Source organism: Microtus oregoni, unplaced genomic scaffold (genome assembly GCF_018167655.1).
Source record: "Microtus oregoni isolate MIOR12 unplaced genomic scaffold, Mior012 000005F_ref0000423, whole genome shotgun sequence".
Lineage (NCBI taxonomy): Eukaryota > Metazoa > Chordata > Mammalia > Rodentia > Cricetidae > Microtus > Microtus oregoni.
In genome coordinates this window covers 767,319-903,003 of record NW_024543064.1, presented here as the reverse complement: position 1 = coordinate 903,003, position 135,685 = coordinate 767,319, and the positions used below count along the sequence as shown (strand labels likewise).

General features: G+C 50.8%; 12 protein-coding genes across 21 annotated transcripts in view; 8 read left to right on the top strand and 4 right to left on the bottom strand.

The window, feature by feature from the left end:
- Positions 1-9,504, top strand: part of LOC121448789 (RNA polymerase II subunit A C-terminal domain phosphatase SSU72) — a 31,991-nt gene extending 22,487 nt beyond the window's left edge. The window contains exons 3-5 of the mRNA XM_041652995.1: positions 7,329-7,468; positions 7,856-7,974; positions 9,203-9,504. Coding sequence (XP_041508929.1) covers positions 7,329-7,468; positions 7,856-7,974; positions 9,203-9,304 — 361 coding nt within the window. The 3' untranslated portion in view covers positions 9,305-9,504. The remainder of the gene's footprint in view (positions 1-7,328; positions 7,469-7,855; positions 7,975-9,202) is intronic.
- Positions 9,505-10,506: 1,002 nt separating this feature from the next.
- LOC121448284 (transmembrane protein 240) lies at positions 10,507-16,163 on the top strand. Its single transcript, XM_041652171.1, has 4 exons — positions 10,507-10,862; positions 11,147-11,253; positions 15,153-15,361; positions 15,435-16,163. The coding sequence occupies exons 1-4, from the start codon at positions 10,806-10,808 to the stop codon at positions 15,581-15,583; spliced, it is 522 nt and encodes a 173-aa protein (XP_041508105.1). The 5' UTR covers positions 10,507-10,805; the 3' UTR covers positions 15,584-16,163.
- Positions 16,164-16,264: 101 nt separating this feature from the next.
- On the bottom strand, positions 16,265-37,279 carry LOC121448283 (ATPase family AAA domain-containing protein 3). The gene is made up of 16 exons (XM_041652170.1): positions 36,987-37,279; positions 33,127-33,203; positions 31,515-31,616; positions 30,564-30,623; positions 29,564-29,633; positions 28,564-28,729; positions 28,403-28,472; positions 26,015-26,170; positions 25,499-25,555; positions 25,109-25,234; positions 24,860-24,984; positions 24,109-24,160; positions 23,674-23,744; positions 22,629-22,796; positions 21,447-21,555; positions 16,265-16,950 (listed from the first exon to the last, which is right to left on the bottom strand). The coding sequence occupies exons 1-16, from the start codon at positions 37,186-37,188 to the stop codon at positions 16,801-16,803; spliced, it is 1,761 nt and encodes a 586-aa protein (XP_041508104.1). The 5' UTR covers positions 37,189-37,279; the 3' UTR covers positions 16,265-16,800.
- An 8,218-nt stretch (positions 37,280-45,497) lies between these two features.
- Positions 45,498-51,348, bottom strand: LOC121447901 (von Willebrand factor A domain-containing protein 1-like). Its single transcript, XM_041651171.1, has 4 exons — positions 51,199-51,348; positions 49,498-50,055; positions 46,985-47,263; positions 45,498-46,904 (listed from the first exon to the last, which is right to left on the bottom strand). Exons 1-4 carry the CDS (start codon positions 51,269-51,271, stop codon positions 46,567-46,569), a joined length of 1,248 nt encoding a protein of 415 aa, XP_041507105.1. The 5' UTR covers positions 51,272-51,348; the 3' UTR covers positions 45,498-46,566.
- Positions 51,349-57,321: 5,973 nt separating this feature from the next.
- On the bottom strand, positions 57,322-66,380 carry LOC121448437 (transmembrane protein 88B-like). 4 transcript variants are annotated; one of them, XR_005974364.1, is made up of 3 exons: positions 61,925-62,490; positions 60,430-61,101; positions 57,322-57,357 (listed from the first exon to the last, which is right to left on the bottom strand). XR_005974364.1 is itself a non-coding variant. In XM_041652475.1 (3 exons), exons 2-3 carry the CDS (start codon positions 62,201-62,203, stop codon positions 60,841-60,843), a joined length of 540 nt encoding a protein of 179 aa, XP_041508409.1. In that variant the 5' UTR covers positions 62,204-62,218; positions 66,279-66,380; the 3' UTR covers positions 59,997-60,840. The 4 variants fall into 4 exon arrangements, 3 of the variants coding, with proteins under 3 accessions (XP_041508409.1, XP_041508410.1, XP_041508408.1); XM_041652475.1 differs by lacking the exon at positions 57,322-57,357 and adding an exon at positions 66,279-66,380 and having other exon boundaries at positions 59,997-61,101; positions 61,925-62,218; XM_041652476.1 differs by lacking the exon at positions 57,322-57,357 and having other exon boundaries at positions 59,997-61,101; positions 61,925-62,218; positions 62,424-62,460.
- LOC121448435 (ankyrin repeat domain-containing protein 65-like) lies at positions 66,190-68,051 on the top strand. Its single transcript, XM_041652473.1, has 3 exons — positions 66,190-66,374; positions 66,458-66,992; positions 67,607-68,051. The coding sequence occupies exons 1-3, from the start codon at positions 66,190-66,192 to the stop codon at positions 67,979-67,981; spliced, it is 1,095 nt and encodes a 364-aa protein (XP_041508407.1). The 3' UTR covers positions 67,982-68,051.
- Positions 68,052-72,092: 4,041 nt separating this feature from the next.
- Positions 72,093-79,128, top strand: LOC121448489 (39S ribosomal protein L20, mitochondrial). Its single transcript, XM_041652550.1, has 4 exons — positions 72,093-72,251; positions 72,338-72,448; positions 76,520-76,597; positions 78,772-79,128. The coding sequence occupies exons 1-4, from the start codon at positions 72,165-72,167 to the stop codon at positions 78,943-78,945; spliced, it is 450 nt and encodes a 149-aa protein (XP_041508484.1). The 5' UTR covers positions 72,093-72,164; the 3' UTR covers positions 78,946-79,128.
- Positions 79,129-81,546: 2,418 nt separating this feature from the next.
- LOC121448534 (cyclin-L2) lies at positions 81,547-92,678 on the top strand. Of its 4 annotated transcripts, XM_041652618.1 has the most exons (11): positions 81,547-81,863; positions 82,250-82,324; positions 82,542-82,651; positions 84,759-84,879; positions 85,995-86,059; positions 88,539-88,638; positions 89,011-89,115; positions 89,204-89,345; positions 90,359-90,476; positions 90,558-90,650; positions 91,151-92,678. In XM_041652618.1, the coding sequence occupies exons 1-11, from the start codon at positions 81,582-81,584 to the stop codon at positions 91,503-91,505; spliced, it is 1,566 nt and encodes a 521-aa protein (XP_041508552.1). In that variant the 5' UTR covers positions 81,547-81,581; the 3' UTR covers positions 91,506-92,678. The 4 variants fall into 4 exon arrangements, with proteins under 4 accessions (XP_041508552.1, XP_041508555.1, XP_041508554.1 ...); XM_041652620.1 differs by lacking the exons at positions 81,547-81,863; positions 82,250-82,324; positions 82,542-82,651 and adding exons at positions 83,336-83,478; positions 86,578-86,591; XM_041652619.1 differs by lacking the exons at positions 81,547-81,863; positions 82,250-82,324; positions 82,542-82,651 and adding an exon at positions 83,336-83,478.
- Positions 92,679-98,155: 5,477 nt separating this feature from the next.
- On the top strand, positions 98,156-99,599 carry LOC121448453 (aurora kinase A-interacting protein-like). Its single transcript, XM_041652492.1, has 4 exons — positions 98,156-98,282; positions 98,537-98,622; positions 98,901-99,337; positions 99,432-99,599. Exons 2-4 carry the CDS (start codon positions 98,571-98,573, stop codon positions 99,531-99,533), a joined length of 591 nt encoding a protein of 196 aa, XP_041508426.1. The 5' UTR covers positions 98,156-98,282; positions 98,537-98,570; the 3' UTR covers positions 99,534-99,599.
- Positions 99,600-110,698: 11,099 nt separating this feature from the next.
- LOC121448246 (matrix remodeling-associated protein 8-like) lies at positions 110,699-114,992 on the top strand. Its single transcript, XM_041652102.1, has 10 exons — positions 110,699-110,851; positions 111,677-111,700; positions 111,793-112,095; positions 112,302-112,403; positions 112,517-112,987; positions 113,326-113,493; positions 113,573-113,612; positions 113,685-113,761; positions 113,835-113,915; positions 114,099-114,992. The coding sequence occupies exons 1-10, from the start codon at positions 110,710-110,712 to the stop codon at positions 114,122-114,124; spliced, it is 1,434 nt and encodes a 477-aa protein (XP_041508036.1). The 5' UTR covers positions 110,699-110,709; the 3' UTR covers positions 114,125-114,992.
- A 3,710-nt stretch (positions 114,993-118,702) lies between these two features.
- LOC121448306 (segment polarity protein dishevelled homolog DVL-1) lies at positions 118,703-130,344 on the top strand. 4 transcript variants are annotated; one of them, XM_041652204.1, is made up of 16 exons: positions 118,703-119,172; positions 124,535-124,604; positions 124,742-124,863; positions 125,086-125,189; positions 125,383-125,521; positions 125,655-125,748; positions 125,819-125,888; positions 125,975-126,114; positions 126,192-126,268; positions 126,361-126,428; positions 126,542-126,694; positions 127,188-127,319; positions 127,415-127,582; positions 127,665-127,871; positions 128,576-128,614; positions 129,073-129,210. In XM_041652204.1, exons 1-15 carry the CDS (start codon positions 119,003-119,005, stop codon positions 128,584-128,586), a joined length of 1,725 nt encoding a protein of 574 aa, XP_041508138.1. In that variant the 5' UTR covers positions 118,703-119,002; the 3' UTR covers positions 128,587-128,614; positions 129,073-129,210. The 4 variants fall into 4 exon arrangements, with proteins under 4 accessions (XP_041508138.1, XP_041508135.1, XP_041508134.1 ...); XM_041652201.1 differs by lacking the exon at positions 128,576-128,614 and having other exon boundaries at positions 126,542-126,619; positions 129,073-130,344; XM_041652200.1 differs by lacking the exon at positions 128,576-128,614 and having other exon boundaries at positions 129,073-130,344.
- Positions 130,345-131,165: 821 nt separating this feature from the next.
- LOC121448307 (taste receptor type 1 member 3-like) lies at positions 131,166-134,556 on the bottom strand. The gene is made up of 6 exons (XM_041652205.1): positions 134,133-134,556; positions 133,717-134,017; positions 132,832-133,635; positions 132,504-132,701; positions 132,292-132,412; positions 131,166-132,121 (listed from the first exon to the last, which is right to left on the bottom strand). Exons 1-6 carry the CDS (start codon positions 134,321-134,323, stop codon positions 131,166-131,168), a joined length of 2,571 nt encoding a protein of 856 aa, XP_041508139.1. The 5' UTR covers positions 134,324-134,556.
- Positions 134,557-135,685: the final 1,129 nt, after the last annotated feature.

The window sequence follows — 135,685 nt, the reverse complement described above, 5'->3', positions numbered from 1 at the left end:
AGTTCATCACCTTCTTGAGGTTGTCCCTTGAAATAAGACTTCTCTGGGTTCCTTAGGGCATATCCAGAGAGTCTAGAAGAGCACGCTTCTCAGTGCCTTCTTCAAGAAGGGCGCAGGTGTGGTTGAGCAGCCAGTATTCCATTCAGGAAATGCAAGATGGAGCTGAGCACTTGACCTCTTAAGAATGAACAGTTTCGCCGGGCAGTGGTGGCGCACGCCTTTAATCCCAGCACTCGGAGGCAGAGGCAGGCGGATCTCTGTGAGTTCGAGGCCAGCCTGGTCTACAAGAGCTAGTTCCAGGACAGGAACCAAAAAGCTATGGAGAAACCCTGTCTCGAAAAATCAAAAAAAAAAAAAAAAAAAAAGAATGAACAGTTTCTCCTGGTGCAACACTGAGGAGTGGAGGTGTAACCGATTTGCAGAGATACTCAGTGTGTATGTGGTGGGGTGGGTGCGGGTAGCCGGACCCTGTCCTGACGTTTTGCTATTTCTAGGCTTACCATTACCCTAAAGAAAGAAAAATATCATTAGCACACATACACACACCAAAAGAAAAAAAGAAAGAAAGAAAAACTGTGTTTATAGTGGTACTGTGGGTTCCAAGGGACCTCAGTAGGTTCTTTATGGGCAGGTATGCAATGCAGCCTTACTAGGGTATGGGTGCCCCCACAGTCTTTGTCCCTTTATGTGCCTATATTCCGCCTTGTCCACTGAAAGAAATCTCAGTACATCATTGCTTCTCTGTAATTGCATTTCTCTCTGCTCTTGTTCAAGGGTCATCAGTGCCCAGTTAGGCAGCACCCTGGCTACCTCAGGCCTCTAGACTCGGTGCCCCCTCTCCATTCGCTGTCCTGCGTCAGGTGTTAACTATCTTAGGGTTCATTCCAGGAGGTAGACTTTGATGCAGTAGCCTACAGAATGTATCCAAGCAACCCTGCTTTCCATTTGATCTACTGGTTTTGCCATCACTTGCAATTTTTTGAAAGCTGTTAATAGCGGCTCTGGTTTGGCCTTTGTTCTGCCATCTTTGCCTGCGGGACATTCAACTCCCAGACCATGACCTAGGATACCTGACATTTTTAGCCTGACTGCTTGGAATGAATATTTACTGAAGTTTTTTCCTTTTCTAACCAAGTAACCCCCTTTGGTTGCACAGTGGTGCTGTTCGAATTTCCTCCAGCCATTAGTCCCTGAGCAGCATTGTTTACAGGATGCTGCGTGCGGGACATTGAACTTGCTATCAGATCTGCACTGAACATACGAATCTGGGGTCTAGAGAAAGCCGCCGTCATTGTCAGGGTTCCAGGCATTCATTTAACAAGCCTGAAACCGTGCCAAAGTCTCCATTTCCCTTATGTCAGGACACAATAGTGAGCATTGTCTCATGGCATCAAGTTCCCAACCTTTTTCTGATGATTATTGTTCATGAGTTTTGAGTTTGATGAAGCCTAGTAAATTCGATGATGTAGACACTTAAGCCCTAGAACAGTGGTTCTCACCTGTGAGTCATCACCCCTTTGTGGGTTACGTATCAGATATCCTGCATATCAGTTATTTACATTACGATTTATAACAGTAATATAATTATAGTTAATTTATTTTAAAGATTTATTTATTATGGATACAGTGTTCTGCCTGCATGTATGCCTGTATACCAGAAGAGAGGACCGGATCTCATTACAGATGGTTGTGAGCTACCATGTGGGTGCTGGGAATTGAACTCAGGACCCCTGAAAGAGCAGCCAGTGCTCTTAACCTCTGAGCCATCTCTCCAGCAAAATTAGTTATGAAGAAGCATAACTAATGAAATAATTTCGTGATTGGGGTCACCACAACATGAGGAACCTGTATTAAAGAGTTGCAGCATTAAGAAGATTGAGAACCACTGGGCTAGAAGATTTATTAAAACTTAGTCATGGGGCCAGCCAGATAGCTTAACAAGATAGTTGCTGCCACTCCCGACAACTGTGTGCTATGCCCCAGATCCATCCCGGAAGGAAAGAACTGGCTCACACAAGTTGTCCTCTGATCTTTACACGTGCATGTATACTGTGACCCATGCTCCAGTACGTGTAGGCAGGTACATACCGTGTTAAGTAGGGTGGGCGGTGGTGTTAGCAGCACCTGCCTTTAATACTAGCACACAAAAGGCCAGAGGCCAGCCTGATCTACTGCAGAGAGTGCCTGTCTCAGAAACAGAACGAAACAAAACAAAAATTGTGCTTTGTACCTTATTTTAAACCAAATTTAACTGGAGGTTACAAATAAAGTAATTTCAGGTTGTGGTGGTGGCACAAGCCTTTAACCCCAGCACTTGGGAAACATTGGCGGGAGGTTCTCTGAGCTCAAGGCCAGCCTGTTACACAGAGTGAGTTCCAAGACACCTGGGGCTACTCAGAGAGAACCTGTCTTAAAAAACAGCAAAAAGGAAGTAAAATAATTTTGAGATGAACAAGTAGTCACAGAGTCTCTGGCCCAGCCTGGGAAGACAGGTACATGAAGGAGGTCGTTTGGCACAGACCTGCAGCCACAGACTTTACATTTGTGTTTGTGGTTGAGTATGATGGTGCATTTGGGAGGTTGAGGCAAGATATGACATTGGAGGTCATTGTGGGCTACACAGTAAGATGCTGTCTCAGAACTTGGGGAGCTGCAGTGATAGCCACCAGTACAATGTTTGAGGACTTGAGTTCAAGCCCTGGGATCCACATAATAAAAGCTGACTGAGGTATTCTTGTAATACTTAGGCTGGTGGATCCTTAGGACTTACTGGCTAGCCAGCCTAGCCTGGTTTCTGGCCGGTGGTAGCCGAGATCCTGTAAAGAAGCAAACAGGCAACAGCAGCCGAGGTGGTGTTCCAGCCTGCATTCTCATATGCACACATAGATATGCAGAAAAGTTGTAATTTTAAAGGATGGTGGTAGATAAATGGCATACACTTAAAGTCATGGGCTCTTACGTTGATACTAAACTTGTTTTTCTAGACAGGATTTCTCTGTAACAGCCCTGGCTGTCCTGGAATAGCTCTTGTAGACCAGGCTGACCTCGAACTCACAGAGATCTGCCTGTCTCTGCCTCCCTAGTGCTGTCCGGCTTGATATTAAACTCAAAGATTTGTTAGTGTTCAGTAAGCACTCTTGAGAGGAGGGTGATCTGTTCAAGATGTGTAGCTGCTGGTCAAACTGATTTCATTAATTCACCTGAAGTACGTTAGCCTTGATGGCGGCTGTTTGGTTTTAGGATAGGAACTCAGTATACAGCCTCGGCATTTCCAATACCTGCTTTCTGTGGCTTCTTTCGGGCTGGGAGTCCTGCAGCTGCCCCTCTGCCTGAGTGGAGGCTGTGTCTGACCTGTGGGTGTTAGGTTAGGACAGTGGTGAAGGCAGCAAGGTTGAGAGCCCCTCAGAGTTCTTTGTTTCCACCCAATCCCTGTCTTAGGGAACATTGCCGTAAGTTCTGAGTCAGGCTTGTCTTGAATGTGGTTGGTTATGTTTCTGGAGACAGGAGGACTGATTGTGCTGGCCCTTTGGTTAACTTCTGAGCAGCAGGATGGGTGAAACCTGTGTTTGAGGGGTCTGTTAAAGATTTATCCATGGTAGTAGTAGCATGGGCCCGACTCAGACCAGGAAGTTCAGCCTGAAGTAGGTTCTTGAGAGGTAGTGAGAGGCCCCATTGCTGTGGGGTCCTGAGGGTCTGTGTACCTCTTAGCCACAGATGCAGGCATTTCATAGAATTAGTGAAGCAGGGTGGCAGAGCTATGTGCCCTGGACTGGCTGTTGTGCACACTTTCCCTTTCTCCAGGGTGGCTGGGCACAGAAAAGAGCACAAAGCTTGTCCTGTGTTGAACTTGACCTGCCTGTGGGTCTGGCCTTTCTTCATAGGATGTTCTGCCAAAAGCTCTGTGCTCTGGGGAGGCCAAAAGCATCCCTTTGGGAGTAGCTAAAGATGTCTGGTTCTGCTCCCACTTGATAGGAAGGTAAGAGTCCATACTCGGTGTCCATGAAGTTGGTTGTGGAAATAGCCCTCTTTGGATGATTGCTTAACTAGTGAAGACATGACTAGTACTATACCTGTGTAATCTTAATTTACAAGTGGATGACTGTATCCATTCCCAGGAGCAACTACTCAGGAATATGTTGCAGGATCCTGGAAGCAGGTCCCCAAGGGGCCAGCCCTCCTCAGGCAGCAGGTTTGAACTAAACGGCAGTTCATAATCCACCATTTTAAATTGTAGTCAAGATTCTTTCTTTCTCTCTCCTCTCTCTCTCTCTCTCTCTCTCTCTCTCTCTCTCTCTCTCTCTTTCTCTCTTTAATGGATGTGGGTACCTAGAAAGACCAGAAGAGGCCATTAGGCTATGTAGTGGTGGTGCACATCTTTAATCCCAATCTTAGGGGTAGGCAGATCTCTGAGTTTGAGGCCAGTCTGGTGTACAGAGCGAGTTCCAAGATAGCCAGGGCTGTACAGAGAAACCCTGTCTGTAGGTTTGGGGCGGGGGAGCATTAGCTCCTGAAGCTGGTATTAGAGGAGGGCTGTAAACTGAATGTGATTCTGGAAGGGTAGGAAGCTCTCTCGACTGCTAAGCCTTCTCCTTAGCCTCTTTCTCTTATGAGACAAGGTTTCGTATAACCTAGGCTTCCCTCAGCCTTGTGTAGCTCAAGTTGACCTCCTGATCCTCTTCCCTTTGCCTCCTGAGTGCTAGAATTAGAGCCGTCCACCAGGAATCCCAGCTCCAGTGCTCCTGTTCTCCTCTGTCCATCCTGTCCTATCACTTAGTATTGAGAAACTGTGTGCCCTGCAAGGAGAGGAGTTTGAATTGTTTGGTAAATCCAGAAGTTTTTAAATGATATTGAATTGTACTTCAATATCCCAGGTCCTGGGGCCCTCAGTGTGAACCCTGTATGGGCCCTGTTCCCCGCCTTCACTCTCTGGGGGATGCTCCTCAGAAAGCCAGCAGGGACAGGTCTGGGCTTCCAGGGTCGGGTGGGAGTGGCTCTTCATTCAAGAGAAAGTCAGCCACTGTCACTGTTGGCTCATTGCACATGGATTAAGTCCATCCACGGTGGGCCACGGCACACCCCAGCCATTGTCACTGTTGGTTCATTGCACATAGATTAAGTCCATCCATGGTGGGCCACGGCACACCCCAGCCATTGTCACTATTGACTCATTGCATGTGGATTAAGTCCATCCACGGTGGGCCACGGCACACCCCAGCCATTGTCACTATTGACTCATTGCACGTGGATTAAGTCCATCCACGGTGGGCCACGGCACACCCCAGCCATTGTCACTGTTGGTTCATTGCACATAGATTAAGTCCTGGCCACAGCACAACCTCAGCTTCCAGGAATCTCACTCCAGTGACTGCTGATTAGAACCAAAGAGCACAATCAGCTTAACACTGTGCCGCCAACTCCTCGGAAGCTTTGCTGGGTTAGCCCAGGGCTTGGCCAAGTGAGAGTTAGCCCAAGACTTTCTTAAGCTTGGGACTCTTGAAGTTTTCCAGCTAACTGGCTGTTCAATGAGGTCATCAAAAACAGTAACAAGGATAGGGGATCCTGAGAAGGCTGGCCCTATCTACTATGTCCACCTACGTATCCTAGCCTGGTCTCTAAGCTAGTGTTTGGATGGTTGTTGGGGTTTGTGAGAAGTGTCCAATTTGCTAGGAGGTGGTATCACCCGCCTTTAATCCCAGCACTCAGGAAACAGGCAGGCAGATCTCTTGAGTTTGAGGCCAGCCTGATCTACGGAGCAAGTTCCTGGACAGCCAGGACTACACAGAGAAACTCTTTCTCAAATCCTGCCCCGCCCCCTAAATTGTCAAGTTCAGATGAGGTGCTAGCATGATTGTTTCCCAACCTCCATTACACAGAGTGCTCTTCACTTGAGGGTGGTCACTTAAAAGTCATTCCCAGGCAGGGCCATCCTGTGACTGTAGTTCTTGGAGCATTTTGGGGGCCTGACTCTGATAGTGGGGATGCAAAGTGGTGTTTCCCACTATCCTTAGCTGTCTCTGTGTGACTTTGTCCAGCTTTTCCTTGGGGTCAGTGCTAAATTTAAGTATCTGGATCCTGATTGGATTCCTTTCCAAAAGGTCTACTCCCCTGCTCCCTGTCTCTATCCCAGAAGTACCAGCCACTGGGTTTGGTCTTAAACTCGCCTCCCCCACCCCCACCCCCACCCCGGGACCTTGAAGGGCTCTAAGCTTGGACGCAGCTCTTGTTGTAGGCAGCAGGGAAGCAGGAAGGGAGGCTCAGCTGATGATGCAAGGAGTGGGGCTGCCTGGCAGCTCGTGGCCAGGTGTCTTCAAGTTAAACTGTTTAGATTGGCCCCCTAAATGTGGTCTAAAAGCGGCCTTTCCAGTCCAGAATGCAGGGACTAGTTTTAAAAGCACCATGGACTTGCTTAGATAAGTTGAAATGTTAGGAAGATGACTCGGGGTAAGGGTACCTGTCCTCGAGCCTGGTAACCCGAGGTCAGTCCCCAGGCCCCATGATAGGAGAGCCTTTCTGTTTCCCTAAAACAGATGCTTGTTTCTAAGTGTCCAGAGCAGCTCACTCCAGGAACTATCTGAGGGATAGGGTGGCACAACCTCAAAGGCCCCAAAGGCAGTGACTCCCGGCTTCTACCCCAGCTGATGGGCCTGAACATGGAGGTGCCATCTGGATTGCCCTTTGGGTTCAACTGGCAGTTTCCCTGCTTTCAGCTGAACCAGACTTGTCCCTCCTGGACCATCACCAGTGGGGTGCTTCCGGACATTTCTGCTGCTGAGTTTTGAGAAATTTGGTGGAATCTGGGTGTGGTGGCAGAGGCAGGTGGATCTCTGAGTTGAGTTCAAGGCCAGCCTGGTCTACAGAGCAAGTTCCAGGACTGTACAGAGAAACCTGGTCTCTGGGAGGTGGGGGCAATTCTGTGGATTTTCCCAGATTTTCTCCCTGCTGTAGCTTAGCTGGATTGGTTTGGTTTCCCGGCAGCGTTGTCTTTGTGTTTTGAGAGGGAACAAATGCATAGATCAGAGCTGTGGTCAGTATGATAGAGGAAAAGGCCACTGTCATGAGAGGAGACCAGAAATGCCTCTGCTTTCTGCCTGATCAGAATGACCACGGCTACCTTGAGCAGATTTGGGTCTCATAGAAATCATGACCCCCAAGAAGTCAGTACCTTGCTGTCGTGGGGCAGTGGTTACCCAGCCTATGCTAAGGCCTAGAGCTGTGATATTGACAAGAGCCAACTTGGAACCCTAAGAGGCAGGGAGACCATTTATTTACAGGCAGATCTAGGTTAGTGAACAATCATTTATCCAAAGCTCCTTGACTCTGGTGTTCAGCTATACACAGAATGGGATTTTGCATATGCTGGACAGAAACAAAAGGATCAAGCCCCGGCCAGAACGGTTCCAGAACTGCAAGGACCTGTTTGACCTGATCCTCACTTGTGAAGAGAGAGTCTATGACCAGGTTGTCGAAGGTGAGTGATGTACAGGACCCCGCCCTCATCCTCTGACCCACATGGACATCTGGAGGACGGCCTGTGAGGAGTCAGCAGAGGACAGGTTCCTGTATGTTGTTGTGAGCCTGTGGCCTTCAGCGCAGCGTCGCGTATTTATTGGGCCTGCCATTTTATAGAAACTGCTGTTGGTGCCAGCGTGGGTGGCATAGAATGGCCTGGAGTGGAGTATGCTGTTTTCCTAGGCTTCTTCACTGAGCCTGCATTGTGGGTCTGTCCTTAGTTTCTGGAGCTTGGATGCTCAGTCCTTGAGTTACAGTCCAGAGTTCAGGGGCAGGCACAGCGAGAGCTGAACATGGACACATCTGTTACCCAATGCCTAGTAATATTGTGTCTCTTTCGAATCAGATCTGAATTCCAGAGAACAGGAGACCTGCCAGCCAGTGCATGTGGTCAACGTGGACATCCAGGACAACCATGAAGAGGCCACCCTTGGGGCCTTCCTCATCTGCGAGCTCTGCCAGTGTGTGAGTCTGAGCCCTGGTCCAGGCATCCTTACCAAGGAAGTAGCTGTTGGGGCAAGAGGAGGGGACCTCTCATCACTAGCAACTTATTTTCACATCCTGGTTAAAACTAAATTTCAAATAAAGACCAAGTGCACATTCCAGGAGGTTAACAGTGACGTTGGCTTGAGAGCCCATCCCAATGCGTCTGTTGTTGGTAGACGTGATGAATGACATCTCCAGGTCATAGGCCTCTCTTCGGGAAGAAATGACTGACAGTTCACCTCTTCCTCTGGTGCAGAGCTCACCTGGTATTGTCAGAGATGGGTCTGGAGGCTCCCAGAGGAACATTCACAGTATAGGGATATTTTGTGTACTTTTGCCTGATATTTGTCTAGATATTTATCCTCTGAAGACCCCTGGGCTGTGCACCTGCTGTGTGGAGGGGTGATGCTGTGGAGGGACATTGTGGGAGGAGCCATGTGCCTTGTCCCGCCTTTCACCCTTGAGAATTTGTTTAGTTTAGCTGGCAGTGCCAGAGTTGAAGTCCTCTTGGCTTCCCAAGTAGAGGCTGATGGGGAAGTTGGTATGGGGATCCACATTCCTGTTGAATTCAGCCCAGCTTCCACTTTCAGTCCCTGCTCAAGTTCTAGCAGTTGAGCTCATGGTTTGGCTGATAAAGCCTGAGAGACTGTGTAGCCATGCAGGGCAGTGTGGTCAGCAGCCAGCCTGCCTCAAAGTGTTAAAGGCCTGCTGGCAATGCCTGGCCACCTTTGTAGGTTTTCACTACCAGGAGAAGCTGTTGGTGTCTGGGAGTAGAGGCCAGATGTGCGCTAGCCTGCTGCAGGGCACAGGCTGCTCCATCACAAGGCATGGTCGGCCTCTGCTGGACAGTTCTAGGAAGATGCCTGCTTCTTCATGCCCCTCGCTTCACTCATCGCAGGGTTGGGGTGGCGCTGGCTGATGAGGCTTCCATAAACCTGTGATGCCTGAGGGCAGAGCTTGAATCCCAGCCTCGGGGTCCAGTCCTTCCTTTGAATCTAGCATTCCCAATATGGGGGTACTACAGTGGCCATTGTGCAGGTCTGGAGCCCATTATCAAAGCAGGGACTGCCAGGAAGGGGCCTTTGGGATGACCCTGAGGACACTATCCTGAGACTGTCCCCACTGCAGGAGGGAGATGCAGCCCAGGGCAGGGGAGGGAGGGCGTGTCACACTTCCCGAGTGTCACTCAAGGCTCTGCTTTCCCCAGATCCAGCACACTGAGGATATGGAGAACGAGATCGATGAGCTGCTGCAGGAGTTTGAGGAGAAGAGTGGCCGGGCCTTTCTGCACACTGTCTGCTTCTACTGAGACACTCGTGGACCGTGCACGTCCTGACTTGCACAGCCGCCTTTGGAGCCACTTTTTCAGTGTGTTTTCTCTTCCGATATTTGTTTATACTGCTAGGTGTACGTCGCCAGTGTACTGTACATATGGAATGAGAAGCACACAGAAATGCCAGATTGAAATCCATTGTTTTTAACCAAAAGAAGTAAAGACGGTTTACTGTACAGCCTACAGCAAGTGTCTGTGTTGGCCTTCCTACCCCTTTGCTCTCCACTGCTGGATTGTACAAAAAATCCGAAATAAAACAATAGACTGCCTTATTGGCTGGGAGGGTGGGGGATGGGACAGGGTGGGGATGGCGGGGAGCAGGGGATGAGACGGGGACTTGGAATCACCGCAAAATTCAGGACCTGAATTCCTGGCCTGAATCCCTGCAGAAGAGGTACCCAGGGCCCTTAAGTACAGCCCTGTGACATATCTGAGACCATCCTTTGACAGAAAGATTACACAGGCCCCGGGCTGTAAGACACCAGGATACCGGGCCCCTCCAGTTGGAACCTTTGGACACAATGCACAGTGGGGTTTGTACTTAGGGATGGAGGTCAGCTGTCCTCTCTTGCTTCCATCACACAGGGCAGGGTTGGTTCTTACACTGTCAGCTCTGTGGACCGGACAAGCAAGGCAGCCACAACAAACAGTACGCTAGACACTAAGCTGCTAGTTTCGGGCTACTGTCCAGCACCCCTTCCTTCCCAGAAGCCTGCTAGCCTTTCCCACCACTGCCACGATGCTCTGGGATGCTCTGGCCTACTCCGTATCTCTTGCCCTCCTACCTCTGGTCCAGTAGTCACAGTCCCTGGTTCCTCTGACCTTGCAGGCCCCTCCCCCGATGGCATTTTCTTGCTGGAGGAGGCTGGGTGCCGACCTTCCTACCCATCACTGGAACCAGGGGGCCCAAGAGGAGGGGCCTTACTTGGAGAAGTAGAGCAGAAACGACCACCCGGTCCAGGCCAAAAAGAGTTCAGCGTGGCACTGGGCAAGGAGATCGGATGAGATGGGGCAGAATGTGGAGCCGAGACCGGAGGGGAGGGGTCTGGGCCTGCGTCGCAAGGATAGGAGTGGAGAACCTCGACCCTGGATGCTGGCGCGGGGCGGCGAAGTCCCTCCCCAAAGGCGGAGGCAGAAGGAGGAGGGAGGAGATAGTGAGGAAGAAAAGGAGGGAGGGAGAAGCCTGGAGGAGGGAAGGGGGAGGAGGGCGGGGGCCGCCGAGCCGACCGCAGGGAGCCGGGCACTGGGAGCACCGGAGGGCGGAGCGGAGCGCGGCCAGCGACGGGCGGCGAGCGAGCGACCCTACAGCAGCCCCCACACCTCAGCTGCCTGTGACCGCGCCTGCCCCCGGGGCCCGCGGCGGCCCGGCGCGCGAGCGCTGACCTCTGCGGAGGCGGCGCGGGCTCAGCATCGGGCCGGGGCCGGGAGGGGCACCGGGGCCGGGGGGCGGCGCTCCGGCCCGGCCCGGCCCCGCCCGATGTCCATGAGTGCGAACACCATGATCTTCATGATTCTGGGGGCGTCGATCGTGATGGTGAGCGGAGGGGCTTCCCGCGCGCACCCCCTGCTTCTGCCGCCCGCGCGCGCGCCTTCCCCACCTCGCTTCCTTGTTTACCGGCCCGCGCGGCCTGCGCTGCCCTCCGCGGCTTGCCCTGCGCTACCCTCGCTGCTACCCTGCGCAGCCCTCGCCCCGGCTGCCCTGCGCTTCCCCACCCGCCCGCCCACCCACCCAACCAACCCCGGCAGCCCGACGCTCCCACTCTGCACCCTCTTCGGCCCGGCCCACTCCTCGCCCTGACCGGTCATGGGCTCTTCCAGGCCATCGCGTGCTTGATGGACATGAACGCGCTGCTGGACCGATTCCATAACTACATCCTCCCGCACCTGCGGGGCGAGGACCGCGTCTGCCACTGCAACTGTGGCCGGTGAGTGCGCCCCGGCTCTAGGCACTACACGCGTGATCACACTTGTGCAGCGGGCCCCGTTCGGCCGGTGAGCCGGGAGCAGGCTGGGCCGCAGAGCCCAGAGCTGAATGGTGGGGGCCGCTTCTGCCCGCCAGGTGCTGGGGGAGGGGTTGCCAACGGGAACCCCAGATCAGCCAGCTGTCTCTCTGGGAAAGGAAGCATGACTGAGTCTGTTAGGGACCCTTTCCTCCAGTTCCTTTAGAGAAAAGGCTGCCTGGTGGTGGCATTTTGGGCCATGGAGCCTCCTAGTTCAGGGCCTGGAGGCCTGAGAGCAGCAGCCCTGAGTGGTGCCCACAGTGGAAGACAGGAAGCTGGTTAAGCCCGGGACAGTAGTCTTGCCTATGACCCAAGTCTTCCTCTTGGGTCCTCTGTGTCCACGGCAGGCGAGTGCAGGAGGTCAAGACAGAAAGGGCCTACCTTAAGGAACACCTGCCACAACTGGTCACGTGTAGGGAGGAACTGAAGTAGACTGGGGTTTGTTCAAGGTCACAGTGAGACCCACCACACCCTTCAGGGACCCCCCCTTCGGTGCATGTGTAGTGATAAAGTCTTCTGGCCTTGCATGTTTGTACGTCCATGTATGAAATAAACATCTTCTCATGAGCCGCGCATGTGTGTACTGTCTGTGCATATACATGTGCGTACACAGCGCACTCACATCCGCATGCACTCATCCCAGAGATGCCCTCATGCGATAACCGTTGTCCCCGCGGGGCAGACCAGGAGGACGTGGACCGAGGTTACACAACTAGGAAAGAGTGGGGCTAGAATCATAGAACCTGACTTCCTCACCCCAACCCACGCTTCCAGAAGTCTGCATACACAGGGCCTAGGGTAGGTGCATGTCTCCTAAGAGCTTATATGGTTACAGGAACAGGCAAGTATGCGGCAGATCACAGGCATTACAGCAAGCAGAAAGGGATGTACACGCGTACACGCACTCACATGCGTTGGACATGGTAGGAAAATTTGCCGTGTGGCCACACATTCCCAGAAAGCCCTGTCCTCCATCTTTGGTATATCAGGAGGGCTCAGAAAAGACATGAGGTTCCCAGGGCATGTCTGTAGGTGAGTCCCAAACCTCCCCAAGACAGAGTCCACATCCTGGGCCCAGTCACTGGACCCATGAACACTGGGAATGGACACGACATATGGGGGCTGTTACAGCGTGTTTGGTTCAGCACTGTCCACGACAGCACACTGAATGGTTTACCTGAGCACAGAGGGTGTGTTCTTAGAGCACATTTACACAGGTTACATATGTGCATCTCATGTAGCAGCCAGAGTACGTGTGGACTCATGTAAACAGACACCTGTAGAGTGGAACATGGAGAGAGGCCTGTGTGTGCAAAAATGTGGAGAGCCACATCCTCCTGTGGACAGTGTTTCTGCGTGTGTCTCTCTACATGTATGTGCTTTGTACACAACTCTACATACAGGGTATGTAAATTCGTTGTACAAAGCACTTTTGTATATTGGTTACATATATGTGTATGTAAAGTACATGTATATAAAACAATATACAGTTCAGTGTGCTCAGGGAACATGTCAGAACATCTCAGCGTGGGTGCAGTGGCAGCAGATTAGTTTGCAAACGGGTTATCTGTGCACATACATGTACACACGTGGTGTCAGCAGTTTGCCTGTGTGTACATACTTTGCAGAATAACTGTACACATGTGTCTGCCTTGTACATGACTATGCAGAATTTTAGACAGAGAACATATATGTAAACTAATGTTCTGAGCAAAGCACGCCAGCAGGCAACCTTTGTGTGTACATACAGATCCATGCACATGACAGCATCCCACAGAGAGAGGGTGGCTGGTTCAGAGCTCGGTGAATGTGCATCTGTGTGTGACGCACCATGCTCATACCCGAACTGTGCACAGTGCATGGGTGTGGGGCTTGTGGGGCCCATGTCCGCAGTATACACGCCATGTCCTGTGCATGCGGACAGCGTGTATACTGGACACGCAGTGACCACGAGTGGACACATGGCAGCATGTGTCATGAAGGTAGGACACATGTATGTACATATCACAGACATTCATCCTGCTTTCGTTCAGAAGACCTATGCCCCTGCCTTCAGGGACTTGGTGTGGGATCGGGAGGAGTCAGGCAATTGTAGATACCCACGCTAACTGTAAAGGCACAGGTCATAACCTCTAACCCCTGGACTCCTGAGGCCCTGGGTTGTCTGGGACCCCACCTTGGCCTACTTGTAGGCTATCTAGGTTTCTTCTTGCTTCCTTGGTAGCTTCTTCATGTTTCTTTTCCTGGAACAGCTACATATTGGGGGCAGTTCAGAGGAAGGATGTGGAGGCCCAGGCTGACCCAGCCCCCACCAGAGCCTGTGACACCCCCCCCCCCGCGTGGTCTGGAAGCACTTCTGCCCCCAGGGCCTGGTGCAGCCATACTTTTGTGCCAGGATCAATAGCGTCCATCCATCATGATGATGGACAGGGGCTGTGCATGAGATGAGTGATGGCTGCCAGGTGTCAGTCATAGTAGCTCCAGTAAACCAGCTGAGGGCTGGCAGCCTAAGCTTTGACCGTGGGGCTTGGCCAAACTATAGACGGCAGAGTTAGCCCCTGGGTTCCTAAGAAGATCAGAAGAGGACTTGAGGAGTGTCACTGCTGCCCTTCCTCTCCCTGCTCACCTGGGCTTGGGTTTAAAGGTATCAGCCCCTGTGAGGAAGCATCCATGTGACCCCTGCTGGGGCCAGGGACATCAGCAAATGGGTACAAGAGGGGAAAGAGTTTTTATCTGGGAAAAGGCCGAGGGTCTACTCTAGGCAGACACAGGTTCCAGCCTCTCACTGAGAGGAGGAAGAGGTGCAGGTTTAGGAAGCCAGAAGCTATTTTCAGCATGTATTTGAGGTGTCTGTAGAGCCCACGTGGAGACTCGAAGGCAGCTGGAGCTCCTAGCAGACATGGTGGGCAGTGGAAAGAAGGCCCACCCACTAGTGGCTGTGGAAGTAGGTGGACCAGGAAAAGCAGCCTGATAGCAGAAGCCCGGGCAGCCCTTACACTGTCAGGAAGACCCCAATGGTACTCTCGACATCTGGACTGCTGGCTTTGTGGGGTTGGACACCTAAAACGACAGACAGGACAGAAGGACTTCCTCTTGGAAGTTCAGACATCTCTGAAAGGGGGATCAGCCGCCAGGGGGAACGATACTGGAACTCAGGTGCAAGCTGGGAGGGTCTAGGGCATGAAAGCAATGGACAGTTTCAGAAATCTAGGACAGGAAGCAAAGAGGCAGGGAGACCAGGGCCAGAGTGGGTGCTTATACTTAGAAGGCTCTAAAACCTGTCCAGCATGGACCTGAAGAGCTGAAAACGGCCCATTATAAGAACAGTACATGGACGATAGACATGTGGGTCTGTGATGGGCATGAGTGAGGAAGGAAAGACTCCCAGAGCCTCCAAAAAAAGGAGCAGCGGGGTAGATACTGAAAGCCAGAAGCCCAAGGCAGAGATTGTGGAAGAGCAAGAACACCATTCCTGTAGGTGGTCTCCTGAGAGCAGCCTGTGGGGGCCAAGAGGCATGTCCGGAGGGCCTGGGTTACTGGGCTGTGCTGGGACCTTGGTAGGTAAATGTGAACCCTGCTACAGGACTTTTGGAAGGATGGCCTGTTGGGTGGAGCAGCCCTCCCAGCTGTTCCTACTCTCCTGTTCTGCCAGGTGGGGAGGGAGTGCTGTTTCCCCTCCCAACTCAGCACAAAGGGATTGCTTCAGAGAACTTCCCAGGGTGGCCCATAGGAGCCAAGCCATCCACTTTGGGTCCCAGCACGGACCTGGGGAAGGCTGGGCCAGGGTTGGCAGGAGAGGTGCCAGCCCGCCCTGCCGCCCCCAGGCACCACATCCACTACGTGATCCCGTACGACGGGGACCAGTCGGTGGTGGACGCATCTGAGAACTACTTTGTGACAGACAATGTGACCAAGCAGGAGATCGACCTTATGCTGGGGCTGCTTCTGGGCTTCTGCATCAGCTGGTTCCTGGTGTGGATGGATGGCGTCCTGCACTGTGCCGTGCGCGCCTGGAGGGCCGGTCGGCGCTATGGTGAGTGCCTCGCGCTGCTGCGGGCACCACTTCTGGCCCAGCCCGGCCACCTGACTGCCCTGTCCCCCTGCAGATGGCTCGTGGACCTGGCTGCCCAAGCTGTGCAGTCTGCGGGAGCTGGGCCGGCGGCCGCACAGGCCCTTCGAGGAGCCCACAGGGAACATGGTGCACGTGAAGCAGAAGGTCTACCACAACGGCCACCCCAGCCCACGGCACCTGTGAGTGCACGGGACTTGGGGCTACTGTGCACATGTAAAGGGACCTCGTGGACGCTCAGCTGGCGAGACGGGACTGCGGCCTCAGGCCCAGGGTATGCTGGGCTGTGGCCAGCTGGGCTGTGGCCCGCAGGCAAATCCAGTGGAAGGTGCTGTCTCTTCTTTTTATAAAGGGGGTCGGGTGGGGGCTGGGGTCGGGATGGCCACTGGGCTTCAGGGACAGCAACCTGGTTTCCACAGTAAGCAGGACACAAAAGCAGGCTTTTAGAGGTGCTGGGGCCGGGGTGGTGGGTTCACAATGGGGACAGGCATGGCCTGGGTCACGCTAGCCTAAGGCCACATCTCATTGAAAGCCACTGTTTCCTGTGCACCTGTTGTCCATCCGTCCGTCTGGAGGGGAGGGGTGTTGTCAGGGGCCGGCGCCCATCTGCACACGGGAGCATGTGCATGGGGCGTGTGGGACTGGAGGACTGGAGGGTGGGACTGGAAAGGTGGGCCCCCAGCAGCAATAAAGACGCGGTGGCCCCAGGTGTCCCAGCCCTCACTGTGAAGCCCACCCTGCCTGGCCAGTAAATTCTCCAGAAAGCTCCAGCCTCTGCTTCTTCCATCACCCCTGACTCCAGGGGCTACTGGGGGCTCCTTCATCTAGACCCCCCCATACACATACCTCAGCCAAGAGACAAAAACAGCAAATGAGTCACAGTTTTATTAGAGTCTGGATTTAAAAGGTCCAGTCCAGGGGAAGGTGGCAGCGCTGAATCCCGGATGCCACCGGCCAGGGCCAGTCTAGCACCAGATCCACTTCACCAAATGAGGACTGGGCCAGTTCCTGGCACAGATGTGTACAGGGCAGGAGCAATGTCCAGCAAGCAGAGGCCCTTCCTGCCGTCAGCCTGGTCCTGCAGGTCCCCTCCTGCTGGCACAGTCAGCCACTGGCCTGTGGTACAGCACTCGGCTTCCACTCTTCTCTGACCTGGGCTCGTAGATTCCTGGGTCTGCCTTCCTCCGCCAGCACTCACGCTGAGAGAAACAGACTAGGAGGTGTGGGAGGCAGAGAAGCTGACACCACCTGCATCCCACAGTTGGGCAAAGGCATTCGGGACAGTGTTGGCCTCTCTAAGAGGCCAAAGAGGACAGGAAAAGAGGGAGGAATAGTGTGGTCAGAGGCTGGCTGTCCTCGGCCAGGTGCACAAGGCGTCCAGGTCCAGCTCGGCAGCTGAGGAGTCAGGGACACGGTGACTTGCTGGCCTCAGGGTTGGGTCTCTCTATTGTGAGCCACTGCATCTTCTGTTGGTGCTGCTGAACAGCATCCTGGACCCGAGCATCCATCATGGCCTCCGTGAGGACCCCATCCTCAGAGGCATACGCCATGGCCTGGTAGGAAAGAGGGCACAGAAGAAGAGGCTGGCTGCTTGCACAGGGAAGCCCCAGCTCCTCAATCTGGACCCAGAGGCCCTAGGCCCTGGCACAATGGGCATTCCTGAGTTTATCAGTGGATTTATATCCCCACTGCTGCTTCTGTTGACTTTGTCAATGACTTTCTAAAATGAAAGCCTGAACAGTTGTTGCTCCTCCACACACAGACAGGCAATTCCCTCAAGCCGGACACAAATGCACCTCAGAAGCCCCTAGCGATTCTGGCTCCATTTTCCAGCTCAGGCAGACACCAGGTCACACAGCCAACTACTCAGGCCAGGTTGTGCAGCTGTGTACCTTACAGGCCTCCTGCGGCTACCAAACGATGTCAGGGTGAGGTTTCTCTAATTAGAGCCAAGTGGTACTCCCTGGCTAACTGCTCCTCTTGGTGTCTATTCATACCGCGTGAGCATGCTCCCTCCGAGGACGGCACTCCAGGACCAGCCAATAGGAATCGGAACTAGTCAAGTAGTACCCTTTATAGACACTATAAAGGACCAGGGCTCGCAGGTGGCTGAGACCACACTTCTGCTGGTTTTCTGCTTGAAGCAGAGCATGTTCCAAAAGGCATCAGCAAAAAAGGTATGGAGAATCCTGAAGACGAGGCCAAGGGATTCTCATAGACACTGCATAAGGAGAAGTAGGGCCTGGGATGCCTGAATACAATGAAGAGAAAACTGCAGGCAGAAAACGTTCCTCCTTGGGCACCAGGACAAACAAACCCTCCAGAAACAGTTCTGCCAAGACTGTCACCTATGAGGAGATGACAAGTGGAGCCATCAGGAACAGATTACCTAGGGTCCACTGTCCTATTAGGATTCACTGGGGAGGAAGACTTGGCCCTAGAACTAGACCACTAACTTTGCGAGGTAGTCGGAAGCCACGGATAATCTTTTCCAGCTCGACCTCACCGAAAGCCAAAAGTAACTGGAGCCCTGGTTGGATGGACAGGGCGGCAGCCCTCTAAGTGACTACATCTTGCCAAGGACCCAGCTGAGGAACGGTAGAGCCTCACGGGCTCATCCACCAGCCAGCCTAGGAACAGGTGAAACACACTGGAACAGACATCAGGGCTCGTGCTGTGGGTATCCTGGGCTTGACCCGGGGTTACAACCAAGCCAAGGCAGGGGTAAACAATGCTATGAAACAGAGCCAAGACTCACAGCCTGCTAGAGACAAGGGCATGGTGCCTCTGCTCTATCTTGCAACTTTTCTGTAAATTCAAAACTATTTTTAAGTTTAACTAGGGCAACGGTGCACCTGTGGTCCTGGCTACTCATGAAGCTAAGGCAGGGTCTCTTGAATGTGATGTTCAAAGCCAGGCTAAACAATGTAGCAAGACCCCAGCTCAAAAACAAGTAAATAGGGGCTCAGCAGTTAAGAGCACTTATGGCTCTGACAGAAGACCTAGGTTCAAGCCCCAGCACCAACACTGGATGGCACACAACCACCTGTAACTCCAGCTCTAGGGAAATCAATACTCGTTTTTGTTTTCAGACAGGGTCTCTCTAAATATAACTCTGGCTGGCTTGGAACTCACTATGTGGACTAAGCTGCAGACCAGCTGCCTGCTTCTGCCTCTGCTGGGATTAAAGGTGTGCCGCCACTCCCAGCCTCATGTCCTCTTCTAGCCTTGTAGGCACCAGGCATTCATGCAGCACATGGATACACACAGACACTCCACATATACACAAAAGGGCAAGGGAAAGGGACACTCCCTAGCAGCTTCCACACTGACATCAAAGCCAGAGGCAGACGGCATAGGAACCTAAAGTCCACCAGGCCTGATGAGCAGGGCTGCCAAGTTCCAGAGCCTGAGACAGAAGTGCTGACAGCTGAGGCCAGCCCAGTCACAGAGCAAAACCTGTCTCAAATAAACAGAACAGAAGCCTGAGCCCAGCCTGGTAGCTCACACCGTGATCCCAATCCTCGGGAGGCCGGGGAAAGAGAGCTGTAAGATCATTCAACGCCAGCCTAGGCTACAGAGTGAGACCACATCTCAACAAACAAGAGGACTCCCTTCACTGCAGAACGACAAACCACAGCCGCTTTCTTACTTTTTATAACACTGGGGATTCAGCCCAGGGCTGAAGACTCGAGGCAGACACTACCACTGAGCTACATCCCAGCTTTCATTTCATTTTTAAACTGCAAGAGGATCTCACTGCATTTCCCAGGCTGATCTTGAACTTGCAATCCTCCTGGCTTAGCTTCCAAAGTACTGAGGTCACAGGTGTGTGCACTCATATATTTTACTTGGCAATGGTTTCTTAAATGTGACATTACAGACAACAAAATGAAAAAAAGGAGATAATCAGACTCCACCAAAATTTAAAAGTTTTGTACACTAAGACAGAGGCAGATGCTTCTCTATGAATTTGCAGCCAATCTGGTCTAAACAGCAAGTTCCAGGCCAACAATCAAAAAATATTACCAACAATTAAAAATAACAACAAAAATAAAATAAAATACTCTACAGAAGAAAACATTTGTAAATCACACATCTGATAAGAGGTTAATATCCACATTTTGGAAGGAGAGGTGTTTCTACAATTCAAGAAAAAACCCACAACTTTAAGACTGAAGGAGAGGGTAGGGTTAAAAGCACTGGATGCTCTGCCAAAGGACCCAGGATCTCAGCACCCACACAGTAACCCAAAACCTCAAATGTAACTCCAATTCCAGGGCCTCTGATGTCCTTTCCTGACTTCTGCAGGCACTATACTCACGTGGTATGCAGGTGTATATGCAAGCAAAAACACACATAAAAAAAAATAAAAGAAAGAAACCAGGCATGGTGCAAGGGCAGGAACTGCGTTATCCTGACATGCATGGAGGATAGCGGCTACAGAACAAAAAAGTGTATTTGTAATGTGAAAGCAACAACAGCACACAGGTGTGTGTGCTATTCTACCTAGGCAGCACCCTGGGTATCCTCCTGTATCTCCCATTCCCAAGAATGGCCTAGATGGACCTGCCTTATCCACTCTGACCAACCACCCAGACAGGACCCTCAGGGAGCATCCCCAACTCTCCCCTCTAAGGTCTTTATTTGGACTGTTGCTACTCTCTGACAATACATTAAGAGAAAGAAGTGAGCTGTCTTGGTGTAAGCTTTGTGAGCCAGGTAGCCTGCTGGATGAGCTCAGTCTATCCCCCCATATTTCTGACATCCTCCTAGGAGATGTATGGGAGATGTATGAGAGATCATCCTTCAGAGAAAGGCATTTCACTGACATGGGGGCACAGAAAGGGTCCCTGGTTCCTTGGAATTCATGTGTGAAACACAAAAGGCTCACTCGTGCTGTCTGCTATATGAAGACCCAGCAAGACCTTAACCTCTATTAACCAGGAAGGAACCCTCTTCAAGATCTGACTGTGCTGACGCTGACCCTTGTACTCTGGCCCCCAGAGCTGTGGGGAGACAGGAGACAGTTTCTTGGTTACCACACTGTGCTAAGCTCCCTGTTCTCCACCCTGGTCACAGAAGGGTGCAGTCTTCGATGGGAGATGTACATTGTAGCAGCTGCGCTAGCCTGTTTACACTAATACCATCCCTGCTGCAGTTAGGCTACGAAGTCCAAACCTAAGTAGGACTGTCCCCCAAAGACACTGCTAAGCTTTAGTGGCCAGGCTGTCACTGGTTACAGACGGTTGGCTCAAGGACATGGTGAAGTTGGCGCAAAGGTTGAAGTGCCCATAGCACACCCATTCCATCAATCCATCAACATGGCTTGACAGCACCAGGGGCTGAAATTCCTAAACTGCCCTGGCCCTGCTATGGGCGTTCCCTGCTGCAGGAACACGGAGCTGCGGCTAGGCAGGTAAGAGAAAAAACAAGGTTTGAGGGAATGACAAGGCTACTGTGGCCTATGTACCTTCACCAACAGCATCCTTGTCTAGTCTAGGAGGGAACATTCCTGCCCCCTCACTTGTCCTAAAAAGCACATATCCTTGCCAGGCAGTAGTGACACACGCCTTTAATTCCAGTACTCGGGAGGCAGAGGCAGGCGAATGGATCTCTAGTTCAAAAGCAAGTTCTGGACTGCTGTGGAAGTTCCAGGACAGCAAGACCCACATAGAGAAACCGTTCTCAGAAATAAAAACAAAACAAAACAAAAAAGGCAGAATCTATACATCTACTGATCTGGAACAAGAACTCAGGACTTGTCTGCAATTGTCTTAACGGCCAACCCAAACAAGCAGTCAGTCCTAGAGACCCTGCACATCTGCTCCAGACCCTGACACTCCCTAAGACTGTGAGAGCTCCAGATCTGGGCCAGCACATGCTCAGCCAGTGAGAGTACAGCCCCATCCTCCCTGAATCTCATCAGCCCTTGAGGTGGTCTTAGTAGCACCAAGGGCCACATGGTTATCCACACTGGGAACATCCTTCAAAATAAAACTCCCTGTGAGGAGATCAGAGTGGGTTTAGTTCCAGGACCCTAACTCACCTGCCAAGCCACAGCAAGCTGAGCAATCTCCCGGCCTGACATCCCCTCCGTCAGCTGGGCGACCTCTGAGCACTTCTTTCCGTAGTCAAACTGGGCCACCTTCAAGCGTCTGGAGAAAAAGTCCCCAAGTGGGCCTGTGCTGCCACAGCTTCTTCACAAAGGGGGCTGGGGAGCAAGGCTGTCCAACATCACCCAATCAGGGTGACATTGTGGCCGTTTTCTGCACAGCCTCGTTGGATGAGGTGAACTCAGCCTTCCCTCCTGACCTACAGGAGAGGCTCAGGTTGGAGCCAGGCAGGTTGACCAATGGGGCTACACTCTCCTAATCTGCCTTCGCGTCTACTCACGAGACCCAAACATACACAGTGCGCAACCACACAGCAGGTATAGTCAAATCTCAGCCAACGATGAAATGCTAACAGAGCAGGCAGATCTCTGGATGAGAACAGTAAGAGCCCTGTCTGTAATCTGAGTTTCCAGCAACAAAATCTGACCAAAAGCTGCAGAAATACACATTAAACTTGCATGCCTGGGCTGAGGCTGGGATTATGAGGCCAGTAGTAGGCAGAGGACCTGGCCAGTACGGAGGGGGATGAGCTCGCAGGAAACAGCACTGCTAAGCCATGTTTTCAGGCAGCAGCAGGGATTCAGGTCAGGATGTGAAGCCCGAATGCCACAGAGTCCGGGACCCAGGAGACAGCTGAAAGCGGAGCGGCCTCTGCTGACAGGAGGTGTGCAAAGTGTGCTAGACACAGCAGCGAGGGCCTTCTCCCCATCCCTGCCCCCAACATGGCTGCAGAGCAGCTTCCAGGAGTGGTAGGGCAGCTTTGCAGCTACACAGAAGAAGGCCAGGTCACCCAGTCAACAGCTGAGGATGCTAACTGCCTACCCCAGACCCGGTAAAGAGACTCAGCAAACTTAGAGGATGCTGCGTTCCCTTGATACCCAGGGGTCAGTGACCCACGCACTTCAAATTAGCTCACGAGAGTAGGCTCCTGACAGACTTGCAGCTGTCCCCAGGTAAAGAGCAATGGGAGGAAGGGTTGAGGGTCCTCATGACAGAACCACCTTTGACAGGACCCATCTACAGAATGACCTCCCACAGATGGCCTAAACCCCAAGAAAATGAAGTGCCCAGATAGGTTCCAGGTCAACAGGGGACCCAGTGGGGTGGACACTTACTGCTTTCCTTCTGTGGCCGGCTTAAGGACAAACTTGTCAAAATACATTCTCACCAGGCGCTCCCGCTCCTCCCGCTGTGGCAGGGCAAAGCAGACCATCTCGTCAATGCGGTCATTGATGGCCCAGTCAAACTGCTCAGGCTGGTTACTGGCCAGGACCAGCATGAACCTACGGCCACAAAGTGCATGCTGAGGGCTTGTCCAATCACAGGTCACCCAGGGGCCTCTGCAGGTAAACTTTATAGATGGATGCAACTTGGCAGCTCTTCCTTTTCTCCTGCCCTTATAGGTCTTGCCTTTCCTTTCTTTTCAAGATGGGATTTGAATCCAGAGATTCTAGAATGCCAGGCGAGTGTTCAAGCACTGATCTACCTCTAGACCGTGGCAGCTTTTTAACTTAGGGAAGCCCAGGAAGACCTGCGATTGAGGTTGCCTAGTATCTCAAGGTTCTGTTGTTGTCCTCAAATCACTTTTCCCCATTGGCCCTGGGCTAGACTACAGCCACAGGAAGTGAGGGGATGGGCACATACTTATCAGAAGGCTGGGCCCTGTCCTGGTAATGAGCTAGCTAAGGACAGGATTAGGGGATTTGGAAGCAAGGAGCCTGTCTGACCATAGGTATCCACCCTGCCACTGGCTTCTGGGCAAAAGTTCAAACTGGGGTCCCTTTCAAGGCCAAGATGCTACCCTAGTCCCAGTAGCCCAGATAAGGACCAAGACTCCATCCTTCTACACATGATACCTGGGATCTGCCCCCAGGAAGAGCAAACACACTCTACCCTCATGCCCTGAAAGCAGGCTTCGGGCATGTTCAGTTAGCGGGAAAGTCTCAGCCCAGGTGCACGTGGACAGCTGATGTCAAGAGGCGTGAGATGACGCTCAAACTGGGGTGGCCTTGTGGACTAACCCAGCAGATGTGATGTTTCATACCCTCTAGGGCCCGTCCTGGTAGGAACATGAAGACACCCCAGACAGTTGCCCATACACTATGTCCTGGGTCCCTGTGAGGACGGAGGCTAACAATGCCCAGAAGTTTCTGCACTTACTTACTACTGTGCTGTCCTGTCCTGTGTAGGAATGCGTTCAGAGTAGCCCTGAGGTCTTCACTTATCTTTTCCTGCAGGAAGAAAGTTCCGCATTAGTCCCCAGCCTAAGGAGCAGTTTTGCACACGGCCAAGGAAAAGTGTCGCAGGAGACACTGTCGGGAGGGAAGATAGGGCAAGGGTTAGACACACAGGCCTAATTTGATAGCCAGAATTTGGATTCCTGTTGTTTAGCATCTCCAAGACTGTTGTTCAATGACAAACTCCTCAAATTTAGGAGGAAAAGCAACTGAGCAGCATCTCAGCTAGCACAGCATGAGGACTTAGACGGTCTGTGCTCTAGGCCACAGTAACCTCTAGGCTGGTCCCCTGCTCGACTGGCTTAGTGCACCCAGCTCTGAACAATTCCCACTGAGAGACAGAGTTCCGGGTACTCACAGTTGCTCGCTTCCTGAGGAAGGCGTCTGCTTCATCCACAAAGAGCAGGAGGCTGTGAACCAGAGGGTGGTCAGGCAAGGGGATGCTGGGATCCTACAAGCCAACACCTGGAAGCTCCCAGAAGCAATAGGAAGGAAGTATAGTGCATTCCCCTGGGAGAAGATACCCCACAGAACACAAGCCTCACCCTGTCAGGGGCTCTTAACATCCTGACCCAAGGGAAACAGAGCTCACAGTTTCAAGAACCCTAATGCTGAGAACCCAGCTGCAGCTCTGATGGGATACGCTAGGCAGAGGAACACTCCTCCTACCCACAGATCTCAGTAGGCCTCACGTCCAGGTAGAATAAGGTAGTTATTCAAGGTAAAATGGCAAAGACCAAAGCCGAGGACACATCAGGGTACGGGGGCAATGCCAGGGGCAGTTATAACCAGCTGTGCCATGTTGCATGAGCCAACAGTCAGAGAGGCCTACATCCACTCCTCTCCCCATCTGAGCTAGCCACTCACCCCCGGCAGCAATCATATCTGCCAGTGTTATTGTACGGGAAGCCTTGGGACCAGATTGACATTTTTTTTCTAATGGAGCCTTCAGAATAAGTACCCACCCCTACATGTCTTCAGAATCTAGAGGTTACCCATGGCCTCCCACACAGTATCAAGGACAAGACAGTGGGGAGACAGCAGGGTACTTGTTAGATACCTGGTGGGCCCCTAGTGGGAACCTGTGTATGTGGGGGTTGTATGCTCACCCTCGTCGGCTAGTGCTTGCCCAGTCGAAGACCTTGTGCATGGCGGTCACACCCTCCCGCCCCATGGGGGCCACGTCCCCGCCTGTCATGATGGCGTAGTCCATGCCTGAATGCAGTGCGAGTTTCTGGGCAAGGAGGGTGGGGAAACAGAGCAGATGTTCCCTCCCAGACTCGCAGGCCCACAGCTCCATCAGCCAATCCTGCCCAGCAGCACCCAGTCCCACCACAGTCACAGCCAGATATTTTTACCTTGGCAAACAGGGTTTTGCCAGTCCCTGGTGGACCATACATCAGAACGTTTCTATACAGGCTTTTGTTCTTCTTGGTATTTCTTGTTGCGATGGCAATATCTCGTACCCGTGCCTCCAGGCTAGGCTGCCAGAGAAAGATGAGGTTTGGGGACCTGGTCTCCCAGCCTACGGACAGCCTTAGCAAGTGGAAGGACCACAGGTATTCTAGTGCAGCTTAGTCACTGTGGACACTGGACTGGCCTATGAAATATCTGAATATGGTACAGTAACTCGTATTTCAGGACCCCAAAGCCACAAGCATAAGGATCACAAACACACTGGTCAAGCTTTGCCATCCCTTCCCTGGGCCCACAAGGCTTTCCAAACCACAGCCGCCACAGTGACTTACACTGAGGATGACACCCTCCAGTGCGTCCTGGGGTCTGCTGAACAGTCGCCTGCTGACCTGTAGGGGAAACCAACCGTCACAGCTGGCAGGACAGCCACCATGAAGACTGCACCCAAGAGCTCAAGATTAGCTACTCAGTATCAAAGCTGGAGCAACAGTATCTACTGCGGGGCCTGGTGATTATCCTCTCTTTACTATAGGTTTTTATCTTCCCACCTACTTATACTGAGACGTCAGAGAGGGCAGAGAACAGTTAAGCCTAAGGGAGGGAGCTAGACACTACTCTCCCACCTCTGACGTGAACAGCTAAAGCAGACCAGGAGCAGTCATAGAATCAGATAACACTGATTCAACAGGCCCCATAGGTACAGCACAGTCATGAGAAAACACCCATGCCAGCAGGAAAGAGAAAGCAGAAACGTTGTCAGGTAAAAGGGGAGGACAAGGAAATGTGCACACTTGTTTGTGACACAGGAAGAAACCTGGCAAGGATATGGAACCTTATTGTGGCCATACCTGAATGGGATGCCTCAGTGCCTCCAGCACTGAGATGCGGGACGTCTCCCTCACCAGGGAGGGCTTTCCCAAGCGGGCCTCAATGTACCGACCAGCAACAGCAGTAGCGTTCTTGGCAGAATAGACTCCAACAGCCAGTAGTGTCAATCCAGCCACCTGGAACGGAAGAGCCGCACCTCTGCCCCACAGTTCATCCTGTGCCCAAGAGCAGCTAAGATCTTACCGTAGCCTATGCTGGACCCTGGTTGGACCCCAACCCTACACTACAGTTAGTCAATGCTCACTTGCATACTTCAGGGGACAGCAAAAGTATGTCACTGGGACTGTCCATCAGAGCAAGGTTGTAAGAACGTGGGACATGGTGGGGCGTAGCGGGATATGGCTGGATACTCCCTAACAGTCTTTCTTGCCTTCTACGATTCTTACCATTGAAAAAGTTAAACTTTATTCTTAGAAAACTAACCACAAACCATGAGTTCCTTTTACGTGGTAATATACTGGCAGACCGAGCAGCTCCACGAAGAGGGGGCATCTCCCAGACTGGCCTGTGGTTTACTGGTGACTTCCTGTCTAGCATTCCTAAGACCTTAGGTTCTACCCCCCAGCATCCCGAATAATAAAATAATGTGCTTTCAACATTCCCCTTAGCGGGTCATCCTCTGCACCTAGCATGAAGACATCCGTGACCTGAAGATGTTTCAGGCCACCTCCTGCCTCACAGACCACCTCCTGTCTCACAGAATTGGCTGGGAACACACTATCAAAAATGGCATGGTGGCCGGGCGATGGTGGCGCACGCCTTTAATCCCAGCACTCGGGAGGCAGAGGTAGGCGGATCTCTGTGAGTTCGAGACCAGCCTGGTCTACAGAGCTAGTTCCAGGACAGGCTCCAAAGCCACAGAGAAACCCTGTCTCGAAAAACCAAAAAAAAAAAAAAAAAAAAAAATGGCATGGTGACAACACCTTTAATCCCAGCATTCAGGAGGGAGAGACAGGTGGATCTGTGAGTTTGAGGACTGCCTGGTCTACATAGCAAGTTTCAGGACAGCCAATCCTACAAAAATCAGAGCTACATAATAGAGAGATCGGTTAAAAAAAAAAAAAAGATTAAAAAAACTTACCAGCACCTTCTCCCAAGGACACTGGGAAGTAAAAGTGAATTCTGGCCCTTTTCTACATCTATTCCTGGATTAGAAGTCTGAAGCCTTGGGGCTAGAGCGGTTAAGAGCATTTGCTGCTCTTCCAGAGGACCGGTGTTCAATTCCCAGCACCCACATGGAAGCCCACAACTGTCTGCAGTTCCAGTTCGAGGGGATCGGACAACCTCACAGCAGTGCACATAAATAAATAAACAAAGAAGCCTGAAGGTCTGCTGCCACTGCCAGGACAGGAGGGGTTTGTCCCTCCAAGAATTATGTGTTAGGTGCTTAGTCTCAAACAATGCTGCAGAGTTTGCGAAACCTTCAACAGTAGGGCCTGGTAGAAGCCATTAGGTGGCCCTATTCAGACTTTCCAACACCAGATGTCAACCATGGCTACTATGGAGGCCCAAAGACGGCAAAGGTCAGCGAGTTTTGGGACTTCTTTTTAGTTCGAGATTATTATGCTTCTAATTCAAACAAAGGTCCAACCTAGTTGTAAATCAGAGTTCTGCTCTCTCAAGGCTATTATCAACAGGTGTGGCTATTTGCCAGACCCCATGCTCCTGAAATAAGGAAGTAGTTGGTTCCTACCTAAAACAAAAGTCTAAGGATCCAACTAAGTTCTTGTTCCCTTTACGGAAATAACTGGGATTCCACCCAGGAGTGGTTTGTCCACAGAGTGTTTGGTCTAGGGCTGAGTCTAGGGCCTCAGTAATGAATGGACCCCATGACTTTCAATTTGTATATTAATGCAGCCCTTTTGTTCTGCTCCTACCTTTTGAAATCAGGGGTACTTTAAGCAGTTGGAAATTAAACGCGGATGAATTTTAAGTACACACAGAAATTCCCTCCCGATACTATCCTATGTGTTTCTGCGTTTTATTATTTTTGTTCGCGATTTCGTATTCCTTGCTGTATTTCTAGATTCCCATGCCTCCACTCTGGAAGAAAGGTAATCTTGGCGAGGCTGGCTCTGACAGGGTACCTTGCGAGAGCAACATCAAATGGATTAAGACAAGACTGAATTGTCTGAAATGCCTTAAGTCCACATACTCTGTCATGTCTCACTATAGTTCTCAAAGACAGCTGTAGCTCATGTGCCTCATCTGTGCTGAGTATATCTCCAAATACTAGATGTCTTCATAGCCAGCAGGAAACAGGGCTGAACTTTACAGGGAAGCCCCCAGAGACTGTGCCGCAGAACCGCCCACTAGGCTCTCCCATAGGGAACTACAGTAGCACATACCGTGGCTGTCACTTTGTCCCAGTCTGTCACAAAGGTACGGAATCCTTCACCAAACAAGGTGCCAGCTGTCCTGCATGAAAGGGAAAAGTCACATGACTTTCACCAGTAACTTCCTAGCGTGACCTGGGACAGCAGGTCCTGGGCTCTGGCCGCATCCTTACCTGATGGACTCCAAGATGGTCTGTCGGTGTTCAGCAGCCTTGAGGCGAATCTGTTCCCGGATGATGTCTGCATTCTCTCGATCAGCCTTGGCCCGTGCTCGGGCCTCAGCTTCTACCCGTAGCATCTCATTCTTATGTCGCAACTCCATCTCTCGCTCTACAGTGGCTGCCCCAGGGAAAGGCAAAGACAGTGATCTTCAGCTCATACTGTGCCTGCCTCTGCCCACATTACTGACATGCACACACAGGCCTAGATATTGCATGGACCAGAAGCAGCAGTGTCACAGTGAACAACCCATACTGCAGAGCAAGGATCCCTGAAATAGCCTGGACCACCTTAGGATGACATATTTTAATAACAAACAAAAATGTGGATAATAAGCCGGGCGATGGTGGCGCACGCCTTTAATCCCAGCACTCGGGAGGCAGAGGTAGGCGGATCTCTGTGAGTTCGAGACCAGCCTGGTCTACAGAGCTAGTTCCAGGACAGGCTCCAAAGCCACAGAGAAACCCTGTCTCGAAAAACCAAAAAAAAAAAAAAAAAAAAAAATGTGGATAATCACAAGAAAAACCAACTCATACTGACATTTAACCAAAATACCAGAAATGGCATGAGATGCAACAATGTATGCCGTTTCTGTCAGCAATAAGAACCAAACACCAAACACTAAGACACTATCACAATGACACCAACAAATTGCCTCAAACCCTTCCTGACAGACTCCTGGAGACAGGAAATGCTCCTGCAGGTTGGCCTAATGAATGAAGCTCTAACACAGGAGCTAAGGCCAGGCAAAGTTTCTATCTAAATCAACGCGTCCCAGAACTTTCTGCTCAGGGGCGAGGCTACAGATGAAGCTTCTGCTGAGAGTTAGCTCTTTGTAACCATGGCACCCAGCACAAAGCCCTTAGCTGAGGTCCCAGTGACTCAGTGAGTGTGCAGCTGTTTCCTAAGGACTAAGATGCCCAACAAAGCCACCCATCCTTGGTGACCACCTACCTCGACGCATGGCCTCCTGCTTCTGCACAGACTCCTCCTGTTTCCTTAAATTCTCTTCATTCAGAAGTTGCTGGGAGAAGGCACAGAACAGGTAAAAGCTCTTGAAAATCAGAAAAACAAACCAAAACCAAGCCTACAGACTGGAGCTGCTGAGTCAGGAATGTGTCAGCCCACCGGAGGAGACCCAACTGTCTTGGGGCTCCAGCTGGTACACTCCCGTGCAAGCACATCTACTGTTGGCCCAGGGCATGCACACATTAAGGGACTGGCTTCAGAGCTGCCCCACTTGCTGGGGCAGAAGCAGCCCTTCATAGCAGCTTCAGTAATGCGGTTCCAAGACCCTCAGGGCCTGCATCTCTGCTCTATAGAATTCTGATCTTTGCCTACTGAGAGTAACAGCTATAATGCCCCAGCAAACAAACATGAACACAAGACCAAGGCTGATGAGCTCCCTATGACAGGGAGCCAGCATGGAGCAAAGGAGGCCTATCCAGGTTTTGAATTACCCAGGGACCTTGTCCTCCACTATTTACTGACCTTGCTAGCTAGACAGGTGTCCATCTAGCAAGAACCCTCAAGAGTAACTGAAAAACCCAACTCTGTCGTGGAAGCATAAGAAATTCTGTGCATGGGCTTGTGCATGTGCTTGAACATGCCTGCAAACATGTCAACATGTAGAGTGTGTCTGCATTCAGATGTGTGTCTGGGCGTGTTCATTGTGCACACAGGCCCGTAAGTATACACATGCCAGGGCCTACCAATGCCACACTTGCACTCTCGCCCATGAGCTCAGCTGCGTGTCCCCTGGTTACTGCACGGGCAGCACAGCTCTCAGGTGTGCCCCGCTCACCTGCTCTCAGGTGTGCCCCGCTCACCTGCTCTCAGGTGTGCCCCGCTCACCTGCTCTCAGGTGTGCCCCGCTCACCTGCTCTCAGGTGTGCCCCGCTCACCTGCTCTCAGGTGTGCCCCGCTCACCTGCTCTCAGGTGTGCCCCGCTTACCTGCTGTTTCAGCTGGTCGTCATAGCGCTGTCGAGCCAGCTTATCCTGGTACTGGGCCCTCTAGGGAAAAAGACGGAAGGAAAGACACACTGTGGCTGGAGAAGCTTCCAGAAGGATCAGAGATGACCTGGACCCACCCTGGAGTGGCTGCTGAGTAAGCCACAGGTGAGCTGCCACCTTCCGCAAACATGCAGGTGCAGGATGGCTCTGTACCAAGGAGTCTATGTTTAGGGGTTGTTTTTGTTTATTTTTTGCTCTTATTTCAACTCTCTCCAAGGACACTTCTCCTGTAGGTAATAGACCCCTCATTTGGGGTTGGCGACAGGACCTCCTGTCTGTTTTGCATTCTATTGAAGACCCTAAATTGTTACCAAAACCGGACAAGTGTGTTTTTCTGAGTGGAGACATTACGTGACTGAGACTATTACTGGGAACCTACCAGGCCTCCCTCAAAGACTCTCTGCCTACTTTGGAGGCCAAGGAGCACTGAAGTTTCCCGGGCAGCAGAGACGCGAGAGCCTCTGAAGCAAAACGAGGAGCGGTAAGGAAGGCTTTGCAGTCTTTAGGAAAAGAAACCTTTTCCCACAAAAGCTTAGTGAAAGTCAGACCTTGGACCCCTTTAACCAGATCGCAGACTCGGCCACAACCCACAGACCAGAGCCCTCACGCTCAGCTTCCATCCAGCGACTTTAGAGGGGCAGGAAGAGGACGCTGCCGGGATGGATAGGCGAGAAAGGTGTGCTTCTTACCGCGGTCAGAACCCTGAAGTCATCGCGGCTCATGTACCTCAGCTTGGCTACATTCACCTTCCCCATGCTTCTGTTTTTGTTTATTTTTACAATTGTGGTCCAGGTCCTAGTACAACTGCCACCCTCAGCTGGTCAGAGCGGCATCTCAATGTCCCATCCCCACTCCTGTACCCCTGGCAGAAGCGGCTGCCTGTGCACTTACAGCCTGGTGCTGCCGGGTCTCTTCACTCAGAGTTTTCCTTCTTTCCTCGGCTTGCACGCGGATCTGTTCACTCTTCAGTTGCTCTACAGCGGCTTCATATTCCTGCAGAACACAGTCGTACCCTGTAAGGCTCACACTGCCCACAGCCTGCAGATCACAGGCGTACCTCTATAAGGCTCACACTGCCCACAGCCTGCAGATCACAGGTGTACCCTGTAAGGCTCACACTGCCCACAGCCTGCAGATCACAGGTGTACCTCTATAAGGCTCACACTGCCCACAGCCTGCAGATCACAGGTGTACCTCTATAAGGCTCACACTGCCCACAGCCTGCAGATCACAGGTGTACCCTGTAAGGCTCACACTGCCCACAGCCTGCAGATCACAGGTGTACCCTGTAAGGCTCACACTGCCCACAGCCTGCAGATCACAGGTGTACCCTGTAAGGCTCACACTGCCCACAGTCTGCAGAACACAGGTGTACCCTGTAAGGCTCACACTGCCCACAGCCTGCAGAACACAGGCATACCCTGTAAGGCTCACACTGTCCACAGCCCACTCCACGGTGCTACAGACTACAAGATGGCAGCATCAAAGGCCATGCCAACTGGTCTATGCAACAGGCTGAGATAAGGCAGAAGACAACTTTAAATCATAGTCTGGACAGATACTCATCCCCTCAGTGGGCTCATAGCTCTCCGCACACGGACGAGACCAGGCAGGCAGAGATCAGGATGCTACTCCTTTGCCCTGAGCTCATATCACAAGTGTACTGTATTAGCAGACAAGGACTAAGGATGGAGCCTGCTCCATGCTCACTGAAAACTCTGACGAGGTTCTTCTTTTAGGTTTTGTTGTTTGTTTTTCAAGTCAGGGTTTCTGTGTATCCCAGATTGTACTGGAACTCAGCTACCCACCTCCCTTTGCCACCTAAGTGCTGGGATTAAAGGGTGTACACATCCAGCTTCTAGAGGTTCTTCCGAGTGCAGAGTAATGAAGTGAAAATTAGGTGTGGTGGACATACCTGAAATTTTAGCATTTAAGAGGTGTAAAGCTTGCCTTTAATCCCAGCACTCAGGAGGCAGACAGGAGGAGCTCTTGAGTTCAAGGCCAGCCTGGTCTAGAGGATTGAGACCAGAGCAGCCAGGGCTACACATAGAAACCCTATCTTTAAAAACAAAAATAAAACAAACAAACAAAAAACCTGTCTCAAAACAAACGACAAAAACATAAAACAAGAATTTCAAGAAAGATCCCCTGCCTTCAAGAAGTCAAGACACCCTCACCTACGCCTTCCCTTGTAGCACCTCTGCCACAGTCACAGCCGTATACTCAGCAACCTGTTCTTTTTTTTTTTTTTGGTTTTTCGAGACAGGGTTTCTCTGTAGCTTTGGTGCCGGTCCTGGAACTAGCTCTTGTAGACCAGGCTGATCTCGAACTCACAGAGATCCACCTGCCTCTGCCTCCCGAGTGCTGGGATTAAAGGCGTGCACCACCACCGCCGGCTCAGCGTCCTGTTCTTACTTCCCCCAGTTCCCTCAAATGGAGGACACATCCATAGGTCATCTGTGAACTGGTTCTCACACCCTCATGGCACCAGCCCACAACTCACCTTGAGTTTAGATTGCTGTTCCAGCTGCAGTGTCTGCTCCTGCATCTGCGCAAGACTCAGTGCCTCCTTGGCATGACCTGTAGGAGCGTAGGAGAGAGGGTGTTAGTCTACTAACAGTAGGCACATCCGTGTGGCCCAAAACAGACCTCTCTCTCATGCCAAGGGCTTTCCGAGAAACAACACTCAATCCTGAATCATTTCCAGGCTCCTACAATGACCTCTCCCTTCAAAGCTACTGCTTTGGGTATGCAGCTCAGTTGTTAAGAGTTTGTCCAGGTTAAACAAAGCCCCAGGTTGGACCCCTAACATCACACAAAGTCAGGTGTAATGTGCATGCCTGTCATCCTAATATTCTGAGGGTGGAAGCCAGAGGATCAGGAGTCCAAAGTCACCCTCAGCTGCGTTGTGAGTTTGAGTTAGCCTGGATTACATGAAACTTTGTAGAAGTGATGGAGATGAGACAGTAAGAGCTTGGTGAAAGCTCAGGCCCCATCCTCAGGGGATCCTCACACTGCCGAGAACACCATCAGAAAGACCACGGCACAATCATCCACGATGGGGTTGTGGAGCAATAACAAGCCAGGCATTTTCCAATCAGGGAAGCAGAGCTCTGGCTGGTGTCCATATCTGTATTCATTAATGATATTAAAGAAATATGCATGCAGAAAAGGATGAGTAAGGATCAGATAGCAGACAACACACCTAGGTTATGTCTTCTGTGTTCTGTGTGTCAGATGGCACTGATGTTTGTCAATACTTAAGATACAGTAGGAAAAGCTTTACTTCTAGTACACTCTAAAGAGGTTTAAGCATCAGGTCTCCAAACCTTCCTTGATAGTTTTCTCTTACCAATACCTCATTGTGAAATTTTCTAACACAGAAACCATGGGAATGATGATCACTCAAACTCACAGAGATCCGCCTGCCTCTGCCTCCCAAGTGCTGGGATTAAAGTGCTGGCTGTTTATATTTCTGAAGTCTTCAAGGGCAGCTACAACCTCTGCATGTTACTTTTGATAACAAGCACGCCATTAACCAGAGCTTAACATGGGTATCTGGAGGGAACACGGCCTAGACGGGTACCACGGTAAGAATATTTCACAGGTTTAGATGTCCACGGCAAATGTCTTGGTATCTGGGATCAATTCACAAAGCACAGAGTTTGGCATGAACTCCACCAGTGGGTAGCAGTGTCAGAGCTTCCAAGGACCTTCCAAGACCACCTCCTCCTAGACTCTCTGGTTTTCAGTGACCAGGATGGAAGACGAAAGAACTCACACCTGAAGAGAGACAGCAGCAAGGCACAGTCTACCCTACTTCAAGTTGTAAGCTTTGAAGCCAAGAGTTGAGCAGACCACGGGAACCCCTGAGACTCTGACAGGAAAGGGCTGGGGAGAGCAATACTCCTTGGGGCCTCATCTCAGCAAAGTAGACAGGTATGGGAATGTCACAGTCCAATAAACCTGGGACCAAATTCCAGCTCCTGTTCATTCTTCATGTGACTTTGGCAAGCTCAGCTAAGGTCTCTATTTTCATGTGAAATGAGACAGAACAGGTAAGTTCTCAGCACAAGTTTAGGGCCCACCTGAGACTACCCTACAAGAAGAGGACTCTGATGGGGCATGGAGAACCCACAGGAGGTGCTGCTGACCCAGAAAAGAGAGCTCTGTTAAGGCAGAGTAGAGGCCGAGGCACTGGACCCAGGCAGGGGTGAATGTCCTGGGCCAGAGCTTCAGGACTGCAGTGTGGGCACCTAGATAGCAACAGATATGCAAGAGTAGCCGGGATGCAGAGAAGGACGATAACTCAGTAACAGACTGTAGGAATGGGACTAATAGCCGAGATTCAAGTCTGAAATTCTAGGTGTGCCTAAAGAGTGACCCTCCCCCAGCCCAGGAGTCTCCAAGAAAAAGTGTCCCCTACATAACTCTGTAACAGGACATTGGGTCATCTGTCAGGTCTGTTAACACTGGAAATGCCTTGAAAACCATCCACCTTCCCTCATTTCAACCCAATCACTGAGAATACCTAGCAAACATAACTGATTATTACCTCTGCTAAGTCAAAAGAGATGATCCTGGTCCCAAATCTGAAGGCTTTGAATGTCTCTATGGGGATTTGAGTCAGCAGGGCTCCGAGACCACTGCCCAAGACTTGACAGGATCTCACTGTGTACCCTGGATGGCCTGGAACTCACTATATAGACCAGCCCAGCCTCAAACTCAGAGTTCTGTCTGCCTCTGCCTCTCAAATGTTGGTGTAGCCCCACAAGAACAGAGAATTGACTCACCAAGTGCCAGACCCTCTCTGAGAGGCTCTGCATATTGTACCTATTTAAATTAGGGTTTCCTGAGAGAATCTTTAAAAAAACAGAACCCATTCATAAACACAAAACTGAAGCCGGGCGAAGGTGGCGCACGCCTTTAATCCCAGCACTCGGGAGGCAGAGGCAGGCGGCTCTCTGTGATCTGTGAGTTCCAGACCTGCCTGGTCTACAGAGCTAGTTCCAGGACAGGCTCCAAAGCCACAGAGAAACCCTGTCTCGAAAAACAAAAACAAAACAAAACAAACAAACAAAAAAAAAACAAATAAACACAAAACTGAGACCCACAGCATCCTTCCTTCAATCAGTATTTATTCAACACCTCCTACACTTCAGGTTTTGCTTTGTTTTTAATTTTATGTGTTTGAGTGCTTGCTTGAATGTATGTATGTGCACCAGGAACGTGCCTGTTACCCTCAGGAGCCGGAAGAGGTCCTTGGGTCCCCCGAAACTGGGTTAAAGAAGACTGTAAGCTGCCGTATGCACGCCAAGAACTGAACACAGGTCCACTGCAAGAGCAACAAGTGCTCTTAGTCATTGAACTGTTTCTCTAGCCCCCATTTCAGGCTCTTAAAAAGATTTCAAATAGCTGGGTGCTGGTGGCGCAAACTCAGGAGGCAAAGAGGCAGGCGGATCTCTGAGTTCCAGGCCAGTCTGGTAGAGAGAGAGCTCCAGGTCAGAGCTGTTACACAGAGAAACCCTGTCTCAGAAAAACAAACAAACAAACAAACAAACAAACAAAAAAACAACTAGCTGGACAGCAGCGGCACAGGCCTTTGATACCAGCACTCGGGATGCAGAGGCAGGCGGACCTCTGAGTTCCAGGCAAGCCTGGTCTACAGAGACTGAACAGCCGAGGGCTACACAGCGCTCAGGAGATAGCGGCAGGTGGATCTACCAGCCTGATCTACGTGAGTTCCAGCCAGGGACAACAGTCTTTTAAAAACAAACAAACAAAAACCCTTATATTACATTTTGGCACGAACTGTCAACATCAAAACAGACTGGATATTTGCGGGGAAACACTGGCTCCGAGGGTACTTTTACAGGTACCCTCCCGTCACGTTCCACAGTGGAGTGCTATTATCCAACAATCAATGCAGACTCTACTGTCTTTTGGCTAAAACCAAATGCCTTTCAAAAATGCTCCCTTTATTAAGTGGGTGATTACAACCAATTACAGCACGGATCACCTAACCTGGTCATGCCTTTTTGGCCTGCACCCACGTGGAGGTAGCAAGAGAGCCCAGTAGTAACCAAGACCAGCACTGGCACACGCAACTCGAGCCTCTCGAAAAGCCTTTCTAAAACGGCCTCTTCTGCCGCGTTGACAGCTACCAAGTGCAAGAGGGTGACAGAACCTGGATCTCCTGAAATGCAGGATAGCTACGGCCATGTGACTACCAGGCCGTTCGGGTCACCTGCAAAGCAGGGCTGCAGACAGAACACTTCGCTGCTGAGACACCAAGAGGACCAAACTCGCTGAAACAACTGGCGCCTCCGAGACGAACCTCCCAAGCCCAGCCCGCGCACTCACGCGAATGCTCCAACTCGCGCGCCGCTTTGGCCGCACGCTCCAGGCCCGTGGGGTCGAAGTTGCTCCATTTGTCCTTGGGCGATTGCCGGTCTCCGGCACCGCGGTCGCCGCCACCCTCCGCCCCGGGCTGCGCGGGCGGCAGAGGCAGCGGAGGCCCCGTGCCTTCGCCCTTTGGGCCCTTGATGCCAAAGAGCCACGACATGGTCCACAAGCGCAGCCCGCCCTCGGGGGTCCGCTCCGGACTCGAGCGTGACTCGCGCGGGGATCCTGGCAGGCACCACGCGCCGCGGATCGACGAAGTGCGCAGGCGCGACACACCCCTCTGCCTTCCCGGCGACGGAAACTCGCGAGGGCCAAAGCGCTCTCCGCCATCGGATTGGCGGCTGCGACAGGGACGCAATTGGCGTCGGTGGCGCGATTTGTCCAACTGTCTAAGGAGGCGGAACTGGAGGGAGCTCTTGGACCAAGCAAATCGGAACGAAGTTTCTAGGTGGGTGTGCCTTCGTCCTAGAAAACGCCCTCTTCTAGCCAAGGTGCTATGGGTCTGTCGTTATCGGCATTTATGGAGACGTCCCAGCCGTAGTGGCCTCAGATCAGAAACACACTGGACCACGCCACTCAGGGTGGGAACTCCTGCTATGAGTCCAGACACAGAGAACACCTGAAGGAGATGGAGATGCCGGGGTTCCCGGAGCTGACTTCTTCCAGACTTGAGATGCCTCAGGGCATGGCAGCCAAGGGCGAGGTAACCGGCGTGAGGTCACAAGCCCGAAGGTTGAGGGAAAAGGTGGCCACGGGCCCTTGCTGTGACCCCACGCTTTACCGAAGCCCGAGTCTTGCAGGTCTGTGGCTGCTTTGAGCCTCTCCAATCCGGTAAGAGAGATGGGTCCTGCACCAGACTTCTGCTTCTGTGCTTAAGGCGGTGTCGTGGCAACCCGTGCGACCACTTCGCGTGATGCTTTGCAGTACAAGCCAGAAAGCCTAGCAGACCCTTGGGTTCTGGTCGTTTGCCCTTTGAGTGCTTCTTGAGAACCTGCTAAGCCGCCTTCCTGCTCTGGACTCGGACTGGCTACCTTTGGGTAGGAGGAAGTTAGCATGAACAGAGGGCAGTTGTCACTGAAGAAAGTCACCATATTCTCCAAAGTCAGTGTCTTAGTCCCAGCTTTCTGTGATAAAACTGGTTGCATGCACGGAAGTGTATGGACTGATTTCTCCACTTAGAAGACAATTGTAACTGAGTGAGAACAGTAGAAAAATTTAAATTTTTAAAATTTATTTGTTTATTTTTGGTTTTTTGAGACAAGGTTTCTTTGTGTAATTCTGACTGTCCTGGAACTTGCTCTGAAGACCAGACTGGGCTTGAACTCAGAGATCTGCCTGCCTCTGCCTCCTAAATGCTGGGATTAAAAGCAGAAGACCAGACTGGGCTCGAACTCAGAAATCTGCCTGCCTCTGCCTCCTAAATGCTGGGATTAAAGGCATAGGCCGCCGCCACCACCCATATGAAGTTTTAAAATTCTAAGATTATTCTGCCTGTAAACCTTGTTCCCCAACAAAACCAAATGAGTGTCCCAGCAACAATCAGACATCACTCAGTGACCATAAAAGTTTTTTTTTGTTTTGTTTATTATTTTTGTTGTTGTTTATGGACAAACCACATCTCATAGCATTCACATTTGAGCTTGGATCAAAGTTTGAGAGGGCACACACCTTTCAGTCTCTGGCTGCCTTTGGTAAGCTCATATTTTTTATAGAATTCTGCATCTTAACTATTTTTATTTTTAAAAAGTGTGGGGCTGGAGAGATGACCTGGTGGTTAAGGGTATGTACTGCTGTTTTAGGGGACTCAGTTTTGTTCCCAGCAACAACATGAGGGATCTCACAACTGCCTGTAACTCCAGCCCTAAGGGATCTGAAGCCTCTCACCTCACAGGTCCATGTACAAACCCACACAGGACATGGACACACACACTATTAAAATGAAATATAGTTTTGAAGTGTTAGGCCCCTTAACCCAGGAGTTAGGTTAACCTGAGCAATATAGCAAGACTCTATACTGAAGAAAAGAGAAAGAGAGGAGGAGAGAGAGAAAACAGCCGATCATTGTGTCAAGACTTTGGTAACTGGCTCAGAGAGATTGAGCTGAGATGGTGGCATCTGCCTGTAATCCCCACACTCGGGAGAATGAGGCAGAGATCTAGAAAACAGGACAAGTCTGGGTTGCATAGCAACCTATCTCAGGTAGCAGGGAAGTTGGCTGGCTGACATTAAGAGTACTAAACCCAAGCTTTCTTATTAGCTGAAATAACTCATATTGAGAGTTGTATTTAAGTAAATAGTTACCTGCTTATGCTGACCTCAAATCAGCCCCTCTGGTAAGGTGAACCTGTAGACTGCCCAGCTGAGAGTCCCCACTGAGACCCCAAAGTTCACTCCATTGACCTACATAACCCAGGGTCATGTGGGGTTACCATGATCCTGTCATGTCAGTCTTGATCCTGACACTCAGAGGTTCTCTACCTTTTTCAAGTCCATGGCCACCAGTGTGCCTTTGAGTTCTTGGTGGGCCCCTTGGGAATTGTCTGTGAAGAGCTAAGAAGCCTTGGTGGCAGATGTGGCTGATCTGACAGTCGGAGGTGAAGCCCCAGGCAGCTCATGGCTCCAGCCTCTGCAGGACAGGACTGTGAATTACACACTTACACTTACATGGACTCCAGTTCCTTCCTGCAGCATCTCAGGCAGGCTGCTGCCACCTGCTGGGGTGGGGAGGAGGGGAGGGGAACCACAGACCTCTGTTGCATACTTGGGAGTCTTTAGAAATATTGGATTAATAAAAATGTCTTATAAATCATTTATGCCTTCTCCCAGGAATGCTATTTCCAAGTTTCCCCAGGACAATCCTAAGCATACTATTCCCCCGCTTTAGGGAGATATCTGTATCTACTTGAAGGTCTTCGTTACGCCTTGGCGGTTGTGACAAACATAAAGAAACCAGAGGTCTCTATGAGACATTTTTGAAACATCTGTCCCTGTTCCTACTTAGGAACAAGATAATCAAAACAAAGTCAACTTAAAAAGATAAACAAGATTCAGTGGGTTAGAGGAGTTGGCCACAGTTCAGAGTAAGCATCTTCAAGTATAGCCCAAGGGAAGTAATACTAGGTGGCCCAGTGTGAACCACAGGGAGTGGTGTAGCCCTGCAATGCAGGCCCAGGGCCCCTGCACCTTCCCTGTCTTCAGGCAAGGCCAGACCCTGCCTGGGTAAGATTCTTTAAACATCTGTCCCTGTTCCTACTTAGGAACAAGATAATCAAAACAAAGTCAACTTAAAAAGATAAACAAGATTCAGTGGGTTAGAGGAGTTGGCCACAGTTCAGAGTAAGCATCTTCAGACTGTACACTCAGGCGATGATATAGCTGATATACCTCTTATAGTTAGATTAGCTGAGGTTACCTCTGTCCTAATAGAGACTTATACTGACGGGCAATGAATGAGGTAGAAAGATGATAAAAGTATTCTATAAAGACATAAAATATAAACATTGTTTATGCCAGAATTTGAATAATAACTGCAGCAGTTTGGGCCTGAGGATATTTCTCGGGCACTCTGACCATTAAGAGTTAATAATACACAGCTTGGAACATGGTGGCGTGCCTGGGATGGCTTGAAGATTGTTTTGGTCAAATGTCCTTGTAGCCACAGAAGCAACCGGCCTGAGAACAGCTTGTCATGTGCCTCTAGATCCTTAAAAATCTGGTTATGGGGTAACTGAGTAAAAATAATAACTGTTTATCAATGATGTCAAAACTTGGAAAATGATTGGAAATGATAACTCTGTTCTGTCACAGTTTATCAGTGATGACTAAAATATGAGCAAAAGGAAGTAAAACACACGTCCAAAACCAAAAATGGTATGATCAATGTTTCGGAACAACGTGAACATATCCCTGCTTACTAAATTCTTTATAAATAAAGAAGTGTAGGCCGGGCGGTGGTGGCGCACGCCTTTAATCCCAGCACTCGGGAGGCAGAGGCAGGCAGATCTCTGTGAGTTCGAGACCAGCCTGGTCTACAAGAGCTAGTTCCAGGACAGGCTCCAAAACCACAGAGAAAACCCTGTCTCGGAAAAAAAAAAAAAAAAAAAAAGAAGTGCTCTGGCCGCCAGTCAGTCAGGCTGCTAGAGTCTTCCGACCGTCTGGCCTGGCTCACTTCCTTCCCTCACCAACTCTTTACATCCTGGACTGGGTCCTGCCCACTGCCGGGGATGGCTCCTAGCAGGCTTCCTTTTCTTTATTTTGTTATTTTAATTTGGATGAAGATCTCTTTTATATTTTATTATTTTCAGTTGTGAGTAGGGGTTTGTGTGTGTGAGTACAGGCTCCCGTTGATGCTGGAGATGTCGTATCCTTCAGGCTAGAGTTAGAGACAGCCGTGAGCTGCCTGCTGTGAGTGCTGGGACTTAATTCAGATCTTCTGCAAGAGCAGCAAGTGCTCTTAACCACTGAGCCGTCCCTCCAGGCCCCGGGGGTTACATCTTTAAAAAGCTCTCTGGTTGCAAGGCTATATTTAATTGCAACGAACTAGCTGGCTTTTGTGATAGGAACAGTTGGTGATTATTCTTGCCCTACTTCTGCCCAGAATTTCACACCACCCACGACACCTTGTTTCAAATGGGTCCTGGCCATCTGGAAGCTGGCCAGGGTCCTGTGATTCTGTCTGGTTCTCCTATCTCACCACACTACCTTCCAAGGGAAAATATGACATTAAATGGCTCTCTCTCTCTCTCTCTCTCCCCTCCTACTCTCCTCCCCTTCCCTCCTCTCCTCCCTCCCCCCCCCCCCGTCTGTCTGTCTCTCTCTCTGTCTCTCTCTCTCTGAGATAGGATTTCTCTGGGTAGCCCTGGCTGTCCTAGAACTAGTTCTTTAGACCAGGCTGACCTCCAACTCCAAGCTCTACCTGCCTCTGCCCCCCCCCTTTTTTCTGTTTTAAAAAATTGTTTTAAGCCTGGCATGGTGTTGTACGCCTTAAATCCCAGCTCTCAGGATGCAGAAGCAGGCAGATGTCTGAGTTTGAGGGCACCCTGGTCTACAGAGTAAGTTCCAGGACAGCCAGGGCTATACAGAGAAAGCTTATCGAAAAAAAAAAATTGTAATGTGGCTGGAGAGTTGGCTCAGAGGTTTAAGAGCACTGCCTGCTCTTCCAAAGGTCCTGAGTTCAGTTCCCAGCAACCACTTTTTTGGCACACAGCCATCTGTAATGAGCTCTGGTGCCCTCTTCTGGCCTGCAGGCATACATGCAGACAGAACACTGTATAAATAAATAAATAAATACATTTTTTTAAAAAATGGTCTTAAGCTAGTCTTGGTTGCATTTGCCTTTAATCCCAGCACTGGTACAAGCTGGTGGATCTCTATAAGTTCGAGGTCAGGCTGGTCTACATTTTGAGCTCCAGGACAGCCAGGACTACCTAGAGAGACCCTATATCAAAAATAAATTTTTAAAACAAAATTTTTTTTTACTTTTATTTTACACAGTTACGTGTTTGTGGGCGTTTGTATGTACTCTGTGTATACAGGTACCAAGGAGGACAGAAGATTGTGTTAGATCTCGTGTAACGGGAGTTGCAGGTAGTTGTGAGTGGCCGGACATGGGTGCTGGGAACCGAACCCAGGTACTCGGCAAGAGCAGCAAGTGATTTTAACTGCAGAGCCATTTCTCCAGCTCCAATCTATTTCATTTCTAACTATGTGTATGTGTGTATATCTGTATGTGAGTGTGCGCGGACGAGTGTATGTGCGTATATCTGTATGTGAGTGTGCGCGGACGAGTGTGTGTGCGCGTATATCTGTATGTGAGTGTGGGCGGACGAGTGTGTGTGTCGTATATCTGTATGTAAGTGTGCGCGGACGAGTGTGTGTGTATATCTGTATGTGAGTGTGCGCGGACGAGTGTGTGTGTATATCTGTATGTGAGTGTGCGCGGACGAGTGTGTGTGTGTATATCTGTATGTGAGTGTGCGCGGACGAGTGTGTGTGTATATCTGTATGTGAGTGTGCACGGACGAGTGTGTGTGTATATCTGTATGTCAGTGTGTGCGGATGAGTCAGTGTATGCGTATATCTGTATGTGAGTGTGCGCGGATGAGTGTGTGTGTGTATATCTGTATGTGAGTGTGCATGGACGAGTGTATGTGTATATCTGTATGTGAGTGTGCACGGACGAGTTTATGTGTATATCTGTATGTGAGTGTGCGCGGATGAGTGTATGTGTGTGTATCTGTATGTGAGTGTGTACAGACGAGTGCAGGCGCTCATGAGGGAAGAGACTGGATTTCACTGGATTGTGAGCTGCCCAGTGTGAGTGCTGGGCACCATACTTGGTACTCAACCATCTGTAAGCTCTAAGCCATCTCTCCAGCCCCTTCTTTTTTAATTTTAAAAATATGGAGTGCTTCAAGAATTTGTGTCATGCTAATCTTCATGTTGTTCCAATTTTAGTGTATGTGCTGCCAAAGCAAGAACCTTTCCCTGCCTTTGGGTTTTTGTTGTTGTTTTGGTCTTTGAGACAGGGTTTCTCTGTGTAGCCCAGGTTGTCCTGGAACTAGCTCTAGTAGACCAGGCTGGCCTCGAACTCCCAGAGATCCGCCTGCCTCTGCCTCCCGAGTGCTGGGATTAAAGGCATGCACCACCACCGCCCGGCGCAGAATATTCTTTTATGTGTCTCAGCTTTCAGCTTCTCTGCGGCAAAAGTGCATGGGGGCCAGCACTCGCAGCAGCCTTCCCCTGAGGTCTCCTCATGTATCCAGCATATTCTTAGTCCCGCCCCACCAGCCTCCTAGATACTCCATTTCCTGTGGATCTCAACCAGGAGCAACCACAGAACAGCCCTTTCTGGTGTCCTAGCACCTACTGAGAAACAGAGAGAGTAACCACTCTTGGCACATATGTTAAGTTTTGGGTGGCATCAGCCACTGCTCATCATCCTGGACACGGAGAGAACAGAGCTGGAGACAGAGGAAGCACAGGGCAGAGGGTAGTGTGTGCGGCAAACAATTCACAGGAAAATATCATCCACTAAATTGTTAGCCGGGGCTGTCAATATGGTTCCGCAAATAAAGATGCCTGTATGCAAGGGACCCAAGCAGAAACATTCTGTGGTAGGTGGGGGCGGGGCACAGGCTTTCCCCTCCACCACCTGAAAATAGATGGTGCTGGCATTAGGTCCACATGAGCTAATGCCGAGGATCTGTGGGGAGTGGACTCTGGCTATCAGATATGCGGCTCCTGCCCATTCTACTTTCCCAGGAAAGTAAGTATATTGTAAGTGAGCTTGGTCACTCGGAGTCTTATGAGTTTTAGCTATCAACGGAAGCTACATAACCACTAAGAAATGACCCTCTGGTACTCTCCTGCCACCTACTCAGTGTTGTGTAAACCGGGCCCTGGGACTCAGTGTGGAAGGGAAACGGCTTCCTCCAGTGGCTGATAGACTCCGAGAGGACAGAATGAGAAACACCAACTGCTTGAGGATCTTGTGTGTTTTAGGGGGCTGTGGGACCCACATGCCCAACCTGAATCTTTGTCCTGAATGCCGAGAGCCTCAGACCCTGCACTGAGAAGTGAGGTCAGAGAAATCTCTCAGCACTCAGGTTAAGTACGTGGGTGTGAAGCCTCTAGGTGTGTGCACAGGCTTCCTGGAGAGGGAACCCATCCCCACTACCCACCACCACCATCAGGCTAGGGCACTGTCTCTAAAGCCATAATCACAAACGCAGCCACCTCCCGCTTTCTATGCACACGCAGGACCAGAATGGTCCTGGGCTCTCCCTCCAAGCCACATGGAGTCCTCACCACCAGAGGGCCCGGCCTTTGGCACAGGTAGGAGACCCTGTGGCCTCTCCTGACTGCTTGTCCACTGCATGGGCAGTGCTCCTTCGGATGTCAGGGTGAGCCCAACGATGCTCCCTCAGGTTCTTGGGAAATGGTGGTAAATCACGTTCTCAGGAGAAAGCCTGGGCTCAGACACAGCGTAGGGACCCACAGCCCACCCCTTCCGCTCTCCAAGGAGGATATGTAAGCGGAGGGCTGGGCAGTGGGCAGGAGACCACAGGTGGTAATGGGGACGGCCCAGTTAAGCCAAGCCCCCTGTCCTGAGTTGTAACAGCAGCAACTTGAACTACTCTGGACTACTCCAACAGTAGATCCTGGGCTGCAGAAGTGAGGTCCTGGTACACAGATGACAGGAACGCAGAGGGACAGCAGGCTGAAAGTTGCCTGCCTCCCTTCCTCTCCAGACACAACAAACCCTGTACAGCCGACCTTTCATGCTACCCACACACACACACACAGCTGGGGAGAGTTTTGGTGGAAAACTTTTTTTCTTTTCAAGACAGAGTTTCTCTGTTTCGTCTGTCCTGGAACTTGCTCTGTAGACCAGGCTGGCCTTGAACTCAGAGATCCACTTGCCTCTGCCTCCCGAGTGCTTGGACTAATGGTGTGCACCACCACTGCCCGGCTCGAAAATTAAAGCATTTTAATAAGACTGCAGGCACAGTTTATAACTGTATTTTAGAGTTTGGGTAGTTAGTGGGGAAGATGAAGTAAGCTTGGGTTGGGGCAAATGATTCTGGGAAGAACGGCTCTGCCTGCGTAGGGACTCGAGGGGAACCACCCTTAGCTTCTGTTAGAAGCCCTAGGGTGGCAGGTGAGGACAAGAGCTAGCCAACTAGCATGACACGTTGGGGTTAGCTGTTGCAGAGCCCTTGGAATGAATCTATCCCGGGGAATGTTGTTTGTTCCTGGCCCCTGTGAAGTTCCCTACATTAGCCTCCCTTAGAGCCTGTCATAGCAGGAGATCTCCTATTCCCACGATCCTAGATGCCAAGGTCTCATCCCATTCCTGCGAAGAAAAGACGGCATCCCAGGCACTGATAGTGGGGTCTAGTGTAAGTCCTGGGCAGGAAGGCAGGGCCAGTGTCCCTGACAGGTACTGGCCTCCAGGCTGGCAGAGGACCCTAGTGAAAACCGCTTGACAACATCATCAGCCTCCCAAGACCCCTCCCGAACCTTCCGAAGCCTTTGGGAATCCTGCCTGCACCAGCCTCTCCTCTTTTTCTTTCCACCCACTTTCTAGGCACAAGCAGGACCCGGATGGTCCTGGGCTCTCCTCCAAGCCATGTGCCGTCCTCACCAGCAGAGGGCCCGGCCTCTGGCGCAGGTAGGAGACCCTGTGTCCCTTCTCTCGCGCATGCTTGTCCTGGGTCTTACGTCTTCAACCTGCCCTCTGACACTGTCCATCTCCCCGCCAAATGCCGCCGAAAGACCACTGTGTGCTCAATTCCACTGGCAACCGGAGATGATTGCCATTGCACCTGCGGCTACCAGGGTCGCCGCAGGGTTCCCGGGAGTCAGGCGAGGACCCAGCTACCCAGCGTGACCACTAGGGAAAGGCAGGACCGGCACCCTATCTCCCCCCACCCCACCCTATCCCACCCCCGAGAAAAACCTCGGCTTCGGCAGCGGCGGCGCCTCCCTCACTGGGCTAGGGAAGAGGGACCCTCGGGTGGACGGGGCAGGTCGATCACGGCTCGGGCGGTCTGGACTCCGGCCGCACCGACTGCGGGGCGCGGGTCCGCTCGCCCGAGGCCGTACAAGCCTTAGCGGAGAGCGCCCTCTCGCGGCCAGAGCGGAAGGCTGCAGTCACAGTCACCAGGTAAACGGTGCCGGGAGTCAGGCCTTGGATGGTGGTGCTGTTTTGGCCAGCGGGCACCTCCACGCGCTGCAGGGAGCCGCATGGCAGAGGCCCGAGCTGGATATGGTAGCCGAGAGCGGAGTCCGGGCCGAGCGCGGGGGCCCAGCTTACGCGGAGGCTGCGTGGTCTGGTATGCGAGATGACGATGCGTTCCGGCCCGACCTCCTCTGCGGAGGAAGAGGGTGGTTGGTTGGAGGGGCGCCCCTGGCATGCCACCCTGCCCGCCCATGAGATCCCCCAGCTTCACCTTGCAGCGTGCGTACTCGCACGTACTGGGGCCGCAGAGGGTGCACGTTGGACTCGGGCAGCAGCGCTACTTCATAATCCGTGTCTGGATTGAGGTCGGTCCAGATCCAGCTGGTGGCATTCCCTGGCAGCTGTTGGCGTCTTGCGGCTGACAGTTTGTCACTGGGCACAAGCTCCAGCACGTAATAACCAGAGTCCGCAGTCAACAGGGGCGGCCAGGACAGGCGGAAGCCATTGGACAGAATCTCTGAGGCATGAAGCTGCTGTGGCTGCATCGCATCTAAGGATGGTGTAGTGCTGGGGTCAGGGAAAGGAAATGTTCTCCTTGTCACAGAGTGGGGCTCTCACTGATCCCGAGGGGACCCGAAGATTGGGGCCCTGGTAAGACTGGTGGGGCCTTCTACCAAGGAGAGGTGGGAGCCAGGTGGGTATTCACCACCTGCAGGTGCTAATGACTGTAAAACTCTAACTGGGCTTGTGGAAGGACAGTCCCCAGCTCCTGGCCACATCATAAACTTCCCTGCCTACTTCATCTTCAGACCTGATCTGTACAATATAGGGGCTACTCCTCACAGAAAAACAAGCTGGATGAAGGTCTCTCAAAGGTGACAAGGTCTACGGTATTATCTGAGAACACAGGACTGATGTGGGAAGTCCTTCTGTATATGTGTTGCTTTATTGGTTGATGAATAAAGCTGCTTCGGCCTATGACAGGGAAGAATATAGCCAAGTGGGAAATCTGAACAGAGATGGAGAGATAGGCAGAGTCAGGAAGACACCATGTAGCTGCCGAAGGAGACAGACACCCTGGAACCTTTACTGGTAAGCCACAGCCTTGTGGTGATACACAGGTTAATAGAAATGGGTTCATTTAAGATGTAAGAGTTAGTTAATAAGAAGCCTGAGCTAATATAGTTTCTGGTGCCCAACATTGGGCACCATTTGTAGGCAGAGACTGCTTGTTCATTTCCCAGCTGCTCAGACCCAAATAATCACACAAAAATTATATTATTTACAATATTATTTGGCCAATAGCTTGGTTGTATTCTTTGCTAGCTCTTACATCTTGAATTAACCCATATCTATTCATCTATATATCGCCATGAGGCTGCGGCCTAACGTCCGGCATCTGTCACCTTTGGCAGCTACATGGTGTCTCCCCGACTCCGCCTACTGTCTCCCCATATGTCTGTTCAGATTTTCTGCCATTGGCTGAAGCAGCTTTATTCATCAACCAATAAAGCAACACATATACAGAAGGACATCCCACATCAGAGGACCTGACCCCCAAGCTGAGTGCTCAGCACAAATCTGTTGTGAATCATATTCTAAACAGCTGTGCAGGAGGGAAACAGATCAGAGCCTGCAGTCAGGAGATGTGAGACTACATGTTAGTGGCCCAGGAACAGTGGAAATGTGATAACCCCAGGAGCAGCCAGACCTAAGGTTAGAGAGAGGGTGGGACCCTTCCTTTATAAGAGAGTGGAAAGGGGGACCCCAGAACGAGCTTCAGGGCTCATGACAACAAACATTGTCAGCCATCTGACCAGTATGCAGGTAAGGCTGGGTAAACCCATCCAGATCTTGGCTTTCTTCCTTGTTGATACTGGGTGCTAAGTTTGGTCAGCTGGGCACCCACTTTCCTGTTCAGCCTCCCACTCAGATTCTGACCTTAGCTACAGGTTCCCCACCCTAATACTTATCTCTGATGTCAGCCTTTTCTCCTTCTGCCCTCTCCAGGTTCATCTGGGCCTCTTGGCCCAGGGATTACCAGGTGATGTCCCTAGGGAATCTCTTGAGGCAGACCTTTCACCCTTTTCCAACCCACAGATAAACCCATTCCTGTTCAGTGTAGATGATTAACCCTGGTTAACCCACAGAAAGAGACTTGGTAAGAGGGCTACCTTGGAGTGATAGCATTTTTCAGTGCCTATGACAGCTAAGCCAGCCAGCAGCCCCTTAGTCTCTACCCCTTCTCTTTGGGAGGTCAGATGTATGAGGTCCAGAAGAAAGCCGGTGCTAAGCTCCTACAGTGTCTTCCCTGTTCTGGCTTCCCCAGCAATTCCTACAATAAACACAAGTGAAAGAAAAACAGCAGGAGACGATCCCTGACTACTTGACTCTCCTTTCTTTGGGAATGGTGGGCCTGGCAAGCCACTTGGTCCTAACACACACACACACACACACAGGCACATGATGTCAGAGAGATCCCTGGGGAAGCCTTGGACCTCTTATCCACACACCCCCCACCCAAAGTTAACCCTCAGTTTATTGGTCTTATACATGCCAGAGAGTCACATCTTGAAGTGGTGGCTCCGACCTGCCACAGTCTCTTTATAGCCCAGGTGACAGGGTACATGAAGGCACCCAGAAGGACTATGTTCCTGGACAGTGTGCAGAAAACATGTGGGTCACCTCCCCACTGCTGCATCTACAAGGGCATCCGGCTCATGAGTTTCCCCTGAAGTCTGCAGCCAGCTGTCAGCCAGGGAGGCCCTGGCTCTCCCCACCTACCAGTGATGGAGCCCCGAAGTTCTGGAGCGATGATCTGAAGGTCATCCACATCCACAAAGTGTAGGTGCTTCTCAGCAGGAGCTGAGGCAGCCGCCGACAGTTCCAACAGGTTGCCCCGGCCAGTGCTGACGATGAAGACGGTGACACCCAGGTCCTTGAGATCCTGTATAGGGGGCCCTACAGGATCACTGGAGCCTCCATCGGTCACCCACACCAGGACTTTGGGAACCCCTAGCCGGGCACCTGCTGCTTCGGCAAACAGTTGCTCTTTAGCATAAGCCAGTGCCAAGCCTGTATTGGTGTCACCCATACGTTGGGACGCCACACGTACGGCATCCTGTACAGCCTGGCCTGAGCTGTACTGGTCGAAAGTAAACTCTGTGTGCGGCCGACTGCCCACATGCACCAGGCTAGCACGCACAGCCCCGGGGCCAAAAGGCATTGCAGACACCAGCTGCCCCACGAATTCCCGAACTCTGGAGAATTCATAGTGTGACACGCTGGCTGAGCTGTCCAACAGGAACAACAGGTCCCCCTGGGGGGCTGACGCTGTGGCACCTGGAGGAAAAGACAAAGGGTTCAGTCTAGGTGGTAGCCCCCCCGCCCCCAGACAGCCCCATGCCCGGGGCAGAGCCACCTTCAAAGGCCTGAACTTTCCCTAAGCATATGATTGCCTCTGTCCAAAGATACTGGTAGTAGAACCCCCAGAATGGTGCTATAAGCCAACAATAGCTCCCGGCTGTACAATAGCTGTGTACCTAGGGCACCGTGGGCTGCCCTCATGTTCCTTATGTGGGTGCTAACACTCTCCCCAATAGACCCTGCGTGCAGGTGGAGCCGAGGGTTCAGGCCTAGGTCTCCTGCAGGGCCCTGAGCCACATGCATTGTAGCTATTAGGCTGTTTTCAGAAGGGCTACCTCCAGGGTGGAGTTAAAGCTAGGTAGTCAGTTTCCAGGTAAAGCAATGGGCTCTGAGCATACCCAGCAACAGAGACAACAAGGCAGGATAGGCGAGCAAAAGTGAAGGGATGGGGAAGATGAAACAGTGCACAGCCAGCCCTCCCCACCCATCTGACTGCCAGGTCGGAATCGTCACCCCAGTAACAGATGACACCTCCCCTCCTCTGTCCCCCATTCTGTTTCATTTGTGCCAAGAAAGCAGGATATTCCTCTCCGAAACAGCCTGAGGGACCAACCATTATCTAGTGAGCCTCCCCTTTATCCCTTTTTTTTCCAGTCCGGTAGACACTGATCAGTACTAAAAGTACTGATGAGACCTTCCATCACTAAGTCTCAAGTAGGCAGGGGCTCTCAGGATTCCAGCCCTGGCTTTGGGGATTCCCCCTCCTTGTGGGGCCATTCCAATCTTTTTACCCCCTTTCTGGTGAGAAACTTTTCAAAGGTAAGGAAACTGAGGCAGGGAGTGCCTCTCAAACATCTTACTCCACTATCCAGGCCTGAGGGGCGGGGCGGGGCGGGGCAGACCGTGGCCTCCGCGCTCTGTGTCCAGCACCGGCTCAGTTGAGTCACCGAGCTCCTGGGAGCGCCCACCGCAGGTGGCTGAGGTGCTGCCATGTGCCCCACCCTCTTCCCCGGCCTTTCCGCCCACTTGTCCCGTGGCTGCACCTGGACAGTCACGACCCGCGTGGGCAGCGGCCGATGGGTTTGTCAGGAATTGGAATCCGGGTTCCACCACACTTACTGCTCTCCACGCCGCTCCCCGCCAGTGCCAGCCGCAAACTCAAAGCCAGGCTGAGTGCAGTCCAGAACAGCATCGCGCATGGAGTGTCGGGCTCTTGATCGCAGCTGGCAGCTAACTTGCCCTCCTACCGCAAGCAAGGCAGGCCCACCCACCTCTTAGAAACCACACCCGCTCCCGTGGCCACGCCCCTGCGTGGGAGGCGCGTGCACTCTGTCGCGCGCGCTCAAAGACCAATCTGCACGGACTGCACAGCGGTGCGTGCCCCAGCGGTCCCAGACTTGCGGTGACAAGCAACAGCCACAAAAGAACATACATGTGGGCATGCGCTAACATTCCCATCTCTCTTCTGTAGGCTGTGATAATGTGTCGTCCATATTCTTCACCTCTCTCCTCTCCCCTTAGAGTTCCTCACAGCTTCTGATCTGCAAAATGCCTGAAGTCAGAACCGAGAGAGCCTTAGAAGTGGGGCTATACAAAGAAGCAACCTCCCCTCAACCAACAAGGACCCAGCTGGGTGAGCAGCCGGGTTTCTCCGAAGACTGACCAGTAGAGACACTGTTTCAAGAGGATTTAAGAAGCTTCTTAAAGATTGAAAAGCCCCGCCTTGCCAGCACTCTCACCCGAATTCTTGGAGGAAAATACATAAGCCAGACAGTCAGAAGCTATCCAGTGTGACCATAAAGGCCTATTGCTTCCCTATACATTGGCTATGCCCTAGCCAGACCCCAGCGGGACCAGAGACCCACTGATGATCCAGAGCTGGGCCCTGCAGTCAATACCAAAACTCAGACCAAAGTGTGGTTCTCCACAGGATACTGAGCCCTTAGAGAAGGCTGCTTGCCAGCCTGGTCTACAAGAGCTAGTTACAGACAGTAAAGACTGTTACACAGAGAAACCGGTTATGTATCAAAAAACCAGTGGGGAGAGGGATGGAGGCAGGGGAGGGGGCTGCACGTCTGGTGCCCTCCTGAGACTCTTCGCTGTGGAGTAACGATAGTGATCAGGATGGAGGCACACATGATGGGGGGGTGTCTGGCAGGATGTCCCCTCCCTTCCCACTCTCAGCAAGAGGATGCTCAGCAGGGAGGACGGATGGGATTCAATGGTTTTCCTTCCTTCGTTTCTGGCAGGTGAGACGCTGTGGGGGCCTTGAGGACTGTGCCTGAGTTTGGCTTTGCCTAAAAAAGGAAGCATACAGCTGAGCCTGAGCGGCTTGTTGCAGGAACAAGTAAGAGCTATGTGTGGCCGCCGTCCCCCACCCGCTTGCCGGGAATCTTGGCAGTGGGTGTTGGCTTCGTTCCACAGACCTCAGGCCTCTGAATGGACCAGAAAGTGCTTGATGCTTCTGCCTGAGCCTTGAGGACGGGAGCAGTGTGTGTGGGTCTCTCAAAGAGTGTGCCTCACAGGGGCCACCAGCTAACTCCTGGCTCTCAAAACGCAAGGTTGCTGTGGAGATGGCACTGTGAACAAGCAGAGGACATGGGGGGCGCGGGGAGGGTGTCCAGCAGAATCATTTCATCTAACCCTTACTCTGCCGGGGACCTGGGTCTTAGAGAAAGCAGAGGTTCATAGCCCTCAGGCCTATAGACACACCTCAGCCTGCCCTGTTTCCATCCCTTCTGGAAAAAGTGAGCAGATCTTGGCTGTGACGCTGGCCCTTGAGGAAGCAGCTGCCCTCCTTCTTCTGGCCTCACCATCAGATGGAGAGGGCACAGGCGGCCTAGTCTCCACCCAGCCCAGTCCAGGCTGGGCTACCTGCCTGACTTGAGCTCAGGCTGAATTGCTCCTGCTGCCAGATTCCTTGGGACACCCCTTCCCATCATCCCCCCCCCCCCATCAGCCACCAGAAAAAGCCTGTCCTTTTGTCTCGCAGTGGTCCCCACCTCCGGAAGACATACAGACACCCTAGGGAGTAGGGGTCAGCCAGGGGTGCAATGGTCATGTTCAGGGCTGGGCTTGAGGCCCACCAAAGGAAGGACAAATAGTTCAGAAGCATTTTCTCTAAAGGGAGATAGGCTCAGGGTAGGGGAACGGGCAGAAATGTGGTCACAGGCAAAGATGGGCCAGGCCAGGGTGACCTTTAACCTTCAGTCCTCGGCCCCCAGGGACTGCCCCTGCCTGTTCCTGTCAAGGACAGCCCTTGATGCTAATTCTATTCTGCAACAATGGCTTTGGCTGGAAACAGGGAGTCCCTGTGCTTGACTTCCTGGAGCAGTCGGCCTGCCCTGTCTGTCTGCAGGCAGGTGGAGGGGTTTCCTGAAGTCTAGAGACACTGCCCTTAGCACAGTGCCCCTGCTTTCAACCAAGGACCCTAGGGAATGTTCCTTTCCTCCCACAGTCAGGCTTCTGAGGAGAAGAAGGGCCTTTTGTCCACAGATGGCTGTGGTCATGCTCAACCCCAGGGAAAAGGGCAGCTCCTAGGGCCTCTGACCTGACCCTTGACCCCACAGAAGGACAGAGCTGCCTGCCCTAACCGCTGCCTCACCACCCGAACTATGAGCTGTTGTTTGTCATATTTTTGTGTTTTGTTTTTTTCACGGAGGAACACTGTGGACTTCCTCACTGACTCATGCTTGGCTAGCTTTCTTATATAGCCCAGGACCACTCGCTCAGGTAATGGCTTTGGTCCTCCTACAACAATTAACACACAAAATAATCCCCTACAAACCAGTCTGATCCGAGGATCCCTCAACTGAGACTTCCTTTTCAGATGGCTCTGGCTATAACTAGGATGGGTGCTGGGGGGGGGGACGGGGGGGGGAACGGGACTTCTCCCACTTCCACCAGGCTGAACTGCTCTGAAATGTCTTCTTTCTTTCTTTCTTTCTTTCTTTCTTTCTTTCTTTCTTTCGAGACAGTGTTTCTTTGTGTGGCCTTGGCGGCTGCAGAGCTGGCTCTGTAGACAAGGCTGGCTTCTAACCCAGAGATCTGCCTGCCTCTGCCTCTCAAGTGCTGGGGTTAAAGGTGGGTACCACCACCGTCCCACTTGTCATGTAATTTGAGTCTAGCATGAAAACCCAAGCACACACCAGAACACAGAAGCAGGAAATGGTGGGACCAGCTCTTGGAGGCCTGGGGCAGTGGAATGGGCTGAGCCTGAACCCTATGGCCCCATCTCGCAGCAGTCAAGGCGCAGCCAAGAGTGTCAGGGATCTCAGCTCCTTCCTGCTATCTATTTTACTTTCTTTTAGACCAGCTCTGGTGGGGCAAGTTCCAGAGCCTGAGTCTGAGGATTGGGTCTGTAGACCTAGGGTCCTGTTTTACCCTCAGGGATCAGAGCTGACCCCAATCTACTTCCCTTGCAGCTAGAGCATCAGGGAAGACAAATGGCTTGGTGAGCAGCCTGAGCATAGGGTGCATGCAAATGACCCCTTTATTTACCAGTCCATCCCCCAGTCTCTGCACCGAAGACACAGGCACAGGGCCAAACCCCGTGCTCCAAGTCCTGCTGCAAAGTGAGGACTCAGCAGGAAAGATCCATGTTAACAGAGACGCAGGGTGTTATCTAATTATTTGTTTGCTTGCTTGTTTGTTTGTTTTCAAGACAGGGTTTCTTTGTGAAACAGTCCTGGCTGTCCTGGAACTCACTGATATCTGCCTGCTTCTGCCTCCCGAGTGCTGGGATTAAAGACATGTGCCACCACTGCCCAATGGTGAAGGGTGTTATGATTTGAATCTGCAATGGTCCCCAGACTCATGCTTTTAACACTTGTTCCCTAGTTAGTTTTTTTTGTTGTTGTTGTTGTTTGTTTGTTTTTTTTAATTTTTCGAGACAGGGTTTCTCTGTAGCTTTTGGTGCCTGTCCTGGAACTAGCTCTTGTAGACCAGGCTGGCCTCGAACTCCCAGAGATCCACCTGCCTCTGCCTCCCGAGTGCTGGGATTAAAGGCGTGCGCCACCACCGCCCGGCCCTAGTAAGTTTTTTGAAGTTCATGAAGCTTTAGGAGTCTGTGAGCCTTTAGGAGTCTGTGCCTAACCAAGGGCAGGTTTTTGAGGGTTAAAGACCAGTTACTGGCTCATGTTGCTGCTCCCTGGTCTGCTGTGATAGGAAGTACCTTTCACTGCTATGGTCTGAACGACTTTGCCCTGCCTTCCCTACCACGACTAACTGAAACCTTTTGAGACTTTGAGCTGAAGCAAATCTTAAGTTGTTCCTGTCAGTTGTACTATTGTGGTCACAGATACACAAAAGTAACTAATACACAGGGCTGCTTATTTTCCCTGAAAAGGGTATAATTGTGTGAGATGGGGACCCCGTGGTAGGAGCTACGAGAAGGCAGAGGCAACGGCAAATGCCAAGAGCTGGGGGACTGTGGGTAGGAATACGTGTATGTGGCAGGCTGCTTGGGCTAGGACACGGGAAGCACGCCAGGCTGTGTGGCCTTCAGACCACAGGGAGGATGATGTGACTCTGAGTACCAGGAGAAGCTTGGAGGGTGTGGAAGTCAAGGACAGCTGATTCCATGCTCCTAGAAAAACAGTCTCAGAGATGGGCTGCAAGCCCCAAATGTGCCACTAGCTGACCAGTAATGATCCATCCTGACATGGGACCCCCAGATTTGGGTCCTGGCTGGATTGCTTCTGTAAGAGGTGACCCAGGTTTCCTGTCCCATCCTGAGGAGGGTCCAGATAGTCTTGAAAGGGAATCTTCCAGCAGTGGGGACCTAAGAGAAGGGGGAGTGGCTTCCACTCTCAGGGCCAGCACCAGTTCTGCCTGTTCCTACTCAACACCCCCAACCCCCTCACTCCAGGGCTCAGTTCCTGACTCTACCAAAGCCCAACCCACGTCTGGAAGGAGAGCAAGGCTAGAGTTTAAGCCCAGACCTAAAGCTGGATGAAGGAAACTGGCTAAACCCAGGGCCCCTCCTGGCTGGTACTGTCTGAGGGTGTGTCTGCAAATACTTTGTGAATGAATACATGGTTTAAGGAAGGTGGGAATCTCCCTGTGCCCAGTCTCTTCACCTGTGGTGATGCTCTCACCCAAAGATAAGAGGAATATAGGCAGGACACAGTCATACATGTGTGCATACACCAGCCAGGCTCCCTTTTATAAGGCAGGCCCACAGTTACTGGAAAGGAGCAAGCATTCCCACCTTGCAGCTTATCTGTAGCCCTGAGGAACTGGAGAGAAGAGTTGTTTAGCAGCGGTGGCAAGAAATGAGTCACACCGTGCAGCAAACCCACGTGGGAGTTTATTGATGGGGAGATAAAGGCCCTTAGAACAAAGAGGCTGCTCTGGACTTTCAGGCTAGAGTCTAGACACGAGGATCCTAGGCACGACCTGTTCATGTGGTGGTGGAAATGGAAGGGCCCCCGAAGGAGCAGTGACCCCAGACCTGTGCCTGCTGTGTGGTGAGCCAGGTTGTCTGCTCTACCGGCTGGCATAGCCCTATTCTTCACAGATAAATACAGACCCTAGACCCTTCTGCAGACCTCATACAGTCTCCACAGCATTCTTCTTCTTTTTTTGTGTGTGATGCTGTGTGAATGGAACCTAGGTCATCTCTTTGCCTCACGTAAACACCAGACTACACCCTGCTACACCCAGCACCATTCACAGAGCAATGGTGTTTTCTTTTTTTGTCAACAGTCTTATTTTGTAGCCCAGGCCGGCCTCAAACTCACAGCAACTCTTCTGCCTCAGCCTCCCTAGTGCTGAGATTGCAGGTGTAAACCATCATGCCCTGCACACAGAGTTCCTTTGGGAAATGCCCGGAAAAATCAAATTAAATTAAATAACAAGAAAATCTGAAAGACCGGGCTAAAGTAGGTCATCCCACTGCCTCCTTTAGACTTTCCCAGGGCCACCTGGAGGACGCCCAAGGCCTCAAGATGGGCTCGAGAAGCTGGGGAACACCTTTCAGAAATGGAATGTCCCAGACAGCTGCTGTGACGGAGTTCCTCACCCAGCCAGCAATCACTTCAGCTTAGGAGTTGATCTCTGCAGTCACCTCCCCACCCCCACCAGGCCCAGCTGTTGTTTTGATGGTTTGGGGGCCAGGCAGATCCAAACCTCAGCCAAGGGCTTCCCAGGAGAGTCTTCATCTTCAACCTCTGGGGGTGGCCAGACTAGTTCCTGGCAGGAGGAGAAGGAAGACGGCTTCATTCCAGAGGAAGCACTCCTGGGCAGTTTGGCAACCAGCTGACTCCGTCACTCTGTCTGCTCAGGAAAGGAATCAAATCTGGACACACATGAAGGTTGAAAACCCTGAGACACACAAGACACTCAATAGACCTGAGCCAGCCACACGCTGGGCTATGCCCGCAGCCACAAAATCAGCTCGATCCAGACCGTAGGCTGAGCTCTGGCTGTGCTGGTTACAGGCTGAGCCACACTGGCAAAATAGTGTGCTGGATCCTTAAAGAAATATTTAGGTCTGGGCATAATAACATATTCCTATAATTCCAGTACATGAGAGGCAAAGGCAGGAGGATCATAAATTCTAGACCAGCCTGGATTACATAGATCCATAAAAGTTAAAAAATTTAAAAAGTCTGTTATAACTAGATTCCAGGTAAATTACAATAAACATGTTTTAATATATTGCTAGGCTTATAAGAACATATATATCTCAAAAGCTCCACTACCCCCCTAAATTAAACTTTACAAAACCCCAAACCAAAGAACCAGTTAGATGGCTCAGAGGATTAAGGCACTTGCTACTAACTGGACAGGTCTGTGTTGAACTACAGTCTTACCGTCCTAGAGACCCCGCCCACAGCCCAAGCCACTGTGACGAGCAAGTGTGGGGCAGAGAGATGGGAAGAGAAGAACGGTTTGAGTACTATGAAGAGAGGTGGATCTGAAGAAGTGGAGAGAAACAGCCTGAGGTGAGTAGCCTGCAAAATCACCGGAGACCACGGTGAGTCCCGGTTCATGCTGCCACTGAGGGCCATGGTCATGGCCATGCAGCAGCAGGGGTCTGTGTTGATGTCCACAGCCCATATCACCACCAAAGGCCATGTGTATGTCCCTGGTCTGGACTGCCGCCTGGGACCACGTTAATATCCAAAAGCTGCACAGAGTTGGCCTTGCCCCTCACTGGCTGCAGCACCAGGGAGAGTGGGCCCTGCACCTTGCCTGGGCAGCACAGCAGAGCTGACCCTGTTGTTTAGAGTGGGCACAGATGAACTGGCCCAGAGGGGGTGAGAGGGGAGAGCTGGCCCCATGGTCACCGCATCTGTCATGTGGTAGCATGGGAGGAGAGATGCCTTTCACCCCTCCCTCCTCCCTCCCCTCTGCCCGTCACCTGCAGCATGGGAGCAGGAAAGTTGACTTTGCCCCTCATCAACTGCAGCGCTCAGGAGGGAGGGTGGCCCCTTCAACTCGCCTGGGCAGCACGGTAGAGCTGGCCCTTGTGGTACGGGTGTGGGTGAGCTAGCTGAGGCAGTGCTGGAGAGGGTGACGTGGTGGTGAGGATGAGGGAGAGCTGGCCATCTGCCACCCAGGCCCAGAACCAGGGCTGTGAGTTGGCCCACCCCAACATCCACCCCTTCTGTGAACAGCTAGAACATGTGAAAAAGTTAGTCCTGCAGATTCGAAGCTGCAGGGTCTCCATGATACAGGGTAACAACAGGATCTCCAAGAGGAGTCTCAGTGAGGGCCCAGTACTAATAGTGTAGCAGAAGTCAGAGGCCATAAACTAGACCGGTGACTCACTGCAGTGAAGACTTGTGAGCAAAGATGGATGAACTAACGGGCACACTGTGTGACTCACTGTGACACACTACAGCTCCCATGACGAGTTGTTTTTTTTCTTTTAAATTTTATTTTATACCAAAAAAAATTTTATTTTATTGGGGGTGGGGAGGTTGCAAGGGCAGGAGGTGTAGATACGGAAGGGATGGGGAAATGAATGGGAACTGAGCGCGTGATGTGAAATTCACAAAGAATCAATAAAAAGTTAAAAAATAATAATAGTAAATCTTAGCTGAGAAGTGGTGGCACACACCTTTAATCCCAGCACTCAGGAGGCAGAGGTGGTGGATCTCTGTGAGTTCGAGGCCAGCCTGGTCTACATATCTAGTTCCAGAATAGCCAGAGTTACTCAAAGAAACCTTGTCTAGGAAAGAAAAGAAAAAAAAAACTTATTAGATGGGTGTGGTGATGCATGCCTTTATTTGCAGCACTCAGGAGGCAGAGGCACCACAGATCTTTCAGTTTGAGGCCAGCCTACACAGAAAAACCCTGTCTCAAAAAACCAACCAAGGGGCTGGAGAGATGGCTCAGTGGTTAAGAGCACTGACTGCTCTTCTGAAGGTCCTGAATTCAATTCCCAGCAACCCACATGGTGGCTCACAACCATCTGTAATCTCTTCTGGCCTGCAGGCATGGAGGCTGAACACTGTGTATATAATAAATAAATAAATATTTTTTAAAAAATCAAAAAATTTTAAAAAAACATGTCCCTAGCTGAGGATATAGCTCAGTGGTAGAGTGCTTGCCTAACAAGTATAAGGTTTGGAATTCTTTCTTAGGATCACTGAAAAATTAAATAAGATATTTTAGTACTAGTATGTATGAAGACATGAAAGGAGGAAGAAGAAGAGGAGGAGAAAGGAGGAGGAAGAAGAGGAGATGGGAGACAGGGAGGAGGAGTGGAAGAAGGATGGTAATTTACCCATACATAGGAACTTGTTAGTAAAGCTGTAGCATGTCAAATGCAAAGATAAATCTTAAAATTTCTCACATTGTAGCCAGTCGGTGGTGGCTCACGCCATCAATCCCAGCTCTCCGGAGGCAGAGGCAGGCGGATCTCTGTGAGTTCAAGGCCAGCCTGGTCTACAAGAGTTAGTTCCAGGACAGGCACCAAAACCACAAAGAAACAAAACAAACAAGCAAAAATTCTCACATTGTAAATTGAGCTCTTTTCCTGCTGCCTGTCTCAAAAGAAAGAACCCTGGTCAGAGGTGGAGCCCCAGTTTTGGGTATACATTGATACCTGATTCCGAATACAAGCTGAGTACTAGGGGCTGCAGAGATGGCCCAGCAGCTAAGAGCACTGTCTGGTCTTCCAAACGACGCATATTCAATTCTCAGTACCCACACTGAGACTCACACTTGTCTGTAACTCCAGTTCCAGGGCTTGGGACACCCTTACACAAGAAACATCACTGAACATAAAATAAACTATATATTAAAAAGACACACACACACTATAAACAGAGTGCTGACCGTGGACTTACTGAGCCACTAATCCTGGTCGCAGACTAAGTGTGGACAAAACCTTACCTAGTAAATGTTTGACTATAGACACAATTGAGCCGTTGTCCTGGGCCATGGGCCGACCTTGAGACTCAAGATGACTCCTGAGTCTCAAGGTAAGTTATGAAGTCTGGTTGATACTGATCACACTGGAGCTTCTAGGACTAGCTTGGTTTTGGGAAACATAGATATCCGCAAAGCTGCTGCTGACCACAGGTAGGAGTGGAATGCATTGGCTTGGTAAGGGAGCAAAGCCCATGGAACCTTCTCAGAGGAACACTTCCCTCCTCTGAGAGAGAAGCACCAACCCGGTCCAAGGGACCCGGTTGCCATCTCCTGGCGACTTCGAGCACTGCGCTCCGAACCCAGAGGCGGCCGCTCCACTCGTCCGCCCACTTTCTGGGAGTCAAGTGGAGGCACGGAGACGTCTCTGAGGCATCAGACCCAGGCACAAAGTTGTTTCTCTTCGTCAGGGCGGCCGCCCGCCAGCTCCTCTTCGCTGCATCTCTGTGGGCGGCGCGGTTCGGGGGCTCTCACCGGGGTAGGCAGGACAGGGCGTAGTCGCCGGACCAGGAGGGAGCGGGCGGCGGAGGCGAGCACCAGGAGAGGCGGCAGGGAGAGGAATCCGAACACGATGAGCGCGGCAGAGCCGCGATCGGAGAGCAGCGCTCGGCACCGTGGACCCGGGGCTGGATGAACCTGCGGACAGTGGAGGCGTGGGGTCGGACCAGGATGCACCAGGGTGGTGCAGTCGTGAGGAAGGACCAGGGTCCAAGGTCTGGAGGGGAGGACCAAGCAGAGCCTAGAGATTGCAGAAGAGTCCAGAGAGACAAGGGGCGGGGCCTGGAGAGCGAAGTGGGGCTTGGAGGACAGAAATTGCCAGAATACAACAAAGAGAGTTGGCCTGAGTTGTGGTTGCTGTGAGCCAAGCAGTGTTGAAGTCTTTTTGGGGGAGATCTGGAACCCAGACTATAAATGGCCCAGGTAGGGCTGAAGGAAAGGCTCCAAGAACTTCCCTGGCTCTCCCAACCCAGCTTTTCTGTCCCCAAGGCCCTTACCCCCAGCTGCCGCTTCACCAGCTAGCGTCATTTCTCTCCCACACCGGAAGCCACAGAAAGGAATATAGGGGCCATCTATATATAGATCAAGCCATAGCCCTCTCCACAGGTGGGGAAGCCCAGACCAGGTCAAGAGGGTTTGGGGAAGAGTGGAGAGGCACTGAGTATAGGTGAAATTTGACAATTTATTTTCCTATCTTCACTTCGACCTCACAGACCAGGCCCTGGTGCCTACTGGTACAAAGAGGCCTGAGACAGGCAAGACAGCTGTTCCTGAGTAACAAACAAAAGCTTTTCTTTGTCTGCAGATGGTAGGGGTGTTGGCAGAAGAGGAGGTTACAGAAGAGGACACATACATCTCTGCATTCAAAGGGGCAGGGCTGGAAGGGGGTCGATTCACTTTCGATCCCAGGGACTTGAACCTCTACAGGACTCCCACCCCCCAGGGACTAGCCAATGCTCACCCTTGAGTGGCACAGGAATCCCAGGTAGACAATGGCAGCAGCTGGCAGCAACACCAGCAGGAAGACTGTCCCGGGTAGCAGCAGATGGCACAGGAACCCAACCAGAGCCCGGCCAGGCAGCAGCAGGGTCCTGAGGCCTTCAGTGGTCAGGATGGGCCACCCCGGGCATACCAGGACTGGGATACGGTAGTCAGTAGGCCTTCTTCGAGGCAGCATGGGCGCTGTGTCTGAAGTACCTCCTTCATCCTCTTCTGTCTCCCTCTCCTGCTGCTCACTCATGTCCTGGCTGTGGACCTTGAAGGATGCTTTCCCTAAGATCACAGCAGTAAGCGGTAGGACTAGCTCCCACCGCCAAGCCCAGACTAGTGATCCTTTCCCCTCCCCCCGGTTCAGTTCACATCTAGATCCTAGACACCAGATAGTGGACTGCTGTCCTGTTTAGTCTAGCACCGGATATCTGTCTCCAGGGCTACACCCCTGTCACAGTTTCCCCCACTACCTTGTTGGGCCTCTTTGCCAGGCAAATGAAGGCAGCTCCTGAGTGCTCTGGTTAGGTCTTACACAGCTATCCCTATCTGAGCACTATGGCCCTCCTTCCTCACAGCCCGCCCTTCTCCAGCTTCCAGTTCTCCCAAACAATGGCTCCATTTCACAGATCCTGGCTATGACAAATGTCCTTTAATAGCTGCCATCTAGGGACAAACCGTTAACTCATTTCCTAGCCCCAGTCCCCGCAATCCCCTCTAGGGACAAACCGCTAACTCATTTCCTAGCCCCAGACCCCGCAATTCCCCTTTTCTAACAAGTAGACCCCTCTTTGTTGTCAGTATAAGATGAAAACACCATAGGACTGGAGAGAGGACTTGGTACTTAAGAACACTGGCTGCTCTTCCAGAAGACCTGGGTTCAATTCTCGGCACCCACATGGCAGCTCACAGCTGTCTGTAGCTCCAGTTCCAGGGCATCCAGCCTCACACAGACATACATACAGGCAAAACAACAATGCACATAAAATAAAAACAAAAAAATCATTAAAAAAAGGTGAAGCCACCAAGTGACTCCATGCTGTGGAGTTGTTCAGAGGTTAGTGTTTACTGTAGTACCTGGCAGATAGCTGTTACCTGATGAGCAGCCACTCAGTTACTCTGCACTGAATCCAGTCCATCGTGGGAGCATGCAACAGGCTTTTCAGATGGTGAGAACATGTAATCCACCGAAAGCTCCAGCCACTAACCCCCAATATTGCTAAGATGCCTTCACACTGGAAGTACACAGCGGACAGCATTTAAGCCCTATTTACATAAGCTATTGACCCTTAAGGGGAGCTAATGTTTCCCCTTCTGTGCCATTTCTTCCAGTGGGCTTTGTCACTTCCAACTTTCCTTGGAATATCTTCTGATCCTGGACAGCTTTCCAGGTGGCGTTTGATATGCTCCACGAAAGGCAGCTTGCTTTCACTGGCATGCCTGGCACAGCCAGCTGTGACCGTGGCTGTTTGTGTATTTGGGTAGTGAATCCGGAGTAAAGAGTATTGTAAGGTGCTCATAGCTCAGAGGCTTAAGACGCATATTGTCCTTGTAGAACGACCTACGTTCGGTGCCAGCACCTGCTTCAGGCAGCCCACAACTATTCGTAACTCCAGCTCCGTGAGGCTTTGATGCCTCTGATTTCCTGCCCACATATTCATATATCTATATGCACACTTGCACACACATACACACCACAAGCATACAACTAAAATAAGAAAAATAAAAGTATTTTTAAACAGTGTTGCAGGGGCTGGAGAGTTGGCTCATTGGTTAAGAGCACTTGCTGCTCTTGTAGAGGCCAGGTTCCATTCTCAGCGTCCACATGTTGTCTCATAAGCTTCTGTAATTACAGTTCCAGAGGGTCTGGTGCCCTCTTCTGACTTATGTAGGCACCAGGCATGCTTGTACTACACATATATACATTCCGGCAAAATGTTCATACTCATAAAGTAAAATAAACACATCCAAAAAATCTTAAGTGTTGTAAATTATCTCCTTACTGTGCCCACACTCTTGTAATTAAAAATAAATATATTTGGGGCTGGAGAGATGGCTCAGTGGTTAAGAGCACTGCCTGCTCTTCCAAAGGTCCTAAGTTCAATTCCCAGCAACCACATGGTGGCTCACAACCATCTGTAATGAGGTCTAGTGCCCTCTTCTGGCCTGCAGACATACACACAGACAGAATATTGTATACATAATAAATAAATAAATATTAAAAAATAAATACATAAAATATATTTGTTCAAAAAAATTTTTTAAAAAAATATATTTGCGCCGGGCGGTGGTGGCGCACGCCTTTAATCCCAGCACTTGGGAGGCAGAGGCAGGCGGATCTTTGTGAGTTCGAGACCAGCCTGGTCTACAAGAGCTAGTTCCAGGACAGGCTCCAAAACCACAGAGAAACCCTGTCTCGAAAAACTTATAAAAAAAAATATATATATTTGTTCACTGGGTGGTGGTGGCACACGCCTTTAATCTCAGCACTCAGGAGGCAGAGGCAGGTGGATCTCTGTGAGTTCGAGACCAGCCTGGTCTACAAGAGCTAGCTCCAGGACTGGCTCCAAAGCTATAGAGAAACCCTGTCTCAAATATATTTGTTTATTTATTTTAGTCTTCACCTCACTGCATAGCCCTTGCTGGCTAGCCTAGAACTCAATATGTGGACCAGGATGGTCTTGAACTCATACAGATACACCTGCCTCTGCCTCCTGAGTGCTGAGATTAAAAATAGTTAGACATAATGGCCTACATCTTTAAATCCAGCATTCAAGAAGCAGAGGCAGGTGGATCCCTAAGTCTGAGGCCAACTTGGTCTACAAAGCAAGTTCTAGAAAAAAAGAAAAAAAAAAGAAAAGCAAGTTCTAGGACAGCAAGGGATATACAGAGAAACCCTGTATTGAAAACAACAACCAAAAAGTATGCATCATCATGTCTGACTGATATTTTATTTTAAATGTCTTAATGACTTATTTATTTGATATGTGTGAGTATTTTGGTTCCATGGATGAATATGCACCATGTGCATGCCTGGTGCTCACAGAAGAGGTGTCAGATCCCCTGGAGCTGGAGTTACGAATGGGTTGTGAGCCACCATGTAGCTGCTGGGAATCTCACCCTGGTCCTCTATAAAAGCAGCAAGTTCTTAAGTGTGAGCCACCTCTCTAGCTCCTGCTATTTTTTTTTATTATGTGCATGTGTTTATATGTGGGCATGTTCACATGAGTGCAGGTGTCTTCAGAGGCACTTGGGAGACAGAGGCAGGTGGATCTTTATGATGTACATAATGAGTTCTAGACTAGCTAAGGCTATGTAGTAAGATACATACTGGGACCCTGCCCTCTCTGTCCCTGGCCCAAAGTCAAGTATCCATATGGAAGCCTTGTTCCTTCAGGGTCTCCTTTCTACCTCTAGACATGAGTTCTTAGCATCCCCTGTCCCAGAAATATCCTTGCTAGCTGACATTTCTTCCGTCTCATAGCCTGCACTAGCCTGTCTTAACCGGTTCTCCAAGAGCTTCCAACCCCACCGTTCAGATGTCAGTGGTGAACCTTTCTCTCTTTCCGAGCATCTTATTGGGAAGAATGATAGAACCTTACAGGGTCCACTCCCCAACCCTGTCTGAAGCTAGGAGGAGAGGTGGTTCCAGCCCCAGGATGGGGTGGGGGCAGGTAGATCGCAGGGTGCCGGGGGTGGGGGGGCAAGTCAGAACATATCAAAGTTTGTGTTACTTGGAGGAAGGTAGGAAGGAGGTGCTGCCATCCAAGGCATGTTCCTGCTTGTCCTTCCCAACCTGTCCTGGCTTTTGTTCCTGGGAGTGTGGCCAAGAGCTTTAGTAGCCTGCTAGGGGACAAGAGTGCTCAGGCAGAGTCTGCTTGCTCCCTGGCAGGCAGAGACTCCCTTCAAATTACTAAATAAACAGTGTCAGGTGACCTCAGCATGGCCCATAAGGAAGCAACAGATCTTTGCCCACTCCTAACTTCAATCTAGCCTCCCAGGAGTAGCACCCACCTCTCAACCTGCAAGAAAAAAACTTCTGAGGAGGGTCACCAGATTGAAGCTAGCCTAGAAATAATAGGGAGAACCCTCGGGCTCCTGCCCCAGTTCCCTCTGGAGGTAATTGGGAGCCAAGACCCTTCAGAAGGCTAAGAGGTATCTGAGTCCCCCTAGTCGGGTGGTGACGTGGGACAGGTAGGGTGAACCAGCAGGAGGCCTCAGGGTGGATGCTCTTCCCAGATGGATTCCAGCAGGCTGGAGCAGGAACTGCAGTGGATGGAGCTGATTTGGGAGGCGGCCCCGGCAGACAAGACAGAGAAACCTCTTACCTCCCAAGCCTGGAGTACTCTGTTCCAGGGAGTGTGGCAGGGTGCTCCCAGCCTGGTGATACAGCTGCTGAGGCAAGGTGCCAGTGTGGAGGAGAGGTAAGCCGCATGAGTAGCTCCAGACTTTCTCCGACTGGGGCTGACTTGGTAGGAAGCACCCTCACGTATTTCGCACCCCACAGGGATCACGCAGGTCGGACTCCGCTCCATCTGGCTGTGATGCGAGGCCACGTGCCCCTTGTACGCCTACTGTTGCAGCGTGGGTCCCTGGCAGGCGCAGTTGATCACACAGGGCGCACACCGTTGCACGAGGCTGCTTGGCACGGACACTCAAAGATGGCGGAACTATTGCTGCAGCGTGGGGCCTCAGCGGTGGCATGCTCTCAAACGGGTCTCACGCCCCTCCACTGGGCAGCTGCGCTGGGACACACGCTACTGGTTACAAGCCTTCTGGCCGCACCAGGTTCAGACCCTGCCATGAAGGACTTAAGAGGTTGGACCGCCACCCACTGGGCTGCGGCATGCGGGCGACTGCCTATACTAGAGCTGTTGACTGTTGGAGGCAGCCTAGACCTGGACAGCGCCCTGCTGGTGTCAGCGGTAGCTGGAAGTGCATCAACCTTGCGGCTTCTCCTGGCACTGGGGGCAAAGGTGGATGCCCTGGACAGCACGGGAGTCACCGCGCTTGGCCTGGCAGCTGGCCTAGGCCACCACCAAGTAGGTCCAGCCTTCACCTGCAGTGACTGTGCAGGAATCTCAAGAGCTTGGTTCTCTACACTTACTTCCATAAGCTCTGAGGGAGGAGAGGAACAACGCAGAAAGATGCTGAAGCACTGGTGGGCAGGGTGGAGGGGTTGGGAGGTGAGCAGGCTCTCAGTTGGACCCTCCCACACCTGCCAACCCCACTTTGTTCTGGTGGCCCATAGCAATGAATTGGGTGAATACTTAAGTTTTCCTGAAACAGCAATTTGCTATGTCGCCTTAGCTGGCCTGAAGCTCTCTATGTAGACCGACTTGATCTTGCACTCACATAGATCCTCCAGCCTCTGACTCCTGGGTGCTGGGATTAGTGTGGGCCACAATGCCTGGCAACAATCATTTATTTAAGTATTTGGCTGAAGCTCAAGAGCAGTGGGGCACAGGGAGCACCAGGGGTTGTTACACAGCCTTTGCACAGCGTTGAATTTGATCCAAGAATCTGAGGCTGCCTCAGATTTCATCTATTTATTCCTAAAAGAAAAAAGAGGCTGTAGGGATTTGGGCCAGGCAAACACCAGGCCCTCTAAACCAGGGTGATGGGCTCTTTCTCTCTTCTTTCTTTCCTTTTCCAGGATGTGGCGGTTCTGCTGGACCATGGGGCAGACCTACGTATCACGGACAGGAACAACTGCTCCGCACTCCACAGGGCTGCCTCTGGCGGACATCTACCTGTTATACAGCTGCTGGTGGCCAAGGGCATAGAGGTGGATTCTCAGGACTCGCTGGGTCTCACGCCCCTGCACTACGCTGCCCGGAGAGGCCACGTAGAAGTTGTCAGCCATCTCCTGGACAGGGGTGCACAGGTCAATGCTGCCGGCTGGCTCCGCAAGACCCCTCTGCACCTTGCTGTGGAGTGTGACCACAGAACAACCATAGAGCTTTTGCTAAGCCGAGGAGCCAACTCTACCTTGAGGACACAGTGGGGTGAAATGGCCCAGACCCTATAGGGTGCCTGCCCCAGGCACTGCCTGATTTCCTTTACTAAACAAACTTCTTAAAAACTACAGAGAGATGAGAAATTAGAGCTGTACTTCTAACAAAATTAAGAGTTTAGGATTATGGAGGATATCTTTTGGTTGAGATTTGTTCACAACTGGGCCATGGTGGCGCACACCTTTAATCCCAGCACTTGGGAGACAGAGGCAGGTGGGTCTCTGTGAGTTCAAAACCATCCTGGCCTACAGATCAAGTTCTAGGACAACCAGGGCTGTTGCACAGAGAAACCCTGTCTAGAAAAACCAAAACCAAACCAAAATAACAAACAACAATAAAAACTGCTACCCATTAGGTTATATTCCCATATCAAAAGGATTGTAATTCTTCCAGGCAAGTAACATATCCTTGGTTAGCCGGGAGGTGGTGGTACACACCTTTAATCCCAGCACTTGGGAGGCAGAGGCAAGCAGAGCTCTGTGAGTTTGGGGTCAACCTTATCTACATGAGGCACCAAAACTACAGAGAAACCTGGTCTCGAAAAACAAAACAAAAAGATATCCCTTGTTAAGAACATAAAAAAGAACAGCATTGGTCAACATTTTTGCCATGTAAATCTCTTATTTGTTCAAATGGCCACACTTGCAGTTTCTGGTTCATGTAAAACATGCTCAAAGTGTACCTTCGTGCTGGAACCTAAGCAGGATTTATAGATCACAGTATATGTGAAATATTATAGATCAAAATCTACATAAGCTGCAAAGAATTTCTGCTCAAGGGTGGTGTCTCTGTGTGTGTTAGCCAGAAATCATCATTAAAGGGGTGGGTCTTATTTTCCTTATGATTCTCTGCATGTCTGGAGTAAATTCATGGTGGTTGTTGGTGGCACTAACCTGCTGCTTCACTAGGAGTCACAGAGTCACAGCCCCAGTGTCCCTGAGCTTCCTTGGGTGAGGCCGAGACTTTTTGGGCAAAACAGGACAAGAAAAATCCTGAATCCTCCTTCTCGGTAGAGGCCACCTGTCCTGGAACTTGCTCTTGTAGACCAGGTTGGCCTTGAACTCACAGACGTCTGCCTGCCTCTGCCTCCCGAGTGCTGGGATTAAAGGCACACGCCACCACTTCTTGGTTAAACATGAGAATTGTTGGACAAAGAAGACACTGGTCTCTGTCCTCAGGAGTATAACTACTCAGCTCCAGCCTCCTCCACATAAGGGTCGAGTTGGCAACAGATTTGATTAAAACCTCATGGTTTCTCTTTGGTCTGTGGGCCACAGGGCTCCCCTTACCTGCACTGTATGCGGGGGATGTTCTGTTTGTATTTGTCCTTCACACTAGTTTCTTTCCTCATCTCTGTAATAAGATGCTTGAAAGAAGAGATGTGCAGCTCGTAGTTTTGGAACACACAGTCCAGTTTATGGATGTATGCTCCATGGGGTTTATGAGAGAGCTTTGCCCATCTGCTGTAAACACCTTTCTGGTATTTTCACCAGTGATTTTTTAGAAAGTGTTTTGATTTGTGGCTTTCTTTGTTCTGTCATGAGAAAAGTTTCAATAAGCTGGGTGTGGTGAGGCACACTTTTTTTTTTTTTTTTGAGACAGGGTCTCTCTGGGTAGCCCTGGCTCTCCTGGGACCAGGCTGACCCTTAATTCAGAGATCAGGCTGCATCTGTCTCCCAAGTGCTGGGAATAAAGGCATTTAGTACAACACTTATGAAAGTTTTTTGTTTGTTGTTTTAGTTTTCACTGTTTTCAGACAGGGTTTTATTTGATGGTCCAGGCTGGCAGAAACCATTACAAACCTCTTGTCTTGGACTCCTGAGCACTAGAACCACAGGTGTAAACCAACTGAGTTCAGCTCAGAAAACTCTTCTTTAAGTAGAATGTCAACCAAATGTGGACGGAATGACGTGTTGCCTGGGGGACCAGCTTCCAGCAGGGCAGGGCTCAAAGGGAATCTAGAGTCAGCACATTAGACTTTTCTATCTGAGGGGTCAGGGAAAAAGACACTCACTCTGTATGGATGGTTTCCTTGTTGACTCTTCTGTGTTCTTCTGGTCTTCATATTCCTGGTGATTTCCTTCTCTCGTTCTTGATGTTTTCCTTCTAACTCATTTTAACTCTCTCTCTATTCTCTCTCCTACATTTTATAACCCCAGCAAAACCTTTCAGGCAGTATAAAAATTACAATGTGGTTACATTCTGTTTTCCAAGTGAATGACTACAATGAATACAAGGAGAAAAAAACAGAATGTTTTCTGTATCCCTTACATGATTAAACATTTTACATATTACAGGTAAAAAGCAAATTATCCCAAGGACCCATGTACATTCATACCCAAGCATTTTGTTATAGATTAACAGTGTGCAAGCAAACCAGATATTCTATTGCTAACAGACTGTGTTTTATGGTTACAAAGAAAGGGTCAATCACTTTCTTATTTATCTTGAAAGGTAATCTTATTAGGAATCTTAAAGGAATCACAAATCTAAACTTTTATATATGAAAAAGAATCACTCAGCCAGGTGGTGGTGGCGCACGCCTTTAATCCCAGCACTCGGGAGGCAGAGACAGGTGGATCTCTGTGAGTTCAAGGCCAGCCTGGTCTACAGAGCTAGTTCCAGGATAGGCTCCAAAGCCACAGAGAAACCCTGTCTCGAAAAAACCAAAAAAAAAAAAAAAAAAAAAAGAATCACTCAGTTCTACTTTAAATCTTTAGAGTGCATATCCACTCAACAATAGCTTCTTTCACCAGGAGATTGAGGGCAGGAATGGGTAAGTAATTAATCACTACCTTTGATCATTAACCAGCCCTAGCAAGAAAGGCCCGTCAGCTAATAATAATTGGGCTGCTTTGTTCTTGTTCCCTGACCTTAACAAGTTCCTCATTCAACTCTGGGTCTTTCTAAACTCTAGATTTTCTTCTTTTGCAAAAAAAAAAAAAAAAAATTCTTACCAAATTACTTTCCCTTTGTTTGTGTGTGCCTTTCTGCAACACTTGAGATTGTTTTCTCCCACTGACTTCCATAGGCCTCCCCCCAACAAAAATAAATACATACATTAATTTTTTTTGTTTACTTTTGTTGTTTGTTTTAGTTTTTTTGAGGGTTGGTTTTCCTGCTTCTGCATCTGGAGTGCTTGGGACGCCACCATATGCAGCTAGTCGTCAGTTTTTTGAGTCACACTGATCCTGTCTCACAACTGAAAAGAACGAGAAGCAAGGACTGTCGAAGGGCAGGCAAGCGACGTTTACAGAGAAGCTGGTCCCAGTAGCAGTGTGGGGGTGTCTCGAAAATGAGTTGCCTTAATTTGAATATGTATGTGGAATTTTGATTAGTTGATGGGATCAGGTGAAAGGGTGCTTGTTCAAGTAAGTCTCTGAAAAGTTCCAAGAGGTCAGAGAATCCAGAACTAAAAGGAACAAAAGATGGTAGCCAACTTCTTGTTAAGTCAGTCAGAGCTGCTTGGCCTTCATCTCCCTATAGCATGTTTTTTTTTTTTTTTCCCTACCACACCCGGCTCTGAGCGCCCTCCATTTCCTGGAACGTGGCTTTCTATACCCACAGAGGTTAGCTTTCATCCCGTAGGCACATCTCGAGAACAGTAGATACCTTTGCTCAGCTGGGCCTGCGACTCAGACAGCTGCCAAACCGGGGTGTGGTTGCGCAGGCCTTTAACCCCAGCACTCGGGAGGCCGAGGCAGTCGGAGCTCCAAGAGTTCGAGGTCAGCATGGTCTCCAAAGCGAACTCCAGGACAAACTGTTACACAAAGTAATCCTGCCTCGAAAAAAAACCAAAAAATAAAACAAATAAGCAAAACTAGATTAGCTGCTTTTAGAATGAGGCTGCCTTGATTTGATTTCTGTCACACATTTAGGGACAACTAACTGAAGCCCACACAAGAGCAGGCCACCGACGGTTCTTTCGTTTCTGCAAATCTGATTTCCGTCCGCAGCTGCCCTTCCCGTCCTCCTCAGCCCCGCCGCCTTGGTCCTTCCAGGCCATGACATCAGCTTCATGCATCCGGTCCGTTCTGCTGCTCCCCCTGCTTGCGGACCGCCACGCACAACGGAACTCGGGGAGCGAGTCTAGAGGCGTCCCGGAAGATTGTGCGCGCGCACACCCGGTCGGGCCGTCCTCTCTGCCCGTTGACCCGGAAATGCTTATGGCAGGCGCTCGGATCGCGGGAACCCAGAATGGTGTTCCTTACAACGCGGCTGTGGCTGCGGAACCGCCTCACAGACCGGTTCTGGCGGGTCCAGGAGGTGCTGAAGCATGCTCGGGTGAGTGCGCGTGCCGGGATCCCCTGGGGCGCGGGCAAGGCTGTGCGCTACCATCCGGACACCCTTCTTTCTTTTTCGTCGTCCAGCATTTTAGGGGAAGGAAGAACCGCTGCTACCGGCTGGCGGTCAGGGCGGTGACCAGAGCCTTCGTGAAGAGCACGCAGGCCCGCAGACTGAAAAAGCGGAACCTGAGAACCGTAAGCACCGTCCCTGGGGGTCCCACCCCGACCCCGGGGTCCCACCCCGACCCCCGAGCTTGTCCTTCATCTCCCCTAGAGCTAGGCCCTCCTCCACACCCGACTTCGGGAGCTTGGCCTTCAGTCCCTTGGCGTTTCCCTCACCTTGCACAGAAGCTGTGTGAAGGGCGAAAGGACCGGCATTGGCACAAGACAGCCCTAGACATTGGGACAAAAGGCATGGGAAAAGGGACAAAGACAGGAGCTAGAGGACTGGGAGAAGGGCGAGGACTGCTTATCCCGTAGGGACAAAGAGCTGCCTTGGATAGGGAAGAAACGGCAATTGACAGTTTATAAAGGTGAAAGAGGAAGCCTCCTGTTAGGATGGGGTGTTTAATTTTATTTGGACAGGTTAATCAGGGTAGCCACAGGGGGCTTTTGCAGGACTTCAATACTTGGATAGCTGGACCTTGGTAGTCAGCCTCAGGAGGAGGAAGTGGCCAAATAAAGGCTAGCTTTAGGAATGTAATCTAACGATTTTTATCAAGGAAGAGGAAATAGCAAGGCCTGCCAGAGCCATATTTGTTATGCTCGGACCTACTAGCATCCCTTCAAAGGGTGTTGTTTTGTTTTGTTTGTTTGCAGTTTGAGAGCTGTACTTGGAGCCTAGCTTGTAGCTCTGACAAGTACCTATGAGTAAGTCAGCAGGGCCATATGATAGATTGTTTCTGACCTTGAGAGTCAGAAAGTGCTCCCTAAGACTGGAGAGATGGCTGCAGGACTCGCTGGTCTTCTGTATCATCCGAGTTCTGTTCACAGCGCCCACACGAGGCAGCTCACAATTGCCCATACTTCTAACTGCAGGGGATCTGACTCCTGGTCTCCATGGGCACCCATATACACATTTTTTCACACATGACACACCCATATTTATACAAATAAAAAAAAATTAAAGGACCCCCCCCCAACCTGAATGTGGGTACATCATGATGGCTGTGTTCACAGTCTGGATAATGTTGATTTGGGTTCCTGTTCATTCTCAGATGCACCAGCCTTTGGAGTAGGGTGGTATTGCCCCAGGATCTGGTGATTTGTGTTGCAGTGTTGTGAAAATATGGGAGTGTTCATTTATATGAAAAGTGAGCATTTGCTGCCAGTGTGGAGGGTCTCAGGGCCTGGGACAGTCTCATGGTCACCCTGGGATTCTGATGCGTGCTCAAACTTGAGAACTTTAGGAACTACTGTACCTTTGTGTGAAAAAAAAATGATTAAAAGATCACTCTCACCCTGCAAAACAAACAAACAACAACCCGCTGATATTTAATGTGTAAGAACAGAGGCACGTACCAGTTATGCTGAAGAAACCTAACATTGCTGTCTCCAGGCCAGGGTCTCTTTAGATTCTTGTGTCTTCCCAGATGTTAAGGTGTTTGCCTATGCCTGGCACAGAGTCTCCTGATATAATCAGCCAGATCCTTGAAGGATTCTCTCCCCGTTCCATAGAGTTTGCTATGTTCCTCTGTCTGCCACAGAATCTCAATCTTTGTTTTATTGGTACATGCACATAGTTTGTACTGGCGACTTCCTTGCATGTGCTTGGGATTGAATAACTAGGGCCTTGAGCATGCTAGTCATGGGTTCTCTGTGTGTGCATGTACTCATGCACATGCATGGATGTGGAGGTTAGGGGTTAACCGTTCTAGCCTTTTGCCTTATTGAGGCAGGATCTGCCTTGCTGATTGTGCTATACCCTGTACTCTAAGCTAGCCGGCCTAACCGTAGGAGTGCTAGGATTATAGATGGATGCTACAACATCCAGCCTTTTTTTTTTTTTTAAATTTTATATGCATTGGTATTTTGCCGGCACGCATGTCTGTGTGAGGGTGTTGGATCCCCTGGAGGTAGAGTTACAGGCAGTTGTAAGCCGCTGTGTGGGTGCTGGGAACTGAACCTAGGTCCTTTGGAAGAACAGCCAGTTCTCTTAACCGCTGAGCCATCTCTCCAGCCCCACATCCAGCTTTTTTACTTGAGTTCCAGGGATTGAGCTCAGGTCATCAGGACTGCACAGTAACATGAGCCATCTCTGTGTCCCCAGCCGGTTTCATGTGCAGGTATGTTGTGTAAAGGTCAGTCTCAAGTGTCGTTCCTCAAAGGCCATCCACCTGGGGTTTGTTTTGTTTTGAGATGAGGTCTCTAACTGGGGTCTGAACATGGTATCATAGAGCACTGACTTCCTAGACTGGACTTGAACTCATTCTATAGCCCAGCTTTGCAATCATTTGTCAGGTCTCCTGGGAGCTGGGGTCACAGGCCTACTACCAGGTCTAGCCTTTTGCCTGTCTGCCTGTCTTTTTATTTGTTTGTTTGTTTTGTTTTTGAGACAGAATCTTGTCATATAGCCCTACCCACCCTGAAACTCACTGTGTAGACCAGGCTGGCCTCAGGCTTGAAGTTGTTCCTCCTGGCTTTGCCAGAAATCAGGCATACAGTATCATCCTAGTTCGCTTGTCTTTTTTTTTTTTTTTTTTGATTTTTGAGACAGGGTTTCTCCGCAGCTTTTTGGTTCCTGTACTGGAACTATCTCTTGTAGACCAGGCTGGCCTAGAACTCACAGAGATCCGCCTGCCTCTGCCTCCTGAGTGCTGGGATTAAAGGCGTGCGCCACCACCGCCCGGCTTTCGCGTGTCATTTTTAAAGGAAATTATTGCTTTACTTTTTTTTTCTTTCTTCAAGACAAGATTTTTTCTGTGTAACCCTGGCTGTCCTGGAACTTGCATGCCTGTATCTCTGCCTCCTGACTGCTGGGATTAAAGGCTTGGACCACCACCACCACCATTTTTTTTTTCTTTTGGTAATGTTTTGTTTTTTTGAGACAGGGTCCCACTGTGTAGCTCTGGATGTCTTAGAAATCAATCAATATCAAACATCTATTTTTTTAATTAATTTTTATTGAGCTCTTCATTTTTCTCTGTTCCCCTCCCTGCTTCTTCCTTCCCCTTCAACTCTCTCCCAAGGTCCCCATGCTCTCAATTTACTTGTCTTTTTCTACTTCCCAAGTAGATTAGATCTATGTATGTCTCTTAGTGTCTTCCTTGTTATCTTGGTTCTCTGGAATTGTGATCTGTAGGCTGATTTTCTTTGCTTTATGTTTAAAAACCACTTATGAGTGAGTATATATGATAATTGTCTTTCTGGGTCTGGATTACCTCACTCAAAATGATGTTTTCTAGCTCCATTTGCCTGCAAATTTCAAGATGCCATTATTTTTTTCTTCTGTGTAGTACTCCATTGTGTGAATATACCACATTTTCCTTATTCATTCTTCGGTCAAGGAGCATTTAGGTTGTTTCCAGGTTCTGGCTATAACAATGCTGCTATGAACATAGTTGAGCCAAGGTCCTTGTGGCACAATTGAGCATCCTTTGGATATATACCCAAAAGTGGTATTACTGGGTCTTGAGGAAGGTTATTTCCTAATTTTCTGAGAAATTGCCACACTGACATCCAAAGGGACTGTACCAGCTTGCATTCCCACCAGCAATGCAGAAGTGTTCCCTTTTCCCCACAACCTATCCAGCATAAGTTGTCATCAGTGTTTTTGATCTTGGCCATTCTTAACAGGTGTAAGATGGAATCTCAGGGTTGTTTTGATTTGCATTTCTCTGATGACTAAGGATGTTGAGCATTTCCTTAAGTGTCTTTCAGCTATTTTAGACTCCTCTATTGAGAGTTCTCTGTTTAGGTCTGTACTCCATTTTTTTTCTATTGGATTATTTGTTCTTTTGGTGACCAATTTCTTGAGTTCTTTGTATATTTTAGAGATCAGACCTCTGTCTGATGTGGGGTTAGTGAAGATCTTTTCCCATTCTGTAAGCTGTCGTTTTGTCTTGTTGACCGTGTCCTTTGCTTCACAGAAGCGTCTCAGTTTCAGGAGGTCCCATTTATTGTTTCTCTCAGTGTCTGTGCTCCTGGGGTTATATTTAGGAAGTGGTTCCCTGTGCCGATGTGTTCAAGTGTACTTCCCACTTTCTCTTCTATGAGTTTCAGTATGGCTGGCTTTATGTTGAGGTCTTTGATCTATTTTAATTCCAGCTCTGGATTAATCGAATTTCAGCTGCCTCCCAGGAACATGGCTTACAGTACCCAGCATTCATGGTCAACTTAATTAAGGTAAGTTGAGGGCCTTGTTGAGGTGTTGAGCATTTGAAGGAATCACCCCATCAGATGTCCATGGGCAGACATGAGTGTTGTTAGGCCTGCACCCTGAACTATCTGTTGTCTCTCTGGGGTTCTGGAAACGTGCCTGCTTTTTCCTTGCCTTGCTGATATTTCAGCACATTGTAAATAGAGCATGTCATACAGTTGACTGTTTTGGGATATTCAGTCACACTGCGAATCCTGAATTTGCGTTTGCATTAATTAAATAAAATCAACCTTGGGTCAGGAGGAAGAGCCAGCAACTAGTTGACAGAAAGTAATCAGAAAGTCAGACGGCGTCTGGAAGACGGATGGAGAGACGAACTGGAAGTAGCAGGGAGGGACTTTGAGTGTGGCAGTGCTTTTTGGTTTGGTAGAGCAAAGAGTGCTCTATTTCTGAAATGCTGGAAGGCCAGCCAGTTGCTTCTCAACCCCTCTGAGCTAGCAGGTTTTCACCCTAACCTCTGACTCCTGAGTTTTATTGATAAATAGACTGATAGAGATTTGGTGAAAAACGACATTTGGTGGTGGCAGCAGGAGGTGGAGTCAGTGGACATAAAAGTCCCACCAGTCTGCTGCCTGATACGTGGCCCAGTAACTGTACAGCCACAATTACTGGCTGAAACAGCAGTAGATTCAGGGGCAGCCGTTGTGCTGATGAAAAAAACATTTTGGTTCCCATTGTGGGGTGCCAAGTGTAACAAGTCTTTCTTTGAACCACCAGCTCCTAAATAATGACATGGAGACTTTTTTTTCTAATTATGAAAACTTGACCTTAGCTTAGGCTTATTCCCAGCTAGCTCTTTAAAACTTAAGTTAGTCTGTTTATATTAATCTACATTCTGCCACATGGCTAGTTACCTCTCATCCATATGGTACATCCTACTTCCTCTGTGTCTCTTCCCAGAGTTCCTCTCTCTGCCTGGAAGTTCTGCCTAGTCTCTCCTGCCTAACTTTTGGCCATTCAGCTCTTTTTTATTATTATTATTATTTTGTTTTTTTTTTTTTTTTAAATATTTATTTATTTATTATGTATACAATGTTCTGCCTACACGTACCCCTGCAGGCCAGAAGAGGGCACCAGGCCTCATTACAGATGGTTGTGAGCCACCATGTGGTTGCTGGGAATTGAACTCAGGACCTTTGAAAGAGCAGGCAATGCTCTTAACCACTGAGCCATCTCTCCAGCCCTGGTTTGTTTTTTTTTGTTTTGTTTTTCGAGACAGGGTTTCTCTGGCTTTGGAGCCTGTCCTGGAACTAGCTCTGTAGACGAGGCTGGTCTCGAACTCACAGAGATCCACCTGTCTCTGCCTCCCGAGTGCTGGGATTAAAGGCGTGCGCCACCATCGCCCGGCTTCAGCTCTTTATTAAATCAATCAGAAGGTGCCTTAGGCAGGAAAGGAAGGACAGAGACACATTCTCACACAGTGTGATCAAATATCCTGCAACAGTCGCCAGTTTGGATGTTTCTGTATGAAAGAAAAAGGATATTAAACTAATTTTAACTTTTGAGTTTGAGGTTTGTTTTGTTTTAAGTTATTTTGCCTGCATGTATGTCTGTGTACTGCATCTATTTCTGGTGTCCTTCAGTGCCAGTGAACTCACCTGCTTCTGCTGGCCCAGTAGTCTTAATGAGCTTATATCTCTGAATTACAGTAAAGGATTAGCCCAGGCCAGAAGTCTTAGTGCATAAGTGACCTCTGACCCTAATTATGGGCCCTGGGCTTCAGCTGGTTCTTCTTTGTCACAGCCTCTACAAGACCCTTCCTTGTCCCTACTCACATTGTCCTACAGTGTCCTACTATGTTTTACAGGCAAGATGTTCTTGCTCTGCCTATCCCACAGTTCCCAACTGTTCCACACCAGTAGAGTGGTGCTAGCTACGCTAGACTCACTAGAGGTCTTGTGGCTGCATCCTCCTGTCTGTTCCCATGTGGGATCTCCTGTATTCTACTGAAGTAATTTCTGTTGTCTTTTGTTGTTTTTTGATAAGGTCTCACTATATAGTCTTTGGCTAGCCTGGAATGCACAGAGATCTGCCTGCCTCTGCCTCCACAGTGCTGGAATTGAAGGCGTGCACCACCATACCTAGCTTTCTCAAATGGTTTCTGATACTTACTACACGCTATGGTTCTTTTTCTTCCCAGTGCCAGGTGGAGCTCAACAGGAAGGTACTTGTGGACCTGGCCATCTATGAACCAAAGACTTTTAAGTCTTTGGCAGCTTTGGCTAAGAGGAGGCAGCAGGAAGGATTTGCTGCAGCTCTGGGGGATGGAAAGGAGCCAGAGGGCATCTTTTCTAGAGTGGTACAGTACCACTGAAGACTGCAGTGCTGTGGAAATTGTTATAAGATAGGAGCAAAAGGACTGTCTAGTCACCAGGAAGTCTGATTTGTATTTATTTATATTTTAGCAACAGGCCTGAGAGAAAAGTTTTTTACTCAGTGATATATTCCCAAAACTATCATGTAAAGATTGTACAAATAAAGCCTTTGCAGTGTTCAGCTTGTGAGTTATTTTCTGGCATCAGACAAACACACCTTTAGATGCATAAAGCCTCTGAAGTACCCATGTACTTGTCATTGACTGCCTATTATGGGAGAGGCTGTTACGTGGGAATAGTAGGATTCAGCTTTACATGCTGCTTTTCCTATAAGCGGGGATTCTATACCAGGTTTCTGAAATGACCATTTTCTGGTCTTCCTTAAGTAAGTACCCCAGAGTCTGTAAACTTACTGTAAACAGGATTGATATTAACCTCTTTTGGTTTTTTGCTTATATATATGGCATGTGCCCAGTGGTTCAGCTGTTGAGCCAGACAGGGTTTCTCTGTTGCTTTGGGACCTGTCCTGGAGCTAGCTCTTGTAGACCAGGCTGGCTTCAAACTCACAAAGATCTGCCTGCCTCTGTCTCCCGAGTGCAGGGATTTAAGGCATGCGCCACCACCACCTGGCTTCCTGTCTCTTTCCATGTTCCCAGTTGGGTTCAGATCAGGGGAATATGTCCTAATATCAGGAATGTGATGCTCTTGGTCTCAGCCTGAAAGGGCGGGTCAGCTTTAAAGGGGTCTTCCAAACTTCTATCCTCCTGCTAGGTGTTTTAATGAGACTGCTCTGTAAGGTTCAGGAATACATTGTGCATTAGAGCAGCACCTCAGCAGCTCTGTTTCTGCTGTATAATGCAGACTCTGTCGCTCCTCCTCCTGCAGGGGATAATGTGTGAGGCCCCCTCTTGTTCTCTCCTGCCTCTATCAGGTTCTGCGGTTTGCACTCCCTTACCGTCATTGTGGTATCCACTGTTTGCCTCCCATGACTTGGTTTACATTTGATCTTACTAGAGCCACTTCCTGGAAACAACCCAGGAGACCCTGACCGTGATTTACTTTGTTCTCTGTTATAGTAAAATCTTATCAGGCCATTTTTTAGTCTGCTTTGTGGGGACTGTATGGTAGGACCAAATTGAAGACACTACTAAAGTCCAGTGGTGAGCCAGTGAGTTTACTGGGTTCCGTATGGGAGCAGAAATGACTCACAGCTCTGTCACCAAACCCCACCATGACATGAGGGAGACTCATGAAGACTGGGGTGCAATGCAGAGCTTACAGGCAGTTCAACAACCTGGGGAGTCTTTTCCAGGCAGCCCGTTTGTCTGACAATCTCTCAGTAGTCCTTACAGCTGATGAGACATGCTTGGGGAGGGGACCTAATGAATTTGTCCCACATGACCAATAACTTTGGTCTAGCAGGATAGGGCACATCTTCTAGAACAATCTAATCAGTTGTCAGGCAAGCTGCTTCTGAGGTGAAGTGGACAGAGTGACTGAGTTGCCCAAGAGTGCCTCCAGGGCCCTAACACCCACTCCCCAGCGGCTTGGTTATCTTCAATAAAACAAAAGCAAACTCCAAGGGGAGTGAGAGGCACCTCAACAGACCCTGTCAGCTCCATGGCACTAATGGGGTATGCTGCCCCTAGGTCCTAGAGAAGACGGCCTGTCAGGGATGTATTTCAGAGCCTCCATGAGCTTTGTTGAAAGGGAAACTAACCACTTCACAACGCTGTGCAGCTTAAGGCTTCGTTTTGAGCTGTAAGCACGGCCTTTAATTTTTTAAGTTCTCTACTACGTGCGATTCCATGTTTTTACTGCTGCAAGAAGAGTCCAAGTGTTTTACCCTGCCTGGGCCAGAAGCAAGTCACCTACCAGAGGAGAGGATATTTCCACCAGCCCAAAGGCCACACATCACTACCTAGGGGCAGTCACCATGACCTATTGCAGAGGTATCATCATGTAGCTTTGCTGTCACTAGGTGGGTCAGAGGGCTCTGTAGGCAAGGATCCGTGCTGCTGTTCTGGGATGCCCTGGCCATGGAGAGGGGCTGCGGCTGCTCCTGATCCAGTTGACCATTTTCCAGCACCTGTGTGGGTGACACCATTTACTGTCCCCTCCACCACATCAGTCTCATCCTCGCAGCCAGTGCTCTTAACAGCTAAGCCTATCTTTCCAGTTCTTTAACCTGCACTTTCCATGCGGACAGATCCCCCCCCGCAGCTGCAGCCGAGCAGAAGCCAGCAGGAAGGGTTGAGAACTAAAGCCCCTGGGCTAAACCGCGCTGTGATGCTGAGCGCGTGCAACTGTGGGGACGAAGCCGTCCTGCCCCGGTCCCCACGGAAAGACTCCCTTCTAGAACCCCGGTTCCCGCGGCAGCAGCACCGCAATCTCTTCCGGACCGACCGCTTCCGAGTCCGCCCAGGCCGCGGAGCCGAGTGGGTAACGAGCAGCCCCACCCAAGGCCATTTCCGGCGTCAGCGGCTGACGCGATACAGGAGAACAGACCGTGCGGCCAATGGGGACGAGGCGGCGCTGACGCACAGCCAATGGGCGGAGGCGGAGGCGGGACGGCCGGGCTGGTCGCGAGGAGCCGCCCTCCGGGAAGGGCCCAAAAAAGAATCGGCGGCACAAAATGGCGGCGGCGGCGGCCGGGGCTTCGGTGCTGGCGGCCCCCGCGTTGGCGGCCGGGGCTTCCGGCTCGGGGGGAGCCACCCCAGGGTCGCAGGGGGTGCTGATCGGTGACAGGCTCTACTCGGGCGTACTCATCACCCTGGAGAACTGTCTGCTGCCCGACGATAAGCTGCGGTTCACGCCATCCATGTCGAGCGGTCTCGACAGCGACACGGAGACCGGCCTCCGCGTGGTGGGCTGCGAGCTCATCCAGGCAGCCGGCATCCTGCTCCGCCTGCCGCAGGTAAGGGCGCGGCCGCGAGCGTAGTAGGTAACCGTCCGCCGGCGGTCGAGAGTGCCGGCCGGCCCTTTGTTGTCGGCTTGGCCCATGTCCCGGGACCGGCCCGAGGTCGGAGCCCAACCCGCACCGCAGCCTTGACGTAATACCGACTCCGTGCCTCCGACCTGGCCGCTGACCCGCTCCGAGTGCGGCCCGCGCCCGGGCTTCCCCTCCCCCACGCCCTCGGGCCAAGGCCCTTTTACAAACCCCAGGACCGCCCCGCGAGACAGAAGTTCTCTGGGGAAGTGGGATCTGTCGTGGGTATTTGTCCTGGGGGAAGGAACTACACTGGACGCTTGAGCTGGGTTGAGTTCTGCCTTCAAAAGTGATGGAATCTTCTCCATCCCTAGGTGGCCATGGCTACAGGGCAGGTGTTGTTCCAGCGGTTCTTTTACACGAAGTCCTTCGTGAAACATTCCATGGAGGTAGGCTTCTCTCTGTTTTATCAGAGAAATGGATTGGGAGGAAAGCTGGCTTGTTGTGCCCACTACTTACTTAGTGAACTGAATACTGTCCTGCAAACTTTATACCGTTCTCCCTGGAGGCCTGTCTCTGTACCTTCTGTTTGCTCCTAATAGTTTTTAACGCCCCGGAAGGTCCTCAGGTTGGGGAAAAACACCCGTGTCCCAATGTACGTTTCAGCATGTGTCCATGGCTTGTGTTCACCTGGCTTCCAAAATAGAAGAGGCTCCAAGACGAATCAGGGATGTCATCAATGTATTCCACCGCCTTCGGCATCTCAGAGAGAAAAAGTGAGTCCTTTCCAGAGCTGTCAAATGTCTGTCTGTTATACCAACCCATGGATTCGCAGTAGTTTGTTCCCAAGTGCCCCATACCATGGGGGCAGTGGTGGGGGAGCACGGTGATAGGGTAACTGGCTGTTCTAGCCCTGCTGGAATGCCACCCTGTTGTCCTGTCTGCTCTGTGTTTCGTTTCTCAGAATCACCAAGCCCCAGACCAGTGGATCTCACCCTTCGTGCTGACAGTGTCTAAGCTAGTGATTCTTCGTTAAGAGAGCTGTCCCAGCATTGTGTTGTGTTTGTCAGCATTCCCGGTCTCCTTGCCAGAAACCTTCCTAAGTTGTAGCAGAATGCCTCTTGGGATGGTCTTTTGATATCTGACCTTGTCGTGTAGTTAAATGGCCTGGAAATGTAGATGCAGCTGGGTTCTCCTCTCAGCAGTTCCTTCCCAGTCTCCCCTTATGTTCAGATACATGAGCATGCTTGTCTCCAAGTACTGCTTTTTAAAGCACCCATGGAGAGCTGGCATGGTGGCGCATGCCTTTAATCATGGCACTCAGGAGGCAGAGGCAGGAGGATGTCTTGAGTTTGAGGTCAGCCTGGTCTACAGAACTGGTTGCAAGACAGCCTGGGCTATACAGAGAAACCCTGTCTAGCAAAACAACAAACAAAACCCAACCCACCCTTGGAACAAATCCTGGTGAGTAAGAGTTGGAAATAGGATCAGGAGTTCACGGTCGTCTGTTGTCAACTACATAATGAATTTAAATCAGCCTGGAATATGTAAGACCCTATCACAGAAGAACACACGACGTAAGAAGATCCTGTCTCAGAAACAGGTAAAACCCAAAGCAGTGCTAAGATGGCTCAGTAGGTTCTTGTCCTGCATTCAGCTCTGGGATCAACAGGGTAGGAGAGAATTGACTTCCACAAGTTGTCCTTTGTCCTCCACAGGCACAACCCATAAACCACACAAACAGTATAAATTTTAAAGAATATATACGCAGGGTTGATGAGATGCTTTGGTGGGTAAATGAGCTGCTGCCAAGCCTGGGACCTGCATTTGATGCCCAGGTCCCACATGGTAGACGTAGAGGGAGGCAGCTGACTTGTCCCCAGTCATGGACCATATCCCAGACTTCCTGTTCTTGTTCACAGAAGGCCTTTAGTTTTTGTTTTGTTCTGCTCTTTTCTAAACCAGAGTCTTGCTGTGTGGCCTTAGTTGGCTTGGCCAGACTAGGCTTTCCTCGCTCAGGTGGCCTGTCTGTCCCCAGAGTGCTGGAGTTAGGGAAATGTACCACGATGCCCAGCTTAACAGAAACCCCTTTAAAACACAACCTGGTCTCTTTGGTTTGGTTTGGGTTTTTGAGACAGGGTTTCTCTGTAGACCTGGCTGATCTAGAGATCCACCTGTCTCTGTGATCAAAGGCATACATCATCACACCCAGCTACAACCTGGTATCTTTTTCAATAGTCTGTTATCTGTATCTGCAGCTTTCTCACTCAAGAGTTCAACCAGCCTTGGATTGAAACTCTTGGGTGTCACTATTCCTTACAACAGTACCGGAACTATATGTGTATAGCATTTATATTGTACTAGGTATCATACAGTGCCCAAGTGATTTGAAACATGTGGAGGCTGTCTGTAAGTGCTATGGGGATATGTCACCATTTTGTATAAGAAACTTGAGCATTCATAGGTATTAGAGTAGGTGAAAGTAGTCATGGGAACCAGTTCCAGTGTATACTGAGGGGCGACTTTATTGTGCTTTATTGGTTCTGTAATTTCCCATCCAACCAGAAAGGTTGATCTTTTTTCTTGAATCTGACATGTTATATAGCCCTTGTGCAAAGATCCTGAGATCCTCCACCATATTCAGGAGGTGTGTTGATATTCTAGAAAACAATGTGTAGAGACAAGGGGCAGGTTAGTAATAAAGTATACGTAGGGTCTTTCTCTCAGGTGAAAAATAAAGAATACATAGGTTAGAATTGGGGTTGGAGGACTGTTTTGCGACTTTGCGAAGGAAGTGAACTTGTAGACTTCCGGTCCCGCAGCACTTATCGCTTGCTGGAATCTGAAAGAATTTTCTACAGAGCATATGCTTTGTCTTTGCAGGAAACCTGTGCCTCTGGTGCTGGATCAAGAGTATGTTAATTTAAAAAACCAGATTATAAAGGCAGAGAGACGTGTTCTCAAGGAGCTGGGCTTCTGTGTCCATGTGAAGCATCCTCACAAGGTGGGTTCGGCTTGGCACCTGCAGCCACCTAAGCCGTGCTTCAGCTGACTTCCTGTGTGCTCCATACCCAACATTCGTATGTGGGTTCCAGTGATTGTGAGGCTGTGTGCTCCATACCCAACATTCGTATATGGGTTCTAGTGATTGTGAGGCTGTGTGCTCCATACCCAACATTCGTATGTGGGTTCCAGTGATTGTGAGGCAGGCACTTTACTGATTGAGCTTTCTCCTTAGCACTTAAGAGCAAACTTTTAAAAGTTACTTTGGAGGATCTGGAGAGATGGAACCAGCAATTAAGAGCACTCTGCTCTTCCAGAGGTTTTGAGTTCAATTCCCAGCAACCACATGGTGGCTCACAACCATGTGTAATGAGATCTGGTGCCTTCTGATATGTGGATGGAATACTGTATACATAATAATAAATCTTTTTTAAAAAAAGTTACTTTAGAAATAGCTTTAATATCTTCTTTGGAAGAACAGAAGAATTCTGAATTCTTTTATTTCAAAATGAACCAAGTAGTCTATAATATGTGCTGACTAGAAGTGAATTTATTAGATTGTTCCATGAGTGTCTTATCTAGTGTAGCTAAACTGAAACTCGAAAGCTTCAGGTTTAGCTGAGTTCAATAGAGCACACTGTAAATTTGGTACTTGGGTAGCAAAAGTTCATGTTTATTTCTCTGGCCTTGTCATCTTCTCTTGCTTATTTGAGTTTCTGACATTAGATTCTTGATAAATTCTCAACTAAATATTTTAAGTGCTTTTCTTAATGTGTTTAATGTATTTTCATGTTTTGTGCAAGTTGGCTACTGGGGTACAGGGATGTATAGTGCAGGCAACTCTCTCTGGTGGAAAGGTTTTGTCAGCAAGAATGAAAATGAGCCACATGGAAAACAAGGCCTTCCATGCCACAGGTGCAGATTGGTCTTCACATATGCACTCTGCCCAACTATAAAAGCATGTAGCAAGCACATCCTAAAAGTTGAGCTGTCTGCCGGACATCACCAGGAGCTCCCTGGGGTATAGCTTGAGGTTCTTTTGCTGCATGGACACCAAAATCTGAGTTCCGTGCTCTCCGAGTTTTTGTTAATAACTGCCTGACCCATATCTTCCAGATAATCGTTATGTACCTTCAGGTGTTAGAGTGTGAGCGTAACCAACACCTGGTCCAGACTGCATGGTGAGTTGATTTTCCTTGTTTTATGAGACCAGCAAGGGCAGTTCAGGAATGTATTACTTGAGGCACCTGGGCAGTGGGTTGTCATCCCATGACTTGGTTATGGTCTGGAATTGTCTCAGTGCCTCCCCCAAAATGACAGGGACAGTCTTAACGGTAGGTGGCCCATCCACCCCTGCCCCTGTATTTCCAATGCTCCCACCCCATGAGAGTAGTCCGTACACTTCCCTCTGGGGTTTGCCAGCTGGGTGTAGGAATGTTCTAGGTGGTCGCTCCAATCACAAAATCAGTGCTATTGTTTCCAGGGAACTGAGGGAAGGGAAAGGCTTTTGATGCAGTCCCGGGTTGGTTTTAGCAGGCATATGCTAGAATGAAGCCTGAAGTAACAGTTAGGTGTTGGGGTATTTTCCCCACAGAATTAAGTCTATGGGGTCATATTGCTGACTGAATTGTCTGGTGCTATGACATGTTTTATAGAGAACCTGTTTTGACTTTTCTTTTCTGTACTCTTTCAATCAAAGGGTAGCCTCTGAGGGTAAGTGACTAAGACTTCTCCTCTGCTGTCCAAGCGCTTTGGTGCAGGGACAGCGGCCGTCTTCAGCCAATCCAGTGCAGGCTCTCCACCGAAGGCTGGCTCTAGACTGGTGGTATGCGTACCTGATAGTATAGTCATGGCCGACTGCTGCTTGTGGTTCTCTGACGATTGTGCTTCTTGTTAATCCTGTCGTGCTTGGTAATTGTATCAATTAGAGTTGATAATTGTCTTGACTTGAATTTTGTTCTTTTAAAATTGCTGTACCTGTACAATAAAGATGCAATACCTTTCTTTAAAAAAAAAAAATATATATATATGTGGGGCAGGAGAGATGGCTCAGTGGTTAAGAGTACTGACTGCTCTTCCAGAGGTCCTGAGTTCAGTTCCCAGCAACTACATGGTGGCTCACAACCATCTGTATTGTGATCTGCTGCCCTCTTCTGGCCTGCAGGCATATATGCAGACAGAACACTGTATACACAATAAATAATATTAAAAAAATATGTACAGAAAGCGGTAAGAACTGAAGTGACAAATTGGCATGGTGGAAATTCAGGCTGTCACTGGATCTTTTCATTATTTCTCCCAAGTCCTACAGTTGCTCTTTTCAGCAGCTTAAGCAGGATTTATTCCAGTAAAGGTATGCATCTTTAAGTTAAACTATTGTAATTTATTTCTAATGTAGCATTAAGTTTAAATACACATTTAAAGGATTTCACTTGTTTTTAGAACTTAAAATACTGGGTTAATATATTTGAATACTAAAAATTCCTTATCAGTAATAAAGTTATGTGTGATATTTGTTAATGTTTATGCTGTTTAGCCACAGAATGGCTCCTGAGAGATGGACAGTGCAGCTATCTTTCTGACTTCTGATGTATAGAGTTAATGCTTCCAGGGCCAGCTGCCTCTCATAGACATCTGTAGAATTTGTTTAAAATGTTAGAATGGGTTTGAATGTTACCTTCTCTGAGGTTTTAGGACAAAGGTACTGGGTGGGGCAGTTGAATCTCATGAGGTACAGCCTGGCGTTAGGGTATGCTGTGCCATTATTGGATATGTTGGGCAGTGTATAATATAACCTCTTCACATGTTTTCTCATTGTTTTTTGCAATGTTGATAAAGCTACTATTCCATTTGGTTATAATCTATAAATTTTAAAGGAATATAAAGAAAATGTAAAAAGTTAGCCAATTTTTAGAACTTTTCTAAAAATGTGAAGTTTTGTACTTACATATGTTTTCTAAAGTATTATAGCATTTTTAAGTGTACTTTGTTGCCACTTTTAGTGTTTTGTTGCTTTTGTCTGATTTTTATGAATGTTCATTTTAAGACTCCTTGTTGAAATGGGACAGTTTGGAAACGTTCTTTGATAAGACCGAGAAGAGGATTCCCTTGGGTGTTGAGCCCATGCATCTGAACTGCACCCAAGGGCCTTTCCCTTTTCCAAGTGGACTCCCTCCCTGGAGCTGTGGCTCAGTCATCTGGAGAAGGACCGGGCCACAAGTGCTGCCTGAAGAAAAGGAACACAGGACAACTTGTCTCGCAGTTTCGAGGCTCATGCTCAGCCTGCTCATTTGAGTTTGCATGTTTCTCTGCACTATGGATTTTGAGCATTTAGATTTCTTTAATTGACTACATTTTAACTACCAAGTAGCATTTTCTTTCCAAGCATTGTGCTTTGCATGATAGCAGGCCAAATAGAGAAGGAAAAGTAAAGTTAAAGTCGGTTCTCGTTCATAGCAACACGTATTGTTTGACGTTCAGCCAGCTTTTTTCCCCCAGTGATTTCTTTCTTTCATGTATTCAGAATGCCCCAGGTATCTCTGGAGATTCCCAGAGTACCCAGCTCAGCCCTAGTGTAGAACCCTTAGGAATATCAACCTTTGGTGGCAGGTGGTGGCACAGTTGCCCACAGCACTACAGTCTTCCTGGTCTTCTTTTCAGGAACTACATGAATGATAGCCTTCGCACAGATGTCTTCGTGCGGTTCCAGCCTGAGAGCATTGCTTGTGCCTGTATCTACCTCGCTGCCCGGACACTGGAGGTAAGTGTGCAGCTCTCTGGGTTTTAATCTAGACTCTAGACCTTTCTCCAGCCTCTGGTAAATGTTAATGTGTTTGTCAAATTAGGTTCATTTGCAGAAGAGTTTCTTGCTAAACTGGCAGGCCATTTTAGGTGTTACCCTAAGAATCTTGTTGGCCTTGAAGTGTTTTGGTGAGGGTGGTAGTAGTGGTGTTTTTTTTTGTTGTTGTTGTTGTTTTTGTTGTTTTGTTTTTGAGATAGGGCTGTCTTCAAACTCACAGAGATCCAGTCTCTGCTCCTGAGTGGTAGGATTAAAGGTGTGGGTATGCACCACCATACCTGGCCTTGGAGTTCTTAAGGAAAGCAAGTGACATGATTACTTATGTGTTCACAGATCCCTTTACCCAATCGTCCCCATTGGTTTCTTTTGTTTGGAGCAACTGAAGAAGAAATTCAAGAAATCTGCTTTAAAATCCTGCAGCTTTATACACGGAAAAAGGTTCCTCTGTGTTTTTGTATGGATTAATTGCTTGTGTTTGGCCAGAAGCATTTGGTTCTGAATGGATGGATGATTCTGCCTTTTTCAGGTTGATTTGACACACCTAGAAAGTGAGGTGGAGAAGAGAAAGCATGCCATCGAAGAGGCCAAGGCACGAGCGAGGGGGCTGCTACCAGGGAGTGCTCCAGTTCTGGACAGTGCTGCAGGGTTCTCACCTGCTTCCAAGCTGGGTGAGTGTTGAGAGTTTATTCCTCACAAGGGAGCGGTTTGTAACCTGACTTGGTTTGGGGATATGTGATATTGCCTGTGAGATATCTCCTGGAGTTGATTGCAGCTTATCTCAACAGTACTCTGGCACTGGAATCCCTAGCAATCTGTTAGTGGTCCTTAAAATAAGTCAGAGCAGACCCAAGGATTGTTTTCATATTAAGAGATATGTCTGGAAAGTGGTGTTGCACACCTTTAATCCCAACACTCAGGAGACAGAGCCAGGTGGATCTGTGAGTTTGCCAGCCTGATTTACAGAGCGAGTTCCAGGACAGGCTCCAAAGCTATACAGAGAGACCCTGTCTAAAAAAACCAAAAATAAAATAAAAAGAAAGAAATATGGACAGCCTTTCTGAAATGCTGTTTGTTTGTTTTTAATTCGTTTGTTTTTCTTAACCATATAGTTTCTCTGTAACAGCTCTGACTGTCCAGCTGTTCTGAAACAAACTTTGTGGACCAGGCTGCCCTGTCTCCTGAGTACTAGGATTAAAGGCACGCACCACCCCTACCCAGATAAATTTTTTTTTAAAGATTTATTTATTATGTATGCAACATTCTGCCTCCATGTATACCTGCACGACAGAAGAGGGCACTGGATCTCATTATAGATGGTTGTGAGTCACCATGTGGTTGCTGGGAATTGAACTCAGGACCTCTGGAAGAGCAGCCAGTGCTCTTTAACCTCTGAGCCATCTCTCCAGCCCCCCCGCCCAGCTAAATTTTTAAATTTAGAGTCTATGATTATATTGTTAGAACATAGAATATGGTACTCATTCCCTGGTCCCTGGGCAAAATAGGTCTGAACAGAAGGCCTGTGTCTTGTGTATTTTCATTCTGGGCTCCAGGGTAGTTAGTTAGTTAGTTACAAATGGTCTTGTCTTGCTTTGCTAGTATATTTATTTTGACTTTTGTGTTTCAAGATAGGATTTTTTCTTATTTGAAGAAATTTCTGATTATGGTTTTAATTTCTTGTTAGGTTCAGTAGAATCCCCTAAAGAAGGTAAAGGAAACAAGTCTTCCCCTCTCTCTGTGAAGAATGCCAAACGGAAAGTGGAGGGCCCAAAGAAAGCCAAGGCAGACAGCCCTGTGAATGGGTAAGATGCTCGTGTCTGCCTAGGTAGACAGTGGAGGCTAAAGATATTGCAGGTCTCTAACTACTCTGTTCCTGTGTGCAGCTTGCCCAAAGGGCACGAGAGTCGCAGTCAAAGCAGGAGCCGTGAACAGAGCTACTCAAGATCCCCGTCCCGGTCTGCTTCTCCGAAGAGAAGGTGTGTGCCTGGTGCTTGCCCATGAGACTCTAACCTGGTGTTTTCTTAGGATAGTAGGAGGGCACATATAGATGTCTCCTGCAATAATGTAGGCACTGGCTCTTTACTATTACTATTATTATTTTATTTGAAACAGGGTTTCTTTTCTGTGTAACCCTAGCTGCCTCCCAAGTTCGGGCATTACAGGAGTGTGCCGTCACACCCAGTGGGACGGGGGTTCCTAACCTGATGTGGTTCTTCTTTCTCTGAATTTAAGATTCTTTGTGGCCAAGTGGTAGTGGTACATGCCTTTAATCCCAGCCATTGGGAGAAAGAGGCAGTCAGATAGGTGAGTCTGAGGCCAGCTTAGTCTACAGAGTGGTCTGCAAGGCAAGATAGCCAGGGTACACAGAGAAAGCCTGTTTCAAAACGTGAAACAAAACAAAACAAGCCTCTTTGCCAGCTCCTCCTTTGTTAGGTAGGGCTTGGCTAGGATCACAAGCATGTTTTTCTCTTCACAGGAAAAGTGACAGTGGCTCTACCTCGGGTGGGTCCAAGTCACAGAGTCGTTCTCGGAGCCGCAGTGACTCTCCTCCAAGGCAGGTGCACCGTGGTGCTCCCTACAAAGGCTCAGAAGTGAGGGCCTCCCGGAAAGCAAAGGACTGCAAGTACCTCACCCAGAAGCCACACAAGTCTCGTAGCCGGAGCTCCTCTCGTTCTCGAAGCCGGTCACGAGAGCGGACAGACAATTCTGGAAAATACAAGAAGAAAAGTCATTACTACAGAGATCAGAGACGGGAGCGCTCAAGGTCCTATGAGCGCACAGGCCATCGCTATGAGCGGGACCACCCTGGACACAGCAGACACCGGAGGTGAGATGGATTTCCTGGTGGCTGCCCTGGTCCCTCCCTGTTGGGCACACCTTGGCTTCAGTGGCCTGTAGCATGATGTTTTTTGGAAGTGTTTTCAATTGGACCTTGAGGTGAATTTAACTGATAGGACGGCGAACAAGGTGCCCTTGAGGCTGGCCTGGGGAGTGCTGCACGCCTGTCCCAGTTGGAGGTGCACCTCAGCTGCAGATCTTCAGGTAACTGGATGAAACAGCGGAGGCACTCGTCCCCATTGGCGTGGCTTGGTGCTATTGATGAGCTGTCGCTTCACTCCTAAACCGATACTCAATTACGTAAAGCCAAGAAAGATGATTTTTCACATGTTTGCCTATATTAGGTTATACTTGTGTACATACTTTCCAGTGTTTCACAATGAGGAAATGGCCTTAATAGCCCCTTATTCTCTATTTGCGTTGTAAATAAACATGTGCTTAATACAAGTGAAAGCTATATATGAAAACTCAGAATTTGAATTCTGTTAGCTTAACACTTGTATAGAGAATTCTGATTTTTAAAATGTGAAGGTATTTAGGTCTGTGTTGAAAGTCTTATATTTTTATCTGTGCAATGCTGAGTGCAGGCCACCAGCTCTAGAGAAATTTTATGAGGTTGAATAAACAATTCTCAGGACACTTGGGGTGTAAGACGTGGGCTGTTACCTGCTTGTTTTCTAGTGTGCGTGCCTGGGTGGTGGGAGTGTGTGCAGCTGTGCACTCGGGGTGGCAGGAGTGAGTGTGTGCAACTGTGCACTGCCTGCTGAGCTTCCAGGGGAAACGCGACTGTATGTCCCAGTTCTCATTAAAGGATTGGATTTTGTATTAAGCTCTGTGCCTTCCTGAAACCATCTATCCTTAGAGATGAAAGGCTGTTTTCTGGAGTGCACCAGGAGGGGAGAAGTGACATCAGTATACAGCTGAAGGGCTTCAGTCTAGGGTCATGGTGTATCAGAGCTTACGGTTTGTATTTACAGGGACAACCAAGAATAGGGCTCATGGGTTCAGAGCTGAGATCTGAACCTCTGTGGACAGTGAAACAGGTAAAAATGAGCAGGCCTATTCAGCCCTTCCTGGTAGCCTGCATATACTTTGTCTGAGTAGCATTGTTGGGGCTAGTCAAATCCTGCTCAGGCCAGCTTCCTGGTTCCCTGCCACTTCACAACTAGCCTGTGGGTCAACTCTACTACAGTGGCACCTAGGTCATGGTGACCATTGGGACCAGTACAGGTTCAGCAAGGTATTTGGGTCCTTGACAAGAGAAAACAGTTCATCCTGGTAGCCCCTATCTGAGGGTGGTATGATCAACCCTTCCCTCCCTCTAAGGCAGTGATTCTCAACCTCTTGGTTGCAACCCCTTTGGGGTGAAACAACCCTTTCATGGGGGTCACCCAAGACCATTGGAGTAGCAATAAAAATAGTTTTGATTGGGGGTCACCATAATGTGAGGAATTGTATGTATTAAAGGGAATTTAGGAAGCATTAAGAAGGTTAAGAATCACTGCTCTAAGGGAATCCATGTAACATAGGGTACAGAAGCCACTGTTGCCTTGTTTATATACTCTTCATCAAGAATCCTCCTACTACTGGAGAGATGGCTCAGCGGTTAAGAACACTGACTGTTCTTCCAAAGGTCCTGAGTTCAATTCCCAGCAACCACAAACGTCTATAATGAGATCTGGTGCCCTCTTCTGGCCTGCAGATATATGTGCAGGCAAAGCACTATATACATAATAAATAAATCTTTTTTGGAGCCTGTCCTGGAACTAGCTCTGTAGACCAGGCTGGTCTTGAACTCACAGAGATCCGCCTGCCTCTGCCTCCCGAGTGCTGGGATTAAAGGCGTGCGCCACCACCGCCCGACTCATAATAAATAAATCTTAAAAGAGTATTTTATTTTTTTTTATTCTTATCTGTGTTAGCCATGTGGCTCCGTACTTTATTCAGCAGGGCAGGCCACATCTTGCTTCTTCGATGTCTGGACAGGACTGGGGAGGAATGGGCTTCTTCCTTCCCAGAATTCTGTTCTCATTGACCCATTTCTACTTAAAAGAGTATATAAAAAACAAAAAGAATCCTGTGGTTCAGGCACAGTGATGCTGTTGTGTGTTGGTCACTTTATTTGATGCAGGAGACACTGTTCAGCTTTTTTATCATGTATAATATTCGAGTAATGGGCTGGAGAGATGGCTCAGAGGTTAAGGATGCTGACTGTTCTTCCAGATGTCCTGAGTTCAATTCCCAGCAACCACATGGTGGCTCACAACCATCTACAATGAGATCTGGTGCCCTCTTCTGGTGTGCAGGCATACATGGAGGCAGCACACTGTATTGTATACATAATAAATAAAATCTTTAAAAAAAAATATTCGAGTAACATTTAGATCTTACATAATAGTAAGAAAAACCACATAATAGTATGTTTTGTTTTAGAACATTTCCCTTAAGTTTAATTAAGAAGGGGTTTCTAGGGCTGGAGAGATGGCTCAGAGGTTAAGAGCACTAGTATTCTTCCAGAGGTCATGAGATCAATTCCCAGCAACCACATGGTGCCTCCCAGGTACCTATAATGAGATCTGATGCCCTCTTCTGGCATACAGGCATGCAGAACGCTGTATACATAATAAATAAATAAATCTTAAAAAAAAAAATAAAGGGTTTCTAGCCCGACAGTGGTGGTGCACACCTTTAATCCCAGCACTCAGGGAGACAGAGACAGGCAGATCTCTGAGTTTGAGGCCAGCCTTGTCTACCAGAGCTAGTTTTAGGACAGGCTCCAAAGCTACAGAGAAACCCCCCTCAAAATAACCTATCTTGAACCCCGTCCTTACCCACCAAAAAAAGACAGGCTGGGCCTTTTGCGCCCTGATACTAGGGTTCGTTGTTTTGTTTTACTTTTTAATTTTTCTAATTTAACTTTATGTGCTTTAATGTGGAAGTCCCCTCTGTATGCTGTAAATGTGTTTTGTTACCATTGGTTAATAAAAAAGGTACTTTGGCCTATGGCAGGGCAGAATGTAGCCAGGTTGGAAAAGATATTAGAGAGAAGGCAGAGTCAGGGGGATGCCCCACTAGAAACTTATCAGTAGGCCACAGCCTCGTGGTGATACACAGATTTATAGAAATGGTTTAATTTAAGATGTAAGAGTTAGTTGATAAGAAGCCTGAGCTAATAAGCCAAACAGTATTATAATTAGTATAGTTTCTGTGTGATTATTTGGGTCTTGGTGGCCAGGAAACAAAAGCAGTCTCTGACTACAGTGCTTTGATATTTTTTTTTTTTAAAGAACAAACACTTTTTTTTTTTTTTTTTTGGTTTTTTGAGACAGGGTTTCTCTGTGGTTTTGGAGCCTGTCCTGGAACTAGCTCTTGTAGACCAGGCTGGTCTCGAACTCACAGAGATCCGCCTGCCTCTGCCTCCCGAGTGCTGGGATTAAAGGCGTGCGCCACCACCGCCCGGCAACACTTTTTAAAAAAAAAAAAAAAATTTATTTTGGTTTTTCGAGACAGGGTTTTTCTGTGGTTTTGGAGCCTGTCCTGAAACTAGCTCTGGTAGACAAGGCTGGCCTCAAACTCACAGAGATCCGCCTGCCTCTGCCTCCCAAGTGCTGGGATTAAAGGCGTGCGCCACCACTGACCGGCTATTTATTATTTATTATGTATACAATAGTCTATCTGTGTGTATGCCGAAGGCCAGAAGAGGGCACCAGACCTTATTACAGATGGTTGTGAGCCACCATGTGGTTGCTGGGAATTGAACTCAGGACCTTTGGAAGAGCAGGCAATGCTCTTAACCACTGAGCCATCTCTCCAGCCCCAGTGCTTTGATATTTTGCCATGGGTGCCGGGTCCCCTGGAACTAGAGTTACAGATACTTGTGAGCTGCCATATGGGTGCTGGGAATGGAACCTGGGTCCTCAGGAAGAGCAGTCAGTGCTCTTAACCACTGTAATACAGGCAGGCCCTACTATGGGCCTGCCTTTGGCCACTCACATTCTTTTTTTTTTTTTTTAAAGATTTATTTATTTATTATGTATACAACATTCTGCCTCGATGTATGCCCACACGCCAGAGGAGGCCAGATCTCAGTACAGATGGTTGTGAGCCACCATGTGGTTGCTGGGACTTGAACTCAGGACCTGGAAGAGCAGCCAGTGCTCTTAACCTCTGAGCCATCTCTCCAGCCCCGCCACTCACATTCTTAAATCTCTTCTATCCTCTAAAAGAAAACAAACACACACACCCTCCCCTAAAATCTTCTATCAGTGATTTTTGTTTTAGACAGGGTTTTGCTTTGTGGACCAAGTTGACCTAGAACTTAGAGATCACCTTCCTCTGCTGAGTCCTGCCATTGAAGACACACTGTGATCTACATGATCTGGGTGTTGGGAACAAACTAAAATCCTATAGAAGAGGAGGTGCTCTTAACTTCAATACCACCAGTGCTTTTTCTTCAGGTTTTTGTGAAGAATTGATCTTTGTAGTTCCAGTTGGCTCATCCCAACAGTACAATCTCACAGTACCACAGGTATGTGCCCATATTTCAATGCCACCATGACCAAGCAGCCACCTGACCTGGCCCCTTCTGTTTTGGCTTATGGCCTGTTGAGGCCTAGGGATCTTAAAAGTCTGGCATTTCTCACCTCCCTGAAGACCAGAGTATTTTTTGTTTTGATTTGAGACAGGGTTTCTCTGTAACTTAGTGCCTGTCCTGTAGTAGACCAGGCTGGCCTCAAACTCACAGCAATCCACCTGCCTCTGCCTCCTGAGTGTTCAGATTAAAGGCTTGCGCCATCACCATCTCCAACGAGGACCAGTTTTATAAGCAGAGACTGCTTGTTCGTTTCCCAGCCGCCCAGACCCGATAATCACACAGAAACTATATTAATTACAATGCTATTTAGCATGTTAGCTCTGGCTTCTTATTAACTAACTTCACATCTTAACCCGTTTCCATTCATTTATATTTTACCATGAGGCTTGTGGTTTTGCTACCTCTTGCTTCTTGGCATTTCTTTGACTCTGCCTACTCTCTAGATCTTTTCCAGCCTGGCTATATTCTGCCCTGCCATAGGCCAGGGCAGCTTTAGTCATTAACCAATAAGAGCAACACATATACAGAAGGACATCCAACATCAGATTGGGGAAGGATGGTCGGATTGATCTTGCCCTTTCTCCTATTGGTCTCTGACCGAGGCACTGTCCTCATCTGGATTGTTCTCAACATGATCACTTCTCCAATGGATCCTTGGTTAGGTCTTCCGTTTTCATCTAATTAGAGTTTGGGAGATAAACAATTGACCATGTTGAGGTGTGGATGCACCAAGATGAAGGCTGGAGTCTAGAGGGTAAACCCAGGCAGGGAAAAGGCTGTGACCTGTCTGGGTTAGTGCAGCATATAGCTCAGTGGGTTCAGTGCTTGCCACACAAGCTGACAACCTGAATCAGATCCCTGGAATCCACATAGAGGTGGAAGAAGAGAGCGGACTCGACAAGGTTATCCTCTGACCTCCACATGTGTGCTGTGGCATGTGTGTGCACAGTGCCTCCTCTCCCTCAACACCATCAGAAATGACTAAACCTTCCTATCTCAGGCATCGCCTCGTGACCTCAGTTACTGAGCTGGGACTAGAACTTGCCTTTTCTGTTCTCATTGGTTTATTGTGATCCTACCACTAACTGTTGCTAGGTTAGTACCTGGGGAAGACACACTTGGGGAGTTCTTGAGTCTTACACAGACCTTTCCTAAAGCAGGTGTCCGGTCCATCAGGGCCAACCAGCCTTTCTGGGTGAGGAAGGTGTATGGAATGCTAGACTCTTGCTGTGGGAAGCAGCACCCATATTCCACAGAGGCTGCTTTAGGTTTTTGGGTAAAAAGTAAACGTGTGAGCTAACATGAGGCAGAGGCAGGCGGAGCTCTGTGAGTTCAAGGCCAGCCCCGTCAACAGATTGAGTTCCAGGACAACCAGGGGTCTGTTATACAGAAAAATCTCCAGCCCGGTCTACAAAGCGAGTTCCAGGATCACCAGGGGTCTATTACATAGAGAAACCCCCAGTCCGGTCTACAGAGCGAGTTCAAGGACAACCAGGAGTCTGCTACACAGAGAAACCCTGTCTGGAAAAATAACGTGAGAGCCCTACCCTCCCCCCAAAACCAAAGTACACTATTGGGGCTTGTTTGGTTTAGGAAAGATCCATATAGGATTTAGGACCTCACTTGAGATTGGTGGGGAGAAACGGCTGTCAAAGGGATGGGGCAGTATGTTCAGGAACAGCACCAAGTCCTGCGAGTATTATTTGACCCCCATCATACGCCACAGGGCTGTTCCTAAACCATCTCCAGCACTAACAGCAGCTCCAAACGCTTTCGTTGCTGCCTTACGTCAATTCCGCGGTCCTGCGGGCCCGGGAGAGACGAGACAGAAGCAACAAAAACACTGCTAGAGGTCACGCGTGCGCAGAGAGCACCGTCGGGGATTGCGGACGGATGTAGGGCTTCGGTGGCTTTCTTGCCCGGAAATGACGTGCTGCTGGAGAACTAGGAAGAATTGCTAGCAGGCGCCCGGGAAACGCGTCGACGCCGAGTCGGGCGCCAGAGGGCGCCGGATAGGATCGCGCTGGGGCGGAACCCGTCCCTTACGCACCGGAAGTCCTTACGGTCCGTGGCCCGATGGTCGGCAGTAACTTCCGGGGTTGGGTCTGCGGGTCGGAAGTTTGAAAGAGCTGCAGAGATGGGAGCCCGCGGGTAGCTGCTGCCCTGGTTCTGTTCGGTGCGTTCTTGTGGGTTCCATCCCGCGCTGTGGGGTTCGGGTGCCCGAGCATAAGTAGTGGGGTGAACGGCTTGCGGGGATCACGTTGGTGCAGATAAGGAGACGGGAATTTACCTGAGAGCGACGTTGGAAGATGCCTCATGGCTGGTCAGGGGCATCCAGGGTGGTGGGGTCTGTGAAGCATGCGACCCCACCTGACGGTACAGGCACAACCCCCCGCCTCCGCTTGACCTCAGCCGGTACCTGTGTTCTAGCTCTGAGCATCTGTGGCCTGGCCATCCCCCCACCATGTTCCTTGCGCGCCTGACTTCACAGCTGGTCAGGGCTGTTCCCTGGGCAGGTAAGAGGCCCCCGTGGACGCGGAGCCCACGCCTGGGTTGGGATGAGAATCAGAGCAGCCCAGCTTGCCCTCAGCAGTCTTAACTTGCTGTGGAAGAAGGATCCTGTTCACAGACTTTTCCCTGCGAACTTTAGTGTAATATGAGGGGTACATCACAGCTTTAGACTGGAATAAGGTCCAGGTCTCCCCGGTTTGGGGGTACATGTTACCCGAGCCTGGGTAGTAGTGGTGCTCTAATACGGTGTGGTCTCACCAGTAGCGACTGTTGTTTCTCCCAGGTTTCCGTCGTTCCTGGCCTAGCTCCGGGGTGACCGGCAGCCATGCTTTTCGACCCCTGTACAGTTTGCAGTCTGCAAGCTTAACTCGGGCCGCATCCCTTCCTGGTAAGGGGGCTCAGTTGGAGCTTGAGGAGTTCCTGGTCCCCAGGAAGATGTCCATCAGTCCTCTAGAGAGCTGGCTGACCGCCAGATACCTTTTGCCCAAACTGGATGTTGGGGTCCCAATGACTGTGGTTCCCTCCCGATTCCACAAGTGTCCACCCAGCCAGGAGGAGGAGGAAGCCAAGCAGGGCGTCAGGGACGCCACTCCAATGCAGTGCAAAAATGTGCTGAAGATCCGAAGACGGAAGATGAACCACCACAAGTACCGTAAGCTGATCAAGAGGACGCGGTTTCAGCGGCGTAAAGTCCGGGAGGGACGTCTGAAGAGGAAGCAGGTGAATATGGCCCCTCCTGTGGACCTAGATTGGCCGTGGTCGAGAGTGCCTGGCTTTGCTGAGAATGTGTCGATTTCCCCCTCTGCCCTCACAGATCAAGTTTGAGAAAGAGTTGAAGCGCATCTGGCTGAAGGCAGGCCTGAAGGAAGCCCCCGAGAGCTGGCAGACCCCAAAGATCTACATGAAGAACAAATGAGTCTGGAGTCCCATCCCTCTGGCCCTCTGGCTGCTGCTGACCCGTTATAATAAACGTTGGAAGGACTCAGTTATTCCGGGCTGGCTCTAGGCATCTTTGGTCTGGTGTGAGCTCTCTTGTGGTAGAAACAGACTTCCAGCATAGAAACCCAGAGACTAGGGTACCTAATGGTTGCCTGTATCCCAACTGGTCCTTATCCTCCAGTCTGACTAATTTGTACCTTCTGAAATGACAGCCTTGGGATCACTGTGAACAGCTCCAGGGAGGTGGACCTCAGTGTGAATACTGGCAGTAGAATGGTCTGGGTGGCATTGGAGCCGAGGGGACCTGGCCTAGGGGGAGTGGTGTGTTTAGATTATAAAGTAAGAGATGGTTTGAGAGGGCAAGATAGAGAAGCAGAAAAGGCCAGGTTTCCCAGATAAGCCCATGGTCCCGTATAGGTGATGAGCCCTTTAAAGTTGCCCTGTTGGCCAGGATGGTATTGTCTGGCCAGGAGGACAGGGTATTGGCATGGGTACCAGCTTTCCCGGATGCTCCAGCCTCTTTTTGGCTCCTCAGCTTCTGCTGTGTCCTCGAGTCCTCTGTGTGGTTGGGGGCACTAATCAGGTTGGTTACCTAAACAGTGTGTTTTGGTAAGTTCAGTGCTGAGGGCTTACTGAGGAAGATGCTGTTTAGAGTCTGAGGTTGAAGTAGACTCTGAAGATTCCAATATCCCTGCATGGAGAGGAATGTATACTCCGAATAGCGAAAGCCTGGAGGGACCATGGCCTTGGGTATAAGCAGGGGAACCTGGACTGTGCAGCCGTCCTCCTCGGCTACTCTGATCTCTGACACCTGACGTCAGAGCTAACCAATCTAGGGTAGATGGTACTGAAAACCAAAAGTCCATTGTTAAACAGATGGGCCCCTGCCTAACACAATGTGAATCAGTGAAGACATGGTCCCAAATGGGCCTTGCGGTCTCTGCTGAAAGTGATTGGACAGAGTGCTAAAAACCTCTAATGTAGCTGTTCTACTAGTGACCATAAGGGGGCAGTAGTCAGACTCTTGGCATCCCATAGACCCTGGCAAAGGACCAGAGCAGCTGGCTAAAAACTCCTTTCAGGACTCCAGTTGTGATATTCTTCCTGAATCCAGCTTCCTGTGGGCAGTGGAACAGGGGTGCTAGGGCCAGGGCCTCCAAGATTGAGCCTTGGTGAAGGGGAACATGCCCTCTTTGAGCCAGTTCTGGCCAAGTTAAACCCTGCAGCCCCTGCCTTCTGCTGGCAATTTTGGCTATCCACAGCTGCTTCTGGTATTTCCTTCCAGCCCTGCCCAAGGGCTGCCCTGTGGCTCACCCCACACTTCCTTTTAGAGGAGAAATGGGGTTTTGTTTCACTGGAGCTAAGCTTCCAGATCCTTAGCAGAGAGGCCTGTAGGGAAGGAGACCCAGGTGGTTCAGCTACCATGCAAGCTTCCACTCAATATGTCAGCTACAGAAAAAAAAAGAGGCTCTGGCTACTTCACCTCATGGTTCCTACAAAATAATGGCTTTTTGGTTGGTGTGTGTGTGTGTGTGTGTGTGTGTTTTGAGACAGGGTCTCTAATAGCTGTCCTGGGACTCACTATGTAGACCAGGCTGGCCTCAAATTCAGAGATCCATCTGATTCTGGCTCCTGAGTACTGAGGTTAAAGCCATGCCACACAATGCTTGGCCCAAGGGCAGTGGATCCCCACCACCACCACAGGGTTTCTCTGTGTAACAGCCCTAGCTGTCCTGGAACTCAATCTTGTAGACCAGATTGACCTCGAACTCACAGAGATCCACCTGCCTCTGCCTCCCAAGTGCTTAAAAGCATGCACCACCACTGCCAAGCAGGGCAGTGGTTCCTAATATTGCCTGAATCATATCTGGAGATGTTTTTGGTTGTTAGAATGGGGATTAGAGACAACAGTTACTGCTGGACTCCAACATGACAGGAATACACTACCGCACGATCCCACCAGTGTTTCTGAGTGAATCTGAGGGTGGTTTCTTGTTGCCTATGCTGGTGTCAATGTGGGAGTCAGCCGTGTCCAATCTCCACCATGCCCATGCTTTGGAAGACTTTACACATTCGAGATCGCAGCAGACAATTTGAGGGTTATATTTTTATCTTTGCAGCTCCTCCAAGGCCACAAGTGGCCATCCTTTCCTGTAAGGCCTCCTCCCTGCCTTCTGCCTTTTGAAATGCATAGCCCTTTCTGATATCTCCCTGTCTGGGAAGATGCTGTGAAGGAAGGCCTGTGATTTGGTTTTGCTCCTAACTGGTCAACCTGGTCTCTCCTAACATAGTCAGGGTTTATATTCCAGCCAGGTCAATGTTGCTAAGAGTAGTCTTTAGCCCATGGTGGGTATCCTATCTTTTGTACCAAGACTAAAAGCTAATAGCTACCTCGGGGTGGCCTTTTGTGACTTTATCCCCAACACATGCCTGCACAGAGAGTATATTTGAGTACCTAATGTGTCTCCTAACCAGTGAATGTGCAGGGTCTCCACATACACAAATTCCTAGCTCTGCTAAGGGACTTTGGTCAGGGCACTGCCAACTCAGACGCTCCAGTGTAGGGCACCATACAGTTGTTTGAAGCAAGTCTGACCTTCCCATGGGTTTTACTTCCCACTGTCAGCTAAGTATGTGACTGGCAAGGACAATATGTTCTATATAGAGTAGAACTAGGAGGATGGTCCCATTGAGTTAGTCCATGGCTTGGGCTGTCCTCGTGAGGACAAGGATTAGGGATAGAAGGTGAGAAAATAGGCCTTTGTCTAGGACTTAGGTTGCTGGCTGTAGGAGGCTTTCTCTGACCACCAGCCCTCAAATGACACGGAAACTTTTTTTTTTTTTTTTTTTTTGGTTTTTCGAGACAGGGTTTCTCTGTAGCTTTGGTGCCTGCCCCGGAACTAGCTCTTGTAGACCAGGCTGGCCTCGAACTCCCAGAGATCCGCCTGCCTCTGCCTCCCGAGTGCTGGGATTAAAAGCGTGCGCCACCACTGCCTGGCTGGAAACTTTTTTTTTTTTAATTTATTTATTATGTACACAGTGTTCAGCCTCCATGCCTGAAGGCCAGAAGAGGGCGCCAGATCTCGCCACAGATGGTTGAGAGCCACCATGTGGTTGCTGGGAATTGAACTCAGGACCTCCGGAAGAGCAGTCAGTGCTCTTAACCACTGAGCCATCTCTCCAGCCCCTTGGAAACTTTTATTAGTTATGAATGATCAGCCTTATCTAATGCTTGTCCCACTAGCTCATGATTTAACCTGTTTTTTTTCATCTGTTTTGCCTTAGGGTTTTTTATCTTTTGTTCTATGTGTTCTATTTCCCTGCTTCTTCCATGGCTGGCTAGCATCTGGTATTATAGATGGAAGTTTCTGCCTGCCCAATCCCACAGCCATTCAGTCCCAAATAAACACACAGAGGCTTATATTAATTGTAAACTATTTGGCCTATTGCTCAGGCTTATTACTAACTAGCTCTTACAACTTAAATTAACCCATAATTCTTATTTCTATTTAGCCATGTTGCTTGGTACTTTTTCTCAGCAAGGCATTTTCCGCTTGCTTCCCCTGCGTCTGGCTGGCAACTGCGTCTCTGCTTTTTCTCTTCCCAGAATTCTCCTAGTCTGGTAGCCCTGCCTAAAATGCCTGCCTGGCTATTGGCCAATCACCGTTTTATTAAACCAATATGAGTGACAAATCTTTACAGTGTGCAAGAGCAATATCCCAACACATGACATCCCCCTTTTTCTTCCTCCCTGCCCCCAGCCTAGATTCCTCCTCCTTATTCTCTCCACCTGCCAGCCCGGCTACCCCACTACTGCTTAGCTATTGTCTGTTCAGCTTTTTATTATATCAATCAGGTGCCTTAGGCAGGCAAGGTGAAATAGCAACACATCTTTGTTTTTTGTTTTTTTTTAAATATATTTATTTATTTATTTATTTATTTTTTATGTATACAATATTCTGTCTGTGTCTATGCCTGAAGGCCAGAGGAGGGCGCCAGACCTCATTACAGATGGTTGTGAGCCACCATGTGGTTGCTGGGAATTGAACTCAGGACCTTTGGAAGAGCAGGCAATGCTCTTAACCACTGAGCCATCTCTCCAGCCCGCAACACATCTTTACATAGCAAATAAATGCAATACACCTTTCTATAGTTAAAGTAATATTCCAAATTCCACAGCAGTTGCCTGGATTTTTTTTCCCTTCAATCTACTTTCCCTAGCAGAACTGATCAGTCCTAAGTGTAGGGCTACAGGGTCTGAGGTCAAGAACCCTAGGGAGGGATGGGTCTTATAAACTGTCAGCTTGGGGTTTGGAGGAACAGTACTGATCCCTAGCACAGCAAACTCCAGTACAGGCTGAAGGTGTGGATCAGTTGGTAGGTGCTTGCCAGACACACACAAAACCATGGATCTGAGACTCAGTACTCAAGGGGTGGAGTAGAACTTCAGTGTCCAGTGTGATGGTACAAGCCTTTAATCCTAGCACTCAGAGACAGGTAGATCTCTGAGTTCTGGGACAGCCTGGTCTACAGAGTCAGTTCCAGGACAGCCAGGTCTACACAGAGAAGCCACGTCTCAAAAACCAAACCGAAACAAAAAACCCAAACAAACAAAAAGGAAGTTCAAGGCCAAACTGCTTAGAAGAGACCCTATCTTTTTTTTGGCTTTGTTTGTTTGTTTGTTTGTTTGTTTTTTTGGTTTTTCGAGACAGGGTTTCTCTGTGGTTTTGGAGCCTGTCCTGGAACTAGCTCTTGTAGACCAGGCTGGTCTCGAACTCACAGAGATCCGCCTGCCTCTGCCTCCCGAGTGCTGGGATTAAAGGCGTGAGCCACCACCGCCCGGCTTTGGCTTTGTTTTTTGAGACAGGGTTTTAGCCCAGGCTGGCCTTGAACCCACAGAGATCGCCTACCTCTGCTTTCCAAGTGCTGTTATTAAAGGTTTGTGCCACCACATATGAGTTCCAGCCAAGATGACATAGAGAGACCCTGTCTCAAAAATAACAAAGATTTGGGGCTGGGCATTGTGGCACATAATTGTAATTCCAGCACTCGGTAGGCAGAGGCAGGAGAATTACCTGAAATTCAAGACTATCCTGGTCTACACAGCAAAGGCCAGGCCAGTCAGTGTCACACAGCATAGCAAGACCCCGTCTCAGGGCGGGCGGGCGGCAGAGATGGACGACATAGTGGGTAAAATGCTTGCCATACGAGCCTAATGATCCCTGGAACTTACCCATGGTGGGAAAATAACAGTTCTCAAATGTTGTCCTCTACTTTAAAATTGATGGACTGTGGCCAGCAAGACAGCTCACAAGGTGAAGGTGCTTATCACCAACGCTGAAAATCTGAGTTCCATTCCCAGACCCCACAGTTCTCTCTGATCACATGGACATTGTGACGTGTACAGCATGACATAGACATCACCGCATACACACAAATAAAACAAATTGATGGGTTGGTGGGGTGTCGGTATTCAAGTGCTTTTGGAACATGTTTGAAGTTCAATCCATAATGCCAAGAAAATAACCTGCCATGTATAGTCCAGGCTGCCCTCCAGCTCACAAAGATTTGCCTCAGACTCCCAAATGCTAGGCTTGTGTCACCGTGCCTGGATTTTTGCTTTTTGTTTGTAACTTTGGCTGCTTTGTCACCGACTATGCGAACCAGGCTGGATTTGCCTCCTGTGTGCAGGGATTAAATGTGTATGCCATCATACCTGACACCACAATAACACAACTAATGGGGACTGGAGAGATGGCTTGGCAGTGAAGAACACTGACTGCTCTTCCAGAGGACCTCAGTTCAATTCCCAGTGCCCATATGGTGCCTCACAAAGGTCTGTAATTCCATTCCAGGAGATCTGCCACCCTCATGTGGCCTCCACAGGCACCAGGCATACATGGGATGCACATACACACATGCAGACAAAACGCCCATATAAATAAACATTTTTAAAACATCTGGCAATTCCATGTGGATATATATTTCGCAGCAGGAGGCAGTGGAAGCATAGTTGCCTGCACTCAATGCTGGCGCACCATCTGCTGACCTCACTGGCTTACAGGGCAGAGGAAACTAAGGCAGAAACTACTGGGTAATAGTAGGGTCTGTCTTAACTGGTGGAACCTTTGGTCTTGAGCATAAATAACAGCATCTCACTCAGGCAGGCACAGTTGCACACACCTTTAATGCCAGCACTTGAGAGGCAGAGGCAGATGGATCTCTGTGAGTTTGAGGCCAACCTGATCTACACAGTGATCTACAAAGGACAGCCAGCACTGTTACACAGAGAAAAACCCGTCTCAAAAAACAAGAGGCTGGAGAGATGACTTGGAGGTTAAGAGCACTGATTGCTCTTCCAGAGGTTCTGAGTTTAATTCCCAGCACCCACATAGTGCCCAGCACCCACATGGTGGCTCACAACCGTCTATAATGAGATTTGGTGCCCTGCATGTCTAAACCCTGTATATATATAATAAATAAATCTCTTTAAAAATAATTAAAACAAAACAAAATAACAACAAAGAAGTATATAATGGTCTGTTAAATAACATTTCTATGTTTCGTTTTTCTAGTCCCAGGTTCTTACTGTGTCGATTCTCTCCCAGTGGCTTCTGGATCTCTCCAGGATAACAGAGCCCTAGTAACTGGCATTCCCTCCCAAAGACATAACCAGGCCTTTAGAACGGGGTCCACAGAGCACTCTGCCTGCGGTGTAAGAAACACAGTGGAACAAACCCTTTGGACCCTAGGAGAACCAACAGACATGCAAGTGACTATTTCTAGAAAGTGGGTCAGAACTCAGAACACATTCCAAGGGTACAGTTTGTGGTGAACTGCCTGCTTTGATGTGCAAGGGCTTGGTTTCAACTGCTTCACAGAAATCTCTCTCACCAGGCTGAGGGTAGAATGATGGTTGTTATGGTCTGAGTGCACCAGGACCATATCCCCCACCTCTTGGACATGAGGGGTCCACACAGATCCAGATGGACTTCTGGCCCAGCAGTTTGTCCTTGTTGGCCCCCATCATACATCATACCCAGCCCTTACTGAGAAACCAGGGGCTGTGGACACCGGCAAATCATTCTTTATGAAATGAACAGTGCTACCATGGAGTTGGGTTGGTCCCTTGCTGCTGTGTAAAAAGTCACATCTATTACATCAGAGCTCCATGGTCTAGCCCTGCTCAAAAGTCTCAAAATCTTGATGTCAGAGAATCTCCAAAGACTGGTGGCCCACTTCTAAACTGCCTACAGAATCTGCTTCCTCCACGCTGTAGGAATGAAGACATTTTGTCTTGGCTGTGGTCTAGGACTATCTCAGCTCCCAAAGGCCACCCTTAGGCCTTGTTCTGTTGCCCACCCCGTGCAGACAGGGTTTCTTTGTAGCTTTGGGGCTTGTCCTGGAACTTGTTCTGCAGACCAGGCTGACCTCAGAGTCACAGAGATCTTCCTGTCTCTGCCTCTCGAGTGCTGGGATTAAAGGCATGCGCCACCACTGCTGGGCCCAGTGGGATTCTTAGTTCTAGGGAGCTGTTCTCCTGGATTGGAGGGACTAGCTCCCTGCACCTGTTCTGGTGGCTTTGCCACTAGAGCAGGGACATTCTCCCATTTTTTTCTTTAGTTTTTGGAGACAGGGTTTCTCTGTGTAGCTTTGGAGCCTGTCCTGGAACTTGCTTTGTAGACCAAGCTGGGCTCAAATTCTCAGAGATCGACCTGCCTCTGCCTCCTGAGTGCTGGGATTAAAGGTGTGCGCCACCACCGCCTGGCGGGACATTCTTTCACTTTTTAATGTTATGCAGCCTAATCTAGTGTGCATCTGACTGTGCTGCTCACACTCACACTTACACAGAGGCCTCCATGGTGCAGACCCCAAACGGCCATAGTCTTGGGAATTCTTGGACTTTTACTCACTGTGAGGATTTGATAGGGACCGTTTTCTCCACGTCTTGTCTGTCTGAGGCAGTTCTAAAAACCACTTTAGTAATTTTGTGTGCCATCAGGCCAATCTAGTAAGATGGCCCAGACCTGTTTTTGTTACATTTATTTTAAAACAAGTTCTTACTGATGGTGATCCTCCTGCCTCACCTCTTGAACGCTGTGATACGAGGCATGTGCCACCATGCCCATCCCACCTCTGTCATTTAGAAGTGATCATAAGGGGCTGGAGAGATGACCTAGTGGTTAAGAGACCTGGTTGCTCTTACAGAGGACCCAGGTTTAATTCCCAGCCCCTAAAGGTGGCTACTACCTGTAGCTCCAGTTCCAGAGGATCTGATGCCCTCTTCTGGCCTCAGAGTGCACTTCAGGTAGTACACAGTCATGTGCAGGTGAAATACCCATACACAAAAAAATACATAATTTTTAGATGTATTTATTATGTATATAGTGTTTGGTCTGCAGTATGCCTGCAGGCCAGAAGATGGCGCCATATCTCATTACAGATGGTTGTGAGCCACCATGTGGTTGCTGGGAATTGAACTCAGACCTCTGGAAGAACATCCAGTGCTCTTAACCGCTGAGCCATCTCTCCAGCCTCCACATATAAATATTTGTAAATGATCATAAACTGGAGGTGTGCAGTATGTATCATCCTAGCACTTGGTGTGCAGAGGCAGGTGGATCTCTGTAGGTTCAGGTCTAGTCTGGTTTATATAGTGAGTTCCATGGCAGCCAGGGCTATGTCTTAAATTGATTAATCAATTAATTAACTAATTAATAGATTATAAAAGATAAGTGTGCTGGTCTGTCCACAGGGCAGACTGGTACATCCATCTAGTTCAGCACCGAATCTTGAGTGCTTGGCACACGGTGGGTGTGCAGTAACTGCTGGATAAATGAAGACCGATGTGGGTCTTTATGACGAGCAACAGTGGATGCATAAGCAGCTCTCGGTTTGTGCCTGTGTCTGGTCTGAATATATTCCTCGGGACCACAAGAAGCCTGTGGCGGGGGAGCCGAGCCTGACTGAATCTCTGGTTCTGTGGTTTTTCTTCCCAATGAGCCAGGCTGCCTGGAATGTCCGAGTCACCAAGAATAGGAGCCAGCATCAGATTCTTAGTCTTTGTGCCTAGTGGGCTGGCTGATACCCCTTGGCTGGCCACACTCCTAAAAGAAAGGGAGATAGGTCTAGGGTTCTGGGTTGGCTGAGGCTTGGCCAAAGTACTATGAGGTCCGTGGTTTTGCTTTGTCCTGGTCTGTTCTTTTTCTAGAGGGACAAAGATTCTAGGTGGGACTGGGAAGCAAGGGGCAGGGAGCTGGGGGCTCCACAGTACAGACTGGGAAGGAGCTGGAGTGGCTCAGGCCTTTGGCTGTGGGAGGGGCAGGTGGCTTGGTTAGCAGCCCAGGCTGCCTGCTTGGCTCCAGTTCTTGTCTGTGGTTATTTCCTGCTTAAAGATGTGGTGGTGGGGGCTGGGAGGAGGGCAAACAGACTTCTGCTGTCCATCTTGGCTCCTCTGGCCTACAGTAGAGGGTAGGATGGGGGAAGAAGGTGTTGGCCAAGGGTCATCTGTTCCCGTGTGTGTCTCGAGGGGGGGCGGGGTCAAGGCTCCCATAGATACCAGCATCTGGCCTGTGACCTGGAAGTAAGCTATTGGGATTTGTAGTTTGAGAGTTCCCCAAACCTCAAGTGGAGCCCTGAGGCCAGGAGTCTGCACAGGGAAGATCTGAGCCGAGGTGTAGAACAGGTGCCCCAGACTCCTCCTAGGCCTGGGCCACCTCTGTGTCCTTCCATCAATTCCTGAATACTCTGCCTCCGTGGAGAGAAACAGGACAGCCTGGGACAACCATGGGAGAGTGGGGAGGGGAGACAGATACAGCAGAAGTCAATCCCCCAGAGTGTGGGGTAGAGACAGACATCAACACCACTTAGAAAAACAGAAGGGAAGGCCAGAACAGGAGGATTGGGAGATGGCCTGCTGGGTGGGACTTGTTTTTCCAGAATAAAAGGCCCAGGGAAGAGCTGGGGGCCAACTTCGTGCTCTGCCTGGCCCAGATCCTGGGTGGCTCCCTTAAGTCCTGAGAGACTTCCTATAACCTCACTACTGGTCCTCCCTGTTTCCCCCTCCTCTCCAAGAGCCAGCTAGGCTGAGGTTCTGGCTTGTCTGAGGACTTGGGGTTCCCACCCCAGCCCCCAGGGATAGGGCCTGTACCGATTACTATCTAAAGAAGTGGCTTAGCCTGCTTAAGGGCTTCTGAGGTCTTTTGGATTCTTTTCCTTTCTTGTTCTGAGGTTTGCTTAACTAGTAGGAGTGGACTGGTACACAGTGCTGCTCTGTTATTTCCCATTTGTTTATATGACTTTGTTTTCCCAGGGTTTCAAATTTATGCTTTCTGTTGGGAGCGTTCCACTCCCCTTTCCTCCAAGTGGAGGTTTCCCAGATCATAGTAATCCAGTCCTAGTTTCAGGACTGGGTTTGCCTTATGAATGTGGACAGCCGCCATCGTCAGGCCATGAGGAAAATCTGACCACACGGGCACTCTGTCCTCGGTGTCATCTCCCTGGTTGGCTGTTCTTCGTTTTGTTTGAGACAGGGTCTCACTGTGTGTAGCCATGATTGCTCTGGAATTCACTAGGAGGACCAGGTTGGCTTCAAACTCATAGAGATCCACCTGCCTCTGCCTCCCAAGTGCTAGAATTAAAGGTGTGGGCCACTGTGCCTGCCTGGATGATTAGTCGTTCTCGATCCTAAAAGATAACAGTACCCATAGTGCCATCGTGTTGTCCCCAGGTAGCCCACCATGGTGCCAAGGAAGGGCATAGTAAAATCACCCTCATCCGAATTGTAGCTGGAAGAACCGCCTGATCTGGCAGGGAGAATATAAGAATGGAGAAAACAGCCCGGGTTCCCTGGCCTGGCTAATGGCATGGGAGAGGATGCAGACCATGCACATCCAGACACGAGTTCTGCTGCAGTTCAGAAAGTTTACCAGATGCTTGGCACCCACATGGCCTCAGGAATCCTCACACTCAGGCCTCTTCATCTGCCCCTCCCCAGGACTGACCAGCGACTGGCCGAGAGCATCTACTCGGACCCTCCCACCTTCTGGGCCTGGACGGGGTGGCTGCCACACTACAGGCCAGCCGAGGTTGGGGGAGGCCAAGCAGTAGAGCGGCGCAGTAGGCGGGACACAGACCCGGCCCACAGCTCCGTGATGTCAGCGGGTGCTGGCAGGGAGGGGGTCGGCTGTTTTTCTGGAGACTTAGAGCCGAGTAAGACAAAGCACAGCGCGGTCCCTGCAGGCGCCATGGAACGACTGTCCTGTGTCTTGCTGTGGAAACTGGTGCTTCTTCAGAGTGAGTGTGAGAGAGGGTGGGACTGGGCGTGGGACAGTGAGTGGATGAGCTGTGTTGAGGCTGGGAGGAGTAGGGAGCACTCATCAAAGCAAAGAGACTGGGCTGGGTGCCTCAAAACAGCAGTTCACCTTCAATTCATGAAGCCTTCATGTACTCTCACAGAAATCCCAGAGGGCCCAAATGGGGAGGATGTAGCCAAGGGTGCTTCCTGCGCCCGCTGTGTGACTTCAGGGTCAGCTGCTCAGGGCGCAGTCCTCCCAGATGTGGGGAAGGGAGTTAGTGGGGCTGACAGCTAAGGGACTAACAGAGTCTGCTCCAACCCCTTCCTCAGGGCCCCCAGGCCTGCCCACTCTGGCCTGCTGACCAGGCACATTTTCCCTAGAACTTTGGCTCTTACGCCACTTCCCACAGCAATCTCTGGGGCCAGTGGTGGCAGATCGGGATTTGCTCCCTGTGTCACCTGTTGGGACTGTAGCAGGGGTCCAGACTGGCACCGCAGTACCGCCTGGAAGGGGTGTAGGACAGGACTATGGATGACTAAGTCTGACTGGGTCCTAAAGGTCCGGCACAGACGCAGATATTACTGCCGGTTGTCCCGGTGCCATGCTAGAGCAGTTCCCTGCAGCTCACGGCCAGGTGTCCGATTTCTCACTTAGCAAAGCTGTCAATATAGCCAGGAATGTGACACTAAGGGTGTAACCTGCACTGGTTAAGTGGGCATCATGGCAACACAATGCCAGGAGGCCGCAAGTCAAGTGGCCTTCCAGCTTGTGGGTCCTGGGATCAAAGGCGAAGAATGCCGACAGCTTTATTCCTCTCCTACAGGCCCCGCTGTCCTTCTGTACTCAGGTTAGTATCCCCTACCCAGCTCTGGGCCAGGCCCCTTTAGGGTCCCCTTCTAACCCAACCCATTCTGCCGCTGACTCCTCCTTCCTGACAAGGGCCCTCAGGTACCGCAGCAGCCAGCAGCTCTGTGGTGTCCGAGTCCGTGGTGAGCTGGGCAGCTGGGACCCAGGCGGTGCTGCGCTGCCAGAGCCCGCGCATGGTTTGGACCCAAGACCGGCTGCACGACCGCCAGCGCGTGGTCCACTGGGACCTCAGCGGCGTCCCGGGCAGCCAAGGGCGCCGACTCGTGGATATGTACTCGGCGGGTGAACAGCGTGTGTACGAGCCGCACGACCACGGCCGCCTGCTGCTGTCGCCTTCTGCCTTCCACGACGGCAACTTCTCACTGCTCATCCGTGGTACGCTGTGGAACCGTGGTGGGGCTGAAACTTTGGCAAGAGTTGAAACCTTGGCAGGGGGGCGGACACATACCTTTGACGAGGCGAGGCCTGTGAAAGGGTGGAAACTCGAAGGGGCGGGGCCATGTAGGGGACAGAACCATTTTAGGGGAGGGACTATGGAGGAGGATGGGTCCCACACGCTGAGGTTATCTTCTGCGGAGCAGCTGTGGAGGAGGGAGACGAAGGGGTGTATACCTGCAACTTGCACCACCACTACTGTCACCTCTACGAGAGCCTGGCCGTGCGCCTCGAGGTCACCGACGATCGTGAGTGCGCCCCTCACCCTCCTTTGCTACTCCCACCCCTGCCGCAGCCGGTCTTTCCCCTTCCTCACCTCTACCGGGCTGTGATCTGGCTGCCTCTCTCAATGCATCCTCAGCCCTGTTAGCTCGCGCGTACTGGGACGGCGAGAAGGAAGTGATGGTGGTGACCCGCGGCGCGCCGGCACTGCTGACTTGCGTGAACCGTGCGCACTTGTGGACGGACCACCACTTAGAGGAGGCGCAGCAGGTGGTGCATTGGGACCGACAGCTGCCTGGGGTGTCGCACGACCGAGCTGACCGCCTGCTTGACCTGTACGCATCTGGCGAGCGCCGCGCCTACGGACCATCCTTCCTGCGTGATCGCGTGGCAGTAAACGCCGACGCTTTTGCACGCGGCGACTTCTCCCTACGCATAGATGCGCTCGAGCCGGCTGATGAGGGCATCTATTCTTGCCACCTGCACCACCACTACTGCGGCCTGCACGAGCGCAGAGTCTTCCACCTACAGGTCACTGAGGCTGCCTTTGAGCCACCTGCTCCTGCCTCTCCCGGTAATGGGTCTGGCCACAACACTGCTCCTAGCCCAGGTGTGTTGTAGCCTGCTGGCCCCAAGAAGGGGCCCTAGTGTGACCGACCTAGGGTGCTGAGGGTACCGCGGAGAGTTTCTTTCTCCTTTCTCTCTCTCTCTGCTTTTTTTTTTTTTTTTTTTTTTTTTTTTTTTTTTTTTTTTTTTTTTTGGTGTTTTGAGACAGGGTTTCTCTGTAGCTTTGGAGCCTGTCCTAGAACTAGCTCTTGTAGACCAGGCTGGTCTCGAGCTCACAGAAATCCGCCTGCCTCTGTCACCTGAGTGCTGGGATTGAAGGCATACGCCACCACGCACAGCATGCCATACATAAGATTTCTGATGCTTGCTACTTATCTGTAGATCCCACACTGGTAAGTAGATCCCGAGGCCACAGCGTCATCAACGTCATTGTCCCAGAGAGCCACGCACACTTCTTCCAGCAATTGGGCTATGTGTTGGCCACCCTGCTGCTCTTCATCTTGCTGCTCATCACTGTAGTCTTGGCGACACGCCATCGTCACCGCGGAGGTGAGGTGGGACCCTTGGAACAGAGGGGCCCAGGTTAAGGGAGGATAGTGAGACTGACTAAATACGCCTCTCTTCACAGGATGCGAGACCTCGGACAAAAATGCTGGGAAATCCAAGGGGTGAGTTTGCTTGCCCAAGCCTTCTCCCGGACCTGCCCTGCCCTGGCCTCCTAACCTGCCATCTCCCTTTAGGAAGGATATGAACATGATGGAGTTTGCTGCGGCCACAAGGGACCAGGCCCCTTATAGGACTGAGGACATCCAGCTAGGTAGGAGTGAGGGCCACAAGGGTCCGGGGGAAGTACATTTTTGGGTGGGACTTAACTCTTTTCTTCTAACCAGATTACAAAAACAACATCCTGAAGGAGAGGGCTGAGCTGGCCCACAGTCCCCTGCCTGCCAAGAATGTGGATCTGGATAAAGGTGAGCAGTTAAGGGAGAACCCAACACCCCATCCCACACATGACTCTACAGGACCCTGTAGATAGGAGACTCCTGCTATCTTCTCTGAGAAGGCCTTGGGAAGTCACGCCAAATATCTTCCCTGACTTTCCCACTGGGGCTAAGGAACAGAGAGCAGATACTAGCCATTTTCTTGGCTTCCAGAGTTCAGGAAGGAGTACTGCAAATAAAAGGATCCTGAGCTTCTGGCTGGGCCAGCAGCTCTATACCAAAGGATGTCTCCCTGACTCTCCTGTGGCACTCCCGGCTTCTTCTCAGCGGCTGGTCCCGCTTTCGTAGAAACTTGGCCTGAATTTGGCCGAGCAGCTGCCTGCACTTTGTTCTTCCAAGAATCACCCTCACCTTGGTGCACAACTGTGGGTTCCCTCGAGACGCTGGTATAGTATGGTTGCTGATCACCCTCACCTTGGTGAGCAACTGTGGGTTCCCTGGAGACGCTGGTATAGTATGGTTGCTGATCACCCTCACCTTGGTGCGCAACTGTGGGTTCCCTGGAGACGCTGGTATAGTATGGTTGCTGATCACCCTCACCTTGGTGAGCAACTGTGGGTTCCCTCGAGACGCTGGTATAGTATGGTTGCTGCCTTTCAGTCACCTGTACTCCCAACTTTGACACAACGTCCGCTAAATGCACAGTCTCTCGTGGCTTCTTCCTGCTAGGGTCAGGAAGACATTTAGACTCCTAGTCACTGTTCAACATGTTAACCATTGTCTTGGGGAGCCCCTAGGGACTTTCTGGACTGCACTACGCCTATGCATCACTCAGAGCCCTGCTGTCACATGTTCTGAGTCACGGGCCCTCCACTTGGAGCTGGCCCATTGCCCCTGTTCTGCTTCAGATCCCTTCCAAGAGTCTCACCAGCAGTTACTGGGTACCGTGTGGCTCTTGGGCTCCACATCCCCCTTTGCTGGGGCTCTACTTGTCCTCTGCTTTGGCTGAAGATGGGGGAGAAGGTTCCGAGTGGCCTGCGCTGCCACACCAAGCAGCGCCTACTGGGGAAGTTTTCATGTCAAAATAAAGAACACATCTGATTCTCAGTCTTGGCCCTGCTGTTCCCCTTCTGTTCAGGGAGGACATATCCGGGCCTTGGGAACCCCCAGGGCGCTCATAACCTTCACATGAGTTCTGCTATCCTTCCCTACCCCCTTGAGTGGAAGCTCTATGACTAAGTTCTCCTAGGATCAGATATCCTGTGACACAAGAACCCATTTTTCATGGCGAAGGACTTTCAATCCCTTTTCCAAGTCCTGTGTGGACAGGAAAGACAGGGGAGTATACAATGGCAGAGGGGGAGATAGGACATAGAAGGAAATGGTGTTGGCCCAGTCCTTTGAGAAGCAGATGCTAAGATGGAGTAAAAAGAAGAACAAAGATAGACAGGCAGGCTCTCCAAGGATACAGGTCTGCGGAGATTTGGGCAGAAAGAGCCCCAAGAGGCAGCGCTTGGCCAACAGGAGCAGGTATTGGTTTTCAGGTACTGGTCTCCTGGGGCTAATCATGACTGGACACTGGCTGTGGGACCTCAGTAGAAGCAGAGGTAGAAAAGCAGCTAAGAGGGCTGGAGAGATGACTCAGAGGTTAAGAGCACTGCCTGCTCTTCCAAAGTTCCTGAGTTCAATTCCCAGCAACCACATGGTGGCTCACAACCATCTGTAATGAGATCTTGTTCCCTTTTCTAGCCTGCAGGCATGTGTGCAGGCAGACCACTGTATACTTAATAAATAAATAAATCTATAAAGAAGAAAAAAAGAAAAGCAGCTAAGAGAGGACACAGGATCCTTTCCTCTCTCTCTCTCTCAATCTCTCATAAAAATTTCTTTCTTTCTTTCTTTCTTTCTTTCTTTCTTTCTTTCTTTCTTTCTTTCGTACCCAGTGCTCTGTCTGTGTGTATGCTTGCAGGCCAGAAGAGGGCAGCAGATCTCATTACAGATGGTTGTGAACCACCATGTGGTTGCTAGGAATTGAACTCGGGACCTTTGGAAGAGAAGCCAGTGCTCTTAACCTCTGAGTCACCTTTCCAGCTGCCCCCTCAATTTTTTTTTTTTTTTGGTTTTTCGAGACAGGGTTTCTCTGTGGCTTTGGAGCCTGTCCTGGAATTAGCTCTGTAGACCAGGCTGGTCTCGAACTCACAGAGATCCGCCTGCCTCTGCCTCCCGAGTGCCCCCTCAATCTTTTTAAAAAATTAAAAAATTTAAAGCTAGGGGCTGGAGAGATGGCTCAGAGGTTAAGAGCATTGCCTGTTTGTTCTTCCAAAGGGCCTGAGTTCAATTCCCAGCAACCATATGGTGGTTCGCAACCATTTGTAATGGGGTCTGGTGCCCTCTTCTGGCCTGCAGGCATACATGGAAGGAATGCTGTATACATTTGGCTCAGCATTTAGGAACAACAACTGCTCTTCCAGAGGACCCAGGTTCAATTCCCAGCACCCACGTGGCAGTTCATAACTTTCTGTAACTCCAGTTCCAGTGTACCCAATACCCTTACACAGACATACATGAAGTCAAAACACCATTGCACATAAAATAAAAATAAATTATATTTATTATTATTATATATATAATATATATATCTTAAATTTTTAAAAATTTATTATTTTATGTATATAGGTGTTTTGCTTGCTTGTATGTCTGTCTGTGTACCACATGTGCGCAGTGCTCATGGAGGCCCAGATGTTTGTTTTGAGACAAGGTCTCACTATATAGCCTGGTCTGGAACTCACAGAGATCCATCGGTGTCTGCTTCCCTAGTGCTGGGACTGGATTAAAGCACATGTTGTCATATCCTGCTTTATCGTTTCTTTTCATCTACATTGTGTGAATGTTTGTAGATAGATGAATGGTATGTATGAACATGGGGGTCAGAGGATGACTCGCAGAAATCTATCCTCTCCTTCCTAAGGTGGTCTTCAGCCTACACTATGTGGGTCCTGGGGTTCACACTCAAGTCATCAGACTTAGCAGTGGGCACCTTAAGTAGCTGAGCCATCTTTTTGTTCCTATTAACTCTTGCTCCCCTCCAATGCTCTCCCAAGAACAGTGAGGACAGGAAGGGATGGCAATCACCCACAAGGACCTCAGTGACCTGTTGGGGTGTGGCTTGAGGAAATACCTCACGCTAGTGGCCTCTGGTCCCATCAGTGGTCACACCGCCACTAGAGAAGACCCCTCCTATAATGGCACAGGTTCTGGCCTCACACCCACCTCTTCCACAGTGACCCAACCTGCCCCTATCAGCATCAACATCAGTACCATGACTCCTACCAGGCCTCTGGCTTCTAGTTCCTCCTATAATTTGGGGTGTCAGGTGGGAACAAGAGCAGCTGGGCAGTGGGGACCCTTGATTATGAGTGCTACTGACCAATAAATAGATTGGCAGTATCGTGTGTCTAGCCTGAGGTGCACCCTAGAATAGAACTGTCTTCCTTCTCCCTTGAGCAGACCCGCTGAAGCCATCTTGCCTGGCTCCTTCAGGTTACTTCTGTAGAGATTCAAAGAAGAGGACCAGGGGCTGGAGAGATGGCTCAGTGGTTAAGAGCATTGCCTGCTCTTCCAAAGGTCCTGAGTTCAATTCCCAGCAACCACATGGTGGCTCACAACCATCTGTATTGAGATCTGGTGCCCTTTTCTGGCCTGCAAGCATATACACAGACAGAATATTGTATACATAATAAATAAATAAGTATTTAAAAAAAAAAGAAGAGGACCAGCTGCTGGGAAAAGGGTTCCCAGGGTAGCAGGCCCCTGTGGAGTAAGGGATTACTCCCAAGGACTCTGCCTAGGCTGACTTCAGAGGCCTTTAGTATGCATCCCAGCGGCGGAGTCTTTCCTTGTGTCTGTAAATGGTCCCAGGTTACAATAGGCACCCCTTGTCTCCATCACTGACCAGTATCCTATGCATTATTCTACTCTTATTACTGGCTAGCGAAGGAATTTAGGCCATCTTGGAGTAGGCCTAAAGTAGCTTCAGGCTAGCAAGGCAGTAAGTGGCTCAACTCTACAGGATGAGAGGGGCATCGCCGTCTTCCTGGGCCTGGGGAGGACACCTTTTTTTTTTTCTACAATGTCCAAGGCAAAAATCCCTTTGGCTTCAGTCGCAGCCTGGGCCTCGCCTGGACATCTCTGTGCACACATCTGTGTCCCCACTAGTATTTACTCATTTAAGTTTCTTGGGAAATCCAATAAGGCAATAGGCAGAAGAACTGAGTTCGGCATTAACACGGGGCGCAGTAAGGTTCTCGCTGTCTAGGGCTAGACACAGGTATCTTCAGTTTCTTGTGGAGCGACAGGAAGTCTCCAGAGTGGCCAGCGCCTCCGGATTCCGGGCACTGGGATTGGGTCGGGAGAACCAGACCACCCCAGCAGGACGACTCTCCTCTGCTCCCTGGCAGATCTTATTGGCTCAAAGGGTGCAACCTCTTCAGGGTTCCTGTGCCTTCCTGGGGCTGAGTGTGCCCATTTGCACACACATCCCAGACCCAGACGCCGCACGCATTCCTGCCTATTGGGAATCTGTTGCGAGCGCAGGGTAGGGCTTTCGGCTCCTGGCGAGAGGAGAACTCAGAGTTCTGCCCTGTCGTACTGCAAACCAGCTAGGCTTCCAGAACCCGCCGGGTGCCGTCCCGGTTACCCCGCCCGTGAGCCAGCCGCAGCCCCGCCCCGCCCCGAACCCGCCCTGCGCGTGCGTAGCCCCGCCCCGCTCGCGCTGCGGGCGTCCAGTGACGTCACCGGCTCTGGCGCGCCCTCCGGTGGCCGCGGGCTCAACCCCACCAGGCGGTTCTTGGAGCAGCCCGAGGGGGCGGTGGGCGGCAGTAACCCTCGGAGCTGCTTTTCCTCGCGCCCGCTCCGGGGCTGGCAGCGGATGGGCGGCCGCGGGCCGCGGGACAACAGGCGGGGAACGGGTGCGAGCCGGGACCGGGCGGGGCGGGCGCGCACAGGAGCCGCGGGGCGGCCGGGCGGGGCGCGGGCCGGCGGTTTGGGAGGGCGCCCCGCGTCCGAGAGGTGAGCCGGGCCCTGACGCTGCGCGGGTTCCGCGTCGCCGCTGCCGCGCCATGGCGGAGACCAAGATCATCTACCACATGGACGAGGAAGAGACGCCGTACCTGGTCAAGCTGCCCGTGGCTCCGGAGCGCGTCACGCTGGCGGACTTCAAGAACGTGCTCAGCAACCGGCCGGTGCACGCCTACAAATTCTTCTTCAAGTCTATGGACCAGGACTTCGGGTCAGTGGGCCGCGCGGCCTGGGCGGGAGTGCTGGCCCTTTCCCGCGCGTGTGCGGTGACTGCCCGGGCCCCCCCGCCGCGGGCACGGGCTGGCACCTGTCTGCGCGGACAGGGCTCACGGGTCTGGGGACGTCAGAGAGCGCCCCCGGCGACCGTCACCCTGCCGCGCTTCGACAGCAGGTGTAGGTAGAGTCTCTGCGCCTTGGTGACCCTTGGTGTGTGTACTCACCTGTCCGTGGCGAGCTGGGGATCCGAGTCCTTGACTACCCTCTAGGTAGGCCACAGAGTGCTGTTTGGTGGACAGGCGAGGGCCCAGGCTTCCTGACCGTCATCCAGTGATGCCCCTGTGCCCAGCTGGTCCAGGTTGGGTGCTGAAGGCCACCCTCAAAGCCACCCGTCCCCCTTCTCTCCGGTCAAGCACAGAGCCTGTTGCATTCCCTCCTCTGTGGGTGGAGACCCAGTGCTCATGGCTGCCCAGGAGGGTGTGCAGTTTATGGGGGCTGGAATCGAGGGGAAGGGTTGGAGGTTTGTGGCTCCCAGTGGATCCTCCAGTTGAAATAGAGTAGTTTGGAATGGGTGAGTCATAGGCACCCATCTGTTTTTTAGAGCTTAGAAAAGTTTCTGAAGCCTGAAGACAGACTCCTTGTAGCCCCTCTAAAGTCCCCGTGTCAAGGCAGAGGTCAAGGGTCACAGTAGCCTGCCCCTTCAGTTCCAAGCTCCTGTGCCTCTGTCCTTTCTGAACCACACACAGCATTTGCATTCCTGGGAGTATTTTCTGACTCGAGCCGGCTTCTAAGGTAGTGAGTGTGTTTCCTAGCTGCACTGATGTGGCGGCTGTCTCAGGAAAGGGACTTCCTACTTGAGCTGAGCTGGGCCTCTGGACAGTGAGCCAGGGACTGGCAGTTTAACAGAGGTCTGACAGGGCACAACCACAGAAACCTGAGTCCGTGGCTTGGCAGGGCTCGAGGCAGGGACATGCATGCTCAGGCCCTGTGGGTGGAGCAGGTGTGCTTGGTGCCCTTGTGTGGCTGCATCTTAGGGCTTTGACATTGAGACTGTTTCCTGGGTTCCGTGGTTGCAGGGTCCCTGGGCAGGGACCTCTCTCTGACCCTGTGCATCTAGGCAGGGCTGAAGCTGGTTTGGACAACTGAAGTCTCTTGCATACCCATTCCCTGTGCCCCAACCACCTAGAAAAAAAGCAGAGGGGAACGTGTCCCCCACAACTTGAAGGCTGGTGCTCCCCATCTGCCTGGAGGCTGGAGGGTTGTGCTCTGGAGATTGGGCCTCCCCAGCTCTCCTGGCTGGGCCACCTCTGTGGTCTCTGCCCATAGGGACAGGGCATCTCCGGATTAAATTTATCACCAAAGTCACAAATGTTCTGTCTGCTCCTGGGGTATGAGTGGTAGGAGCAGACAGACCCAGACCTGGGTTGTTTTCTGCTGTATGTTCTGGGTGTCTCTTGAGGGTACCCATTCCTCTGCTCTGATATCCATGTTGGGTAGGGTGTGCTAAGTGTAGTAACCCAGCATCAGCTCACACGGGTCCCGACTGAGCTTGTTCATGTGCAGGAGGACCTGCGGGTGCCCTCACTGTGGAGGAGGTGGGGCTGCAGGTCTGTGGACTGAAGCAGGAGTTCCTTTGGGTGCATTGGGAGTGGCTGGGGCATGTGGTACAGAGCCAGCTAGCAGAGAGCTCAGAGGTACAAGTTGGGTGTCCTGGATGTGTAGAAGGACTAGGAGGCAGAGCTGCTAAGAGGAAGAGTCTGGGCTAGGAGGACACAAAGACACAAACAACTCATCCATAGGCCTCATCCTGATCCTGACTGTGACCTGGAACTCTGGCGACACAGTGGCCTTGGGAGCCTGGAAAGGCAGCCCCTCCCCATGCACAACTGCATTCCTCATTTCCCTGCCTGAGTGCTACTTACAGAACTCCAAGGATACTGGGATAAAGTAGCTTAATGTTGGGAGAGGGAAGCTCAGCAGGGGTGGCTGAGCTGGGCAGGTGGCCTCAGAATAGAGTCTGTGAGGAGTGTCCTCGTGAGTCTAGGTTGTCTGCCCCCCTTCCAAACCAAAGAGAGTCTGCCCTGGCAGGGTTCAATTCCCAACAGGTATCTCTAGCCCATAAGGTAAAGGTCTTTGTTTCATGCCTACTTGGGCAGCTTGTGGTTGTTCTGACTCTGAACCACCAAGGTTTAGTAGCCGGACTTCTAAGCTTCTGGTGGGTCCTGTGCAAGTGTCTGGTGCTTGATCTGGTGACAATGGAGGGTCTGGTCTATGGCAGCGGAGTGAGTTCATTTGGCTCTTGGTCCCTGCTCCTAGGAATGTATTGCTGTTGCCAGCTTGCCTGGTATGATAGTGAGCTCATCTGCCTGACAGTGGCCCCAGCATTTCGATCTCTGAGTTAGAGGTACCTGAGCTGGGGAGAGGCAGGCAAGGGTAAGGGCTGGGAGCCCATGGGCTCTAGGATCCGCTGCCTGTTTGCAGATGTTGTGAGGGCTCCCTGTGCCTGGTAGGGCTGCCTGGGGTTAGCGATTTAGACTCTCTGTGTTCTATGTCTTCTCTAGTGTTTGTTTGTGAGAATCTAGGTAATGGTAATGCATTCCCTGACCTGTGGGAGGGGCTCCATGTTCTGGGGCTCAGTGTTCATGGGATGGGTTATTAGCAGAGCGGCCAGCGATGGTCAGTTCAAGGCCATGGGTAGTAAGACTCCTTAGGCCATGAGCCCAGTCCACACCAATACTTGGCAGGAGTTGGATCCTCGTTCCCAGTGACATGCATACAACCCCTGAAGTTCAAGGTATCACCATGGCCTATGCCTGCCTGCTCTGCCAGTGTTGGCTGGCTGTGTGTATGGGAACTGGAAAGAGGCTATCTCAGGGCTGTGTCACTAGAGTTTATCTATGTGTTATTGTGACCTCCAGGAACCGTAGGTCCTTTTTGGCCAAGCTGTGCTGGGCACCAAAGATCCTACCTTAGAGCAGATTCCTCCTTGGGGTAGGTCTCTGGGGGTGACAGGCAGAGCCCAGTGACCGTAAGGATCTGTCTAGGAATTCTGAGGTTATGGCAAAATGCCTGCAGGAATGTCCTGAGTACAGAGAGTCAGTGGAGACACACCGAGGTCAGTTTTCCTCCCGAGAGGTTAGGCACTCAAGGCTCAGGATGGTACAGAGGTTTGACTGTGCCTCGTATGTTCTTGTTATAGAGTGCCCAGGCAGCTATTCTGTAGTGTGGGCAGCATCACATACCTGTGGTGCCTGTCTCTACCATGGGCATTTTGATGTTTACCCCTTGCCTCGCCCAGAGTGGGGAAGGACCAGGGTTATCTGTGGGATCTGGGGCAAGTGCCAGCCTCTCATTTCTTCTTGCCCTGACCACTAGGCAGAAAGCAGGACTTGGGTTGCTCAGGCTGGGAAGGTAAGGAGAAGAGTGTCTTGGTGGGAATTGGAAGGCACAAAGACTTCAAGCTGGCCATGTCGCCTTAAGGGTCTGGCTGACTAGGCTCTAGCTGCTCAGGATGGGACACAGTGTCTGCTGGGGATCCAGGTAGGCCCTACTGTGGTGGTAGAAGTTGCTCATATGTCTCTTCATGTGTGAGTCAGAGAGGGTTAAAACTTGGGTGTGGCAGGGGAAAGGAAGGCTGTTGATGGGTCCACTGGGGCTGAGGTTGGGGGCTAAGGTAAGGATTCCTGTCTGGGTGTCTCTTGCTGTCATGTTACTCAGAGATAGCAGGCTTTCTGCAGACCCTGGTCCATCAGCTACCACAGGCAGAGCCCTGCCATCCTCAAGAGAAACTTCACCCCACCCTGGGCAGCCCAGGTCTTCCTGTGATGACAGCCTCTCTTGTGGCTGCCTTGGCTCAGGCTTGTAAGTGGAGCCAGCCCCAGAGCTGTGACTTGTGATTGGTGGCAGCAGACATTAGGGGTTCTGAGGAGCAATTGTATCTGCTGTTGAGTTCTGCATTGTTAGTCACAGGGAAGTAGTGGAGACTAGAAAAGTGGTCGGAATTCACTTTCACTTTCAGGCTGCCCTGCCTCTGCCATCCCCGCAGCCCTAGGTCTCTACCCAGCAAGTGTCCCCTGGAGAGGATGGGAAGTTGATCTGCTAGGGCTTCCTACAACCTACTGCTGACCAGGGGACCTAGAGTAGTAGGCAGAGGTGGCCCTGCCCCTGGCATTGGGCCCATTAAGCCACAAGCCTGTTTCCTGCCAGGTGCACTTTCAGGACCAGTCTGGTTTCCCAACTCCATTGAACTCAAGTTTTGGGTGTGGAAAATCCCACTGTGCTGGGTGGAGCTGAGCACTGGGATGAGGGTGAGGGGCTGGAAATCTAGGGCCTGAGGACGTAGGTGGAGGCCTGTTCCTTCACAGCTGCCCCTTCTGACCTGTCCGGCTGCTGATCATGCCTTTTGAACACTGACCCCAGGCTTTCTGGCTTCCTTCCTAGTCCTCATTCCCTGACCCTTTGTGTCCTGCTTAGGTGAGGCTGGCTCTTTTTTAGTCCAGCATTAAGACAAGCAGGGATGGGTGTGGTCAGATACAGCCATGGACTGGTTAGCTCTGTCCCTGAATGCCCTTCCCCAGATAGAAACCAACCTTCTCCTCTGAGAGTTGGGACTGATGCTGTGCGTGGGGCACACTCTTTCTGTTTGGGAGACAACTTTGAGGGCAGCAGGAGCTGATATCCTTGGGCTCTCTCACGTCTGTACAAGGGAGTCTTTGTGCCTTGCTGTGGTTGAGGCCCTGCTCTTGGCTGGGGGATGTGGAAGGAACTTCGGGGTCCCATGAGATGCACATCCTACTGACTAGAGCTTATGACTGCTCCAGAGAGGTGGGCGGAGGGTGTGTGCTGGGCTGATGATCACAGAAGCTAGTGGACCATAGGCTGTCCCAGGCACCTGGATGGGTAGGGCTACTCCCTAAAATAAGGAGGCTGAGAAGAGGCCCCAAAGGAGCCTCAAGTGTTATATGTTGTGGTGAGGCAACTGTTGGGTCCCCATGCCAGGAATCTATAACTAGAGACAGGTCTGAGGGAAATCCTCGGGCCAAGGAAGCCGAAGAATTAGGGTCTTTCCCAGGAACCCTTAACCTTGTCTAGGGCTAGAGGCTGATCTGCAAGTGAGCAGGAGTCCTAGCCTGCCCTTCCGTGACCCCTCTACATCTGTCTACCCCAGTGCTGAGGTTCCACGGCCTGCGGCCAATGGAGAGCAACAGAGTTGCTAAGAGGAGAATGCATTATGTAAACCCTCAGTTATAACATCTGTGGCCTGGCAGGTACCCCATTGCCGGGCCCAAGGGTAGGAGATGTCATAGTGTTCTTGGTGGTCTGAGGTGAGGTAACCTCAGGGTCTTGTTTGCTTATAGGGTGGTGAAGGAGGAGATCTTCGATGACAATGCCAAGTTGCCCTGCTTCAATGGCCGGGTGGTTTCCTGGGTGAGTCTAGGGGTGGCCCCACAAGAATGATGCGGGTAACTGGACAAAGGTAGGGTGGTGGCTGTCATCTGCCCTGGGTATCTGTGGGGGTGGTCGTGAAGCAGATGAGTATCCAAGGCCTCACTCTCCCTCCACAGCTGGTCCTGGCTGAGGGCGCTCACTCGGATGCAGGGTCCCAGGGCACTGACAGCCACACGGACCTGCCCCCACCCCTTGAGAGGACAGGCGGCATTGGGGACTCCAGGCCCCCCTCCTTCCAGTAAGGCCCCTAGTAGGGCGGAAACCTGCCACTGCTGGGTACTTGCTACCCAAGACCCACCTGGGAAGGGTGAAGCTGAGAACAGAGGAGGGGACTCCAGCTGGATGGAGGGACCTTCTAGAATTGGGGTCCTATGTGGTGGGTTGGGGACTAGGAAACATTTGAGATACTGGCTGCCAGCAACTTGGTCTGCCCAATTCTACCTGCTTCTCATCTATGCAGTCCAAATGTTGCCAGTAGCCGTGATGGGATGGACAACGAGACAGGCACAGAGTCTATGGTCAGTCATCGGCGGGAGCGCGCCCGACGTCGAAACCGTGATGAGGGTACTGTGGCTGTGCCTGCCCAGATCTGGACCCCAAACTTCCTTTGGTATCGCTTGGTAGAGATCCCAACTTGGTATTTCTACCCTCTGTGGCCTCAGAGTCCCTGCATTAAGCTTGAAATGCACAGGCCATCCTCATTCTGTGACTGCTGACTGAAGTCCCACAATCAGCTCCCACCCCACTGTCCCTACAGCTGCCCGGACCAATGGGCACCCGAGGGGGGACCGGCGACGGGATCTGGGACTGCCTCCAGATAGTGCATCCACCGTACTGAGCAGTGAGCTTGAATCTAGCAGCTTTATTGACTCAGATGAAGAGGACAACACAAGCCGGTAGGTGGCATGTGCATATGTCTGTGTGTGCTGGAGAGATTCATGCCTGTGAGTGCTGGCTGGCTGTACGTATTTGTGCCTCGTGCTTATCTGACTTCTGGTTCTCGTTCCCGCCTCTGGTCTCCTGCTCCAGGCTGAGTAGCTCTACAGAGCAGAGCACCTCCTCTCGGCTAATTCGCAAGCACAAATGTCGGCGGCGGAAGCAGCGCTTGAGGCAGACAGACCGGGTAGGCAGCAGGTGGGTGGGGTGTCTGCTCCGATGGTGTGCACACAGCCCCTCATTGGGTCCCTCCACAGGCATCTTCCTTCAGCAGCATCACCGACTCCACCATGTCCCTGAACATCATCACCGTCACTCTCAACATGGGTGAGGCCTTCTGGGCTGGTGGGTGCTTGGTGGGGGTGGGTGCAAGCCTAGGAGCCTTTGGGGCCTGCTCACGGCCCCTCCTGCAGAGAGGCACCACTTCCTGGGCATCAGCATCGTGGGCCAGAGCAACGACCGGGGTGATGGCGGCATCTACATTGGATCCATCATGAAGGGCGGGGCTGTGGCTGCTGATGGCCGCATTGAGCCAGGCGACATGCTACTGCAGGTGGGAGCCATGTGGGGACTGTGGGGGTAAGATGCACCCCCTCCCACCACCACTCCCTGACCCCACAAACCCCGCAGGTAAATGATGTCAACTTTGAGAACATGAGCAACGATGATGCTGTGCGGGTACTTCGGGAGATCGTATCCCAGACGGGGTGAGGGGGGATCCGTGTGGGGATGGGAAGGGCATGGGATGGGAGGGGTTGTGTGGGTCTCACCCATGTGATCTGCCGAACTTTACATACAGGCCCATCAGCCTCACGGTGGCCAAGTGCTGGGACCCAACCCCTCGGAGCTACTTCACCATCCCAAGGGGTTAGTGACCCCGTGGAGGGGTGGGGTAGGGTGGGGTTCCTAGGCCCAGTCTGAAGGGTCTTTCTTCTCTGCCTCTATCATCTGTCATCTGTTGCCGTGCGGTAACTGTGCAGCTGACCCAGTGCGACCTATCGACCCGGCCGCCTGGCTGTCCCACACAGCAGCGCTGACGGGTGCTCTGCCCCGCTATGGTACGAGTCCCTGCTCCAGTGCCATCACTCGCACCAGCTCTTCCTCACTAACCAGCTCAGTGCCTGGCGCCCCACGTAAGTGGCAGCTTACACGAGCCCCGGCAGGAAACTGAGGCTGAAGGACAAGGGTTCACCAGAGCTCTTCCTGGGGCCCATTGTATATAATGTGTCTGCCCCCAACACCTTCACAAATGTGTACACCAGGATACGTGTACATATCTCATAGCCCAGCCATACTGGCCATCTGGATGCACTGAAGGATCCGCCAGGCCTGTGTTGCGGATTGGGAGGACACATGGTAGCCTCCGCCTTGCTTTCCTGCTGCCTAACATAACTAACAGCTTGAGCTCCCCAGGAAGGTGTCCCTGGGGGAGGGAAAGGGACTGGCTTGCCCAGAAGTCTTGGACTGTGGGACTGGGAGAATATCCCAGTTTCAGCTCACATCTTGATGAGATACCACTTAAGAGTGGGAGATAAATGTTTGATCCTGTCCCCTGCTCCCAACCTCACGGAGCTCAGCCCCTGCGTGCTGGTTGCCTGCCTGGGCTCAGAGAACGGTGCCTTGCAGAGCTGGAGGAAGCTCCACTGACTGTGAAGAGCGACATGAGTGCCATTGTCCGGGTCATGCAGCTGCCGGACTCAGGGCTGGAGATCCGGGACCGTATGTGGCTTAAGATCACTATTGCCAATGCTGTCATTGGTGAGTCCCTGGCTGTATGGGAAGGGCCCAGTCTGTTCTTTCTGGTGAGGCTTCCCAGGACTCAGCTACCCTGACTTTCATGGGCCTGTGGCCAGGGGCGGACGTGGTGGACTGGCTGTACACACACGTGGAGGGCTTCAAAGAACGCAGGGAGGCGAGGAAGTATGCCAGCAGCATGCTGAAGCACGGCTTCTTGCGGCACACGGTCAACAAGATCACCTTCTCTGAGCAATGCTACTATGTCTTTGGGGACCTGTGCAGTAGTAAGTAGGGGGGTCACTGGGTGGGGTTTTTTGTGGGGCTCATCCATTTGCCCTCGCTTACCCATCCCTCCCTTCCTGCCAGACCTTGCATCCCTGAACCTCAACAGTGGCTCCAGTGGAGCCTCAGATCAGGACACACTGGCCCCACTGCCCCACCCATCTGTGCCCTGGCCTTTGGGTCAAGGCTACCCCTACCAGTACCCAGGGCCCCCGCCCTGCTTCCCGCCTGCTTACCAGGACCCTGGCTTCAGCTACGGCAGTGGCAGTGCCGGGAGTCAGCAGAGTGAAGGTGAGAGTCATGCCAGCCCCTCCTCCACTCCCACTCCCTGGCTCTGCCTGGCCTTGCTGCTGTCCTCTGTGCTCTTGCTGTGTGTTTGGGTCCTGGTGGGTCCCATTTCAGGAGTCAGTGTGGGGCAGCGAGGGGGCTGGTGTGGGGACTCACTTTGGTTCTGTGGGTAGAGGCCTTTGGGACTAGGAAGACTGCCTGGTGGGAACAGGCCTGGTATTCCAGGTGGCAGAGGCAAGAGGCCAGGAGATGATGTGGCAAGAATGAGGGCGAGAGTAGCCAAGGGCATCGAGTAGGGTTACTCTTACTCTTTAGGCCCCAAGCTAAGGAAGGCATGGGCTTTATCAGTTGTGGTACCTGTAGCCCAGCAGAGTGCCATGAGAGTTTATCATCTTAGGGAGGGTGGGTGTCCCTGAGGAGGAGGTGCACTGAAGTAGAGCCTTAGGCAGAGTGGGGGCACAGCAGCCATTCTACAGGGTCTGGAAAAAAACTTAAGACAGTCATCTTTGAGAACATAGGATGGGAGAAAGGAGAGGTTGGGCCGGAGGGTGGCAATGCCCTAGGGGAAGCTGTTGAGTGACTACTGACCCTGGATAGGCCCTTGCATGCACCCAAGCTCAGCTTGGCCCACAATAGTCCTAGTTGACCATTGGTGAGCACTGGACTGGTGTGTGACTTGTGCTATCCCTTGCTTTGTGCTGAGCAAGCCTTAGACTGAAGGACTAGCAGAGTGGACCCTCGGGCCGGTAAGCCAGGTCCCCCTGTGTCCCTCTCAGCATGTCCCCAGCCAGCACGTGTTCTCAGGTTCCCACCACTTTCAGGACAGAAGCTAAGAAAATTAGCTGACCAGGGCCCTGGGGTTGGGTGGTCAGTGGGTCTTCGGGTGGTGATCCCAGGATGGCTAATGGGAACGCTGGGCACACAGGGCCTTCAGTGGTGTCTCAGTTTCTCAGTTGTAACATCAAAATCAACCTTGGTTCAAGCATTGGGGTTAGGTTTGGGGTGCCAAGCTGGCCCTCATTATCCCTCCTGTCTGCAACTGCCCCTAGCTCCTTGCCTCTCATCTGCTCCTGGTATCTGCATGGCTGCCATTCCCCTACTACCCCAGGCTTACCAGGTTCTGCCCTGGCTGTCTGGGAGCAGCTGGTGGTCCTGGAAATGGCCAGGCCTGGTGCTGACTCTGTGGTCCCTTCCCTTCTCCCAGGAAGCAAGAGCAGTGGGTCCACAAGGAGCAGCCATCGGACCCCAGGCCGAGAGGAGCGCCGGGCAGCCGGAGCTGGGGGCAGCGGCAGCGAATCAGATCACACAGCACCAAGTGGGTCTGGTAGCACTGGCTGGTGGGAGCGTCCTGTCAGCCAGCTTAGCCGTGGCAGTAGCCCTAGAAGTCAGGCCTCAGCTGTTGCCCCAGGGCTCCCCCCACTTCACCCCCTGACAAAGGCCTATGCAGTAGTGGGCGGGCCACCTGGAGGGCCACCTGTCCGGGAGCTGGCTGCTGTTCCTCCAGAACTTACAGGTAGCCGCCAGTCCTTCCAAAAGGCCATGGGAAACCCCTGTGAGTTCTTTGTGGACATTATGTGACCATCAACCAGAGTTTTCAGTGCTGCCTGTGGCAAGAGTCTGTGGTCCTGCTGTGCCAGGATCTCTGTGGACTTGCCTTAGTGGTGGCCAGCAAGGATAGATCAGCTGCGGGGTCTGGGCCAGGGCAGAGGGAGCAGGCTGCAGAGGAAGGGCTGAGAGCAGCAGCCATACTAGGATATGGACTTGGCATCCTGCCTGCTGTGTGGTACAGCTCAAGTAGTCTTGTGAGGAGATGTCTGTCTTTAGGTCCTCAGCACAAGTCTCAGGGACCACCTCCTGGTTCCTTTTTTGGAAATGACCTCCATTTAGGATAAGAAAGACTCTCTTGGGCTCTGTGCACAGCCCCCCCCCCCCCCCAATTCTCCCAGAACTGTGCACAGTGGCCCAGACTGACTCTCACTGAGTTCATGGGCCTCATCTGTCAGGCCAAGGTAGGGTTCTTGAGGGGTTAGACAGAGCCTTTAAACCTCTCTGGCTGCCTACGTGGGGTCTAACTTATTTATTTATTGCTAGCCTGCCTGCTCTGAGGGTGGCAGCTGGTTACCCAACGGGGGCAGGTGCATGTCCCTTTCCCCCCGCTTGGTACTCAGCCCATGACAACAGTTTGTACTGGGAGTATGTGGAGGATGCTTAGTACAGGAGGCCAGGCACCTTTACACGGTGATAGCGCACACAATAGCTACAGAGATGGGGTCCTGTCCTGTCATTGCTACCCTGGTGGCTGTCCACCAGCATGTGCCACTGCCATCTTGGCATGGTAGCCCCACACATCTGCACTGTAGATACCGTGTCGAAGTCTGAGCAGCTGGGTAGTTCACGTGTAAATGCTGCTTTTGTGTAAATGCTGCTTCTGTGTAAATGCTATTTTAAACACTAAAAAGCGTTTAATTTTATGGGATTAATGTGTGGCCTGCTTCTCTTTTCTCCAGCTAAGCTGCTTCCGTATTCAGGTGTCGGGGCCAGTCCAGAACTGACCCAGGTCTGAGCCTGCCTGGAGTCTCTTCCCACTTGGTCATGTGACTCTGTCCCTGGTGCTGGCCAGTAACAGGGGTCTTGGAGGCAACTTTTCTGTCCTTGGTACCAGGAGGACTCCAGGGGTCCTGGGTGGCTGGTGCTGGCCATGGTGCTGACCCTGACCCTTGCTTATGCTCTGTCCAAGGTGCTAGTAGTGACTTGGTTCTTTCCTACCAGCTTAGGTCTAGATCAGGAAGGGAAGAGGAGGCTGGATGTTGTCTGCCTACCTCTTGAGTGCCCTCTGCCTGCTGGCTTTCTTGTTTTGTTCCAGCACATTACATATGCCCAGCCTTCTGTTTCCAGGATGCCTGATCAAGGTGCTGAGGGCCCTAGGCTGGGCATGTTCAAGAAAGCAGTATGTTCTTGCCTCCCAGGGTCTGCTTGGGTTATTTTTAAATTCAAGATATGGCTATGGAGTCCCAAAGAACACTCTGTGGGCTGCTTCTAAGATAATGGATCTCAGTCACCTGGGCAGGCCTTAGGTAGGGCGTAACAGGATCAAGGATGATCTTGCCTTTGGGGAACAGGTGGGATTATAGGATCCATCTTGCACACTGCAGGTCTGAGGGGGGTCACTGAGGGACTAAGGTCAGTGGATGACTTGGAGTCAGTCTGTAGTTAAGCGGCTCAAGTCTCAGGTTGAGGTACTATCTGGGGGTTGTCGGCTGGGCTCACTAAAGGAGAGGTCACTGGGTCAGGGTTCACTCACTGTGCCCCTGAACTGTCACCCCCACTGTTGCTCCCATCTGCTGCCTCCTTGGGGCCTCCTCCCAGGAAGAACTCCTGGGTGTTGAGCTTTGGCAGCCACAGAAGCACATAACATTTGGGTAGGTGGAAGGTGGCCAGGATGCCCAGGGCACAGAACAGAATGGCACCCATCTGCACAGCTGGCTGATAAGTCACCTGCACATTGGCCAGGAGGGGCACAAAAGAGACCCAGATGATGAAATAAGCTAGCATGGCGAAGGTGAGACCACGGGCACGGTTGTAGCGGCCAGGCTGGCTCTGTACTAAGAAAGTGCCCAGGAAGCAGAGGAAGGCCAGCATTGCATTGGTGATGTGTACCAAGCCTAGGCTGACCCAGGAACGCATGCGGCAATGCTCCAGAACCTCTGTGGGCAGCACCACCCAGTCTGTCACCATCTCTGGTGGGAAAGATGTCAGGTACCAGGCACATAGTGCTGCCTCCACAAGAATGGCCAGCAGTACCACCAGCCAAGCCCAGGGTCCCCGAAGGCAGCTGCATAGCCAGTTTGCCCAGCTCAGTGGCAGCTCAGATTCCACAAAGATCTCCGCTGCTTGCAGGAAAAGTGTGCTTAGGCAGCCTGTGAGAGGAAGGTGAGCCAGTGGCTGTTGAGCAAGGCAGCTGGCAGGGCTTGGCCGTCCTGGGAATAGAAGGACACTGAGGCAGAAGAGGCCTAGGCAGACCAGGCCAAAGCAGAACCGTGACCCACCTGAGGCCTGAACAAGAGGGCTGTCCCAGTGGTGGATGAAGAGCCCCAGGGAGGCGAGTGCTAGGCCTAGCACCAGGCAAAGCAGCAGGAGTAGTAACAACACAGTTGGTTCTCCCCAAGCCAGGAATTTAGGCCTACGAGGTAAGCAGCCTGTGCTTTTCTCTGGGGACCACTCATCCTGATTACATGGAGTACAGGCGAAGTCATCTATAGTAAAAGAAAGAAAAAAAGCAACGTAGGGTCTGGTAATGGGAGACAGAATTCCCCAGCTCAGCCCCCGACAGGCGCTTGCCTTCAGCATTAGCCTGGAGGGGAGGCCCTTGCCAGGCCTCTGCCCCCAGCTCAGCTGTGCGGACTGTCTAGGGAAGGAGGCTCACCTGGATGCTTCTGGTAGCTGCCTGCTTTGCAGTCCTCACAATCATAGCAGCAGGAATGGAAGCCCTTTACTCTGCGCACCTGGCCTTCTTTGCACTGCCGGGAGCACTGGGACACTGGCACCTGGACATGGAGCTTTGGGTTAGGCTCCCTTGGCTAGCACAGACAACCCCAAGCCTTTACCCACCATGGCTTCCTCCTGTCTTGTCCTTACCTGGTTCCCTGGCCAGTACATCTCGGAGTGCTGCAGCTGAAGGGTGCCATTGAAGGTTCCCACAGTGTGCAGCACAGGTGTAGGGCTCTGCCACACCCACATCTTCAGGTCATACTCCATGTCTACGTTCCCTTTATCGTCAAACTGCAGTGTCAGGTTCCGAGCACGGAAACTCATGTTGTACATGTTCTCCAGGAGCTGTGGGTTGGGGTGGGGGTAAGGCTGACCCATGAGCCTCTCCAGTTAAGACAGGATTTAGCTCTCTCTGCCTGTTGGTTCAGTATTCCTGAATGAGCAGACATAGACCCAGCAAAAACCCTACCCTCACCTGCCAGGGTTGAACAGGCTCTGATGCGGGGCAACTTGAGGCATTGCACTGTAGGGTGTTGTGAAGAGCCTGGGCCACACTGTACACAGCTGCATAGGTTGCAAAAATCTGGTGGTGCAACTGCCCTGCTGATAGGTTCTGCAGCAGTCCAGATGTCAAGTTCTGCAGCATGACGTGGTCACACTGTGGACAGCGTTGTCCCATCACCCCCTCCTCCAGGTCCAGTTCAGCATTCAGTGAGGCACAGAATGTTGGGTCGGCAGCCAGGGCAAGGTGGGTCTCCACATAATGGGAGAATTCCGGCAGCTCGGCACCTCGCTGCAGAAACCCAAGCACAGTGCCCACATGGGCAACATTGGGTAGTGTCGTGACCATGTCAGAGGTCAGCCAGGACTCACTAGCCACCCATACCTTGGGTGAGAGGCCCTGACGGATGCCATAGCTAAAAAGGGAGTAGACAGCACGGGGGGAGGCAAACAGCACCACCACTTGCACGTTGCTTTGGTTCACTTGTTGTAGTACATCAAACACCTTGCCCAGCTGTTGATCACTGGTGGCGTGCAGTGGCACCAGGCCCTCGTGGGCGATACAGATACCTCGTGGATTGGCCAGGCTAGAGAAGATGCTCAGGCCTTCCCGACCATAGTCATCATCACTACCTAAGGCAGCCACCCAGTTCCAGCTGAAATTCAGCAGCAGAGCCACAACAGCCTGCAGCTGCACACGGTCATTGGGCACTGTGCGGAAGAAGGATGGGAATGTTTCCCGGTCACTGAGCCGATCCATGCTGGCGCTGTAGCTGACCTGTGGTGATGGAGAAGCACCTCCTGCTGTGAGAGCTCAAGGACACAGTTGGCTGAGGGGAGGCAAAGGGTGTGGGCTCACCTGTGGCATGAGGAAGAAGCTGAAGAACTTGCCTGTAATCAGGGCAAGCTCTGACGAGTGGGGCCCAATGACAGCCAGCACACGCGGCTGGTACTGTGTGTAGTTGCAGTAGGCAGCGATGCTGTGACTGCCCACCTTTGCCATGAACATGAGACTGGGCTTCATGGTGACTACCGGCTCCGAGCATGTGTCAAATAGGTCATAACCCAGGCGCAACCCAGGGAGCAAGGCAGATCCATTGTTGATCTCCTCCACAGCCATCTTCATAGCCATGACCAGAAACAGACCAAGGGGTGAGAACCTGAAGCCACATGGGATTGCAGGTGCTCACCACCTTACCCCCAGCTTGGGAGTACCACAGACCCATGGCTGCCAAGCCTTAAGCCCACCCCCACCTCAGCTACTAGCCTCCATACCTGGTGCACAAGATGCTATTGGGTTGTGTTCTCTGGTGGAGTGTGTCCTCCTCAGTTAAGCCCAGGGGAAATAGCCCACCAAGTATGTAGTCCCCTTTAGCTTTGAATTGCTGTGCCAAGCACAAGGAGGCCCCCATCCCAAGGCCCGGGAGAGCAGCCAGGCTGAGGCACAGAACAACCAGGTGTGGCATGGTAGGTAGAGACTTCCAGTAGAGACTGTAGGGTGTGCTGGAGCCCCAGATATACTGAGTCCAGGGGGAGAGAGCAGAGAATTTGTTTAGCAAAACTTCTGTGCTTGGCTGCCAAGCCCCCAAGGGGCTCCGGTGATATGCTCAATAGCTCAGACCTGATAGTTTGTGCATACTGGACTCATCTTCATAGCGTTAATGCGCTGTCTGTCCAAGAGAGCCCCAGCATGCCAACTGTGACCACCGACTGTGCTCTTGTCACTTGCCTATGCCCAAGCCCCTCGGTGCCCTTCTTTCCTAGAGCAGCCGCACAGACTGTAAAGGGGAAGGTGGAGAAGCAAGCATTCAGGGTCCCAGGGTTTCCCTTGACTGGAATAAGGGTGGCACTAGGCTTATATTTGTAGGCACAGAGACACTTTTTATCTTCTGGCTTCTGATTTGAGGCAGTACTGTCAATAGGCAGGGGCTGCAGAGGAAGTCCCTCAACAACGACAGTAGACAGCTGGTTAGCCAGGGCCCCAACCTTCAGGTGGGGTAGGGAGAGCTGGAGCTGAGTTTCCTGGGTGTACTAACCTGCCTCGGTCCTGGGGCAGACTCACTGGGGGTCCCAGCTTTCCTGCTGGGGTTCTGAGAGCTGTAGAGACCCTCGCCCTTTCTGCTGATCCTAGGAGTAAGCACTCCTGCTTTGGCAGGCATGTAGATACCTCCCGCAGCAGAGTGCTCACAGCTGGCCCATGAAAATGAGGAGAGGCCATAAACAAATAGGTTCCTGCAGCTGCTAGGGCCAGGTGTGTGTCTGTATGCAGTCAGTGGGTCCTTCTTAGACGCTTCCCTTGTTCTGGCTAGTTTTATGTCAGTTTGACACAAGCTGAAAGGAAGGAGCGTCAATTCCTCCATATAATCTGGCTGGAGAGCATTTTCTCAATTAGCAATTGTTGGGGGGAGGACCAGCTCACTGTAGGTGGTGTCATCCTTGGGCTGGTGGTCCTGGATTCTTTAAGAAAGAAGGCTGAGCAAGCCAGTAAACAGCACCCCTCCATGGCCCCTGCATCAGTTTCTGTCTCCAGGTTCCTACCCTGACTTCCTTCGATGAATGGTGAGGTGAAAGTGAAGTGTAAGCCTTTTAAATAAACCCTTTCCTCCCCAAGTTGCCTTGGTCATAGTGTTTCATCCCAGAATAGTAACCCTAGCTAAGATATCCCCACTTAGTCTGGGTGTGAGGGAGCTATTGCTAACACAGCAGGTTTCCGGCATCCGAACATGGGGGAGGCTGTTGACTCTTGTTTGAATAGGTGCCTGGGTAATCTCAATGTCGTACGGCATCCAGCAGATGTTATGGAAATTACCTTTGCATTTCCCTGCTGC

Coding starts and splice junctions, on each gene's coding strand:
- LOC121448437 (XM_041652475.1), bottom strand. CDS start 62,203: ATGAGTGAGCAGCAGGAGAGGGAGACAGAAGAGGATGAAGGAGGTACT. Junction 61,102..61,924: donor GATTCCTGTGCCACTCAAGG/GTGAGCATTGGC, acceptor CACTGTCCGCAG/GTTCATCCAGCCCCGGGTCC.
- LOC121448453 (XM_041652492.1), top strand. CDS start 98,571: ATGTTCCTTGCGCGCCTGACTTCACAGCTGGTCAGGGCTGTTCCCTGG. Junction 98,623..98,900: donor CAGGGCTGTTCCCTGGGCAG/GTAAGAGGCCCC, acceptor TGTTTCTCCCAG/GTTTCCGTCGTTCCTGGCCT. Junction 99,338..99,431: donor GACGTCTGAAGAGGAAGCAG/GTGAATATGGCC, acceptor CTGCCCTCACAG/ATCAAGTTTGAGAAAGAGTT.
- LOC121448283 (XM_041652170.1), bottom strand. CDS start 37,188: ATGTCGTGGCTCTTTGGCATCAAGGGCCCAAAGGGCGAAGGCACGGGG. Junction 30,624..31,514: donor AGACCCGGCAGCACCAGGCT/GTAAGTGCACAG, acceptor CTTTTTCCCTAG/AGGGCCCAGTACCAGGATAA. Junction 29,634..30,563: donor ACGACCAGCTGAAACAGCAG/GTAAGCGGGGCA, acceptor GCCTTCTCCCAG/CAACTTCTGAATGAAGAGAA.
- LOC121448284 (XM_041652171.1), top strand. CDS start 10,806: ATGTCCATGAGTGCGAACACCATGATCTTCATGATTCTGGGGGCGTCG. Junction 11,254..15,152: donor TGCCACTGCAACTGTGGCCG/GTGAGTGCGCCC, acceptor TGCCGCCCCCAG/GCACCACATCCACTACGTGA. Junction 15,362..15,434: donor GAGGGCCGGTCGGCGCTATG/GTGAGTGCCTCG, acceptor GTCCCCCTGCAG/ATGGCTCGTGGACCTGGCTG.
- LOC121448435 (XM_041652473.1), top strand. CDS start 66,190: ATGGATTCCAGCAGGCTGGAGCAGGAACTGCAGTGGATGGAGCTGATT. Junction 66,375..66,457: donor GGTGCCAGTGTGGAGGAGAG/GTAAGCCGCATG, acceptor CGCACCCCACAG/GGATCACGCAGGTCGGACTC. Junction 66,993..67,606: donor CTGGCCTAGGCCACCACCAA/GTAGGTCCAGCC, acceptor TTCCTTTTCCAG/GATGTGGCGGTTCTGCTGGA.
- LOC121448489 (XM_041652550.1), top strand. CDS start 72,165: ATGGTGTTCCTTACAACGCGGCTGTGGCTGCGGAACCGCCTCACAGAC. Junction 72,449..76,519: donor AAAAGCGGAACCTGAGAACC/GTAAGCACCGTC, acceptor TTTTAATTCCAG/CTCTGGATTAATCGAATTTC. Junction 76,598..78,771: donor TCATGGTCAACTTAATTAAG/GTAAGTTGAGGG, acceptor TTTTCTTCCCAG/TGCCAGGTGGAGCTCAACAG.
- LOC121448246 (XM_041652102.1), top strand. CDS start 110,710: ATGTCAGCGGGTGCTGGCAGGGAGGGGGTCGGCTGTTTTTCTGGAGAC. Junction 111,701..111,792: donor CGCTGTCCTTCTGTACTCAG/GTTAGTATCCCC, acceptor CTTCCTGACAAG/GGCCCTCAGGTACCGCAGCA. Junction 113,762..113,834: donor GACTGAGGACATCCAGCTAG/GTAGGAGTGAGG, acceptor TCTTCTAACCAG/ATTACAAAAACAACATCCTG.
- LOC121448307 (XM_041652205.1), bottom strand. CDS start 134,323: ATGCCACACCTGGTTGTTCTGTGCCTCAGCCTGGCTGCTCTCCCGGGC. Junction 134,018..134,132: donor AATAGCATCTTGTGCACCAG/GTATGGAGGCTA, acceptor ATGTGGCTTCAG/GTTCTCACCCCTTGGTCTGT. Junction 132,122..132,291: donor CAGCTACCAGAAGCATCCAG/GTGAGCCTCCTT, acceptor CTTTTACTATAG/ATGACTTCGCCTGTACTCCA.
- LOC121448306 (XM_041652200.1), top strand. CDS start 119,003: ATGGCGGAGACCAAGATCATCTACCACATGGACGAGGAAGAGACGCCG. Junction 127,320..127,414: donor TATTGCCAATGCTGTCATTG/GTGAGTCCCTGG, acceptor GCCTGTGGCCAG/GGGCGGACGTGGTGGACTGG. Junction 127,872..129,072: donor CGGGAGTCAGCAGAGTGAAG/GTGAGAGTCATG, acceptor CCCTTCTCCCAG/GAAGCAAGAGCAGTGGGTCC.
- LOC121447901 (XM_041651171.1), bottom strand. CDS start 51,271: ATGCTGTTCTGGACTGCACTCAGCCTGGCTTTGAGTTTGCGGCTGGCA. Junction 50,056..51,198: donor GGGGAGCGGCGTGGAGAGCA/GTAAGTGTGGTG, acceptor CTTTTCCTCCAG/GTGCCACAGCGTCAGCCCCC. Junction 47,264..49,497: donor ACTTCGGGGCTCCATCACTG/GTAGGTGGGGAG, acceptor CACCATCCTTAG/ATGCGATGCAGCCACAGCAG.
- LOC121448534 (XM_041652618.1), top strand. CDS start 81,582: ATGGCGGCGGCGGCGGCCGGGGCTTCGGTGCTGGCGGCCCCCGCGTTG. Junction 86,060..88,538: donor CACCTGGTCCAGACTGCATG/GTGAGTTGATTT, acceptor TCTTCTTTTCAG/GAACTACATGAATGATAGCC. Junction 89,116..89,203: donor AGCTTTATACACGGAAAAAG/GTTCCTCTGTGT, acceptor TGCCTTTTTCAG/GTTGATTTGACACACCTAGA.